We start from the raw sequence: 144,179 nt of genomic DNA on the forward strand, positions 1-144,179 counted from the left end.
ATCATATGGAGAACTCTGAATCTGATTAAGATAACTTCATTCTGGAATAACAATAAACACAAAAGTTTATTCTGCACTTAGAATATCAAACTATATTCCAAAACAAACATGTTCAACTTCAAAAAAAAAAAAAATATTTTTGAGAGTAGGTAAGCAACTGGAATCATACAGTTTGCATTGCATTTTTAAACCTTTCTCCATGACATAGATGTTTCAATGGAACAAAACAAGTAAAGCAACAGGGAATACATTAAGAATGAAATTGGGTTGGTAGATACAGTCAGCACAGTTCAGTCAATAGTTACAATCTCAGTGTGCTTTCAGGGGCTGTTATCCTCACTTCAGCATTCTGTTTATTGTTTTAGCCCATCTGCAAAGCATGAACACTTGAAAGCATACTATTATTTTCTATCACAGATTTTGTTTGCACTTAAACGTTGCCACAATTGAACAGATATGCCCTCTTATATCTACTGTAGATCAAAAATTTTGTCTTACAGATGGCTCTTCCCGGGAAGGAAATGTAGTAATTATAATTCATATTTTCTGTCCTGATTACGTGGTCTCCTTCAGTTTACTAGCTGTGGGTTTTCAACACAGACACTGCCCATTTCCATGGTTATGAATAGGATGCTTTGTGCTCTATTTTCAGTTTTAAAAGGCAAACTAGAGGGTATTGTAACACTTATCAGGATATAGGAAAATAAATTTTCCACTGTTGCAAGCACAGAGCAATTTTTTGCTTGAAAGCAACCACTGACACTTAGCCTACTTGGTTCCTAGTTCCTACATGCCTCACATGACCACTGGTGCTCACTGTGTGGTACTTACGAAGGATAACTTTGCCCACTGCTGTTAGTCACATCACTTAATAGCACATCTGAGGATTTTAGATATAGCAGCAATGAACCACGTAGATGTATACAAGAAGTATTTGGTACAAATTTACTTGATCATGAACACTCCAAAGATTCAGAGTCTGCATTTGTGCCAGGCTTGTCATTCTGTCACTCAGACTGCTTATGATTAAAGTAGAATGCCAAAGAGAAGTTTGTTTCCTTTTAAGTTTAGAAAACCAAATACCATTACATTTTCAGCCAATGATACTTTAATAAGAAACCCAGATCTTAATCGTTCAGGAACATAAAATGGAAGATACAAGACTTGACTAATTTCTCATCTCACAATTCAAATCTGGCATATTGATATGCTGTTTGACTACTGAGGTAACAGGAGATACAGGTTTCAGTGTATGAAGTAAATAGCATTGAAACATTTGGTAGGTAAAAATAATCTCTTAATTTTTCAAGTATAGCACTTAGGAAAAACATCTTAGTTGACAATTGTCAGTCCCCTATCGAAATCTTGAGCCAAATATTCTGAGAGGAAAGTGAACAGATGAAAGAGGTTAGAGTTTGGTTCAGACTAACTTGTACCACCAACAACATGGACAGAAATAAAGCAAGCTCGGTAGCATTTTAAAGAAGGGAATTTAAATTAAAATTTAGTTTTCACCCTTTAAGTATTCCTTTAAATATAGATCTATTACTACTGCAACTTTCAGAACCATTTCTCTGAGGTCTTTGTTCTGTATGACACTGTTATATTAAGATTCACTTGAAATAATAAACAAACTAGTCCGTTTATTACAATTATCTGCCCAGTTTTATAATTTCTTGGCTATATTAGAACTGGAGGTATAGTCTACCCATTTCCTGAAATTGCATTGCCCAGAGAGAAAAGAGTGAAGGAAGAAGAGGAAAAAAAAGGGCAAAAAAGAAAGACATCTACATGATTCCCAGTTCAACAGAATGCATCAGAGCAAAAACTCCTACCATCGCACCAGCCTTTCCTGAGGCCTTCAACATCTCCACAGAGACCAGTCCCACAAGAAAAGATTAAATTCACACAGTATTCGCTGGACTAAAAAGGCTGTAGAGAACCAAACAGGCATAGAAACCCTGCCCCATCTTTTATGTTAAGCAAGCTGATCAATGCTAATTGTCAGCTACAACAGTTGAGGTACCACAGGAGGGTTTGGGCATTTTTTTATTTTGTTTTCTTCCTAAGCCAGTGTAGACTTTTTACCTCCTGCCCCTCACTTTGAATCCACTTCTCACTAAAACATGAGAAAGAGACCTGATAGCTGGTGGTTTTGAGATTCAGGATTTTAGAAGACAATTGGATTGTGGGTGGTTGAGGTTTCAGGGTGTGGTTGGCGGGATGTTAAACAAAAAAAGAAAAAAAGAAAGGACCTCCTCCAGAGGTCTTCCAGCAACTGAATCTTTTATTTTAAGTATAATTTGGAAGTAAAAATCAAAACAGAAGTTCAAGCTACAATTTGAACTACAGCGGAAAGTCTTCTCTTCAGTGTTTGACTACATAATCACCTTAGTATTTTTGTTCCTTAAGCTGAAGATAATCAATGCACAGTATTCAGCAATTCCTCCTGCTCTGGCAACCGAAATAGCGGTATCAGTATTAATGGCAGAAATCATAATCTGCTACCCCAGCAACAACTGTGATGACACAGATCTAAGACAAACATTAACTGACAAGGAACTAGAAATAAAAAGGTCTACTTTAGATACAACACAGTGAGCACTAAACAGAATGCAGTAGAGGGGAAAATGTATGAAAAGGCAGATCAAATCTGTTTTCCAAAGATTCTTCACACATTAATCCTTAAGCTATAAGGGTAAATTACAACCTGCTGTTTTGAATCATCTACTCAAAATACATATTTAATTTTATTCTTTTCTTTCTCTTCACTGAGAAAGAACTGTGCTATGCACTTTGCTCATATAAGCAAAGAATTATCCGACATGATCTGAATCCTCAGCTACTTTGAGAAGACACTATCTACACACTATAAGCACACGGGGTAGGTAGTACTCTGCGCTTCTCTAACTTACCAATGATGTGAGATAAATAATAAAGCCATCCAGGTCACTAAGGAATATCTCTACAGAGATTCTAATAAATGCTAGCATCCCAGTCCCTCTGTATATGGGAGCTTCTGTACATGGCATGCCCTTCAGTGTAAAGGCAGACATCACACAGTTTGTTGTGAATGCTTTGGATGATTTTTCCATTGCTACAGCAAGCACACAGTTAACATTCCTTTGTTCTCTGTGCAGCTTCTACCAGGGGCAAAAATTTACCTGCACATTCACCAGGAAGTTTACAGACATGATAGAACAAGAAGGATTTCAACCTTAAGCATATAAGCAATGTCTCAGTTTTGTTTCAGCTTCCATTCTCCCCGAAGTATGGATCAAATTTAACAACACTATGCTTAGGGCAAAGATCTAACAAAAAAACAAAAAATGCAAGTCAGACAAAAAAGCAAATAACATTTTACCAAAAAAAGACCCATTGATGATTACAACAGGTCAAGAGTTAAAGAAACGGCCTGTTGTTTCTTGATGTAGTAGCTTGAAAGTTCATATTCAAATTTATGATCGGTTCTGCAGACTGTGTGTAGTTTTTAAGTATTTATCAACAAATTCACTGTATTTTTACATGGATTCTATACCTTTCATCTTTGTAACAGAGAGCTTTGCAACTGTGATAGGAAAGAAGCACAACTTCAAAGCTTTGCAGCATTAAATACCATAAGCACTACTTTATGGCTCTCCAGTCATTAACATGAGTATCAGTAGGGCAGAGACCAAAGCTCCTCCCTTACCACCTGGGGACAACTGCTGCCACTACGCTGGAGTAGGCACAGAAGTAAAATGCAACATGGTCTTCTGTTTTATCTGACCTTGTGATCACTGGACTGGAAGCAGAGCACAGCTGCCAACCTTTCTTTCCAAAATACTTAGAAAAACAGGCAAGTTAAAACCTGTCCTCCACCTGAAGTAGTTTTTGAAAGTAAGTTAAAAACCTCATGAAGAGTGCATGGACTAAAGAAAAACTACTGCTCAGCATGAAATGGGTTAATTAAGCAATGAGATGAAAATTCCTATCACTATACTGACAGCTGTATTCAACATGGTCTTATTGCATAAGAAAACTATTTTGCTACAACATCACAACACTATTTATTCTGTGGTTTATACTGACACATGACAAAGGTATGAAAATAGGCAGCATTTCCGTAACATTCAATAATACATTGTCCATAAGGTACCATAACTGGTCATAATCAAGATGAGAAAGAATATTAAAACTTGGAATTAAAAATATATCATAAAATGGTTTGGGTTGGAAGGGAGCTTAAAGACCATATAGTCCCAATTCCTCTACCATGGGCAGGGACACCCCCACTAGACCAGGTTGCTCAAAGCCCCATCCAGCCTGGCCCTGAACACCTCCAGGGATGGGGCATCCACAGCTTCTCTGGGCAAACTGGGCCAGTGTCTAGCCCAACCTGAGAATTTCTTCCTAATATCTCAACTAAATCTTCCCTCTTTCAGTTTGAAGCCACTACCCCTTGTCCTATTGTTACACTCCCTGATCAAGAGTCCCTCCCCACCTTTCCTGGAGCCCCCTTAGGTACTGGAAGGGGCTCTATAGTCTCCCCGGAGCCTTCTCTACTCCAGGCTGAACAACGCCAATTCTCTCAGCCTGTCCTCACAGGAGAGATGCTCCAGCCCTCAGAGCATCTTCGTGGCCTCCTCTGGACCCACTCCAACAGGTCCATGTCCTTCTTATGTTGGGGGCCCCAGAGCTGGACACAGCACTCCAGGTGGGGTCTCACCAGAGCGGAGCAGAGGGGTAGAATCACCTCATGTGATAAAGTAAACATGTATTTGTTTACTTCTAACCTAGTACATTACAGATGTAAGGCACAATACCAATCAAAGCACTGCATCAGGAGCTTGTAAAGGATTGACATCATACACATGGACACAGAGGGAAAAAGGCACATTTTTAAGTGCTCAATTTTCAGTCCTGCAGAACTCGACAGGAATAAATATCTGTAACAGCATTAAGGCCCTTACACACTTGCAACACCTAGTGCATCTAGCATATCTCTATTTTACCAATTTTCCTTTTGAAGTGAGCTGTGCATATTCATAGATATGAAGGTTCTTATTTGTCCTTCTTTCTAAACACTCTTAGAAGTCAATTCTTAAATATCACTCCAGTTTTTATTGTAACAAAAGTGATCAGCACTTACAAGTGTGAGTATATTCTCCCTTTTATTGCAATAAAAATGACCAGTACCTACAACTGTTAGCATATTCTTTTCTCCTTCTTTGAATAATTTCCAATATGTACAGAATGGAAACTACTCACTAAGGTAGCAGGAATGACAGACTGCTCTTCTCTGAGACTTAAGACACAGGACTGCTGCTGTGGAACAAGATATTAGCACTACAGCACATCCTGTTTAGTCCAGATAGGTTGGATCACCCAGTATAAGGAGTCTTCTGAGATAGCGAGACAATGTAAGCGACTGGAAGATCTTATTTGGCAAAGGGAACGATGCACAGTCAGGAACCCTGCGCTACACTGTGGTTTCAGCTCCTGCAGAAGCTCCATGATCACTCACAACTCTGATCCACAGTAATGCCAGAGTTACTGCTGAAGACATGAGCTGATAAACCATAGATCATCTTTGCTCAGTCTTCCATCAGAGTCCTTTCCCTATGCATGCTTTAACCTCAACACACGATCAGCCCACAGTGTAATCATTAAGTCTAGTTACTACCTGATGGGTAAGGTAATGGGGAAATTGGTTTAAGTGGAATACAAGAACTTCTGATAGCACAAGTAACTTAATACTGCAAGAGTACAGGGTAACCTGATAAGCAATTTCAGATGCCCTTAGAAGCTGAAGAAAGCTATACAACAGAACACAAAGCTCCACAGAAAGTTGTGCCCAGTACAAATGATAGATTGAAATTTAATTTCTGGCACTGCTAACAAGTTTAAGAATGGCCTATTACTTACTGTAGCTTTCTCCATTTTGCATACACAACACTGGAATTCAGAAATCATCCTAGAGAAGGAAAATTAAGCACCTTGACTAGCATAACGTCTGTTACTGGATTACTGGTCAGTGATGGGAGGGTTTTCTACTCAGTAGTCTGCAGTCAGAATTCAGCCTACCAAAAAAACCTAGTGATTTCCTTGAGCATAGAGTGCCCTGAGGCAATACAGAAGTCCTTCATGTTCAAGTGAAATCAGAATTCTGAGGCTAAGGAAATAAGCACCTAGCAAGGAACAAAAAGACTAGCAAGTTCTCCATATTACTAGGAATAAGCTTTGGAATCATCTGTGAATTAGGAAAGAAATAATTTAATAGAACGGTGAATTTTCAAAACACAAGTTTTCTAGATCCTGCATTAGTTTTTTTACAGCATTTTAGAGTGTTTTGCTATTTTGTTGGTCCCACATCATTAGCATCAGTAACAAGAAATTTAGCAAGAGTAATCTGTAGATACAGTATTATATGCTAGCAAAGTCTTTGATGTTCATTACAGACTTAAAGTAGTACATAACCCATTTGGAAAGAAGAAGAAATATAATTTCCACTTTAAAAACAGAAAAAGCCAAAGAAAAATTTAAGGCTATACTATTCAAAAGTTTATATAAATATAAAGTAACAAGCGGTGCAAACACTAATGTCTTTGGCTTGAACAATATTAAAATCTGGTACTGAAAAATCATGATGCCCTAAATGAGCAATTCAGAAAGTTTATTGTGTGCAGCCTTAGAAGACAAATAGAGGATGGCTGTAACAAAGCCCTTATCAACTACCAGAATGAATTTGGGGTGGACAACTCTGATATATTTATTTCATTTTGGGGGACACAGTCATAGGTAAACTATTTTCAATTTTTGTTCTTATACCTTGCCACCTGAATTTAAAATAGAAAAAACAACATTACCATCCATATTCTAACAGGACAGCAGATTTGCATTAGATGTACCTAAAGTATCTATTAGATCAACATATTTGCAGCTTAGGACAGGCTCATAAATAGCAGACTCCTAATTTTCCTTCAGAAGCAAATAATACATATGATTTTAACAAAGCATAAAACCTCACAGATAAAACCCCAATCCTTCCATTCCTGTACATTGACTAGAAATTCCTGTGGAGAAGCAGTCAGATGTAACTGTAGCAAACACCAATCCAGTAACTGCAGTCAAATGATTCCTCTAGTTCAGTCTTTGAATTGCAAGCATGTGGTTATCCTTGGGATCCTTGGGTTCCAAGCTTGCTTGCTTGTTTGTAGGTTGTTTGGGTTTTTTTAAAAGGTATGCTATTATGTCTCCAGGCTTAATTAAGCAGAATGCAAAACATGAAGGATGGAAAACTTGCAGGATATAAACATCAATGACACACTAATTTAAGCTGAGGACATAACTCCAAAAGCATGAATCATTGCTACGAAGCTTAAACAGAATTTCCTCCAGACAAGAGCAAGAATAAACTGCAGGTTCAAGTCCTTTCACCTTCAAAGTCAATTAAATGAATTTTACAAATACATCCTGCATGGTAAAAATGAGTATAAAAATAATCACATTAAATTAAATCAAACATTCCATTTATCCCTCTTGTGTTTCTAATTTAAAAGTTTGTGCCTTACATTTGGTCTGGACCTTGGGATTTTTCTACAGCAAGAGTAAAACAGGAAAAGAGGACTTTTTTCATATTTCTAGATTACGTTTTAAGGAATTTTCTTAAGGACAAGTCTTGGTACAGCACGTCACGACTGTCCTACTCACTGTAACTATCTTATTTGTTTCAGAAATAATGAAATGAGTTAACTACCAGATGCTTCTTCCACAGACAATATGCATGTGGACAAAGTAAGCCTCTATGTAACAGAAAAATCACTTCTTGTTTTTTGAGACTCAAATAAAAGATATTTTTGCTTCCTTTCTAATAAAATGTAAAATTAATTCAAAACTATTTTACCTAAACAATTAAATAGATGTTTATTTGGCTCAAATATCAGCTTGAGGCCTCTGGACAAACTGTCTTGCACAAAAGAAAAAATAAAAATCAGAGCTCAGAGGAGCTGGAAGCTTTATGCTCATTATGCTTCAGAAAACCAACAACAAAGTTTTTTGATTTGTTTGTGTGTTTTTTCCCAGAGATGTTTTATGTTGATATTTTTATATGTAAAATGGTAAATAGTTTACTATTTTCATGTTATTACTATTACATGTTATTACTATTCCTTAAAGCATTACGGGAGAACAGTAACAAAAATACTGCTCCTTGTAACTTGGAGTTAGCTCTTCTGACATTTTGGAGACTACGTCATTGGCATACCAACTGAACAGAAAATTGTCAAATTACTATGCAGATAAAGCTACAGCAAATAAACTGAGAAAAATCTACAAAGCGTTCACTACAAAATAAGATACTACAATGTATGCAAAAGGTAGTTACTTGAGATAGGTACGTAGCTTGTATAAAGTATATGAAAAGAGGTAGAAACAGAGCAAGTTAGATACAGACTAGCTTGGACACCTAAGTGTCCATGTACATGAGAAACAAGCAACTTCTCCAGTAAAGAATTATTTGATTTGCCCGTGGTTTTCTAATGCCAACTTTATAGTTATGTTTTGGCTCCAGCTACACTGTGCTTCTTATCAGATCTGAGAAAGGAGTGCCTGCATTTTTCAGGTCTCATGATTATCGACAGTATGTTCACTTCTCGGTGCTACTCTGATCCACAACTTATTATGAGCCCTGATGACTTTGTTCACCCAAGTCTTGCTGGAGCATGGCAGAATTAGTCTTGCCACGCTTTGCTTGCTCATCACAGGTAGAAATTTCAAAGCACAGACTATGTGGCCTACTGGGGTCTCCTGACTCAACAATTACCATTCAACATCTACACTGGAGTGCTACCTTACGCCACCAGAACCTTGTAATGGAGCTGCACTGGAAAACTAATTGGTCTATGTCTTAAAATATACAGCAAGGCATTCAGTGGGTTTCAAATCTAAATCATGTTATACAGAGAACACAGCACTGTATTAATTCTTAATCCAAAATGAAAGAAAATTGTTCCATGTTATAAGAGCACAGGTGAAGATTAATAGAGCTATTTTGCCTTTCCCTGATACCATAAATGAAATATACATCAGAATACTGACTTCAATGACAACAAAAAAACCCCAACAGCAACAAGCACCAGGAGTTTCATGTGTTCAGCCTGGCACGCAGGTTTCTCAGATCTCTGCCCGCACCAACAGAAGGTCCCTTCACTGCAGGGCAGCAGGACATGAACCCCCTGTAGCAGGAACCTCAAAGAGCTGTGATGTGTCAGACTGGGGTTGGTCCCGGGCTCTATTTAACATGTACATTGTGCTTTTGCTTCAGCTAATCCAATCTTACCATAACACTTGAAGAGGAACTAACAGCATGGAAGTAAATCTGAAGGGGGAGGGTTCAGGAAAGATACAAACATTTCCATGAAATAAAGTGTTTTATCAATGCTATAAGAAGCCAATATTTAAGACAGAACATGAAGTACAGACGCTACAAGTCATAGTTAAGTTTCTACGAAGATATTCAGGTATGGTAAAAAAAGCAACCATTATAATAACATGACCAAGTCTTGCAGAAGGAAATTATTGGCAGAGGACGCCAGCTGAGACCGATACATACCTGCTGCTGTACTTTTGGGATTCCTGATAAATAGATGATAGGTAGATGGCAAGGATGTCCAGAATGCTACAGGCCAGCAACATGAAAGACAGACAAGGGTTTGCAGCCATCTCCCATTGTCCTTCCTCCTGCTATTCTTGTACTCAAATCTCATAATTAAAGGGGTTTTTGTCTCCCTGCTATGGAAAGCGCTTCAATGGTAAAGACAATGGCTTTCTTCCTTTGTGGATGTAAATTGGCAGACACCAAGTATTTGGCAAAACAACCCACAGGAGGGTTTTGAATATCCTGCCAATGGCCAGCTTACAAGACTGATCACTCCTAGGTGGTAGTGAGAAGTTACTGCCAGATGCAATCAGACAGTAATCAATACTAGATATGAGAAGCAAAGAGATTTGTGTTACTTTTACTAGTTTTGTCTCCTAGATTAAGGCTTACATAAAAGATCTTCCTTTGAATCCTGCATTAAGCAGCTAATTGTACCAACAATGAGAGGGCTTACACAGTCATTAAGTTAGAAGGAACCAGAAATCAAGAATATTAATCACTTTTTATCCCCTTCAAAAGGAAGTATCAAACACTGTCAAATTGTATAAAATGTATTCCTGAGTTACAAAATTAACAGAAAAGTTAGAAATGTAAATATTCAAGGGCAGGGTAGATTTTCTACCGATTTTTATTAAAACAAGGACACACAGTATTCAAGGAAAGCAAAACACGCATCACACGAGTTTGGAATTCACAGGTCAATGCTTTGCCATGACCCACAAAATGATGAGGCTGTTAGCACATCTGATGAACAGCATACTGAAGCCCTTACATTGCTACAATTAATCAGTAAAAATGTCTGATAAGAGTCTTACACAACAGTAGGAATCTTTATTTTAGAGTAAAAACACCCCAAAACTATGAGTTTCCCTTTAAACTTAAAAACAAAACTCAAATGTTATCAATGTTTTTACCACCAACCATGATAGCATATGCTGTTCCTACCCTCTGCGCCATTCTTTTTTTCCTTATCGTCTTCTCATTGTAGTTGATAAAAAACACAGTGTATAATTGGACTCTGATTTTGTGTAAACTCGTTAAGATGTAGCCAGCGGGTGAGTCAGGCACAGAGCTTTTAACTCCTTGCCATGTTTTAAACTACGAAAAGCTTCTTCTCAACTATCAATGAAAAAAAAATAGGTCATACTGGGGGAAAATAAGCAAAACCCTTGAAGTACACCATTAACCAACCAGAATTAAAGGATGACCACGAAAATAGTTCAAGTATTATGAAGAACAATTCCTCCTGTATGTTAACTACTCAACAGGAGGACTGTAGAGAAGAAAACCTTGTCTGCCTATGCAACAAGATAAGATGCTGCAACTATTGTTTGAATATGATAGCATAGCTAGAAAATGAAACGGATTGTAATAAGAAGAAAAACCCCACAATGCACCATGACGTCCTGCGTGATCTAAAGGTCCCATACACATCTAAAGGTCCCCTCCATACACACTCAGTTGACAAATGTGACAGAGGCCTAATGAAAACATTAATAAGAAAAACTCATGCAGGGTGGGGTGGGCATTTGGAAAGTTACAAGCAGTAGAACAGGTCTACCTGAAGCCCTTCAAAATACCGTGGGAACAAAGAAATAACTATAAAGACCATTACAATTAAGAGTTTCAGAGCTAAGAAGGATAAAACAGAAGGAATTAACTTTCAAAAGCTGTGAACCTAATTCCCAAAATGCTTTCAGAGAATTACTGCAAGGAAAGCACATGTATAGTTCATTATTTATGCTAGAAGTATGTAAACATATATATACACACTGAAGAATATTGTCAATACTGAAAGAAGATGTGAGGTATACAGAAAGGCATGTGTGTCTCTAGGTGCAATGCATGCTTAGAAAAGAACGAAACTATGCTCCCTCTCTGGATACGAGATGGAAAAATCTTAAGCAAAAAAAAAAAATATATAAAAAGACTTCATACTGACATAGGAACTATCCTGTGAACATTGCTTCCCAGGAGAGTACAAAAAGGTTTATACAAGTCTGCCCAGAAACCAAAAAACACAGGAGCAGCGACTGAAGTTCAGACGGACCAAGCAGTGCTAACTAAAAACAGTTTACTGAGTTAAAAAACTGTTTTCAGTGTTTTAAGGGTACAGTAGGATGACATTTATTTCTTTCCCCCCAGTTTCCTCAGTCTATCTTACTTATTCTGTAAAGCAAAGAGTTATGCCTACAGTTTACCTGGCACAGCTGCTATATTCTTGCAAGAGGGAAGAAATTGTCTCTCCTAGAGAATAAAAACATGTATGAAACTCCCTGGAAAGCAAAATACAAGGCAGGGAAAGATATTAAGCATGAAAGTTGCAGTATAGGTACAGATTGACAGACCCAAGGACAGGGAGCTTTAAGACTTCTGGTTTACTCCTTGTGCCTTCCTCATAACAGTGAGGAAATGAAGTTTAAAAAAATGAAGAGAAGAGACTACGTGAAGTTTATTTCATCAGAAGAAAACATTGAAAGCTCCTGGGCTAAAACCTAAGACCAGAAGACAAGGCTGCTGGAATCTGCAAGTACACAGATTGACTGCTTTCCAGCTTCCATTTCTCTCACACATCAGTTTTCCATAGAACATCCCTAAAATATCTAAGTTCTTGCTATTTAGGCAGTTTCTATTATAGGAAAAATAATGAAAGAAAACAATGCTTAAGGCACTTGAAGAATCTGGTATCAACTGGCAAATTAATATCCATCAAATGAAAGTTACAGGTTCCAACTTCAGTCTGGCACGGTCCTGTTACACTTTAAATGTGCTCTAATAAGCTTTTGCACTTTGAGAGTCAGATGAAAACGTAAACTTGCACTGCTTTTCTAAGTACATTTAGAATTGCTATGAAGCATATTCTTGTCTGACTGTTATGACTTGATTCCCAGCAATATAAAGATTCCTATGTCCCCAAAATATCAGGGCAATTTTCAAGATAACAGCTACTGGAATTTGGCCAGTAGAAGGTCTTGCTAATGGGCTTTACATCCTTCTATTCAAGGCTAGCTGTAAACAACATAAATATGCAAGAGTCAACCAGCAATTTTCCTGCTTTCACTATTATATTTACTGTAAAGTGAGTTTTTATACACATCTTTTCTGACTAGCAAATATCTGTGCTTCTTGTACACAGGCAGCTGCTGCCAGCTGGTAGCTATGTGAACTACATCATAAATTTTTATTCTTAAAATGGGTGCTAACCTACAAGCTTTCTTTTAGATTCATACTGCAAGAATTAGAGCTGATTCACAGTTGTTTTGCCCTTGCACAATATCTTGTCAATGTTGTTGGAGGGTGGGTCAGGGTTTTTGTGTGTGGAAGTTTCTTTCTGGGTTTTGTTGCTTTTATTTTTTTAAAGAGAATTTAAAGATTTGTTCCTATTTTGAGATGTGATTCAGCAGCATTGTGTAAAGCTTTTCAACAAGTGAGTTTGAATTCTTCCATCTGTTTTTAGCAAAAGAAAGAGGCTGTGTGGGAAGGCATGTGGAAAGTGTGGGAGTTCAGAGAACAGTCATTATGAAACCCCACAGGGAACAGAAACTCAAGAAGCTGGGGAGAAGCCAGCAGAGTGAGCAGTCAAGTCAGCAGTAGGTAAGAGCAAGCTACTGTATCTTCAGAGGCTTTAAGTTATGTGTCCTCCCTCTCCTTCCTAACAAACGTGTCACTTCCTCAGAGTCAAAGCCAAATGGGATCCTTAAAACTCCTTAAGCCACCACTGAAAAGTTCACACTGGTCAAACAGAAGTAGTACAAAATTATCCTGAATATCGTGCACTAATCTTCGAAAGTACTGTATGTTTCTCCATCCTGTCTGCTCATCCTCAGCTCATTTTACACAGAATCTTCATGGTTGGAAGAGACCTTTGAGATCGAGTCCAACCAAAAAAACCAAAACACACCACACCCACCCACAAACAGACACAAACCAACAATCTCGGGCACTAGAGCATGCCCTGAAGTGACATGTCTACACGTTTCTTAAATACCTACATTTTAGCTGGCTATGCATTTGCTTTAAATCCAGGAAGCCCAAAAAATCTGGAAACACTTTCACCACAGATACTAGTTTTATAATCGGAACTGTCTTAAATTATAGCGAAGTACAGTAAAGCTAGGATATGTACGGAATCCTCATCAACTCAGAAGCTGTGCCAAGTGAAAACTGAAGCGTTACCTAACTTCACACACAGTGGAATGAAGTTCTTTTCTACAGGAATACTTACAGTGAACCCAGCAATATTCCTGGATGAAGAGGCTGAAAAGCACTAGCAATTGATCTGGATGATGCAGCATCCTATGGCTGCTCAGCTATCAAGTATTCTACACTGGCACACATCAAAGACTAGTCTGATAAAAAGAATGAAACAAATGAAATATAATTCTCGCTTGAGCCACAACGTGCAGTGAAAACAGTGAATTTTACAACTGTAGTAATATATTACCTCAAAATCAAAATATTTTTGATTGCCTACAGAAGAAATTAACTTCCAGGAAAACTGGCAGAATAGATCACAGAAAAAGAACAGAATTTTCTCATTCTGGAGGTCTTCCACCCCCTAAAATATTTCAGTTATTACAGGCATCTTCGCATGTCACTTCTGTGACTTGATCTGGAGGCAAAAAAAATAATAATTTTTTCTCCATATTGAAAGTGAAACACACATTTACAGAGACACAGGCTGAAATGAGTAAATAAAATAAAATATCAGTTGTCATTTCCTGGAGCATCTGGTGCTAGAAACGCCCTTGACAAAGTTTTATTCCTTGCTAATATTTAGCTCATACCTAAGAAATCCCCACAGAAATATTACAAACCTCTAGCCATCTTTATAAGTAACTGCTTTCTGCTAACTGCAGTACACGCCTGCAGAAAAGCACAGAAAATTCCTGAAGCCATGCTCTTTCTGTATTCAGGCTGCTCGAACTGGACAGTAAAAGTTAGATGCATCTCTTAAGGTACTGCTAATATGTTATACTCAAAACTGCACAAAGCAGAAATTTAAAGATTGACAGCACAAGCTCAAGTGTGATATTTCATATTCAGATGGAACACAAGAAGTTTGGGTTTGGAAATTTCCTTCTTAGGATATTTTCTATTTCAGACAAAATGGTGGAACAGAAAAAATGTGTGCTGGAATGGAAAAACTGAATGGTGGAATGGAAAATTGCATAAGCCTATGCAATTAGGCTTAAAACAGCAAAAATGGACTTTCAGTGAATAACTACCATGCCTTCGGAGTGTTTATCCCGAAGTCTTTCTCTCATTTTCCTCTGTTGTACTTCTTCACTTCCTGGATGAACTCTGACCTGCTGCCTGTTCATTCACATTCCAGGCCTCAATTGCGCTCCCACATACCCTTTCCCCTTAGTTAATCCTTACGTCTTTCTGTGGGGTTTTCCTACCTCTTAACCATTTAGGCACATTTTCTTGCTTATTTTTCTCTCCCCACTCCCTCACACAAGGTTGCACACAACAAGAAAGGACCTGCTTTTTCCTACATTTTTCAAAAGATGAACATGCTGCATCATTCATGTTTTTTCTGACAGCTTCCAAGGAGTAGCAATACACATTTACAGGAATAATCATCAGTTAGTATTTCAGCCACTGAGTTTCACAGTTACTACTGTTTCTGCAGCTCCTAACAGATGTACGTTAGCACTAGGACTCTTTATTTGCCCTCTGGCAAATTGTAAAGGCTCAGCTGTAGCCGACCACGATTGATTTTGGGGTGATGCAGTGCTCTATGGCTGAAGATGTTGAAGCATCAACTAAGTTCTTCCCAACAGGGTTTCTGCCTTCTGCAGACCTTTATATAGAAACCATTCCATTAGCGGTACAAATGCGATCTCAATGGACGACGATTATACCAAAGACCACCACTGCAAATGAAAACAACTATCCCCACAGAACTGCTAGGTAAATTGTACATAGAAAAACTTATTAGTGAAAAGTTTGGCTCATATTCTGCTAGCTCTAAAGGTAAGTTTCACTCGTCTGTGAAGTGCATTGTATAGTAGCGCTTTAGCGTTTTCTACAGACCTCACCATTTTCAAAACAAACAAAAAACCTCAACACACCCCAAAAAATGTACAACCAATGCTCAAGAAGGGATAATCCTCAATAGCCACATTTTCCTTTCTCCCCCTTCCAACTCCACACAAAAGCCAGAACTTGAAGTTCTTTTTGGTTGATAGCAAATTGCATCCAATAACTGATTTTCTGTTTGGGTTGCAAACAGTTTATAAAAGAAAACTTACTCTGTCTCATTTTGCCAAAACAAACAATAGTTGTGAGAAGCAAAATGCTCCATTTGAAATGAAACAGTTCACTTTCAGCACTTAAAGCAGAGAAAATACAGAAGTATATACAGATGAATGTTGAAACAGAGAATGGGTGGAATAGGTCTGTTTCCTTTCAGAAGATCAAGCTCCAGAGTTAGAACGCTCTTAGCAACTGTGAGCTAAATCTGGCTTTTCTCCCTTTGCCTGCTTAACTGCAAAGATTTCAATCAACATTTCCCACACAGACAATCAGGCTCTGAAATATGCTGAACTGACCTCATAATGTCAGGCTTTGGAGTGTGCTGACGGGAGACTCCTGTCTGTACCAGAAAACCACTGCTCCGCTTCGCATTAAAACAGGTACATATTCACAGAATAAAAAAAAGGTATGATTTTCTGATGATTTAGACACTCATCTTGGAAGCACTAGTAGTTGTCAATAAGTGTTCATGCCAAGTAGAAGAGAATTAACAGGAAAAAATAAGAGAAAGCCATCAAGCATAGAGGTCACAAAAGTGTCATGAACAGAAAAGATTAACAGGTCAAAATTGTTTGAACAGAGAGAGAAATGAAATATGGTTCTCATGTTTTACAGGACTGCCCTAACCTATGAGCGATAAGAAAAGTAATCCCCACAGCCCAACGCCAGTGATTCTAGTAATTTCCCTAGAGAAGAGCTGAATTCACATATTATTTGTAGAGAAAAACAATGGGAAGGGCAGGGACAGAGTCCTACACATGCTGTCATTTAGAGTACCTGCATTAGAATACTCCTGCTTTTGCAGGTCTATTGACCTCCCAGATACAGCTAAAAAATTCAGAGGCACTTATCAAAAAGGTTTGGAGCAGCTCAACTTTTCTGCCAGTTATTTCAAAATTAGTAGAAGCTGCTGTTCTTAAAGTAGTAACAACATCTTTTGTTTCAATTTTCAGGTGAGGGTCACAAATTGCAAATTTTCATTCATCATTAAGGAAGCCAATGTTTTCAGAGCAATTAAAAGTCTTTTCAGAAGAAATCATTCAGAATATAACACAGTAACATATAGGGCATACAGCAGTAGAGTGCTCTGACTTGTATTCTAAATGTAAAAAAGACTTCCCTAGTAATAATTATCAACATTTAAATGTCCATATAAATCCAAGAATATTTAGTGGAGTTAAACTCTTCAAGCATATAGCTGATGTTAACAAATGAACACTTTATTTTTTTTTATTGAGTTTATGTCTATCTATTCTTAAATGCTGAGGAAGTAAGTTTTTCAACTTTTTTATACACAAGTACATAGAGGAGTTGCATAACTTGACTAAATGCATATATAAAGTATACAAGATGCACTGTGCTGCTAGATGACTTTCTATAGTCACCTTTTCAGAGTGGATTCAGCTTGACAGTGCTAGCAATGGAAGTGTTGTCAGTTCAACTTACATTTAAGAGAAATACGTGCCATCTGTAACACCTTACTCAGAAAAGGAATTCCCCTTTTTTTCCCCCTCCAGTCTAGGATCTGACCTACAAATCTAGTAAATGGCAAAGGGGTAACTTTTCCTAGAGCTACAACTAACTCAGCTCCTGCTAGAACCACCACATAGTTCAGTTTGAGAATAAAGCCTAAATTTAACATCCATGTCATTATGTGAAACAAATCTGCACACAAACAAAAAATAGGAAGGTACATGTGTCTAAAATGAAGGCAAAAGGCTTCTATTGACAGAGACATTACGTGCATAGTTTATTTTAATGTCAAGTTAAACGTCTAAATGCTACAGTACTATTAACTGTAACAGTAAAACTCAGCTCTCAGATACAAGGAAAAATATACTGGTCTTAAGCAAGTACCTACGCAGAGTATGTTGTAGTGCACAATTTCATTTTTTTAGATTCTTTGGATAAAATTCCATTATTCAGAAAAGAAAAAACCACTTCTGCTGCACCTCAGCATCAAAATGCTCTTCAGCTAACTGAATCTTCACTTTCCCAAAAGAGCAATACAGATAATTGCTTTCTGCTGTTATTAATTTATAAGGATTTGTTCTCAAGTATTTTGGTTTGTAGATACATTTTGTGGCTTGCCACTGAACTGCTACAATCTAAGTGAAGTTTCAATATCAGCTGGTTTAGTGTTGGGCAGAAATGGATTCATAGCAAAATAATGCTTTCTACTAATGTTTCTACTTCTGCCTGCAACTATTTACACTTCATGGTATTTTTCTCAAGATGCATTCTAGAGTGCTTGATCACACTTATCCAATTGCATTCAAAGATATCCTACCATTAAGTTCTGTAAAGAAATATCCACCCAATGAAAGACTACGCTCCTGAACTGCTTGTCATGATATACATAAAAGCACTTCCACTGAAGCATGATCAGACTTAATCAGAAACAGGGTCAGCCCATCAAGCAACTGGAGCATGGACAGCTTACTTGTGGAGGAACTATCAAAACCATGTATTTGATGAAAGCAAAAGTTTTGGGTTTTTTTTTTTACTTTTCTGGAATTCCTTTCCTGTTTCTACGCACCCCCACCACCATTCTGCCTTCTGTAGTACTTTCCATCCAGAGATCTGGAAATTGTTTACCAGGAATGAATAAATTTATCTTTTTTTTTTTGTTTTGTTGTATGTGTGTGCATATTTGTGTTTTAAGAAAAAGCCTACACACAGAAAGGGACAGAAAATTGACACAAATAGCTTAAGGTCATCCAACAGATGAGTAGCAGAGACAAGAACCAAACCCCAGTTCTCCAGCTCATCTTTGCACATATCAGAATACTACTTCCACAGGATTTGATACAGTACTATCCTAGCACCTGGCAGCACTACTGTAATTCAGGTAAGTTGCTCTATACTTATTTTATAGGCAAAGAACTGAAGCACTCGAGATACTAAAACTTGGAACCACAGCAGCACACAAGTACCAAAGCCCATTGTTAAGAATAGTTTCTAGGGAGTCTTGAAACCATTAACAGGGTAATTCATAACACCCAATTTTAAGTCAACTAGGTACAGTGCCTGAAGATCATTTTCATCAGTAAGTATCTGAAGTAGCTACGTTTATCCTGTTTTGCACACTCAGAAGCAACCGGTTCTTGTCAGTGTTTATAACACTGTTAACATGTATCCCCTGCTGGGATCAATAAACAAGGTAATCCTCCTTCCTGATCCGTGAAACATATGCCTACCCTAACAGGCTCAGAGGATAACATAGCAGTGACTGCTCCTACAGAAAAGGAGAGGTTATCCTTTTCCAGGTAACTTAGCCAAAATAAAGACTCAGATGAAACCTTCTGATTAAGACAATTCCTACTTGTACTTCTGATGAAAATCCTAATCAGAGTGTGATCATGATCAAAAGGTGATCAAGTGACTGAGCAGCACACAAACCCTGGTGACAGCCACAAGACATACAGTTCCTGTTTTCCATATTTTGAATAAACAGACACATACATAATGCTTGCATCCCTATACCTAAGAAAACTATCCGGCAGTCTTAAACAAAAATGACCATTACACAAAGTGGAAATACACTGCAATTCAACAAGAATTCATCTGCTCCCGTAGATTTCACCCTGCCTACTTGACATAATGTAGGCAGTTGTAAAGTTCTTAAATCATAGTTCTCTTTTAAGTACCAGTAGGGAAAAAATAAAATATTACAGAATAAGTATTACATTTTCTCATCTATTTTTTAAAACTAAATACTGTACTAATTTCAGTGAGTTATTCAAAATACAAGTAAATTTTCATACTAAGCATAAATTTAACAGAATCTCTGCCAACCAGGAAAGTAACTCTGTATAGTCCTTCATAAGACAAACAATCATTGTACCAGAAAAGCACAATGTCCCTTCTTGGGCATTTAATAAATATATTAAATGTGTGAACTGCTGAAAATAGCAGTTTAAATCTACTAGCTGCTTGTTATGTACTTACAAACTTCATCATCATCATCAGACACCAGACTTGCAGTGAGAGAATGAAACATGTCACAGTTGTTAAAAACTCCCAAACCTCTGTTAATCTTAAAACCTAGGACAAGTAAAAACCTTGTTTTCTTCGGAATAAGCAACAAAAGCATCTTTAATGAGTGATGCAACTGCTTTAGAGTAAGCAGCAGTTTCTTAATTTCATAGAACAGCTGTGCCAAAAACAGCAGCCTCCACGAAAGGCAGAATAGCTTTCCCATTACCGTTTTGTTCCTCTGATAAAGCTGGAAAATAATTAATTTGGGCCGTTCACATATGACCCAGAATTAACAGAAACATGACTGCTTGGTAGCAGTAAAAAAACCCCATACCCAAAACCCTGAAAGTGATGTACATACTGCATGAAGGATAAAGAAAAGCATACAACTACACATCAGGAAAATGTAGGCTAATTCTGAGGAGCTCCTGACTAGAGGACATCTGAAAGGACAGTCACATATAGAATACAGTAAAGTAGCAGGCAGTAAATGAGAAGAAAGCAGAATTTGTGGATAAGCCACTCACAGAAAGCAAAATGTCTGTTTCTTTCACTAAAGTAATTTTAGAAAAGATTGTTATTATGTATTTGCTATTAGAGCCCAAATGTTTATTTAACCAAAGATAAATCAGGATTCTTTGATTCAAGCACAAAAGACCTCTCTACTCCAAAAGTCAGTCTACAGGGGCACTCCTCAGTGAGCTTTTAACTACAGCTATTATTCATCTCTGAGCAGCTTCAGGAGGTCACTAGCAAATATGGGGTTTTAACGTTTCTGCACAAATATTACAACATAGGCACATTTGTTTTGAAGATGTCAAACTGAGAAGCCTTTTCTGTGTTAAATTGTTGTCTAGCTAGTATTCCCCAACAGTTGGCAGCAAACAATTAAAGCAGAATGTCAACACCTCTGTTTTCTTGCAATGTGTATCATGCCTTTAATTATACTGCTGATTCTTCTTGCCTTCTTCGAGAAGATGAAGGGGGGTGGAGGGGGAATTCAAAGGAAGAAAACAAATGGCAAGTCATTTATTTGAGACCAGGATTTCACAGTTGGCACAGACTCACAAAACCGTAGCCATGATACTTGCAAGTTAGTTTATTAAACTGTGGCAGAGTTTCTTCTGACTCGGTTTTACCTTCCACAAGTAACTAAGCACCTGTATTCTTTTAGGTGCTAAAATACCCCTTTATTAATGTTATCTACTAATAAATCACAAAGTTAACAGCTCTTCTCAAAGACAATAATTAGAAATGCAGAATAGTGAACAGAGAAAAGTGAATAGAAAAAAATATGTAACTTAATGACAATGATATGTCTCAAATGGCAATTTTTCATGAATATATTTTTCATGCAGTAATTATAATGTTAATCTGTTCTTCTGTGACAAAAAGGCACCTCCAAGTTATTAATGACAACTAATATCTGTAATATTAATTTTAAATAAATAATTCATGCAATAATTTATATACTAATAATGTAATTAGACCAAGGTTATGATCTCTGAATAGCAGATCAGTGCTCAGTTCATGTTGGTATCTACTTTCTTCTAACACAATGTTTCTGGAGGCTTAATTAAAACCTGCAGCATGTTTCAGCCTTTATTCATTATATAAATATTCTACTCCCTCTCTAGACCATTCTTCCTCCCTGCCCAGAAGGGCTATATTTAACTTTATGGCGGGACAATTTATGGCAGGATAAATACAGTAGAAGGGCAGGTGCACGTCGGAGTTGTGCAGGAAGAAAATACTGATGTGTCCTATGAACAGCAATTTTTTTTCAAAAAGTCTTCTTCTTGTATAGTATGCTTGTTCTAGAAGACTTCTTCCCCTGACTACACCAAGTCCACTGCAAAGTTATGCAAGGCACAGATCACCTGTCTAAAACCAGACAAGTACAAAAGATACCACAGAAACAAGCACCGCATACGCAAACAGTAGCTCCCCCTCCTCAATGGCTTCTCACAGCACTGAGAGATCACCTGCACAAAGATGCCAGTTTACCCTTTGAGCATTGGCAGGGCAGTAACTGCAGTTTACAACACAGCAAAGCGCTGCTTTTCTTCACTCTAAACTTAAGACAGTTCCAAAAGTCACATATGTCTCTGTACAAAAATCTGTGTAGCTCCCAACTGGCAAAGTGACCTCTCCTAGTAAAACAAGTCAGAGGGAAGAAGAAAGTTCTTACTTTTTCTCCTTTTGAAATACCCCGTTGTTCAAAGTGCAGGGGCGGGGAGTAAAGGACATAAGTTAAAACTAGAACTGAGACTCTACGTTACCTTTTCTTAGAAAAGCACTTTAATCTTTCTCTACTCAATGCCATTACTTGTCCGATGGACAAATCACATACCTGCTTAATTAATTCAGACTAAAGTTTAGACACAAACAGCATTGTACCAAAAAGTTTTCTCAGTGGGCCATGCTCGTTGTACTGCTTTTCCCTTCCCAGACTAGTTTGTGTATCATATAGCACTGCTATTCCTCAGGACCCATCTATGCAACTCAGACTGCAATAAGTATAAATGAGAGGGGAAAAGAATGGAAAACAGTGCAGTGTTATCTGTGTATCATCCATATGCTTACTGGATAACTCTTGGCTGATTATTCTCCTCCTGGTTCCCATCAACAGGAACCAGATAACATGCCTGCTTTTCACCCCATGGACTGTTCGGGGAAAAAAGTATTCTTGATTGGCTGAGAGTATCCCATTGCACTCTAATAATAGAGTCATTTAGATTAATCTGAAAACATGCTTTCTATTACAGAGCTCAAATTTCCTAGGAGAAACGTCTTAAGTGTATTAGTAGTATGCTGTTCAAGACTGCTTGGCACAGATTTTGCCTTCTTTCTACAACTCTATTTTAAGAATTTATTACAGACATTTGGAAGGTATTTCATCTTTGCAAACAGTGAAATTTAAACAGTAAAGCCAGAAAGATACTCACATTTGCTGCACCTCATCTAGTATCTAAAGACAATTTCACAGTAGTGGCTCAACCAAGTCTTATAGAAAGTTGATCAGTTGTTGGGACCCCCGTAGTAAGAGAACTACTAAACCACTTCAAGTTGTTGTTCTTGTAAACTCCATTCATTTTTCAAGACCTACTATGTCTTCTTGCAAATGTAATTCTTCTGGACTAGCAGGCTCTGTGAACACTTCTGGCAAACACCTGGATGTTTCTCTGACCATCTTCTCAACACTACCCCTGTCTCAGTCCTAAGACCACTTGCCAGAAAAACTGGCAACTACACAGTAGCAACTACACCTAGAAAATCTGAAAACCCTAACAACTGCACAGTTAACACTATCTTTTATTATATTTTAATAGATTTGCAAATCAGAAAAATGGTCTTCAATAGATTAAGAGAAAGAATATAAGGAATATCTTTTACCGAGTTAGTACGACAAAAGGTTTGGAGAGTGCAATTCATTCAGAAATCCTGTACATCAACAAAGAAACTCCTAATGTTAGCAATGATTTAAAAAAGAAAAAAACGAAAACATTACAATACACCACTGCTTCTGAAAGGTCCGCAATAGTTTGTCATTGGTAATTAAGTTTTCCATTTTTCCTCAGGACAGGTAGTACAGAAACAGAGGAAGCAAGCTTTGAGAACAGTTCTGGCACACCAAGAAAGGGAAGGTGATGAAGCTGGTCAATCCATCAATGACAATTACTGATACTATGCCCTGCCAGATCACTACAAGATATTAACCCCCTGCCTGAGATCTGAGATCAGCTCTGTAGCACCAAGTCATGGAAAACAGCAACAGAGAAAGAAACATGCAGTAAGCTAGAACAGAAAGATAATGATTGTGTACTCAGCTACAGAGATTTAGACTCACTGGATAATACTGAGTGTACAGCAAAAACCCGAGACCTCTGAAATCCTGCCTCTCCGAATAGACTATGAGGAAAGGCATCTGACAGAAGCAGTGACAGAATATCCCAATCAGCATATCACACTTGAGTATCAAATCTGAAAACACCCTAAATAATGCTCAGATCAGTCCACAGTTATCTTCACCAATATGGAAGTTTCTCATGGAGATGGAGTAATACTCACATCAACGAGGGAAAGTTATGTGATAAGCTGCAAAACAGCCAAGCGCACTTACCCTGACATTGCTATATATATTATAATTTCTAAATTAATTTTTAAAAAACTCAAATCCACCACTTCTGTTGACTAGGAGACTATTTCAAAAACAACAGTTAGAGCTACTTCATGTACTTTTGAACAAAGCTACACTGTTTGGGACCCAGAAGACATCTCATTATGCTATGATTCCAGACTAGAGTTTTAGGCTAGAGTTTTATCCTAGAGTTTAAGACCCTCCCTGTAAGATAAACCATTTTTATGGGAACCAGAGTATGAATGAGAAAATGGATGAAAATAACTCATGCAGGATTCATCCAAGACAATTGTCCTCAATGTCTTTAACATCCACACCTGTTCTGTAAGTAGAGAGATTAAATGCCAATAGCATTCCATTGCCATTTATTGAATTCAATTTTATTGAACCACTTCAAGCTCAGCAGAACTTCCACTAGCAGAGCTTCCGCAAGTAGATCCAAACTTGTACTTATTTCAAAGACAAAACTGAGTGCTGAATCTTACAGCGATGGTAACTGCAGCTGTAGGCTACAGTATTTGTACTCAGGCCCTTTGCCAACTCAGACCATTTTCAGATAATCCTACACACCTGCACTTCTGCCTTTTCAACTCTTCCATTTGTCATGTTCTCAGCTTATCCCATCACTATATCAGGCTGCAGGAGCTGGCTACACAAATCCATAACTAAAAGCTTAATTTCATCACTATTTATCTTTTATTTTCTATAAGTTAGGAAGTAGCAAAGAAAAAAAACCACAAACAAGTAACACTTCATAATTTCCCAACGCAAACAGCATACCATGGCCTATCGGGCAGTCTCTTTTCTGCCATGTACCAAGTCCACAGAAAAAGATGCTGCTGGAAACTGTAAATGCCATTCTTCAACTAGGATACTTAAAACAGAGTCAGGATCTCAGGAGCTTACTAAGAGAAGTCTACTACCCTGTTCAACAAAATCAAAGCAACTCGTATTAATCACTTGTCCTCTGTTAGCTGACGTTTTTAAAAGGCAAGTGAATGAAAACAAATGCAAAACTGTACCATCTTTCATGGCAAAGAAATACACTCCTTAACAGGTGACTTCATCTCAGAAAAACACTGAGCTATCACAGAATAATCTCAGAATTCAAGTCTACTAGAACTAAAATCATGGTAAGATGGGAAAAACAGCTAAACATTCAGCTACTCATTGAAGAAAACCAGGGTTCTAGTTAGTGTTTTTGACCATAGTCAGTTCTATTTGAAGAAGTAGTAAGGGTCCTTCACATTAAGATTGAATCTGATGAGTTGTCAATGCTTTAAATTCTGTTTCCTTTCCCCTGCATTAAAGGTCCATTCTACAGTCATGGCTTTAGGTTTGTCTCCACCACACCCAGAAAAACTAGGCATGCAAATCAACCCCTCTTCTCAGAGAGGGCAAAATAATAGAAGGGACCTGCCATCCATTCCAGGAGCTCCCCTGCGCCTTCATGACTGAGGCATTATGACTGCAGGGCTCACTGGAGACCACATCTGCCCAGCAGCAGAGGCACTGATTCCAGAACTGCACAGAAAGCTCCAAACCCACAGGGATCACATACTGCTGGCTGATGGTAGATCTTAGTCAAAACTGCTGATTGTGCTTACTATCCATCACATTTATGTCGTTACAGAAAAGCTTTTCCATCTTTCTTAGTTTGAGCCAACAAGCCAGGGCCATCACAAAGTAAAAAGATTCCATCCGGCAGCTACTTTTCTCCCCTCTTTCAGTATCATTTAATGTCAGAGTACTTTTGTCTTTTACTGTTCAAGCAAAATGTAACCCTTTATCTCCCTTCGGAATCACATCTTGTTTTCTCAGGGCAAATAAAAGTGACATATTTTGCAATACTGTTGTTATGCTTGCTTTTATTCTTGTTTTCCACTGTTATTAACAAATACATTAGCATTTCGTCAGTGAAGAACTCTCCTCCATCAAGGAGTAACTCAAATTATTTAAATTATAAAGGGCTGGTGGAAGCAAGCATGTGTGTGATTTAGGTACAGGCAGTAAGTTTTGAAATCTAAATACTATTTTTAGAATATTAAGAATTCATACTAAGTTGTCCTCAGCAAACAGCCAAGGAGAAAACTGAAATACTCTAAAGTAAACTGCTTATACAACTGCATAAAATGCATATGACCTTAGTGGCAGGGCCTACTGCCATTCTGCTGTGCAAGTCATGACACAGGGAGCAAGCAGTTTGGGGAGTGGGGGCACATACATCATCTACAGTTGTAGTAGCAGTCAGAAGTTCCTGATGGACTCCCACATCACTGAAGTTCTCCAAATGCTCATAAAAGGAGTGCAACATAAAGTAATACATAGACAAAAAGAGAGGAAAAATATTCTGATCCGCATTTATCCCATTCATTCTCTCTTCTGCTGAATAGCCTAGGACTTACGTAGGTACAAATTCTGAATGGCTTCAACCCAGACACTTCCACTGTGCTTCAGGACTAAGTTCAGTCTTTCATTTCTTAAACATCAACTTGCTCATCTCTAGAACAGAAGCCACGAAAAGTACTTTCCACTTTGTAAGGAGCTAGGAAGATATAGGCATAAAGCAGTAACAGTACCTAGAACAGCACAGTGAGCACTAGAAAAGGTTTCAGTTTTACATTGTCTGTATCCTTGGTGTTATTATTACCTTAGATCACCCTGAATTCAAAATTAATCTGGAACCAAAATATTTATTTACAGTATCTAAAATAGCTACTGTAGCTAAAAATATAAAGAATCTAAGTGGAAAACAAGTAAAGGAAATCCATAATAATCTATAATGATGCATATAAATACACAGATCACTACCTCCTCTTTATTGAGATTGTCATTTATTAATGACTCTTGTTAACACTACAGTATCTTTGAGGCTGATGGTAACATGCTCTCTAACAAAAACGGCAAGTGGAAGTTAGTCTAAGCCATTCTGCAGATACATTATTTTAAAGGGAGTAACCTGATGTACGTATCCAAACACTTTCATTTTTCACAATACAATAATCTTACATCAAGTTCCTGCAGCATGAAACTCCAATTATGCACTTAAGAATTCATCCTTCTTATTTTATACCACCAGATTGAAGAAGAATAGTATATTTACATCCTGACTGAAAAATACCGTACTTCAATCATTTGACAGCACACACAGTAAAGGAGTTGTTCTTCTAGTACAGCATTTTCATATACAGTGGATTACCATTAATAGGGTCTTCACCCCCCTTCTCCTGCTTTGAAAGCAGAATGTCTAAAGCTGAACCCCACAACACTGGTATACAGCTCAAGTATCTGGAAATGCCTACAAAAGGAAACCCTAGCAAGAAGTCCTGACCTTCACTTCCTTTACTACTGTAATCTATTTTAATAGCCATGCTATTGTTATGCTCCAAAAGGAGCATAAAGAAAGATTTTTAAGAGTCTATTAACATGTATGTACTACTTCCACAAAAAACCCGTAAGATTAGTAAAACGAAAGCTTTCCCAATCATACATACAGAAAATAGTTAGCTTGCATAACTGATCCCTTCTTACCATGAAATTATTCGGTGGGTTCTTATCTGTGAAAGTTGAATTCCCACAATTAGAGAAAACTATTATAATGAAGACAGTCACAATCTGAGTCATCTTTTAGGACTAACTCATCCTAAATGTATTTCAACTCTATTTTTACTACACAGTCCAAGGATGCATTTCCTTTTTATTACACAGGACAATTAAAATCTTTAAGTGGTAATTATTCTTTATTGGGTAACGCTGTATTTTACTCTGCAGATACTCTGAACTTCTGAAGGATTAAAAGCAAGTAATTCTCAAACATGATAGAAATACAAGAGTTATGAGATGCTTAAGACTGTATTACACAACCAATCTCTAGATATGAATAGGAGAGTGGCAGTTCTGTTTGAAAATCAGTGGTAGGACAATCCCTAGCTGATTACATTTCCATAGAGTTTTTATTTTTTTTAGTAAAATATTTCTTACCTTATCCAGGTACATTAACCTAAGAAACCTATTCCTGGATGCTGCTGATAGAAAGAAAAACAGTTTCTCTTGGATAAACAGAATGGAGGGAATGGGAAATAACACAAGTTTTCCCACTGCGTCAGGAAACTATCCAGCAATTCAATTCTTAAAATTTGTTAGTTGAAACAATTCTTTCTTAGCTCAAAATAGTCCTCTGTATTTTATGTAAACACAAATTCCAAGGAGGCATCTAATAAATTGCTGAGTCATTTCTAATTCATTTTGCATTTATATATTTAGGAGAAAACCTTAATTCAAAGTTTTTTAAGAATCTTTAATAGGGAAAATCATGAAAAAACCTCTCGTGTCAAACATGGCAAGAATATACAGGGCAAAACAACACAGTCCTAGTTATAAAATTATGGTTAGATGATTATTCATTTAGGAATGTCTACCACCTTAGTGTAATTGAAGATTACTTGCTTTTATGAAGTATAGAACAGTTAAAGATCTAGACTAGTGAATTATATTTCCTGATTAATTATAGATGAAACACGCTTTCAGAAAGGTTGTAGAAGTCACTACTGAATAGGTTTGCAAATATGGGTACATACTACTTTCCCAGAGAAGAAAGCTTTCGCTTAAGAAAAAAAGAAAAGAAAAAAGCCACAAACAAAAAGCCAGGCCAGTTAGGCAACATGATACTCAGCAATCTACATAAAGTTACATCATTACTTATTGACAGTGACAAGTGCAAGATTAAGGGTAAAATATTACATATTTAAACTAAATAAGTAATTACTGTACACATCTATTTAACACACATTCAAGAACAAGGTGAACAAGAGGTCTCTTTCTTCTAGCTAAAAAGTCTATTAGCCTAATTTACAATTACCCACACACTAGAAACAAAGCTGTCACAGTATAAAAGTGTCACTGGTGACAGTTTACATTACACCAGTACTCAGATCACAATGGAACTGTTAGCATCAAATTACAATCAACTCCAAGAAACACAGAAATACCATAGCTGCAATAATATAAATCAATCTCCCAGCAATTCCAATTTTTTTCCGATGTTTTAAAAACAGCATGAAAGGTCAAAAAGTCACACAATGCTAACTCATTCTGTTCTTGAAGAGAAGTCTGAGAAAATTTAAATATTGTTTTGGTTTTTAGTGCTAAAGTAAACATAGAGGGCACATTTATAAGGCGGTCTTGCACAGGAAATTACTTACAAAAGTAATTTTATAATTGAAATTTCCTAGGAGACATTTTGAGAAATAATTTTATTGGCTTAACATACAAAATCTACTGTAATTCTGCCTTTATAGAAATGCCTAAATCTATCTAAATTAAATATGTATTTAGATGATAGATGTAGTGTAATCACATTTTCCTGTGCCCTACCTTTCATCGTTTGCTTGTTACGGTTAAAACTAATGGTCACCTTTTCTTCTTAAAAGTAGTGATGCTTCCCAACTGCCTGTGGTGAGACAAGGCTCTTCCTTTTATATGATACTACTGTAAAATACCATTATCAGGCATGCTTATACTTCACATTGTATTTTCAAGAGAAGAAAAAAAAAAAAAAAAAAAATCACAGCTTGCTCCCAATTCGTATCAAACCTATATTGGCATCACATATAGGATCTGCTCGCAAATCTCAAACTACATGATGGCCAAACCAGGCAGTCAATAACAAATATATTCCATGACCACTTTAAGAATATGGCTGTGTAGTTTATGTCATACCCACCCTACAACAAGATATTAACAGAGTGAAGTTTACTTTAAAAATTATGAATACTGAAAGTTTGCTAATATATATTTTAAGTTCCATTTTAAGAGTTCCCGAATGGTGAGGTAAAAGTCAACTGCCAGAGTCAATTTTCTAGCAGAAAACTGCCACTAAAACGTATTATTCCAAGTTATATAAGCAACTTTTCTGTGTTTTAGCTACTGACATAGTACAGCTAGCAACCACTATAGCTAGTAAATAACTCAATTAAGATATTTTGAACCACAGAATTCATTGCTAAAGAGATGCTGCTGTGTCAGTAAATAGAATAATCACAGAAAAGGTCCACTATGTCAAAGAACTGGGTTTGTGGTGTGGCAGCATCATAGTTACTGTGTTTATTCTCTATACATACATATAATCAAAGTTACAGATGATAAGCAAAATTTTAAATACTTTGAAAATAATTAACCACAATAAAAAAAAAAGAAAAAGAGTGGAGGGACTTGCTATACAGGCTATGGAAAAAAAGTAAGGATGAAAGCAAATAAATGGTTAAAGTAGTTGTTCTAATCTTCACTAGCAATGAATACAGTCTAAGCTCTATGGCGATCTGCCACTCCCAGGACCATAACCCTTAACAGCTTCATTGATCCTGAAAAACTTATCATTTTGGGAAGTCATTAGCATAAAGAGATATTTATAAGACACCTGCTACCAACTTTGCAATTAACATCTAATTGTTGACTCAGCAACTACCTTTGCAGTGACCCACCCCAAACCATTGCAAAGTTTGAGTGTCCTTTAATATGAACGTTGCTTTGAAACTCACAAAGATTGCTGTAACTAAATCTGGGTATTGCTTAATAAGATGAACATTCTTCTAGATACTACAAAAAGGATAAACTGTATGATAAATCTAGACAGGTGAGGTACGTGCCACAGTTACCATAAAAACATCCAGCACCAAAGCATCTCCTACCATGTTAATACACACAGATAACAATCAGGATTGTTGTAACACTGCCCCACTTGGATGTGGACACAGGGACACAGAAAAGGATACCCTGAAGTACTCTGTTGCCTTTCTCTCTCTGCCATACTCCTCAGCAATGGATGCTTTCTACCAAAGGAGGATGAGATATAACAAGGGAGGGGAAAACTACTTTTAAACCTGTCCCTATGTACGTCCTCAATTTATACTGTACCAGTAGCTGTAGCCAGAGGGCGTCTATGGGAGATTTGCCTCCCCAGTATGCAGTGATACAGGCAGTGGTTCAGGTTATCTCAGTGTGTCACAAATTCTGGAAAAATAATGTTCCTGGGACATTCAGTAGTTCCAGGTTTACTAGGAGTGCAGCTGCAATACTTCTGACAGTCCCTCTGGAGGCCTAGTCTTTTTTGACAGGACAGGAAAATTAAGTATAAGTTTTTCCCCCTTAGAAAGTTATTCTTAAACTTACTAAGCATATTAACTGCAATTATATTTAGAAACAGGAAATCCTTATTTCTTCTCTGAAGAGGTACTTGTGCTTAGAACTCTTAATCTTTGCTTTCTGATCATTACCAAAATCAGTGCCCCTAAGCCTGAGCTTGAGAAAGCACAGTATGAATGTATCTGCAGCCAAAGCATGGGACCCACAGACCACCAGAACATAACTTCAGGAGCAAGTGCAACAATAAAGAGAATTAGGAAACTTAATTTTTAAAATAGAATCCTGCAATAAAAGCAAATGGATTGAAAGTCTAATGGTGGGATGAGAATTAAGTATTACAGCCCTGGGCATAAGGATCAAGAGAGTAACAGCCCACTAAGCTTCTTTATCTAGAAACAATCACTGCAAAAGCATATCTAAAACAGGGTATTTATAAGTCAGGCTATTTGCAAGTCCTCTATAGCACTACCTTCTTATTTCAGGCTGTTCTGACCCAACTACTGTTGACAGAGTGTGCACAGCTATTTTCCCTTCAGCTCTTCCAATGTATTTTTTTTTTCCCCTTTCTCTGTATTCCTGGTGCATAGCTCCATTAAATAATTTGCAATTACCACCTGCTTGATGCTGTCTATTAAACACTGCCACTCCACATCTGCCCAAAGTTAAGCAGCACATCTTTGCCATGGCATCTGCTCTGCCTCAGCCTCCAGCAGCAGGTCCCAGTGACCAGTTAAACCACTGGCTGTGGGAGTAAAGGAAAGCTTCTGAGCTTTCAGACACACGGCACATTTGAGGAATCAAAAGCAGACCTGACTGCCAAAATATTGGTCTGTTTCCTGTGGTCAAACTCAGAAGTACGGAAGATGGGGAACTAACTCCTTTTGCCATTTAATTAGATGAGGGAGATAAGCGCATGCTATCCTCACCAATTTAGCAGTATTTTTAATCCAGCATTTCATAACTTAATTTTTCAACAGTGAAATGTACATGAAATTAGATGTTAATAAATTAAGGGGCAGAAACTGCTTTTTCATGTTACTTTGGAATTTTGGGGGTTTTTTTGGTTTGGCTTTTGTTTTTTTCTGTTTGGCTTTTTTTTTTCTTTTTAATTTTCTTGTTTGGTTTTGGTATTTTATTTTGTTTTTTAAAATGAGTTTTTCCTTACTGCTTTTCCAAACTTGGGAACTGACTTCAACACTAATTGCTGAGTCAACTGTCCAGAGGCTTGCATGCCACTGGAATACAACTCATTTTAACACAGATTCTTCCTCTTACTCAAGACAATCACTTAAAGATGGGCAGGTGCTTGATAATTAAAATGCAAGGGCTTGTATTTACCACAATTACATGTTTGTTTAGTGAATGGGGAAAGATGTGCACTGTCCCTTTTATTAAACATGCAAATGCTCACATCTCTGCTTGTTTGCTCGGCAACTCAATAAAAGCTGTCCTTAACTTGTTCCACAGTTCCCCTCTGCAGCAGACGACAGTGGCATTTGGCACACTTGTGTGAAAAAAAAGTAGTACAGATTTTGGAACTGAATTCTCAACTACTAGGAAAAAGCTAGGAATGAATTTGTATGTTTTATTTGCCATCTTTTAGCCAACTTTAGATGAACAAGATGAATTAACACTTATTTTGGCAGCCTATAGATCTGGTAACCTTCACAAAATTGAAGAACCTAAGTGGCAAAACAACTCTGCCAAATGGGGAGGGTGATACCAAGTTATTTATAATGCTCGTTTCAACAGGCAGCTTCCCATACATTTGAGGCTGTGGAAATATTCCCAGTCTAATTTAATGGCTTTTAGTTTATCATCTCATTAAGTAGCCCACTTTTTATACCAAAATCACTTTAGCTTTGTTTTTCAATTGAAGACATTTCTGGAAGTTTTGGACAAATTAGTCTACTCACTTGGAACTCAAACACAGCAAGATGTTTCACTGGGCGTGTAATTTCAAAATAATTTGATTTTAAGATTATTTCAAATAACACTTTCAAAAGAATATATTTATTTTCTTAAAACATAACGCAATTGCCATCACTTTAGTCAGGCAGAATTCTACATTGACTGAACAGGCTTGTTAGAAAGCGACTATTCACTGGTTTATTTCATGATGCTCTACTGCAATCATCCCACCTTATTTCCCCTACATTGTTGACAGTGGTATCAATCAGGTAAATAAAATAATTGCATATCTTATTATCTTCAAGAGATTATGCATGAGGTCTAAAAACTGTACATACAAAAACATATGTATTGCTTTTCCTGTGTAATTAAAAGTTAAATTACTTCTATAGATGCCAACGATGACTTCACTGAGATCTTGGGGAAAGGATCCAAACAAAAGAAGGTATTCCTTCTCATCTCTTCAAGGGATACCGAGTTTCATTAAAAACTTACTTCAAAATGTTACCACTGAACATGAAAGCATCCAGAAACAAGGACACGACTAGATTTAAGTTGTTATACAGTCATAGCCAGATATTTTGCTACTATGTCTGACAGAACAACCCAAGTAGTTGACCTTACTGCTTTTTTCATTTGATTTCTTCTGAAAAGATCAATAAAATCTAACGGGCATTCTAATATATCAAAAATTCATGAAAAATCACCAGCACGGTAAATACAGTGAAACATTTGTTCTCAAGACATTACCAATCTTGTGGTCTGGAACAATAGTGGAAGTTTGCACACGTGATGCTCTAGGACACCTAACCTGAAATTACAGCCTCGTTAGCTTTCACTGTTTGCTTCATCCCATGAATTGCACCTGCAGAAAGCTGTGCTGCTGGCTGACAAAGTTTCTAGCATGAAGCTGCTAAGAAAAGTATTAAAATATGTAACTTGGAGAAACTCACAACATAAAAAGAATAAATTAAGTCAATAGAGATGTACTGAACTATCATGACCGCCAAAGCTCTATAAGCACTCAAGTTTCAGAGAAATGTGCTCCATGTTACAGAATTAGTAACATTAATACAGAATGAGAAATAATGGCTGATACAAGATGCACTGCTATAAAAATGACAGTTTTTGTAAAAACTATAAACAGTCACAGAAGGGCAGCAGCAAGGGTAGACCTTTACTTTGTTATTTTAGTCCCCTGTGCTCCACAATTAAGTTTTAATAGCCATGCGATATTTTTAGCAGCTTTGAATGGACTGCTGTTGCTATTTTTACAAGTGCCACCATTAGTCTGCCAAAAGCGTTGGTACATAAAATGCATTTTTACTTCTACTACTTAGGGTTGCCTCTTTAAACTACTTTAAGAATATGAAGCAACTAACATTAGAGACCAAATTCTACTGGTGCTTTGGGATTTCTTTCATTACATTTGATTACTTATGGATACAAAGCTACATACAAACAAAAGGAACATAATACCTACCAGTGTTGAACTCCTACTGGGAGGAGACTGGCAACACAGAAGTAATTATTAAATCTGGGGAAAATCTGTTCTTTGCTTAAAGAACATATCACACCTTGAGATATTGGTAAGGAAATGACAATTCCAACAAAAACTCATTAGTTTTGAAATATTTACACAAAACAAAACTTCACCAGTTCAGAAACAAAGACAATAGAATATCAAAGATGTGACATCTGGGATTGGTTTTCATTTGATTGTGTTTTTAATATTGTCTTTAGAACACCTACCATGACATTTTTCTCCCTTACTCTGAAAAGCTGAATAGCTTTTGCTGCCCTACAATCTGTTCAGTTGTTTCAGTCTACTGGCATACATTCCCCACTCCCCCCACAACATCTTCCTGTACCTCTCCGTCCTCTTGCTTTACTTTCAGCATTTGATATTACATATCATGTAGAAGTAGTCCTTTCCTATTAAGACTTTTAACTCTTTCCATTATTATTTGTCTTTTTCTTATTACTTTTCCTCCCATTTACTTAAGACTCCTGGACTTTCTTATGAGGCAGGGCTTTATGCTGCTGTCAGTGACACGCAAAGGATCCTCCTTGATCTCTAAGCACTGAAATAATAATTAAAGTAATTCAGCCCATAAGCCACCGGTAGAGCGCAGCACTTTCTTAAGGGATGTTCTGCTACATATATTACTTGATTATGGTGGTCTGTATTAGAAGGTTGCCACATCAGTGGCAGCATGACTACCAGACCAGTCCCTCAAGCCCCCATTTCTCATGTGAAGTTTGTCAGTTCAGCAAAGATAAGGACTAAATCTGAGGCTGCAATTCAGAAGTTGAAATCCCCATTTAGACTGTACGTAACACTATAGTGTCAGCAGTAGCTGAGAAGCCTATCATGTTCAAATATTTAGAATATTCCAATATATTAGTTTACCAAAACCACAAGGTGAAGTTAAACAGATACACATTTCAAGAGATGATTCAACAAATCTGAATTACACTGTGCCAAAAACTATGCCTTTCACAAGCTCATAAGTACCAGGCTTTGCTTATTAACACTTCAGAAGTGTCCTACATATTCAAGGACCACCACAATACTAGTGACCTGTGGTTATTTTAAGAGGTATGAAGCTATACATCTACATGTTCTACAAGCTACTGTATCAGCAATACAGCTATACTACATTTTTCCAAGATTTAGGGGTTTATGAACATGAATATTGTTTTACAAATTTTTAACAAAACTTTCAATGATCTCTGCTATATACACTTAAAGCTTCCTTAAGCATCTTCCTTCCCTTCCACCCCCGCAAGGAGTAAACACTATTTTTGTCAACTCCAGTTTTGCCATTTTTTGCCCTTATTAGAATTTATATTCTAATTAATTTTTACTAAACTACTTCCTTTGCTTTTCATGTATCTTTCCAGCTAAAGAGACTTGGATCTCTTTGATCTTATCCTGTCTTTAGCCAAATAATTTCAACATTTAGGAGCACAGTACAGGTTTCCTCTGTCCAAGTACCAACCTTGACAAGCTTTGTTTCAAGCTACCATGACAGTTCTAATTTAGGATTTCATATAAGGACAGAGGCTTGAAGAGTTGGGTCCACCAGGTAGAGGCCTGGATTCCTGGAGTGTTCTTTTACAATTACTTCAGCATAGAGTCTGGCCAGAAGAAAAAACTGATCCTGTTTATAGTCATGCTTACACTAACAACTGCGGTATTAGTCACTTTTCTTGATAGTCTTTTGCAAGCTACAGCATACTCAGACCAAAATACTTCTTATTCCCTAGCAATCTGACTATGTTGTATTTCTTTCTACTTACTATGGTTATTAGAAATGAAAATTTCTATCTACTCTATATAAAATCATTCATCATAGCACAGGGTGATGCCCTTAATTTTGTTGCTTCATCTAGCCACTCTACTTAAGGATGTTATTCACAAGCCTACTATAATTATTTTCTCTTTTTCACAGATTCCGACAGTGTTTGTAACTTTCTGTGACTTACTCTGAATTCAAAATTACACCAGTAATCCCTGCTTGCATTTCTACTGATAGCACTAGAAGATATGGAAGCTTTTTACTGCCAAAACGCATGCAGCAAGTAAGGTACTGGATTCCACACATTAAACAAAGCAAAGCTTGGTCTTTTACTTGATGCACAGTGAGTGTTTCCATGAACCAAGCACTGCTGGAGGAACATTTCTTCCTTTTTGACTGATGCAACACAACACTTCAGGTACTCATCTTTGTGTTTTATAAATCCATAATTTTCAAACGTACGATCAATAACAAAACCCCAAAAGTAGAAATCTGTTCCTGCTGAGACACTACCCAGAATTTCAAGTGAATCACATCAGTAGCAGCTCTACCAGTAACAATATTTGTTAGTCAAGGAGTCACAAGTCAGTGATAGTTTCAGAACTAGTGTACAGACATGCCTAAGGATACTTTTAGGAAAAATAAACACTTTATGCTTGAGTGCCATCAGAACAACGTTTACTGTTCTGAAATGCAGCCTGTGCTCCAATATATCAAAAAAGATCTTTTGGCACAGTCTTCACTTCTGAGGAAGTCCTAATATTAGGACAAAGTAATATACAAGCAATAGACTATTACTGACTTTTCTAGGGTCGTTTTCAAAGGCTGTCAGGAATCCTCCAGAGGAAATACGAGGTTTCAAGCTTAAATGATACATCTACATAGATCTACTTTAGTAGAAAAAAAGAATTAAATTTTTGTAAAAAATCCCATTAATCAAACTATCAGCAAAGAAAACCAAACCTTCAGGGTTTGTTTTATTTAAAAGCTGTTCTGTTATCAAGTTTTTCTACTTCTCAGACAGCAAATGCCTGCAGTGTTATGTAAGGGAAACCGTTTTGCAAAAAGGCACCAGGTTGTCATCAATGCAATTGGCAGGGAAGTTTGACAGACTGAATTCCTTCCTTGAAGTTATATTAATCATGCATACTGCATCACGCAATTGGGTTTTTCAGGACTTCAAGTGTTCTCACAGCATTACATACGCTCTGCTGACTTTCTAACACTTAGATTATTGGCAAGAACATTCAATGAGGTCTTGAATTACTAGCAAATGTTCCTGAAAAGAAAATTTGTAATTTGCACCTGCACTAGAATCCTGATAGTAGGAGTTATGCTCATCCCAGGAAGGAATGGAAGCGTAACAGTCTGTCACTAAAACCTCTATCCAAAAAAAGCTATTGTTAACTAGTGATGAGTTGCAAGCTATCACCTAGAAAGGCAGAAGCAAAGATTGTTAACATGTAACAATTGTTATTATGTTTTCACTGACAGTTTACAAATTAAAAAGTAAGCTAGCCAGAAGTTACCTAACACAATGTAGAACTTGTTTCAAACTCAATCATACATGAATAAATGATTAAAAACTTCGTTAATTAACAATGATACATTCAATATATGCCATGGTTATCATCTTCCTAGTGCTCTTTCTGCTAAAAAAGCAACTGTTAAGTATGGTACGTCTGAATAAAAAGCCTGTATTACATGTGTGCAGTAATTACAGAAACAGAACTACTAAGCAACTACTAGTATTCCCATACTGATATATATCACAGTATTTTAGGAAAATTCCACTCCAGTAGAACAGCAGCAACTACAAACATATTTGCTTATGAAAAGAACAAAGAATGGGAGGACATTTCCTGTGAAATGGAAGTATTAATCTATTACTATAGTTTTATTACAGATCTTGTTTAGTTTTTGTTTAATCCTAGCTTGGATATGTCAACATGAGCTCCAGATGCTTTCTTTCCAAAGGTTTTTTTGTATTTATAACTCCCCATTATCAATTCCTTGGACACTTCCATCTCCCAGAATAACTTTAAAATAAGATTCACTTCAGATTAACTAAAGCTGGACATGAAAGGTTACAGAAAAAAATAATAAATCTTAATTTAATTTTCCAGAATGTACTGTAGCTCTTGCCCTCCAATCGCAAATGAAGCATCTCAGCTGTACAGGTAAGGCAACTTCTGCTGGACTGCACAAGATCCTGGAACAGTCATGCACATAACAACAGAAAGACCATTCTTCATACTATCCTCATGGACATACCTCTTTGAAAAGGAAAGGCATAAACTCCCTTACTTCTGCACAGCTATAAAAGGATTGAGTCTGCTCAAAGGAACCTGGGTTTTCTCCCAAATTTTCTGGAATTTATTAACTCTATGAAATTTTTTTTTTTTTTTTTTTTGCACACAGCAGATGGATGATATTGTAATTAGTTATGACAGGCAGAGCACAAAGGTCAGACAGACCGCTCAGGGGAAGGTAGACTTCTGGAGAAAGAGATAGAGATTAAAAAACAGGGGAAGTAACAGTCCACCCACTGAGATCTTCTAAAGCACCCAACTGATCTTGAAATGTGAATCCATTTCATTTCCCACTAAAATTGATAGAAATAACCCCTCTATTCCTTAACTTCTACAACAATAAGACTGGCTTTTACAAAGATAAGCTCAAAGAACTTTCATTGCTTTTTTTTAATAAAGCCCATTTTAGATTATTTTCCCTCTTTAAAGTTCAATCCGGAAAACTGAAAAAGGTAGTCCAAATGGACACAGTGTGAGAAAATGTCTTTCACTGAAACACATCCAAGTTCATGGAAGCTGGTAAGATGGTGGCATGACCAAACACCCTGCCACTGCTTTCCTTTATGCTATTCCTCTTTTTTCCTGTGTTTGAGAGTTGATGTGCTTTTAGGTTAAAACACACACACAAAAAAACCAACAAAACACACCGTCTGGTTTAATATTCCTGTACAACAAAAACTGCCAGAAAAATGCAAGAAAGGTAGAAAGTAAAAAGCTGAATGTAATTAAAAAGTAAGATAAAAAAATTATTTAAAATTAAAATAATTAACATTTAAATTAGCAGTGATTTATAGTACACTTTCTACTACAGAGTTTTACACAGGAAGCACTTAATCCAATCAATACATTTTTTATGACATTAAAAAGAATTTTAGAAGTCAGCAGTCACAATATATAGTAATAGAGTACGCTTTATAAGTACATACATACAGTACTATTACTACATCCCACATAACACAAGAGGCTACGCAAGACATAAAGGAAACCTGCTCCTTTTCATTTCAATTCATCTCTCTGCTGGTAAAAGGCATTTCTTAGTCACTGCAGGCACTGCTCTCTGTAACGGGACTGGACTGAGGAGTCCAATCTGGTTCTAGGGCAGTACCTATAAATAAAGGATTTCTAGAGGAGGAACAAGAACTCAAATGTTCCATCCAATGTACAATGTGATTTAGTTTTTAGTGTTAAGATGTACTGTTTCTGCTTCAGTGATCAAGCATTTCCAAACTGGAACAATACTAACAGGCTTGGGAAGATCTGTTAGAACATCCAAAACCAATGTACTTGGTGATACTATCCAGGGAGATTATAAAGGAGGGAACCCAATAGTTTGTCATATCTTTAGAGGAACACCACAAATACTCAACCCCTGAACCAACGCCACTACATCAGAACCACTTATTTTGTCAATCTAACTCTTCCCTTTTGATTTGTGCTCAGGAACTATAAAACACTGGGCTCAGTATTTTAACTCACTGCCAAATGGTTTTATTTTCAAAGAAACATTTGTGACACTGCTCTTACCATACTAAGTTACTTTACATGGTAACTCCAAGTAACTACCTTACTTGCAGAATATACACAGAGCAGATGTGTGTTGACTTAAGGACTCCTAGGCCTGGTAGCTATCAGTGCATTTAATCCAGAACTTCCCACTTCTACTTCTGTATGGAAGCTGCCAAAAGATAACAAAAGCTGTACTGAAAGATCTTGCATCATTGTTACTGTAGATTAGATTTCATAGGTTAAAATAATCTTATAATCACCTCTACATCCATAAAAACACTCAAAGAAAACAAACACGTTTTCAAAATGACAAGATATGTCCAATATTTTTCATATTCTTGTGCTCAAAGTCAAGGGTAAACCTATTTTCTCATATCCTCTTAAGTTTCTGTAATTATACTTACTGAATTTGTGAGTTTCTGTTTCTACAGTCTATGCATTTCTAACCATTCACTTCAAACTCCACAAGTCACCGTTCTCAGTGCCACCACTAAGTAACTATAGGGGGCTTAGGTAACATTTCGGACTATAATAAAATGGGGGGGAAGGGGAGGGGGCGGAGTACAGTCAATAGGAATTACACAGACAAGATAAAACAATACTTTTAGCTACACATAATCATTATTTCAGTCGCCTGTAGGAAGGGTTACCAACATACTAAGAAACTGTCCCCTTTAACTGAATTAACGTATTTCATGACTCCTTTAATCTCTCTTGGGTAAGTACTGATCAGTTGCACCACATCACCCGAAGAAATATCTAAATTTTAAAGTGTTGCAAAGCTCATTTGAGCCGCCAGCGGACAAATATATATGTACAAAAGCAGCAAAACAATGTGGGAGGGGAGAGTCAGTATTGAAGAGACTGAAGTTAGTTCTGCTATATGGCTATGTTATGTTCAAAATAATATGTATTAATTCAATTTCACTGACTCAATTGAAGTCCACACAGTCTCAGATGTAAACCACAGAACTTTTGTAGGTCTATTGAAAACAAATTGATATTAAATTCAAAAATAACTAACGTCCTAAGGCCCTAAGTTCCCGCTTGGGTAAAAGGTATAAAGCACCTACCAGGGGTCTGAAGGAGGAAACAAACAAAGCTTCACAAAACAACACACACAAAACAGATAGTTTCTGGTTCCCCAAAAGCAAAGATACAAAGAAAAAAAATATTTTACTTCAGGCTGAACATCCCCCTTCCCACTTCATTCCTTTACAGTGTGTTTTGAAAACACACGTTCAACAACTTCTTCCTGACTTAAAATGAAAGAGGGGAAAAAAGACAAGAAAAGGGAATGAAAGTAAAAGAAGCAGTTTAAGATTTTTATAAAGGGGGAAGAAATCAATCTAGCTACTTTATGCATCAGATTACAGAACACTTCTGGAAGTCTAAGCTTCCATTCCATCGATTGGAAATTCCCCGGTTTAGCCCAGAATGGTCTCCTTAGTCTATCCTATTGCACTGTTGCACTTTGTATAAATAAAGAAATCTCTGAAATAAGGAGTAAATACCAGACAACCTTCTACACGAGGGTCTTCAAAGGCAGTCCTGAGGTGGTGTTCCTGTTTGTATACCACTTTTTTTTTTTTACAAAGTCTAAAGATTACCAGTCTACCCTATTAGTATCAAAAATAAATGAACTCAAGTGTACCACCTTTCAAAGAAGTCATCCAGCTTATAGCTTTCTGAGGTGGGTTATCTTCAGTTCTTCCCAGAACTGTGATACTTCATATGAAATACATAAATATTCATTGATCCAGAAGACTAGAAAATTTGTTTAGCATTGCTTGTTAAAACGCTTGTCCAGTCCCTTTCAATTCAAGTTTGATCAACGTATGTCTAGTTTTCATTTCTGCTAATGAATAACTACACAATTAATGCTCAAGTATATCAAAATGTGAAATAACCACCACAGTGAGGGCAAAATCCCAGTAGTGCAAGGATGCTGTATATTCTACTGAGAGCAGGAGACTGACCTTTTCAGCCATTAGGACCAAGTGAACAGAAATCTAATTAAGGTATCTGAAACACATCTGATGTAAATCTGTTTACCCAAAACTGTCTTTTGGGTGGTCTAATTAGTATTACTTTATATCCCTAGTTGTTATAGATGTCTCTGTAAACTCATTCTGAAGACCTTACAGAGCCATTCCTTGAGCAGCATCTCATTCTGGAAAAAACAGAGGTGAAGTGCAGAGAATATCAGCACTAAAACATACCTAAGTAATATTAAATCTTTAATAATTTGAAAGCAGAAGGGGAATTAATATTTATTCTAAGACAGCTTTGCTCTCATAACCTTAGATAAGCCAATTTGCAATTTTGGTTTGCTTTTGTTTTTTGTTTTAGAGACCAGTACAAAAGCAGTTTTGCTTTGAAAGTAATGGTTGGGTCTCCAGAAATTGAGGTTTCCATTTTCTTCACAACCCTAATTCCACTAGGAATAGCTTAGTATTTCTTTATGGATCTTTGTAAGGGGGGAAAAAAAGAAAGTAATAAAAACCTCTAAATACTGATTCATTTGTAGAAATAGCCTCATATGGCTCTCATGGGATCACAAGGAGACAGTACAGCTTAAGTAAACAATCTCTATCAACACAGCTGAACCATTTGCTGCACATTCTCTTTGTACCACAAATGTCTGCAGATTTATTCCATTTGTGTCAAGCTGACACCGGATCTGGCCATCTATACTACAATTTCCAGCTTTTTCTTCCCCCATCCTTGCCTCCCAGTCTTTTATCTTCTATGTATTTATCTTCTTACATTCTTCTGTTGCTATGACAGCATGAAAATACCACTACTGCCATATATTAATATCTGAAGATACTAAAACTAGTGTTTGTCACTTAAGCGGGGCCTCTCAGCTACTATTCCTACGGAAGATGCAAACACCCTATTGTGATCTTTTATTTTTGTTTCCTTTGCTGAAGCACATGCTTTTTAGTTGCAAAAAATCTGAATTTATAAATTGTTGTCATACAAATGCACTAATCATCTCAGCTTTTAACAGGAACAGTAAGCTCTTCATCAGTACTCAAAGGAGCATATCACTCAGTATCAGCTTGTGTCCCACAAAAAGAAGTAGTATTCCACTTCATGGACAAGTCCAGATAAGTTAATGCTGACCCAGACTAACTTTCCAGTCTACCTACTAAAAAACAGTCTGTATTTAACACCAACAGGACAATTATATTTAAAAGCAACCTTCAAAATTACCTATAAATAAGTGACACAGCTGAGACTTAAAAAGAAAATTCACCACCACTATAACTGTGGCCAGGAAATTCACAAGCACAGAGCTTTGTCCCCAACAACTGATAAGTTTAGAAGTGTACTTTGCGATTCAGACTCTCTGGCTCAACAGGCTTGCTTTCTCTCATTTGTTTGCTTCAGATTTGCCAACTCATATGGGCTTATTTATTAATAAGCTGCACCCAGCATCAACACCCAGCATGTCTCTTCTGCTTTGTTTTTAATCATATTTCTCAATAAATTAACTAATAAAGATACAAAACATCACCAAGTAAATAAGGATCTGGAAATGGAAATAAACAGCACTATTCTAGCAACCTGAAAATTTAACAAGAGACCAAAAAATAGTGGAGAAGATTAAGTTAAAGACCATCGGAAGGGTAGATCCTCTACTGACTTTGTATGTCTTCTCAAGGATGAAGTCTCTGTGAATGCAAATAGGCATAAATTTGTGATGCTGGAAACACTAAGTTACATTATGTTCTTTATAGAAAACAGGTAATTCTTGCTATTATCTCTAAAATGCTGTAGCACCCACAGTTAATTATTCATACAGGTACTAATCTGTTGGGCACTGGAAAGGAAAAAACAGATACTAGTATTTGTTTGACTTCAGTTATGTCAGTGGTTTTCTGATTGTGCACGTGCACAAAAAGGAGGTCAGAATTACACCCATTGCTCAAACTGCTTTACTGCATTGATCATTTATTGCAGCAAGTTGGGGGTGAGGGGAGAAGGGGATGTGTATCAGCTTAAGGTTTTACAAAAAACAATACAATATAATACAGTCAATTAACAAGAAATTTTCAGAAGTAACATGATCCTTTTTTCCTAACATTTCTTTTTTCGGTAAGGTAAGATACTCCAGCACCTTCAAGAATAAAAAAAGCTATGGATATGACAAAGACAACTACAAAATAACAATGAGGTGTCTGAAATGACTTAACCTAAATCCTGTTTGCAAAGACCTTTTATACTTAAAGCAGTCTGAGCACTAATGACAGCCATTAAGATGATAGTTCTCTATGTTAAGTCTATTCTAAGAACACATCATCAATATAACACCACCACCCTTTACTGCCCAAACTGTCATGTACTGGGACGGTCAGCCCATTTCCTACTCAGACATGAAGTAGCTCACTGAAACTGCACTGCTGATACCATAACTGCATTTACCAGAACATCAAGAGTCATGGGCTTTAAGGACAGGAGTTCTGCAATAACCCTACTGAGAAAAATGAGAACATTAACTATACATAGCATAGACCTGATCTAAAGCATATTCTTCATGCTGCAGAAACAGCCAGTTTATCAATGCTGGTAATGACAGCGTCTGAAACACTGGGGCTGTAACAGGAGAGGAGGGGATCACTAAGACATCATGCTGCCTGAAGCTTGATTAACCAGCTTCCAGATTAAACTGCTTCCAGAACTTAGACTGGATTGGAAGCTGTTGCACATTAACATATCAGTTTATCAGCTACTAAAAGATAGTTTCATAGTTTGCATTTGAGAAGCCTGTAAATCCACTTTAGAGCTTACTAACATATCCTTGCCTTTACCTAGTCCTGTTCACTGACTTTTGGGTAATGGCATGATTTCTAGCAAAAGCTCAAAGAACTCATAAGCGTCTTGTCTTGACTCCTGCCAACAACCAGTCAACAGATTTGCTTTGAATTCTTATTTAGAGATGTTCATACAATTCTTCTCATGAAAATAAACAGGGCTGCACCCATTCCCGAAGTGTGGACTATGCATGAATAAACCCCAATGCAAATATTTTTCCATGAGATTGATGAGAAACTAATTAAAGTCTGACTCAGCCTGAGCAATGGATCTACACATATATAAGCATATGGCATTTGGAAACTAGCTATGACCATGTATTTTTACATTAAAAGTACGTGAGTGCCTGTTAAAGTGATGTTTCGTTTAATTTTGTCTGAGTCCCTGGTCCTACTGTCAGGTAACGGTTCTATCACATAATTTTATTACTTGGGGAAAACTAGGATTCGGATGGGGGAGGGCGGGTGGGGGGGAACAGTAAGTAAATACAGACTCCCGAATGGCTCAGCTTGTCAGTTTTTTACTTGCCTCAGACACGTAGTTACAACTGTGCTGCATTATCAAAAAATTAAATCAAAAATTAAAACTTCAGGGAGCCTGAATGTCTGGTTCTAGTGACACAACACCTAGTCAATATCTATCTTTTCAATTTGCTAGCAGAGCTTGCATTTTACCTCAGCATTTAATCGTTTCCGTGTTGCATTACATCTGAAGTATAAAAGGCCAAAGCAACAATGCTGCTTTCTAAAGCAGGCTTTGCATCTCTACACCCCTTGATCCACACAGATCAATTAGACCATCAATAAGTCAAGTGAATAACATTAATATTTCTTTCTTCATTAAAATACTTCTTGGTTGAGGAGAGAAGGGCAGAATTTCAGACGGCATTAAAAAAGCTTACAGTACTACAAAAAGGTCAACGCAGATGCAGATATAAAAATGGTACTTGATTGCCTGAAGTAAATTTAATCACAGTACCAGAAGCTTTAAAAATTACATGCACATTTCAGTTATGCATTACTGTTTTCATAAGGAACTAAAACCCAAGGCAAGGCACTCAGTTTGTGGTTTGTTTCCTTCCTAGGGAGCTGCAGTTCCAGTGGGTGGTGGGAATGACTGCCCTGCCAGCTTCACACTCCCACCACAGGGCAACAGGGCTGGGAAACACATAGCTTTCTCTGAACTTCTCTCATGTGCACACACATGGTGTGAAAACTCTCAATAAATACATAAAGTAAACAAATTGAAAAAACTACTTAAGTAATATAAAACTGAAATTACTAAATAAAGCTAGTATAAATGGTAGTAACAGGTTCTAATCAAACTTTTCCAGAAAAAGACAAGATTTTTCTAAGCCTCCTGTTTGTGTTCAGTTATACACATGGCAAAGATAAACCAAATAATAGAGTCTTTTATGCCAAAGCAAAGAGAAGTTTTAAAAATAAAATGGCTCCAATAGGCCACCTTCCTCTGTAACCATTTTAGCTTCTGTTTTCTATTAATTCATGCTTTCTGAGATGTGCAATTGTTTAATATGCTATTTTGACCCAGAAGTCTACTAATTTATCTACACTCCACAGTTCTGCTCACTAGCAACAAGCCTTCTGTGACCTATTAGCCAGTGCCAGAAACTCAACTATCCCAAAACACTGATTTAATGGAACACACATACATAGATTTTACTGGTTTTGAATACTGTTGAACTAGTCAAGAGTTAATACTCAAAACCTATGGCCTTACAAACTATGGGGAACTACCTTTCTATATAGGCTTGGACAAGTCAGTTTTTGTTTTGTGTTGTGACAAAATGATACATAGCTATTATTTGACCGACACAGTAGTATCTAGGGATGAAAACACAACAGAATAGCAAGGTCTTCCTACCCTTTTAACTTAGCTCTTTCCCAGCTATGACGATAAACTGTTATGGAAGCAGAAAGATAAGAGACAAAGAGGTGGAAAGGAAAGATGCTTCACTCAACCTCATTTATAGATTACAAATGACCTCCAGTCACACTCAATCACCTCAGACCAAAAAAAGCAAACCCACACCCTACCAAAAAAAAAACCAAACCAAACCCACCAAACATCAGTTCTGTGTCACAGAACAGTTATATGGGGGGGTGGGAAGGAAGCAACCAAATTCCACATTTCTCACTTTTTGTGATTACTTAGAAGAAGGAGGTTTTTATTCCATAAATTCAGAAATTTTGTAAAGTACAAAGCAGTATTGCATCTAAAATTTCTACATCAACATTTAAAAGAACACACACTTTTACCTTTAAATGCCCTGAACACATTGAAGTACAGAAATACACAGTTTTCTAAAGGTATGATGTCACATGATTTAAAAATGAGGTCTGTGAAGTGCAATAGTGACCCCATACATTTAAATGTACATTTTCAAATACAGAGTGTCTAAGTTTCATGGCTGTGCTTAAAACACAAAAAAACCCACAAAAAACCCCACATACTTTAATTCAGCTCATGAAGTTAGAGGGGCATTTCCTACAGTCATGTAAAATTAAGAATGTCACTGCGGATTTACAGACATCACTGGAGTTTGCAATTTTTTTATTTTAAACAGGGAATGGCTCTGACCTTCTGCAGCAGACAGCCACTTTCTGACAGGATTTGCTCCTTAGCTTTCTCACTTGGGAGTGTTAGGCTTTTAAGACCATAGTCAGTGTGCTATTTCTCATAAGAATCACTGAAAAGGGATGTTTCAAAAGTATGCTTTCTTCAAAACTTTTCCTCTGGTGTCCACACACACCTGTAACTTCAAGTTAGTCACCGATGTGCCAGCAATGGCTATGAACTATTTCTTTTGAAAACTACAACACTTAGAGCCATGAAGAGATTCCAAACAAGTATGAAGGCTATGTGCTCAGGGACAAATGATGATTAAATCCTTGAGCTTCCAGCACAGTGTCATTAAGAACATAAATAAAGACTAGAAGAGGAGAATAGGTATTAAAGGAAAATTATTTTACCTATTACTATAAGCAAAAAAAATTTAGCAGTTATTATCAAAACATGGTATTTGTTATTTATGGCAGATGTTCTGCCTAAGCTTGGTTTAAGCTAAATGCATTCAAACTTTCTTACTTTATTTCCAGATTAGAGCAATTAGGAGGAATTCCACTTTTTAACAAGTTACTTTCAATGGTTTTAAATAATAATAACCATCATCTCTTGGACTTCAGATTTTAGGAACTATTTAGCCGTTATTGTTCATTTCTTTCCACTTTTAATTTGATGTTTATAGGACTATAAATAACAGTTTCTTCTCTACTTCACCATTACATTTTACATATCAACTATGAGTATTGAAAGCAAGATTTTTCAGTTTCCTCTGAACTCTAATGTACATAAATTCATTTACAAGAGGTTGTAATATCACTATATACTCACACAGTTTACACATTCAAATCAGCATTTATTCAACACTGAAAACATGGTGAGTTAAATACACAAAATTCACATGGAATCTTTATCACAGGACCTTACTCGGTGTCCATTTGATTCTGCATAAAGACTCCACATAGTTCAAAAGCACAAGATGAATCCCAGACAGTCTTTTCATAATGCTGTATCACTTACATTCCCTGAATTAACCACTTAGTTGGGAAATAACAGAATTACCATAAGTGTTTTCTGCAACTGTATATTGTGCAAGCACTTTGCACATTTTAAGCACAGACTTTAGCTCTTCCACTCTGCTACCGTATCTTTGTGGAAAGAGATCATTAAGCAACTGCACTCTTTGCTGCTTATTCTTCATCACTTCAAAGAATGCAGGACAATTTCTGATGGCATCTGAGAAAGGAAGACAATCCTTTCACTTTCCTCAAATTAGATCATGTCTACTTTTGGTAAAAGTCTTAAGACAACTTTGGCTACCTGGGTCACTTATCAGGTGTTGAAAAACCCAGGCAGGCTAGGTTACTAGTAAGAATACAGAACTAACTCAATTATCAGTCTGTACTGTTTAAAGAAAACCCAAAGAAACCAATCACACAAGATGCTTCAGGTTTATGTTGTAGAGTGACTCACCTGGCATCTACAGAACTGCCACATTAGAGTATTCCAGGGGCATTACAAATCATAGCGCTTCAGGGACTTTGAGGGGTCTTTTTTTCTTGCTTCAAAAGTACGGAAGATAAGCCTACCTGGGTAGTATGGAATTTCACTTGGTCTGCAACAAAGCATTATCTCAAAAAATATGCTGAAGAAAATCTTATATTTACTGCTTTGAAGCCATAACTAGGAAAATTTACTCAGTGTATTTGTTATTGGTAAAACAGTATCATGGCTTATAACTGCAAGCACTGGACATACAGAACATACTGATGTAAGATTTGGCCCTGTATTTGAAAAAAAAAAAAAAAAAAAAACCACACAAAAAAACCAACTCCTTCCCTATTCAAATTTCCCAAACCATTTTTTCTCCTCTGCTAGTATTAGTGGTGAAATAAAATGGTCACCTACCCCTTACTGTAGTGAGGTGCTCTTCCTTTTTTTTTTTTTATTTAAAACTACCTGCTTTCTCTATAAAAGAGATTGTTCTTTACTTGTAATACTCAGCAATCCCTTAAGCTCAACATAATTTTTACATTAATATTTGACATGAACTCAGCAATTAATTTATAACAACAAAAGAAACATTGATCCTGCATGTTTATCTTGAGTGGACTTCATTAAGCTTTTACTTTTTTGATAATTACTTCTTGGAAGTTTAATATAATACTCAAATGCATCTAAGAGCATCTTAGCTGGCATTATGCTAAAGGAATGGGAGACAGTATATGATATTACAGGAAGCTAGATGTCAACAAGCCTATAGAAGAGCTTTAAAATACTATTTATGTTCAAGATTCAAATAAAACTTTAGTTAACATTTAATCGTTTATCATGGATTCATTTTTTGGAATGGAACTGCGTTGTTATAATGTGAAAAGAGGTTCCTCAGAGACTTTCAGTGCAGAAGTCCTACCACTTTGGGGTTTCTAGAAAACACAAAAGAAAAATGGTATTTGCACACAATACCAGTTACTAAAAGACAAACTAATTACTACACACTTGTTGTAATTTTGAGAATACAATTCTTGAAAGGTTGGACTGACATTAATAATGAGAAAAATTCACAGGCAAATACTATTTGAAACCTGACCCAAAGCGATAAAACCAGAATCCATCTTAAAATAAAAAAGGAATAAAAGCTACACATAAAGTACATTGATTTTTTAAATATATTCCATACAATAATAAATTAAAAGAAAAACTTTGAGGGTTTTTTATGTCACATGAGAGTTTTTATATCAGCTGTCCATACAAACTGTTCAACTGTCATCAGCATCTTAAGGCTGGAAAATTAGCTGAAAAATTCAAATCTGGCTGGTCAGGGCCATGAAGACCAACACCATCCAGGGTTCTGACACTGGGCAAATAATTTATTCAAGAAAGTAAATGCTCTCCTAAAGGACCATAATTCTTGTGCTGGATGGTACACACACACAAAGGAATGTCTTGGCTCAGAAGAAGTCAGATTAATTGGAAGACCTCAGTTCTTCAGAATCCTGACCAACTACACAAAGATTTAAAAATCACAGCACTTGCTGTGGCTTGAATTACTCCTGAAAGGAAGACTGCTTTGCACTGAAGAGAACAAAGCTTTCTCTAATGTTCTCAGACATAACTTGTGTTTTTACAAGTCAGTGACCATCCATCAGCCAAAACAGTAAATACATCTATCAGGCCTCATGCTGGGAAAAAATAATTTCAAAAAAAATAGTTCAGCCATGGATATGGCTGGATGCCCCCACTTCTGCATATACAAAGATGTTGCAAATTCTGTCAGGCATTTCTGTCAAATGTCCTGGGCAGACCCTCACCTTTACACAGTGTTCCTGGTGCTTCTTTCAGCAAGGCACTGGCATACTTTGTACCTGCAGAGTGGGCAGCAGAGAGGGAAGGGATCCTTTGAGTCATCAGTGACTGTCTCCAGAGCTCCGCTGAGTTGCCTGCACTATGTCGGGATCCATGTCTGGAAAAAGACCTTACCCTTTTCAAAAGGAAAGTCAGTGTCAATTACAGCCAAGCATACAATTTTTTTCCATAACAAATTAGCAAATATAAGTCATCTGGACTACAGAAGAATCACACTAAGAACAAATCCACCAACATTTTTCAGCAGTGAATAGACCAATTAATCTTTCAATCCATGCAAAAAGTCTTTCTTGCTCTTTATCTTAAACCTCTATTTCTCTATGTGACTTGGCACTATACAACAACAAGATGCATTTTTGCAAGATATACACGATGCAGGGGTGAGGATGAACAAAGACAGGTATCAACTGTCCAACTGAAATTTGAGCTAGCAGTGGTGTGGCAGAATGGTGTGGCAAAATCCAGCCCCAAGTTTGGAAAGAGGCTTGTGAGGATATCAAGATTAGTACCAATGAAATTCCTTAATGTACTATTAAAATCAGGAGTCAGATACCTTCTCAGACCTTTCTCTGAATACTTCCAATCTATCAGAGGGCCACAGTGCTACTTGCATGCTACTGTACTTGAAATAAGACTGGGAATTTTTTTTTATTCCTACAATTTATAGTTTTAAGCATAGGTTCACTGGTGAAATTTTTCAAGTACAGCCAACAGCTAATTCTCCTGATCTCTATCAAGCTTTCAACCAATTCAACTGATGAGAACACATTTGAACTGTTAGAAGCACATTCTGTTTATCCAAGTGTATATACAGAAGTTAAGTTTCAACTACGTTGATGTGAGATGCCTTAGATAAAATATACACTGCCACCACTAGGCAACAACTAATAAACAGGCCACGCTGTTTAAGAGTCACACCTCCAAAGACTTGGCAAACACAGAAGAAAATACCTTGAATCAACTCAGTAGCATTAGTTTCTAGCTGGAGCTTCTAAACTTACTCCTTGTTACATGGTATCATACCAATCTGGACACAGTCATTTATTTGTTTTTCTCAAATGATAAGACTATTTGATCATTATATTTGCAAAACCTTACTCAGCAAGAACTGTCACTAATCAACCCGATGACATTCACAGTGAGGTACTACACAGAGGCTAACACAATGGGACTAACAGCACCAGATTCTGGTTGCAAGTGAGAGCTGAAAAGGAGTCTCAGGAAATTCAGAGGTATAGTCTTTTTTTGTCTGCTCCACACCTCCCCACACACCTCTCCATAAGAGCATGCCTGCCTCTCATTACAGTCTCCAGGAGTTATGAGCACCCACACTGAGATTAGAATATGCCCCTAAATCCACAGATTCTCCAAGTAATAAACTGTAATGTGAAAGGGCCAACAAAAGGAAAAGGTAGAAGCTAACAGCGATTGGACAAAAGTTTGCCTTAACAACCCCTGCTTAGCAAGTTCTCTGCCAAGCAATTTATATCCACAAGAGGTACATTCCATTCCCTTAGCCTCTAGTGTCTTTTAAAGTTAAAACTTCTTTCTTGCTGCAGTTTATGGCACATTTTTTACTATGTGTACTTAGGAAGCAAGCAAGGCTGACTAAACAGATTTCCTCCATGACCTTTACTACTGTCGGCTGAAAACAATTTAGTCCATTTTAAGTCATTTGAGAGCACTGTAAACATTATCCAAGGGGCTTAGGAATGACCGCCTAAACCATGACCTTTCAAGCTGACAGATGACAAAAAATACTCCATTTAAAGAGATATGATAAAGGTCTCTTATCCTGCTGAAACAGAAAGGAATTTTCCTTTTACCACTACAGAATAAAGATGCTTTTTGTTCCATTTAAGAAATGAATTTTTTTTTTTTTTTGAGAGGGGCACTGAAAAATGAGAGAAGCAATCTAAAGTACTCACATCATTTCTCTCTTGATTAAAAACTCAATCCATCCAATTAATATAAACTAAGAATTGAAACAAAAGGGGTAAGCAAGCAACCAAGGAAGTTAGGCCTTGCATAAACTAAAAACCTTACACTGGAAATACTTTGGCTGGAAATGAAAATAGAAAGAAAAAACTTTATCCAAGCCCATTTTATTAAAACTTGACATACATACCCGTTTTTTAACTCATTCATACTCAAGGGAAGCTAGATGTAACTTTTTAGCTTGTCATTCCTGGTTACGCTAGGAGTCAAGGCAGCGATCAGTAAATCCAGAGCTCAAATCCAAAAGCTACTATGTTGTGCTATATTTTAGAAGTCAGAAGAGTTTGTGATGCTAGCTCTGTCTCTCGGTCCACTAGAGCTCTTTGGATTAAGTACTCTTGACCCAAAAGGACTGCTGCTTTCTCTCTCCCACCAATAAACAAAAGCACATTCTTGGCACACTTTGGGACAATGACTACATTTTAAACTCGCATGAAAATATAATGAGTACACAATATGTCAAGTACAGTCACGAGTGCTTAAACATATTCTGTTCTAGCTCTGAATCTAGTTTTTTTTGTGATGAAAAGATAAAAGGTGAGGCATATGATATACATCAAACCTTTTCTTTAGTGCACTACGGATACCAGGACCTTGCCCTAATCTCTCAGTAGGATCCCTGGGCTTGGACAGAGTCACTAAAGCACCCAGAATTCTTTGTCCTCACTCAGACCTTTCCTACAGTCTGTGACTTCCCTAGAGGTGACCCTCCTAGCTCCTACACTGATGAAGCAGAGCACAGCCACATGCTCTCCATTGTCTCAGATTTGGCCAACCAGTTCTGCAAATTGTTTTCAGACAGATACACAAGTGACTCACCACAGAATCCCATTTACAATATCAGCCAGAGTTTACTTTAAATCATAATCAATTCAAAAAGGATGCTATACCGTCAAATGAAGGCATCTTGTTGCTTCTGTGAACTAGCACTGCAGCTCATACTCGGCAGAATTTTTCAAAATACTATTAAATACTTTAATTTACTATTAATATGACCGATACACTAGAACCCTCTGGGCTCAAAAAGGGAATTTAAGAGCCTAAGACAGATTTAACTAATATTTAAGTAGAACAGAGAACAAACCTGCAATAACTATGCACAAACTCAAGATCTTGAGGGCAAAGCAAAACAATAGATGGTGGAATCAAAATAAACAAAAGGAGATTATTTCTTCACAGGTAATTTTAAGCTATGGTATAATAAGTAGGCCAGTGAGACAATCTTTAGAATTAGACGTAACATTATGTGCAGTATCACAAAAAACCAGATCATTCATATGGAGACTATTCTCACATCTCTATGTATAGAAGCAATGGAGAATAAAGCCAAGAAATCCCTCCGGAAAAGTCAAACACTGCTCTCCAATGTGAATATGGCACTTTTCAAACGCACATTCATCAATGGAATATACAACACGTGCAACTAACACAGCTTTTTTGTCTGCTCCTGTTTCCTACAGGAACCCTGTCATGTTCCTAATGACTGAAGTTAGTGTTTGTCTTGAGCATGGTCTTGACTAAAAGTTTACACTGCCAGTATCAAAATGAGGGTCAATAAGTAGCAGTGTCAAAACAGAAGTCCATCAAAGCTGTAACATCAAACACTTCAGTCCTCCTTCAAGCATGTTGGAAATCATTCTGGAAAGCTAAGTGTTTTCTTTCTTGACTTAATCAGAAATTTAATACAGGGAGGGTGTCTTTAATTTTTTTATATGTTACTGAGTCACAAAGTCTAACTGGTGACCCTTCACATCCAGCAAAGGGATCCTGCTCTCCAGGTAACATCTTTAAATCGAACAATGTATGTTGTGAGAAAAGACTACATTTTGATATTTTGGCTACGTCAGAGCACAGGAACACATTGCTCATGAACTCAACTCGATGCAGAATAAGGCTTGACTTAACAAAACAATTAGAAAGTATCATACGAGTCCATTTTGTTATTATAAATTCAACAGACTTGGAACACAGGTGTACAATGTTCTTAATACCTCATAAAAAAGCCTCCAAAGGTTTCACTGCCTAGTCAAGCTAGAAGTTCCAACAGGAGTATCAGTAGAAGTGGAAGCACAGCACTTCTAAAGCATAAAGTGTATGCAATATACAAAAGAGAAGATAAATGACACATTTTTCTGCTTGAGGACATGAAGAATAAGGCAGTTAAAACACAGAAGTCTAAAAATCACAAAAGTTTCACTTAGAAACAATGAAAAATGTCTCAACTTAAGAGAAAAAGGGGCAGATGATGCTGTGCCTTGAATCATATTCTCATTGAATCAAGCACAGTAATGACAAATAGGCACAAGGGATAAGCACCCAAACACAGCATTCAAGCAATTCCAGGACAAATTGTCCCCCAAGACGTATCTGGAGGATTTTCGCTCTTCCTTGTGTTTTGGCAACGCTACCGCACTTGTGTCATTCGACTGAATTCTCTTCAACCGTGCCCAGATAACGCAGTAACTTCCTCATAGCACCACTGCATAAGCATTACACTAGTCCTCTGCCAAATACAGAGAGCAGAACCACCCAAGCTGGACCAGTTTCAATGCACAGATTCCTACTCAGTACTACTTTCACCCACACTGAAGGGCTAACTGCTTCTCCTCCGAAATTCAAAAACTGAAAACTGTGTTGGGCACCTGCAGTGACAAGAGTCAGAAAAAAACTCTTGAAGTGGTGGGAGAAAAAAAAGTCTCCTGAAAATTAACTTAACTATTGCCTTTTGAATTTGACACGTGTCAAATGCTAGCATAAGACTTTACAAAGCAGGTAAGCATGTCAGCTCAATCATTCCTAGGAATTACTCCAAACCTCCCACCCTTTGTGGGGCCACATTAGTACACTACCTCAGCAGTGGTTTCTGTGCATTTCTTGAGTACAGATGTGGCATCGCAGCAGCCTACTTAAAACATGCTAAAAACTGACAACTATTGTCGTAAACTTTATTGCACAGAACTAATGTCTTTCAAAAAGAACATGCATCCTTTCCTGGCAATTATCAAAGATTTGTTCAGTGAAAAAGCACAATCCCTAAGAAAACACAACAGTGAGAACATAGTCCATATATTTTTCCCCATAGTTACAAATTCTTACAGATTATCATAACTAAAATCGTAACAACAAGATAGGAAACGTATGTATTTCCTGGATACATATATATGTCCATATAAGCTCATGAGTTTTGACAGAGTTACTCCTCTCTTTATTAGCCATGAACTTCCACATTTAGATGTCTGCACACTTTGCAAATCTTAGTACTGCTATCCAGAATGGTCTTATTTTTGACAGGTAAGACACAGAAAATGAATCGTCAAGCCTGACTTCATTACTTGGATTTTATTTTCAAATAAAATTTCTAGATGTCTTCCACAGATTCCTCTGAGGCACATGACTGCCTGTTGCTCCTCAACTCAACTAACACAGAAAATTTATAAGTACAGTTAAGACTACAGTTTTGCTAGAGTACACTGAAGAATAAGCTTACTGTAGACACCTACTGATGATGAAACCTACAGATCTCATAGAATCACAGAATGAATCATAGAATGGTTAGAGTTGGAAGGGACCTTAAACATCATCGAGTTCCAACCCCCCTGCCATAGGCAGGGACACCTCCACTAGACCAGGTTGCTCAAAGCCCCATCCAGCCTAGCCTTAAACACTTCCAGGGATGGGGCATCCACAACTTCCCTGGGCATCTCAAGTTCGTCTTGAGGGTTTATGCATTTTTTTGTTAACTATGATTACTTTTTAAATACATCTGTACTAGTTATCTACTAATTTTCAGTCAGACACACAGTAGACACAAGTATGTCTAATGAATCATCTAATAAACCAGGAAAGAAGAAAGAACTGCCTCTTTTGACAGCCAACCACATGGAGCAATCTAGGGCACTGCAGTTAGACAGGGCTGGCGTGCCTACAAACAGATGAGGCTATTCAGAACTCCAGCCACCATGATTGTTACCTTACAGAAGTCACATCTTAAGAATAACAAAGCCCAGAACCATTCACTTTGATTTTCAAATATTCTGATTAGGCTTAGGGATGTCAGCTTTCCTGCTTTTTTACTTAATTTTAGGCTTGAGACAAAGATCATGTAAGTCAACAGCTTTCAGACTGAGGTTTTCCTTTTCCTACTCCCCTCTGTCCCCACCCCCCAAACGCAAGATGTTTTTCCTATGATCTGGTCAAAACACCAGAACATTCTCTTAAGGAAAAAAAAAAAAAAAAGAAAAACAACAATTGCTTTTTTTAGTTCCATCATTCTTTTCTTGTTTTCACACACACTTAATTATGTAAGGAAATAAAAAGTTATTTTTAATTTCTTCATTGCTTTTGTACCATCCCCTAAACACACAAATATTATGCAAGTTAACATTCAGTTTTACAGCACTTCAATGATCAGTACTGGAAAGGCACATAAATTCAACAAGAAATTGGTAACCCTTTGGCACTTTTTATACAATAAATTGCAAAAAGAAATCTCAAGACATTAAACAAACTTGGGCACTGATAAATCCCTTTCTAGTGAAGTAGTCTACCAGATTCTTGTTTTCTTCTGTAGGCTATAATTCAGTTTTACATAAGCATTAGTTTGTATTTCCATTCTGGATGCTAAGTTGAATGATTCAGTACAGAAACAATCGCAGCCATCCATTCAACTAAAATAGAAGTTTCCAGTTATGCACTACATGGGTTTATGTATTCTGTGACTGTTTAGCAAATATCATAACCATAAACATCAGACTCCTGTTTTATTCTTTTAAGAAAACAACAACATACTGCAGCTACTTATGTTACCAAGACTTTCCAAAATCACTATGCAAGCCCAGGTCAAGTTTAGTCAAAGAAAAGATGACATGAAAATAGCTGAACAGCTATGCTTACACACAGAACTAATATTAGACTCAGGGCCCAAGACAGTCTAATGCATGACTGCCTCCCTTCTTTCACCTGAAAAAATGTATAATGTACCACTATACAATCTACAGTAGTAGAACCACAGGAAACTATCTGTTCCTCTTACTCCTTTCAAAATATGCTCTGGTTTTACGTAGCCCAGTTTTTCAGCTCTGAAAAGCTTACACCACACAAATGCACTGAGATTTAAGTGCACTCGGTTACAGGTTAAGGAGTGGAAGAATATACCCACAGCTGCTGGACGTCTAGACCCATTGTGTTCTGTGTCTGGCTTCATCACAGTTAATAGTTGTACAGTACCCCAACTTTTCAAATTGAGATCCGTTAAATAGGCATGATAGTAGTGTATCACACTTCACCCTGAAACCCCAAATTAAGATACACCCATAAAGGTAACTAAGTTATTGAGCAAAAGGTTGTCAGGATGCCCTCAAAAAGATCCAGTTCAGGTTCTGTCAGTAGTTAACTGCTAAATAAAGCCAGTTATTCTATTTATAAGAGAATATAAAATCCAATTGGAAGGAAGCAAATGAGTGCTTAGATTTAAAGCACTTTATAATCTTTGACTAGAATTACATGTTATACAAAAGGATAAGTATTAGTAATCAGGACATTTTGCATACAGGAAAGTCGCTCTCAGTGTAGGGAAGCATTCCTTTCCATTTTAGATTAAGAAACATGGCAAACCGGTTAGCTGACTTACTAAAGCAGCAAAGGCAGCACAGTAACTGAGACAGGACAAGTTTTCACATTCCCATCCTAATGTGGGAACACTTAACCAGACTTGGCTTTCAAGTTCCATGTGTTCCATTTAAAGCCATTAACGGAATAAGGCATACAAATTCACATGCATCTAACCTAACAGAAACCTATATAAGTTTTCAACAGCGAGTTAGATGCCATCATAGAAACAAGCCTCTCTTAGATTTCATACTATGGCATTAAGGCAAATTCTGAAGAACGTTTCAACTGCTGCTGTCCCTTTAGTTACTGCACAAATAATTTTTTTTTTCTAGACAAGCCTACTTCATTTATCTTCACCAGATATCAAGTAGAAACAGTTCACATCAATAAAAAGGCACTAATCAAAATACCATACTCATCATTAAACTAGTTATCTTACTAAGACATTGTTGAGTTACAAAATTCAGATATTCACAAAAGCCAGAACTTAAACTTTGTTTAATTTTTCACCGATACGATAGAAATACACAGCTGACATTGAAAAGAAAGGATAGCACCTCTTGCTAATTAGTTCAAACTGCAGGTGCCATGACATGCTACACTGACACCTTGGGACATAAAAACTGGAGGATGCAGATTCTGTGCTTCAGGTCAAGGTGGGAGAAGAAGCTCAAGATAAAGATATTTAAGCTAAACAAAATATCAGACTGAGTTCTACCAGGCGTTGAAGGTGCAAAGCTCTTCTCTTTGATGCCACTAAGCCACCCAGGCAATGGTTATCAAGGCAAAGCGCACAACAGAGTACTAGGACAACTGAGTTATGGATGTATAATGCACACAATGAGTCTCTCCAGTGTTTTAGTGGGGCACTGTTTTCAAGCAACTTTGTCAGGTAATAATTTTAAGGTTACCACTATCACTAATAAATTAATACAACTAACTATGGCTTGCCAATTTGATGTAATTTGTTATATTCTTAATAGTTCGTTAGTTACTTTTTTTTCAGCTCCCGACTAGTTCAATTTGCCATTCTCAACTTTGTATACAGATCTTCAGATAAAACCATGCATTTAATGTTAATTTTTTTTTTCTTCACAAGTGTATACTGCTTCCTTTCAAATTAAAGAAATTAATACATAAACCAAGTAAAAGCTGCGTATATTTATACCATCAAGTCATATTACAAGAATAGATAGGTATAATAGTTCTAGAGTAGGAGAAAAGTTTGTATTACTTGCCTCTGGTTCATATCAATCCATTAGTAAGTGGATGATAGCCTAGAGAGACATCCCACTCATTAAAAATAAAAATGTTACAAAAAACCAAACGATTTATTGATTTACATGGCACAGCCATTTGATCTAGTAGGAATTAGTCTGCCAAAGTCTGACCTTCTAGTTTCTGACATGTAATCGTAACATAGTTTATTTAGCACTTGAGCCACAACTCAAGAAGAACCGGAATTGTATTGTGAACCTAATCGCTGAAGTGAGGCTTTTGAAGCCAAAGGGCAAAAATTTCACAAGCTCCTCAGTGCAGAAGTGACAAAGTAATCTAGGCAGATTTTCAACGAGCCCTCTAAGTACATAAATCAATTTAAAGAAATCACAGTAAGAGATATCCAATCTGCATTCCCAGAAATATTTTCATCTGTCTATTAAGTAATCAGCCAGTACCAAAGAAATGTATTTTCAGCTCAACTTACTCAACTAGCTAAAAAGTCTAGGTAGAAAACTTAATTTAAGTCAGACAAAAATGTACAACAAAACAACATACACAAAATAGACTTTGATATCAGAGAGTCAGCTAACAAGGCACAAGATGTATTAATGAGAAATCTGACTCCATAAGAAAATACAGAAGGTCAGCAGGATCACTGGTAAAAATACCACCAGTGTTACTACAAAGCTAGTGGTTCCAAGTATTATAAGTTTTATAATGATTCCCAAAATCCTCCACATGACTCCGAAGGTGGTGCAGAGAGCATTCTTTAATCATTTTCATGCTATAACACAAGAAACAGGCACACTCACAAGCCTTTGGAGATGAGTAGAATCACTAAGCCCTGGCATGCAGAAGACTAAAGAATTCAGTATAACAGGTAAGCAAGGTGCAAATTTATTTCCATGTCTGGCATTAGAACCGCCTGCATACAAAGGAAGTAACATAATGGGCAGCAAGTGCTACAGCCATATGAATGTGCAAGTTCTCAGAAGCATCAAAACCAAATGATCTTTTTGCAAAAGTTTGCCATTTCGGCAGACTCTGCAGCTCTACCCAGTACCAAGTGAAAAATAACACTTAGGACTGCTATTCTACAGGTCTTTACTTGAAATTTCAACAGATAAACAGGAACTAGCTGTTTACTGGTTCAGATTTGGTCCAGACATTTGATTTGCGTGATACTCTCTTCAAAAAGAAAATGGTTTGATTTTGAATCACACTGGAAGTTCTGAAGCAGAATACTGATGAAAACTAAGTACATCCAATACTAAGCCTTAAAACCATATCAAGTCCCAAATAAACATTTTTGGTAGGGCCTTATGTGATCCAATAGAAAGGATCACCACAACCATGGCCCCAAAACTGTAACAACCCCATGTTTATGCAAATTAATCTAATGTTTTCTTGATGACTTTTTTGTTTCCTGAGTAAACTTGCAAGTATAAATGAGCTTAAATGGATTTCAGGGTACGTACAACAACAAAAAGTATTTACCATTTATTTGGTCGTCTCATCTCACAGGAATAACACTGAAAAATTCTTGTGAGGACTATATTCTATCACCAATTTGAAAAGAGTGTATCAACTTCATGACCACCAGTTTATAATCACTCTGCCTTCCTTTAAAAAAAAAAAAAAAGCTTAGTGTTAACATCACAAAGAGGCTGGAAACATACAATAAGATACTACTTAGTTCCTGTGTAATTGCAAAATAAGTTTGAAAAGAAAACAGCCAAAAATATTACAAGATTCACTAGCAATTCTGCTATGCAGATTTACTTGGTACTGTGAGGTACCACACAGTTACACATTATAAAAACCCCTAACAGAGAGGAAAAAAAAAAAAATCCCTATTTAAATCATCTTGTTCCTTTTCATGTTACTTAGTTTGATACTGTAACAGGCTTTGTAGTAGCACCCTGTTGTGTGTGCTGTCTAAAATATTCTACTGTAGCCTAATCAGCTAAACACTCTTTGTTTAAGTCCTAATCTTTGCCAACTTTTTCTTAACTGCTGAACACCTGCAGAGAGCTCCCATAGTTATCTTTGTGATACAGAATCATAAAAGATGAAACATGATGCGTGTTACAGAAGCTAGGCATACAGGACAAAAACCTCAAAAGGATTGCCAGACTGCCCATTTACAATTGGATTCTTCCTGTAGCTCATCTTCTGTGCAAGTTAACTCTCAATATAGCATAGAATTGTTGTTTTAGTAAGTGTTCAGTGAATCAAATCATGTCTCCGTTACTGAAATATGGAACACCATTTATTTAGCATTTTAAATGAAGGCAAGAAAGGAATACAAATCTACATCTACTTGCCTTCTACTCATTACATACGTACTTTCGATTGTATCATGTTTTTTCATGTTTTGATTCCATTACGTTTCTTACACTAGGCACTGCTTCTCTCTATGCAGAGATCCAACTACTTGAATAGAGGCATTCTGCCACAAAAGCAGAATGAAAACATACACTCCTGTAGAAAAGCTTTAACATCTTGCACATCCTCCACATAACAGCAGATTTCAACAAACCAACTTACTGTTACAAAACATTCAGTCCCTTCAGGACTTTCAAAAGCATGTTCTTTTCTCATGTCATACCATTTGGAGCTATTTTGTATCTCCTCAGAAACAGCACAAGAAACTTCCCTTTCCCCCGCCCTCTTTTGACACATCAGCACTCCCAGACTGATAACTCTGCTTCCTGCACTCTCAACGATGAGCACAGTGGCCTGAGCTGCTCTCCGTACTAGTGCAAGGAGTAGGAGGAAGCAACAGGTATGGACTGGACATAAACACAAGAGCACCAATACACAAAAAAAGCTGCAGAACACTTAAGATACCAAACAGTTCTGTGAGTCCTATTCTGCAAAATGACTCCTGTTTCTTTAGACAGCTTAAGACTGATTTTATTCCGCATTAAGGAATCAAAAACACTCTGAAATAATTATAATTCCTTCACTAAAAATAGATTCAGATTTTACAGCTTAATGCTTATTATCTTCTATTGAATTTAAAAAGACATTCTCACTCATCACCCTAATTTCTTCAAAAGCAAATTCTGGATCCTAAGTAACAGTCCCAAAAGGGGTAGACAGAGAGATTACATTCCCACAATGCTAAAGTTTCCTACCAGGTCTTAGTAGGCTTGCATGCAGAAATATCACCATGACTGGTTTTTTCCCTTCTCCTTTCTTGCTTTTTTGCCCAGGCATTTCACATCTCCAAACATATTAAGTTATGTGAACCACAGAGATTCTCTTTATACTAATAATTCACAGGTTTTGAGAAATCAAATGAAATCTAGAGAAGTTCCGGATTACAAATGGGAACTGTCAATTTTCCTTATGCTTGTAAGATTATCTTTAAGGGAAACATTCCTTATTCAGGTTCCCTTTGCTTTGGCCATTAAGTCTCTGCAATATTGCTGATCTGGATGTCACCTGGGAAACCTGCTGGCAGGAAAAGTTTCTCCTTCAAACAGAAAGTGGATTTCTTTTTACACAAGATCCTTCATGTAAGCTGTGCAATACGAGCTTTAGCTTGATAACAGGACCTTTACAATGTTTTTGAACAACTTTTCAAGAGATTGCAAACATGATGTTACAAAAAACTTGTCAGAGAAGAACAAGAAGATGGGCTGCTCCAAGAGCAGAGAAAAGCCAGGAACTGAGGTGATCACAGACAAGGCAAGGGCAACCTCACCAAACAGGGGACACAGACCGACAGGATCAAACAGGGCCAGGCTGGGAGAGGAACAGCTTCCACAGGGTCCAGACAAGGCAAGGTCCAGGGTGTATGCAGGGACATACAAGGCATGGCTAGAGACAGGACTGGCACACAGGCTGTGACACAAATTCAACCTTCCTCCTGGAGACATAACCAGAGATAAGACTGGAGAGTCTCATGCAAGGACCATCCAGGAAAGAGAGTCAGAAATGCAAGGGAGCAGGAGACACAGCTGGGTACAGGTATAGCTGGGATAGAGCACAGGCAAGGGCCCCAGGCTGTGCAGGGCATCTGGGTGAGAGAAGGACCCAGGTAAGTCTGGTCAGGGAAATTAGGGCCCATTAACACAACCATGGCCCTGACGCAAACAAGTCTATGCTTTAGCCTCAAGGGCACTACTTAATAAAAAGTGTAACAGTGACTGCTGCCTATTTCACTGGCTCACACACTGCCCCGGTTTGAAGTAAAACCAAACCAATTTTCTGTTCTGTAATTTTACATCTTAGCTAGGCTTCTTCTAACTCTCTGAAATTAACGGCATATTGTGGAGAAAACTGCTCCTTCTCAGAATGATAAGACCAATGTTTGTGCTCCATGCCAAGGAACGGTATGCAGAGAGGCCCTTGCTTATACTTACTGCCGTAACAACCAAGGGCAGCCCATTTTCGTTATTTGCCCCCTTAGAGGGTCGGAAACGGAAAAAACATAAAGGGGTCACATCAGTGGGGAGGAGGGGACAGGACAGGTGACCCAAACCTGACCAACTGGGCTATTCCATCCCATCTGCCCCATGCTCAGTATAAAAGCTGAGGGATCAAAGGGTCAGCCCCTTTTTCCTGCGATGGCCGACATCCGGAGAGGACTCTGTCTGTTCATCTGCCTTTGATCCCGATCCATGTGTTCCTGACTCCAGAGCTGGAATCCAGTTTCCCATCCATCACCGAGTCCAGTCTGGGACTTCCCCAGTGCCTGCCGGTGACGTGACTGTCATCCTGGGAGCTTGATACAGTTTTGTATATATTGTACCTATTTCATTATTTTCTTTTTTGTTTTGTTTTATTTTAATATTAATTCTTCATTAAAGTAGTTTAGTTCATTCTAAACTTCTAAATCTCCTTATCTCTCTCTCTCCTCTCTCCTCTTTTTGGGGGGGGGGGGGGGAAGGGGGGGAAGGGCCATCTGTCAGCCTGGTTTTGGTAAATTCAGCTGAAACCATGACACACACTAACATCTGTTTCAGTTTAAACCTGTATCAGATTCAATTATGAGGATTTTAAGCTGGAACTCTTTGGTAGGGCTCAAAAGGAGCATAAGGAAACTCTTACCATGCTTTTAAGAACAAAGACTTGATCAATCAGAAATTTAAATAAATTACAAAACTGCACAGGAAAACAAATTCCAAGCATTAAAATTTAACCTGAAAAGGATCTTTAACACACTTGTAATCATGTGCCAAGGGAAAGAGGAAAGCATGATTCACTCTCCACTCTCCTAAAGAGCCACTGAAGAAGCAGAGTTAGTCTGAAATTTTAAACAGACATGCTACTTAAAAATTAAGTATTAACTGCAGTTGACTAGCCATGATATTGCTTGCACACATAACCACTATTGGCTTTTCTACAGTAGTTTCTGTTCAATAATTATCTGCAACAAGGAATGAGACTGAGATGAAGTAGCACAGGTGTGTATCCCATTAAAATATTTATTAGATATGCAAATCAATTACTTTCTCTCCTCAGGCAGAAAAGGTGCATGAATCGATGATGTCCATTTTAAAACACAGTTATTGTCCTAAGACATGAACAAGGCAGTTGTAAAAGAAAGGCTGTCAAGAGGATGTTTCCAGATGCCTCAGACCCTCAGGATGGCAAAAGCAACACAGAGCCCATGGAAAGCATGAACTGGATATAGATAACCAACACAGTATACATAATGAAAGTGCACAATATTCATTAACAACTGTGGCTGACTTTTGTGTCTTCTCAGTAAAGAAGGTGGTGACTAACAGAACCCCTAGTCACAGCACAAGTGTCAAAACAAGCAACAGAAGAGTAGTTAAATTCACTGGTTCCCAATCAGGTTGCTTTGCTGCAGACGCTCAGGTAACATGGCAATCCCTGCCTTCACATGAACCAACCTCTGAGCTTGGTGAAGCAGGAGAAGCTTCCTATCTGAAGTCCAACTCCCTAACCAAAGCTCTTTCCCATACCTCCCTTTGGCTTCCCTGCCTTGACAGCATGCTACAAGAGCATTACACTACAATAGCCTTTCCTCACAAATTGTTCAATTGCTTCAGTCATTAATAAAGGATATTAACAAAGACATTTTGGAGACTTAAGGGGAAAAGATACCTTGTAAGAAAGATGCAAGAGAACTAATATAGTTTATCTACACTTCTGCAAAGCTTTAGAGACAGCCCAATATAAAGAGCAAGTCTACAAAGTTACCTTAAAATATCTGAGCTACTGGAATAGATTAATAAAAGCAGATTTCAAATCAAAGGAGACTTGCAAATGGAAATAGTTTTGAAGGAGGGTAGCAAGTACAGGAGTGCCACAAGAATCAATATCAAGATGAATACTATTCTTTTCACTATCTCTTAGGATTTATACAATGCCACGTGGACTGTAGTGACAATATTCACTTAAAGTACAAAGCAGGGGCAGTCAGCATTAAGCAAAAAGGTTATATAATTCACATGCATAGAGGGTTCATGCTATTACAACGGAGACAGTGATGAAAAACAAAAAGGAACATAACATTTTAATGAGTTATAACCTACAGAGATGTGCAGGAGAAAGATCTGTTCTCAGGAACAATTGTATCCTCCTTCCTTCAACTTCTATATTTGATACAATTATTACCAAAGGGAAAGAGCATTTTGTGATCCATTTGTGAAGCTGCATTTATATAACAAGCTTCTTTAAAATCATTAGATGTTAAGTCAGAAACACATAATACAATAATAACAGGAAGTAGATCAATTTTGTAGGAGAACACCAGAAGACCCCTAATAACAAGAAGAATGAGTATTCTTAATGAGAATGCAATTTATTTATGAATCAAGACAACAAAACAGAACATATGGACAATATGACGTGTCTTGCCTGAACATTATACCTTGGGATTAATAGGAGTTTGATGATCATCATCACCACTCTGGACAGGATTTTGGTTAATATTCACAGCTTCTGGAATTCATGGCCATGCTACCCAGTACACAGGCATATATATAAAGAGTTTTGAATAACAAGATATCTTAATTGCATATTTAAGATACAATTAATGGTTCACAGAGAGTGAATAAAGTAAATCTTCATCTTTTAGAATACAAACTGTTACTTAGTTACCTGAGCTCTCCTACCAGTACATACACCTCATTTTCCATCATAACACTTTTTTTTTTTTCACCCTCACTACTTATTGCTATTAATGTGAAATAATCTCACCTGTTCAGCATGAAGTAGCTTACCTTCAGGCATCCATTTAAAGTCTACCAAATTCAACAGTATTGAAACACGCAGTAAACAGAGACACAAATAAATAGGCATCCGAAAAAAAAGAATTTTGTATATAGTTAAAAGTACAATAGCATTTTCAATGACATTATTTCACAACTTAAAAACTAAAGGAATCATTTAGATGTCTGCCACAGCACAAATAGAAAAAGACATTAATTTAGACATTTTGATTGTGGTAACATGATAAAAAAAAAAAGAGAAAACTCACACCCAATCATTACCTAAGCAATGCTTCAGAAAAGACGAACAAAATTTCTAATTAAAAATTACTAACTCCCATTTCAACCAATCTAATCCCTTTATTTGTCAACCTTTCAAACACTGCTATCAACCACAAATGACACCTAACCTTGAGAAAGCTGTAATTACAGTAGTGATTTTGTAAGGGAGTTACACATTGCAAGTATTTGTTTTAAATTAAAATTCAAGGAAAATGGCAATGATTCCACAAAAACACATCTTCGGTTTGTTTTTCTCCTCCCTCTTACAAAGTGTCACGTTTTCAACTGCTGTACTGCAGATGATGAACTAAACAGAGAAAGGCCTCTAATTTAGCTTCTGTTTAAACAAACATGCCATTTAACAGTAGCACGGAAATGATCCTACTAAATAGGACGTAAATATATTGTCATTTTGGACACAGTATGTGAGAATTACCCTACTGTCTTCTGAAATTAAGACAAAAGCTGAATAGCAGGTTCTCATCTTGAAGACCTGTCACTGTTTCGTCAGCTGAGAAGACAAGGGGAGACACCGCCAGACACAAACAAGCCAACGTCCAGCAGCGGCCGAATCGATGACCTGGAAGAACTTAGCTGTGATCAGCTGGAGGCTGGACACATTAACAGGGAAGAACGCTGATTAAAGGGTGGCAGGGAACACGACAAGGAGCACGTCCCACACACAGACAGGTACAGTGAACAAGGCGGCCCTGGAAGGTGGGCCGCAAAACCAACAGTAGCCACAAACAATCTGCTCTTGGTGACAGGCTGACTGACAGAGTTAGGTCAGACCAACAGAACACTGCAGACCCAGTGAACCGCACCAGACAGGTGAAGGCATAGCGGCCCTGCCACCGCCGCTGGGGCGGAGCCAGCGGCAGCAGCCCCCTGGACCTCCCCTGCGGCGCGACATGGCGGCCTGTCCCTCACACAGCGAGGCTGCACTGCCGCCGCTCTCTCCTTACCTTTCCCGGGGGCGAGGAGCCACCGGCCGCCCTCCTGCGCGTCGCGATTGCCTCAAGAGAAAAGGCAACGACCGGCTCCCGTTCCCTTCAGCTCACTCGCGCCGCGGGCAGCGCGGAAGAGCCGACCCGGCCCGGCTCTGGCCCAGCCCCGGCGTTTAGGCGGGAAGCGCACCCCGCTGGCGGCTCCGGACTGCGCACGCGCTCCACCCCGCCCTCCAGAAGGTTCTGGAAGACGCCGAGGTCTCCCCTCACGACAGCGCCGCTTGCGGGCGCTAGAGATGCCGACTGAGGTGGCGAAGGCCGGGAGGGGCCGCGGCAGCTCCTGGTGGGGGGTTTTAACACTTTCCAGACAAGGGCAGCGCCGGGTCTGCCGTACTCGTAGCGGCACAGGTGAGGAGCGGGCGAAGATCTTCAGATACCTGTGTGTTGAGCTTCCTGCTTCTCCTGATCCCTGCACCACTGCTGTATTCTCCCTGTTTGAGCTGCTCTTAGTGATAACTCAGAAAAGACCTTCTCCCTTCATAGGATGACAGAGAATGATTAAATGTGTGTGTTTAGGATCAGTAAATTTCCTGCCAATTAAATGTGACCATTGTAAGCTTTTACTAGTGGTAGGCCTTAACGCCTTTAAATTATTTATTAAGTAGAAATGAGCTAACTAACCTAGATATTAATGAGATTCAGAGCTTGTGAGCTGTGGTGCCTGCCAGGTTGTGAATACACAACATAGTTTAATGCATCCACAAAGAAGTGAAAGCAGTGAAGGTGTTCGGGTTTTTACTGTGCTGATCCTGATCTTCCCTTGCAGACCTCATCTTCTAGCTTCACCGCCACCCTGCCTCCTCCTCAGGGGCTTCACCAGCCTGTGGCTGACATGGCCATTGACCCCAACCCACTCTGGTCACCTTGCTCAGCTCCTGTGGGTCTGCAGCTTGTGGTGAGGGCTCTCAGGCTCCCTGTCGCAGCCCACAGCTGCTCCCCACATTGTGCCTTGGTACCTCAGTGACAGTAAAGCTGCAGGGCAGGGCTTCACCTCCCTCCATTGGCCAGCTTCACAACGTGAGCTCAAGTTCAGCCATCTACCCACCACCATCCCAATGATCTCATGTTTTATTTATCCTGTAAATACAACCTTTATTTTTGGGCCTAGATGTATGTGGGTTTGGTTTGGGGGTTTTTGTTGTTGTTTTGTTTTTTTTTTTTTTTATTTTGTATCTGGCCTGTATTGTAATACATAGTATTTGTTTGAATGCAACTCAGTGATCTGGATCAGTGACCTGGCCTCTTCATTATCTGTCTTTGTGTAATCCACAGTAATTATCTTAGATGATTTGATGTTTTCTTCTAGCTCATTGATAAAATGTCAAGCAGTGAAGGACAAAGAGCCAATTACATTAGGATCCTATCAGAAACACTTCAGCTGGATGGCAATTTCCCTCTGACTTCTCAGTTATTAATCCCTTAAATGTATTGTTTTAATTTCTTAATACATCACTACCTAGAGTATCAGGATTCCTTCTTAGAGTATTTTTCCCTTAATTAAAAAATTGTAACTTCTACTCATGAACTACTAGAAAAATAATTTGCTTTTAAGAATTTACTAAAAGCATTCTGATTTTTAAGCCAATCCCATAATACTGGCAGCAGTACATCCACACACTTAAAGTCCTTTATTATATTCCAGTTCCTGCAATAAGATTGTACAAGTGGATGAACAGACTGCATCAGTAACAAGCCATCAAGTAAGTGGGATAATACATACATTCTTTCTTTTTCTCTTTGAATTAATCACTTTTTAAATGTTTCATGTTATTTTTTTGTTACTCAAAAATTAAAAAGAAAGCAAAACATTGAAATTAATAACAAAAAAGCCCACACCAAATATTGCAACTTCTTAACTAACTGCTAATTTCGTTGTACCTTGTATACAAATATTAAGCATAGCATCTGCAAGTGTCCCACAGACTGTTTTCTCAACTACTTCCCCACAGAAAACAGCACAGAAAACACTTTGCAGATTTTCATTGGCATGAGTAGTTCTTTTCTTCAGGCCCAGAAAGCCTGAAGGATCAGACCTGTTATCTGCTCAAAAATGCCATTTGGTTTTTCATTTACAGGGGCAAACTGTGACAGAAAAATACTAGGAGACAAAAACATACCTCTGTGCAGTCCGTTCAATTGTTCACTGCAGGCACAAAAGATGGAGCAAAGGTTGGGCAACTCGTGTCTTTTCCACATTTCTCAGGCATAGAGATCATGTGAAAATTTTGTTTCCTACCCAGATGTGACAGCCAATAGAAAAGGGAATGAATACAAATTTAATATGCTTCCAGTCAAAGTTCAGCACAGAATCTCATTCTGTTTTGCTAATACACACTGATCTTAGGGTACTCAGCTGTCCAAAATAGAGAAAAAAAATTAAAGGTACAAAGTCTTACAGCTTTGTTCTTCTTTCTTATGATACCTCCAATAATGTTTAAATTCCCACAGCATCGTATTTAGTTTGATTCTGCATTTACTTTGAAATTAAATGTTAACCAAATTACTTGTAAAGAAACTGTGAATTTTTGTAGGGTACTCCCTTTGAAGTCTATTGTGATTCACGGTCTGTTCTTCACTGAAGACTGTATATTAGTATTTACTTCATTTTTTTGTAAACAAGGAGCAATGTTTTTAATAATCAGCCTGCTTTTCTTTACATTTCAAAGTGCAAAAATACATGCAGTAACAGCCACAAGGTAACAATAACCTTATTCAAAGAGAGTGGTGGTGAGCCACCTTACATTTTTTCCTTACTGTTACAAGGAATACAAATTGCAGGTGTTTGTACTGACATTTGCTTAATATGAAAATACATTTCCAAGAAAATGTGCACTATCAGGCATCTTTAGCAGTCATTCTCAGTGTTTTATTTCAGATTGTAAACATACGGGTACAGACAAAAACCCCATAATTGAGGTCATATTAGTAATCATTTAAAAATGGTTTTAAATGATGATGATGTTCTTTCACATTTTCTATAATAGGTTGTTGAGTAAAAAACTCGATCAGTGCTGTTCACAGCTGGCTTCTCTCTCTGTTTTCTTTATTCTTTCACCCCCTGCACACCTTTTACACAGCCCCACGGCAGTGCTTCTTCACACCAATATGATGCGCCAAAATTCTCTCTTTGTTTTAGAGCACACAACCTGTTGTTTTGCTGCACAGCCTACTGTGGCCTTCTCTTTTCCCACATAGACTGAGATTCAGGTCTCAAGTGATATAGAAAAGTAAAGCATTCCTGTTCCAATTTCTGGAATACAAAGCACTGTATTTCAGACATACTTTAATTTAGAAAACCGAAGAGGAAGTTAGCAATTTACCACAAGATTTTACTGTCATTTCAAAGTAGAAACAATGAGTTCTTTACCCATTTTTACATTACATACCATGATTAAAACATAACAGTCATTTAGTGTCGTATTTTTTTAAGTATTAGCCCATGCAGCCTTACAGTAAAAACAAGGCTATCTGTATGATCAGATTGTAAGTACAATTCATTGTAAAAATTGTATCTTGGCAGTGTAACCCTAGATTTTTCTTTACTGAAAGATGCTATGACCAAATTATTATTTTTTTCTCGTACTTGTCATCTGTATCAGTGTCTTTCCTGCAATTCCAAATCTGTCTCGTATCCTAGTTCCTACTTGATTCCATTTACTATCTATCCATTTACTAGTCCCATTTGCCCTTACTCTATACTTTCATTCTCTTCATGCTGTTTACACACATTTGCTTAAGGTCTAGCACTACCTTCTCCTCTTAGCAACTGAGCTAGACCCTAAGTGTGTTTAAATCACTCTTGAGCATCACTCTTTTTCCTCTGAGATGAGGCATGTTTATTTAGAAAAGTCCTTCTTTGCTGTCCTGTCATTTACATTTTTTTCATCATTCTGTGTAATAAATATCACGTTATAAGGAATCAAATAGAAATATAGCTTTTGATGCAATGACAAGTCACCCGCTGTTGTTCTTAGTTTGTACCTACAGAGATACACACCAGTCAACCTCTCCTTCACAAAAGCAACTGGTAAAAACAAACAACTCTCCTTAGTGCTATTTATCTTTTAAGATTCTTCTCCATAATGGAGTTGTGGCAGAATTTTTTCACAGAGAGAGACACAGTAGCATTTTTGCTGTAAAGAAACCTTTATTAGATTGGGGGTAGGAGAAAATTTGGCTGATACACATGATTTGGAGATCTCAGTGCTCCTTTCACAAGAATGGAGATGATAACTGATGAAGGGACCTCTGAGGGACTCCAGGAGTATGTACACCTCTTATTTTATGTTAGTCTAATAAAAGTGTAGCTACTTCTACATTCAGCTGTCTAGTTCAGTTGGCAAGAACTACGTTTTTCAATAAATAATTTTCAAGACTTTTGATATCCATTCCCTCGTGTCAATGATAGGTTTCTGAAAAAGCAAAAGCAAAAAACCCTCGTAGGCTATTTTTCAGTGGTAAATACTAGACAGAATGGATCCCAAATGCTGTCATGCACCTACAAGCACTTGTAACTGTATAGTGTGCTTATAGTGACAAAACTCCCAGTATTGTCTTGGCTAACTAACATTACATAGTATTTGAGGTAGTACCTGGAGCACAGGGACCTGAGATGTGTTCTCAGTTGTTGCTCTTCCTCTATCATACATGACCCAAGTATGTCACCCTGGACCTGTTTCCTATCCTGTTCCTTATCTGCTTTGCTTGCAAGTTCTTCAGAGGACAAAACGTGTTTTACCAAAGTGAGGCATCATTATTATTTGAGAACTGTGTATTGCAGTATTACTAGTGGATAAAAATAGATCACTCAGTGCTTTGTCTACAACATGTTTCTTACTTACTATATAGTACAAAATAGAACTGTTGGCCAGCCACCATCTTTTAATGCACAGCCCCCTGACCTCTTCATTACAAAGTTTACCATCTGCTCAATGGGTAGCAATTATAGTGACATTTGTGACATTTGTCACTACTGCATACATTTCATCATATCTATATTATGAATTATCATAGAACTCGGGCATGATGGACATTTACCTCATGTTCTTTTGAATCTGATACAGTTTTTCCTCCCTAACTTTGGAATGAGAAGGTTATAGTGAGAGAATCTTTAATTTATAATAGGATTCACTTGGTTTGGACACTTTGATCATGTGTGGTATCATACGTAGAAGTATGACTCAAGTGTAAGGATCATATATAGAGCCCTTGATCAGGTTACTTTGACCTATTTTATCTACCTGTACGTAAAACATCTATCATACTATGCCTCATTCAAGAGTATTGCAAGCGTTAGCATATTATAAAGTTTAAATAAAATACATCTGTAATTGTCATTATTGCAAATTACTTTACTTGGTCTTGTAATGCCACTTGTATTCCACTCACAGAACTTCTGTTTAGTTGACCCAAACTCATGACTTAGTAAATTACATGACTTTCTAAAGAAAAATATATAAATAAAAATATACAGTATTTTATATTTAGAATAACATAAATGTGCTGTCTTCTCACCAGTCAACTAAATATAAAACCGCTTTTCATACATAAGCTTTAATATATTAGGCATTTTGCTGCCTTCCATGCTGCCCAAGGAGTACTTGTACATGCATTACATGCCACATTCATTGCAAGCTAATGCATTATACAAAAATAATTTAAAAAAATTAAATATTTACGTTCTTTTGAAGGTTTAATACCAGATATCCCTAATGGCTGCATTTTCTCAGTTCTACACTTTGCAGTAATTGCTTTCCTCACTATGAAGTCTTCGGTGATTTCCAATTAATTGGCAACCCATATGACCACCTTTACTCTATGTTTTATTTCTGGCTTATAAAAAACATGTAGCAGATTTAAAAAAACATCATGATAAGGTTTTTGACTGCTTATGAGTCTGAATATGCTATGTAGACATTAATTAAGTCACATAATGGTATTTATCACACAGTACTATGATTGATGCAAGTACTTTGTAGACTGTATATGTGTAGGCAATTCAAAATGCAGTCTCTTAGGGATTCCCAAGCCTGAGTTCTATTGGTAAAGTCTGCTTAGCAATTAGTGGGAAATTTAACTCATAACATCAAGAATATGACACAGCACCCAGAAAATTATGGCAGAAAATGCTGGTCTCTGTACAGAGGCATGGGTTCAAACTGGAAGAGGGTAGATTTTGATTAGGTATTAGGAAGAAATTTTTCACTATGAGGGTGGTGAGGCAGGTTGAGCAGAGAAGCTGTGGATGCTCCATCCCTGGAGGTGTTCAAGACCAGGCTGGATGGGGCTTTGAGCAACCTGGTCTAGTAGGAGGTGTCCCTGACCATGCTGGGGGGTTGGAACTAGATGATCTTTAAGGTCGCTTCCAACCTAAACCATTCTATGATTCTATGAAAACAAACGTCAGTCTGATAAATGTTAAATGGTACCAAAAGCTATGCATCCCATTGAATCTTCATACCCTTAGTATGTACAGACTTCACTGTATAGAGGGTTTAAAACTACTTTTCTTTCCAGAAAACAGGAGGTAGGTTAAGAAAGGGTGTCTTGTGCAACAATGCTTTGCTGAAGCAAATAATAGCAAAAACCACTGAAAAGAAGAGAAAACGTTATAAAACTTAGCTGTACTGTCTCTGTTTGGTAAAGTTTCATTTTAGGCCTTAATCACAGGAACAAGGTTTGTTCTAAATTGTTTGCATTTGCTTCTGAATATCTGGAAATTTGCTTGTTAAGTGTTCAGGTGGAGGAAAAAGCCTTCTCAGGTGCAGAAAGAAGTAATGCTGTGCAGTCAGTGGAAAGAAACATTCAAACAATTATACACCCTACTGCTTCAAGTCATATTAAAACAATCTATAAGCTAATTCAAAGCTAACACAATGTCTCATAAATGGTAAACGGGCCGGATGAACATCCTGGCTGAGCAGGCTGGATGAACAACTTTCCAAGTTAAGAAATACGGTATCATTGCATTGTTCAACAAGGTTTTAACTGCCAGTTATGCTTTTACACCTGGTATATATAATCAGTGTCTCCAGCACAGATTTGTTTCCAGAATGTGTGTCAGACAGTTCAGAAAAGATTACATTCTCCAGCATTTCCTGTAATTTTCACAGTGGTCCTTTAATCTTTCCAGTAAAATGTACATTTGAACTACTTGTTCCTAGTTTTAAACATAGTGCTTAGAAGAAACAGATCATGAAAAAAGGAAAACTTAAAACCAGCAACTAAGATTCTGAGGTTTGACAGTCTTTTACCTATGTTATTTGATTCCCATATTTTTTATGGTACAAGCCAGATAATCAAATGGATTAAAATAGAGGTATAAGACAGTTCCAGTACAAGCCTGACCCCTGCTCCTTCCTCCTCACCTCCACCAGCTCTAACCATGATTTACAGCCAATCCTGTGGGTTTGGTGTCAAACATACAAAACTTGTGCAGAAACACTGAATTTATACTAGAAATAGCTGGGTTGTTTTAAAACTACCCCGGTCTTATTTAAAATCATGTTCCTAGCTAGTTTTGGGTAACTAATTAACTTTTACTAAACAAACAAACCAGCACCAATTTCATTGCATAACAGCACCAATTATATTACAATTGTAAAAGACATTGAAAAAATGTAAGCACTGAGGTGATTTACCCAGTCCTCACTACAAACAGGCTGCAGCTTATACAAACATGGAATCCACAGTCTAACCTCTTTCACTGTTCCCAGCCAGCCAGTTTAGGCCTAAAGTTTTATCCAAATGGGAGATAAGCAAAGAAAATCCTAAATAAGTGATAGGGGAATTTGGACTTTGAGAGTCTAAGATATCTATGTAGGCAGTAAAGAACCACAGCAGAATCCTCATAAGATCTAAGAGAGTATGTTAACAAAATTTTACTTGAGAAACAGAGAACAATATGATTAAAAATTATAACCGAACCCCATTCTACTCCAGTCCTAAATGTTGAAGTTCTTTATAATTTCATGTTGGGCCATGAAAGTATAAAGAAGGCAACCAGATAACTTGCTACTGGTAAGTGTGACACTGATAAATAATTGTAGTTGAGTATTGTAAAACTTTGAATTGCTGGATTTTGATGTTCATAAAGGAAAGAAAAGCACTTTACATGGAAGATAACAGGGCACGAACGATCTGGCTACTGATTAAAAACTAGGTGAGGAAGGAGAGGAAAGGCGTGCAAAAGTTGAAGATGCTGGTTGGCTCAAATTGTCAAACAAGACTTGCAGCCTAGGGACCAGCCGTGCAAGGTATAGGAACTCAACTGAGATTGAGATGTAATGTGTTTAGTTTATTTAAGGAAGGTATTCTTGATTTTCTTTATTTTCCCCATTAATTCACAGGCGGTTAGTTATGTGAATGTTTAAACACTTATTTTTAGTAAGTACCTCTAAATTTCTAGACAAAAGATTGAAAAAGTGAACCCTGAGATCTCAAATAAAAATAATACAAGTTGTGTTTTCTTAATTTTTTAACACTTTGGGTCCTAAGTATGTTTTTTGATTGATTGGCAATGGCTGTGGGATGTTGTAGAATTGCCTGTCATAGAAAAGGCTGCCTCAGAGTTTAGCAAGGGGCTAATACAAAGATCTATTAAAAATAGCAACTTGTAAATCAATTACTGTAATCAAATTACTGTAGGCTCTACTAATGTTGTCTCCTATTTTTCATTTTATGGACTTCTGATTTCCTCACCTCCGAGTGTCTGCTTACAGTTTGAATCTCTCTTTTGTAAAGTAACCATGGTACTATGTGGACTTTTTTTTTCAGTATCATATGGGCAGAAAGATTCTTTTTGTAACTGACAGCTCTTTAAACTGATCTTGGAATGTGAAAATCCCAATGAGCTTTTTTTTCGTATGCCTTGTGCTTTGTTGTCTCAAATACTAGTACAGCCAAGATATCTCAGGAAACATAGTTAAAAATGTGACTGTAGTTACTGTTTCAAACTGCATATTCTGCTACTGCAACTCATCTAATTCTTCTGTTAACAGAGTTAGCAGCATCTTCTCATGAATGTCTTGATTCTGCGGGGTGAAGAAGGGTGAATAGGTATTATCAACTTTCTAACTTTTTTGTTACTCATTTCCTTTTTCTTGTCAGGCAAAATTGTTGGATCTAATCTTCTTCAGAACATTTTCCACAAGGAATAAACACACGAATCTCATTGCAATTCTCTTACAAAACTGATGGGAAACTCTAAAATTTGAAGATGATGCTTAATGCCACCTTGCAGGCTTAGCAATGATCACTTACGGGTCTTTTGATTGAAAATTCAGCTGGCTGCTTAGTCCCTGAGAAACCTTTAGATTAATAAAACTACCAAATACTTTTTTTTTTTCAAAAATTTTCATTGTGCTTTTATTTGACAAAAAAGTAAAGCAAAGCAAACTGTGGAGATAAACATGAAAATCATGAATGCTGTAAACCCAGGGAACATCAGTGAGGGATCTCCAGTTTGCAGATGAAATGACAGCATCATCTTTCATATCCTGGAGTATCAGTAGGATCAGCTGTAAGATTCATTAGCTGGGATATTCGAAGAGAAGTACATGGAATAATGCTCCTGGTGCTACTTGCACTAAATTTATAGCCTCATCTTTGTAAAAATTGAGTGGTATCCTAGATATGAAAAAGTACAGATCTAATAAACATTTTAAATACATTTAAATATAAATAAATTGTAAAAAGAAAGTTGGAAAAATGTTTAAATATTAGAAGAAACTTTCAGCTTTTTCACATTGCTGTCTGCAAGCCAAAGTAAGTTCATTTATCTCTCTCTTTTTTTTTTATCCCAAAATTATTTTAGGTCTGGAATATATCTGGAAAAGCCAAGACAAGAAAAGACTGCCCAAAAAGACAAGGTGGTACATACCATCTGTCATGCATCCCCAAATGTTAATTACTTATGAGTAAGACTTAAGATCAGAATGGGAATGAAAATGATCTTCAAAGAGTAACTGAAGAGCCATGGCTGTAATTCAGCTCTCTGTATGTCTTGATCCTCTTTTTCTAACACTTCAATTGAAGTATGATACTTCAACTTTTTACAGATTCTGTATTTCAGCATACACTACTCAGCTGGTAAAAATTTCTGCAGCACTAAAGGGCAATATCTATTTGGAATGAATGTTACAGGAAGTTTTGTATTTATACAAAAATCAGATTGTAATTAGAGATCTTTAAACAGGTATTTTTTTCCCTTTTGGTACTATGTAAAAGGAAACAACAGTTACTTTCTTCATATTTTATTGATATTATTAAAACTACAGAATGGTTGGGATAGAAGAAATGAAGACAAAACTATTAATCTGATTTTGAACCTATAGATGTAAATTGTTGGATCCCAAGCAGCTGAGTAATTGTGGTTCCAAGTTACATCCAAAACTGAACAAAGTATATTCTTTCACCCTTAAGACATAGAATAATTTCTGTAATAACTTCTGTTCACTCAAGATTTTGCCCTGAGAGGAACAAAGACTGCACAAAAATACCTGATCTTCAGAGGTTTCCATACTTTACAAGGAAAAATTCCTGCACAGAGAATAATCACTTGAAAAGAACCTATTTACTTAGCCCTCAGACAGAAGAGTTTATGCATACATAGAAAATACAGATAGTGTCTTAAACAGAGGCTTGTATATCTCATATGCAACCTTTATTCACTGCTTATGAAATGAGTAACAGAGCTTCAAAATAGCTGTATGCAAGCATCTCTCTGGAAAGAGTTAAAGCTCAGGGAATCTATAAAATGTTTCCCAAAAAGCCTAATAACATTTTATAATATAAGAATGGAAGTCCTAATGTTCAGATTTTCTTCGAAGAACTGTTTCTTTGTATCCTTTGCTCAGAAGAGGCAAACTGGCTGTTCAAAGACCCTTGTTTTGCTTAGGAATGTTTTTGTTGTTACTGCCCCACAGTGGCTCATTGGAATATGTATGCAGGGCGGTTGTTTTCTGCTTGAGCAGGCATTTGAAGAGGGGGAGGGTTGCCAGGGAATCTTTTATTTTCACTCAGTCTGCCTTGCTAATGATCTACAGTTATAGGCAAATACAGCTATAATCCAAGATCACATTTTCTTCCCCGTCCTTATTAAAAAGCTAACGTATTCCTCTTCTCAATGTATAGATTATATTTTCCACTTACAAATAGTTCTTTAGATTGGATGAGATAGAAAGATTTAGTAGATAAATGCGAGGCTGATTCGGAGAACAGGCATTTCATTGAGTTCTACTAGTGACAGTGAATCCTGCAGTATGCCATGAATGGTAAAAACCTCAATGAGTGTAAATACACATCCGTGTGTGTAAATACTCTTTTTCACACACTGTTCCTCTGTACATTTTTTTTTTTATATGACTTATTCTGAGAACAAATCCAAAACTACCTTACAATCTCAATAAATGTTGCTCTGTATATGTATATATATAATTAAGACATACATTGAACAATCAGGAACTCACTTTTAGGTTAGTGGTCTGATCGTTTTGCTAATATTATGATTTGGCACAGCTAACACATTGCACAATGAACCAGATTCTCCTGTGCGCTGTGGCTTTGGACTGCTCTGCCAGCATCATCCATCTCCCAAAGCAGAGAGGAGGCTCCAGTCACACACACTCTCATCCCAATGCAATGCTTAGCTGCGACTGTAGTCAGCAAAATGAAGGGTTAGCCTAGAATATTACAGTGCCAGTTTAACCTCCTGGCCCTCTTAGCAGTGAACACGGTACCTTCATTCCGTACAGAGACACTGACTGGCCTTTTTGCACAGGAGCATCAGCATCGTGGTAGTAAAAGGAAAAGCATAACATTACTTTTTTCAATTATTTTTCCTACCTCTTCTTGCAGATTTGAGTTCAGATGATACACTTAGTTCTGTAGTCAAATACATGTTCAAATTGTAATGAGATTAAAATAGGGAAAAGTACCCTGGAATTCACAGCTGCTTTCAGTCAGTGAAGCAGGGAGAATGTAACAAAATACTAAGTCACCCTTCATTCTGACCTCGATTTGCAATATACAATTTAGTGAATCTCACATCACATCAGATGTTCGTTGGGTTAAAAAGATCAGTGAGCTTACCTGCCAGTACATATGTAGCTTACCTCTTTGTTTTGACTTCAGCTTGTCAGCATACTAGTGATCTGTGCTCCATCTGTACATGGAAGCAGAAATGTTCCGTTCTTATAATGCATAGGCTAGCACTGCACTGTAGTTCCCATTTCAGCTGAAGAATGTTTATGGGGCTGAGCACACTTGTGCTGCCATCCTAATTTTTCTACATTGTTATTGTACCAGCACAAAGTTCTTGCAATGTGTTGTTTAAAATGCTGGCTGCTCAGCAAATGATCTAGTGCACACAGCATTGTAATAATACAGAAATCTGCATGTTGAATTTCAATTATGCTTTAAAGCTTCCTAAACAGAGTGCTTAAACTTTCTTTTCAACATGCAATGAAATGTTAGTCGGTTTGGGCTTTTTTTCTTTTTCTAGAAACATCAGCATGGCAGGGCACTAGAGAGCTTCCTTCTGTTTAAGTGATTGTTTACTTTAGCTCCTGTGCCCTGTGAAAAGACTGCCTAGTGAGTGACCACGTTTTAAAAGAAACTCACTCTGTTTTCAAATCAGTTAATGCATTATATCTCTCTCATCAAAGAGAGGAAATTAATTATGTGAAATGCTTTTTACTTTGCAGTGTTTAAATAGCCAGTGCAGTAATGCATTTTGGGTCTGGTACAGAGTAGAAGGATGCCCTATTATGAGATGTATTTGCAGAAATTTGTCACTGGTGCGTGCAGTCAGCGTATGCTAGGGATTGACTGCTTAGGACATGAAATAAGAACATTATTTACTGCTTCACACTGAGGTTTGCAACTCACTAACAATTATCTTTTTTACTCTGGGAAACATTTGGACATACCACTCTGGCAGACTGGATTTCATTGTCATTCTCATAGTGCAAAAATAACATCTTTAATTAAAGCATAAAGGGGAAATAGTGCAAGGCTGGATTCAGCCATGATGGCAGAGAGGAGGCAACAGGAAAGGATTTGTACTGACATTCTCACTGTCACAAAACATGGTCACTATAAATAAACACTGAAATGTAGTAAAGGAGTTCTCACAGCCTAGAAAACTAAGACAATGCAGTGGTCACCAAGTAAGTAGGTGGGTCTGTGTGCCATAATGCAGCAGTGTGCAGAAGGACGGGAATAAAGCCTAGAAGCAATATAATCATGTTAGTGTGGCTGAATATAATCGTGTTAGCCCAGTTTGAAAGGCAGAGCTAATCTGCCCAGCTGCAAATTGTTTTGATGAAGCCATACTGCTTCAGGGATCTCTGCACTCTACTGCACTGGTCTATGTAGGTAAGTCTATGATCTGCCAGATGAAGGTGAAGTAAGTTGGGGGTTAGGATAATGGCATCTTCATTATAAGCAAAATTACAGGCTGAGACAGGAAAGCATTTTTAAAGTTTGAAATTATTAAAGGATAAGCCAGAACAATTTGAGGTTTGAAAAAAGTGTAAAGTAAGAAATACAAGAAGCTCGTTTCCCTTCTGAAAGAGCTAACTAATACTTTATGGTTCTTCAAGATAATGGACAAAGGAACAATGACAATCAAAGTTCATTAACAACAAAGTCTCGTTACCAACACTCAAAGAAAAGAAACAAGTCATAAACTCTGAAAAACCACTTCAATAACCTCACTTGCAGAGGGGTGCAGTATAAACCCCGCTACTGGTTTACAAAACAACATAGGCTCAAAATCAAGATAAGGAATATAAAAATCTTCTTGCAAATAGTGTTAAGAAAATAGAATGAAATACCATGAGTAGTTGGTCTCCAAGACGATAAAGAAGCAAGGGGTGGAGGAAAAATTGAAGGAAGTAAGATTTTAACTTTCTCCTTGTGCAACATAAATTAAAAATGTGAGTACTGTACTATGAAAAAGGACGTAGGTACATTTCGGGGGCCCTGGTGACAGAACAAACCACTTTAGCTCTTTTTTTTTCATTTTTTGTATAATGTCACCGAAGTCCCTTGAGGTGAATAACTTTATAATCCACAGAAACCTCCAATGCTAGTTCTTGGTTTACGCATGCATGCATTCTGCTTTTAGAAAGCAAGAAAACCAAGAGCGAAATTTTGGATTTTTCATAACTAATGAATCCAACAGTAGTCTTGGAACACTACAATAGATTAAGATCCATATTTTTTATGCTTTAATAATTGGTCCGTTGACATGGCTACAATGATGGTAGGGGGAAAAGAACTGCTCCCTCTTGTCACAAGACAGGACCTCCAAAGTTTTAACACTGAATTGTGATAAAGCATCTTACAGCCAAGAAGAGAACCACTATGCAGAGATCATAACCACAATTGCTAGAATTACGATTATCCCATATTTTCAAGTAGAACTTGGTTTCCCCTACAAACATGGATGTTAAAACAAATGAAACAGAAGGAACTCCTTTTTGGTAGCAGCCAGATTGTAAGTTGAAGTGACAACAGAAGAACATCCTCTAAGCTTAGACTCCACACAAAAAGGGACTAGTCTACCCAGTAGCACGCGGGGAAGAACAGAACCTGGTCTGCTGTGAATATGCTCTAACAATGGAGCTGCTTACAGCAAAAGGGCAAGAGGACATCATCCCTCTTTTCTTGTATATGCCTTCTTGCTTCTCAAACTGTATTTCCAGAGAGTTTTCTGTGCTATAAATGCCAAAACAAGGGAAAAACTCCTGGTAAATATAAGCCTCAAAGAGGGGCAGAAATTCAAGACACAGCATTGTGTTCTGTGTTTCTTCACTTAGCATGCTAATTTTTGTTCATCCCATTCTCAGTATAACTTCCAGCAAAAGACTGTGTAAGAAGCCTAGGCTTAACTTTACCCTTTGCCTTTTTTTCCTTTTATCAGAGATAAAATTAAGTTCAGTAGTACTTTTTGGTGTCCTGTGCTATTCTAACAACGTAAAGCTGCTTGAAATTTGCTCACTGTTAAGCCAGACGTAGATCTGTTTGTATGAGTTGAACAACATAACACAGCTAGAGCTGGCGAGTCTAATCTGAAAACTGTTTTCTTCTGAGGTGCAACTCTGGTTTTGCGCATATGTGTTTAATATGTGCAAACATCTTCAAATGTATTATGAGACTGCATTTTTATTTTAAAATAATTAAGGCTAAGAAAAATATCTGTAAGCACACGGTATTTGTATTACTAGCTCTTACATGTTTCACCACTAAGAGATAGGTGAAAATGGATGGGAGCACTTGAAGAAGACTAATTCTGGCTAATTTGTTTTTGTCACTACTACATGTATATGTGTCAGTGGTTAGTGATTCATTTTTGAGGAAATGACTGGTAAATACTAGTCCAAATTACCGCAGGAAGTAGTGGATAGACAGGAGTATAGCAATTTCACATGTATTACAGGCTTATAAAAGCAAGTTAATGTTAGGGTTTTGAGAGTGCTGGAACATACAGTGTCACAAATGGGGTAATACTTGTTTTTGTCTTATTAGTAGGCAAATACTGAAAACATTTCAAAAATCTACTGAATAACTCTAGAGGAAACTTAACACTAGTCTGAAAAACACTCAGCTTTGCTTTCATTTCATATTAGTCATTGTGAGAACTGTCTTCCGAGATACTGAAGGTATTATCATGGTTGACTACGTTACACTTAAAACCCTCAGGGTAGCACTACACTTACCTGTGCATAACCTGCAATCAAATATGAAAAATAAATATTAAGGCACATTTTGGAATCCCTGAGGCCTTGTTTGAGTGGCTTATGCTGTCAACTTTAGTTTCTATCATGTTCTAAATTTGGCAGACATATCAACAGCAACAGATACTTTATTTTCAGTTCAGGTAAACCATTTTGTTTAACTATGGCTAGAATATGCCCCGAATTGCATGGCAGTACAGATTACAGGTTGAGCTTTTTTGCCTTCATAGAGCAATGAGAGACATTTTTAGTTTGAGTCTAACACAAATCACAGCCTCTGCTTTTCATTTACAACATGTTGCAAGCAAATGAATAGATATAATAGATAGAATACTTCGCCTTTGCCTTTTTATATGCTGACCCATGGCTGTGGCCAGAAGAAAACAGTATTCTCTAGAGATCTACAATCTGTTTCTCTGTTTTACGTACTGAAACAGTGCAGAGCTCATTGGGAATTGTAAAACATGGCGATGTGTAGTTAAAGTAAAGTTAGACAATGCTGCAATGTATGTGCTCAAGTGGTAATCATCAATCTGGCATTTATTGCTGCCGTGCTTGTGTGTTTGTGGGTTAGGACACAACTGTCCACAGTGTAGCCAGAAACCTGGATATCTCTGACTTGTGTTAAAGAATAACCCACAAGAACTTGGAGGTTTTACTGAGATCAGCTTCTGGTCTTATTCTCCTCTCTCACGTCCAGTAAGTCTGACACGTAACAGACATTCCTATTATCAGTGCAGAATAAGATTTGGGCTTGATCTCATTTAAATATTATCAGCATAGCTGTTGATCAGCTGTTGGTATTCACACATCTATCCCGATTCTAGAGTTATCTGTTTAACTGCTGTTGTACTGATGCCAGGGTATGCCAGTAGAAACATTTTATACCTGTGTAATTGGATCTACACTAAAGCGATTGAAATAATGATAAAAGCAAAAGCTGGTCTTGTCTGTGCAGGGAATTTTATGAGCAGAAATATATTGCTATAAGCAGCGGTTCAGGCACACAAGTGACTACAACAGTAATGCATTAAAGCATAGTATCAGCTTATCCATGGCAACTGCTACCCGTGTGGTCTAAACCATTGCAAATGCAGGATGGGAGCACCTTACAAAGTTTAAGCTACTGTGGTTTACCAGGCCTTTGCCATGGGCAGAGGGCACTGACTTGGTCAGCTACTTAGTTCAGATGATGGATTATCTTGTTAAACTTCAATAACTTGTGAACAAGTCTGAGTTCCCTCTTTCTATAGTTACAGCAATCTACGTCACTCTGTGGTAATGTTATGAAGAAAGTCCAGTTTTTTTCTAGTTTGCCTTAACTCGCCTTTACATTTATTCAAGGCATACAAACAAAACTATCAAAACCGTGAGAGTGGTGTTTTTTCAGTAGCTGTCTTTTGTACAAAATTAATGGAAAGAATACAAATATAAAAATTTATTCCTGCCAAAAAATCCAAGATATGTGTTCATGATAGCAGAAGTTAAGTAACTTAAATATGGGTGCTCTGAATAATTATACTAATACAATTCTCAGGTACTTAGAGTAAACAGAGGTTATCCTGTTGCGTTCTATATTTGAAGTTATTGGTAATCGTGATGATGATAACAATGAAGTTGATGGTAAGTATTTATGGACTATTTTACAAATTCTATTCATGAAGATAAACTTTGGAAGCAAAGCAGAGACAATTTTTCAAGGTTGTGCCTGAAATCCATTGTTGGGCTGGAAACAGAGCCCTGCTTATGCCTTTTCAGCCAACTAAATTATTCGTCCTCAAATTATGGTCCATTATAATATATATATTATTGGTTATATATTATTAGGTATTACTGGATCAAATTGAATCAAATTATGTTCCGTCATTAATATATAGCCAGTATCATACATAAAGATAATTAAAATTAGAAATATTCTGGGGTACTTAGATTAATCCAACTTCACAGTATAACAGTAAGTATTATTAAGGTTCATGAGTTTATTTTGTAAAAGAAAAACCAAAATATCTTCAGAAATGTTGTAGTCTCAAAAACTCATTAATTCCTAAATCCATTCCATCAAGAATATTTAGAGACTTTACAATGTTTCCAAAGAACACAGCTAAGAATATTAACAAAAACTTAGCAGCATGTTTTACGATTTACAAGCAAAATGTTTACAGAAATCTTTTCTCTAGTAATGTATACTTCAAACACATCAAGTTTATTGGACATTTATGATATATGGAATGAATGTATTTTTGCCAATCTCTTGATTTCTAATTTCTTTGTCAAGCTATTTTGAACATCAGTGATGATTTATCTTGGCACTCTGTAGTCCTGTTTTCATTTTTTAGTTAATTTTCAGAGAGAGTTCATGAGATTTAGGGTGCTTCCATGCTCAAGTTTTGCAATTTATACTGATACAGTTAAAATGACAAAACCTAAAATCCATTGATTAATATCAGTTTAAAAGTAATTACAAGAGTTCAGGAGGGTGAAATCTTACTCACATAAATCCTGTTTGCACCAGATCAATGGCTAGAGCTTTTATTACCATGATTATGTCTGTAAAAAAGAAATCACAGCCATAAATGCCATAGTGGTACAGCTAATTACACCTGTTTTTAAACTATATCTCTAAGGCCACTTAAGAAAATGTCACCTGTATATTTTTTGTCTCATGTTCTTTTCAAACAATAGGCTTAAGTAGCCATCTTTAGAAAGCAAGCTGTGCTTCACTATTAACTACTTTGTAAGTACAAAGTCATTTGTTTCTTTAAATTATATTTATTATGACACTTTGGAATGAAGTACACACTAATTCCACTGGATAAATGGAAATTTAAGACCTTTAAGCTATATTGGTAGCTACTAGTTATGAAAAAGAATAACCATGCGTTAAGAAATACAGACAATACTTTGTTGTGAACTGTCTTACTATAAACTAAATGCATTATCTGGAAACTGTCACTGTGTAGTTCTGCATATTATTTCAAGATTACTAAGAGTAAGGGTAAGAACAGTTTTAATCTGTTCTGGTTTTTCCCTCATACTCTTCAGTTTTGAGAAATGATGTGAGCTAACAACTTGGTTTCAACATGGAATGGTCTAGGAGAGCAAATGCTCCATTTTTTTCCACAAAAAGTATTTTCTTCCTTCAGCAACAACAATAATGCTGTATAAAACTCATTTTCTTTTACTACACTGAAATGTACATTTCAGACCCAAAAGCAAAGGAGGCCTACACTAAGCTGAACTAGACAATGGTGCATAAGTCTTACTGGAACTGACAGATCAATATATATTTTTAACTGATTTTTACTTATATCTTTTTTTCTTTTGCTGTTTTCTCTAAAATTCCTTTGAGTGTATTATCAGCATTGCATCTGTGCATTTTAATACTAATTGAGAAATAAGTAAATAGAAAGCCTTATGTGGGACATTTATCTTGGTGATTTGCTGTGTTTGGTAAGCAAGATGAGGATTTGTGATAGGTGGCTTGTGAGGTTAAAACAGGTTCATAAATAATCAGTAATGAGGCAGTGAAATAAAATTACAGTAATGAAAATTATTATGTATTTTTCCTGCTAAATATTATCAAAAAATCTTTTCTTGTTTTTTAGTTGCAAAGCTATTGGAGATTGTGAAGGAGTAACATTGCCTATGACTCCCTCTAGTGATTCTGCTATGGGAAATGCAGCCAAATACAGACGCCAGCCACACAAAATCACCCGAATTCTTCAATAGATAAATGCTTCATGTCTAAAAAAAAAGTTTTTCGTAATAGCAATTGAATTCTCAATAAATTAAACAGGTTTTATAAGCAGTGGGATAAAGTGATGTAGAACATACACTGGTTTGGGAAGTGATGTTCTGCAGCAAATGGATATTTTCTGATGCAAGGAGCCTTTCTTCCTGCTATTTTAATGGAGAACCCCGATAAGCCAATAGAAATAAAAGCTTGTATGGTAAAAATGAATAGTGCTAGTGCATTCCTAGCTTCATATTGTTGAAGGCACTTAGTTTTTAAAAAAGCTGAGCAGTCTTCTTGGGATAATTGGGAAACTCCAACACAAGAATTACTCTTAATGCACTTACTGCATCACTTTGTGTATCACTTTTTGCATCTGTTTGTGATGCAGTGAGACAGAATGTCACAGGATGATCAATGTACAACTACTTCATTGTATCTAACTGTAATTTGCATTCTCACTAACATTAATATTTTAGAGTCTTCTCTCCAGTTCAAATACTTGCTAACCATTACCAGCAGGTTTTCTCTGTATTAAAAAAAGAGGAAGAATGCATTTTTTCATAAATCGTAAAAATATCCTAGAAATTAGAGGAAGTTACTGTTGAAAAGTGATTTGCTATAATTCAGTAATGATTTGGGGGTTGGATTGGTATTTCCTGCATGCAGGTATTTTGTGGTTTAATGTTTATGGGTAGTTCAGTGAAGCATTAACAGATGTAGTTTTCATGAAAAAAACACCTAAATGCAATTCCAGATTTTGAATAGCAGAAGTACTTTTTCAGCAAGTAGATTTAGAGTCCACACCTAACAGCCAAAATTGAAATGAGCAAACTTAATGTCCTGGATTGTCAACCAAAACCCAGTTGTCTGTACTGAATCCTTTGTTTTCATGTCAATAAACCACCTCACGTTCCTGTTGTGAAAGTAAATTCTAGTACGTTACATAATCCTGGGAAAAACTAAATAATACATCTTTTGTTATATAAATTGAAGGAAAGGAATCCATATCCCAGAATTATGCATTCCTGCATAGCTCTTTCTTCCAAAACAATCCCAAACATTTTAAAAATGAACAGCTTCACTCACCGCTGAAATACAGCAATCTTTGGAATGGGAATTACTAAGCACTTGGTAGCATCACACAGCTAGAAGCATTCATACCCATTCTCTGTTATTATTTTGACCCTGCAGCAGATGTTTATTCGGAAAGTCCTATCTCATAATTACTTACGTTGAATGAATACAGTTTTTTATTGGGTCCAGGTAGTGTTTTGTCTTGGAAACTCTGTTTTGCAAAGCAGCTCCTCCATTGTCTAGCACACAAGGGAGTAAATGCTTCAAAGTTAGATTCAAAGGATTTTGAGACTATGGGCACAAGTTCCTCAGTTTCTTTCCCGAGTCCTATTATAAAAACTGATATTGATGAGCATTTTTGATACTCGGATTACAGAGCATGAAAAGCTACGGAGCATCATTCCCTGCAAATCATGCATCAGAAAGCAAAGTAACCTGATTTGCACACCTCTCTCATACTTGGAGAAATCAGAACTTCAGGAACCTTTTTTTCAATGAGGCTTCATCAAATCCCTGTCTCGTTAATGGACTTTTCCTAACGACTCAAAGATTCTAAGCACATCTGCTTATTGGAAGAGTCTCCTATTTTTAATTCCTCTGGATATCAATGTGAAAGTAGCTGATGGTGTTATGCTGGTCTTATATTGCTGGTGTTACTGGACTTCTGTGATAATCATGGCCAAATAACGTTGCTTAGGTGTGGTCTGGACATGCCCTACTGAATCTGCTGGGAACTTAGTCACCTAATACAGAATCTATCTTTTGAAAAACAATACAGCTTCTATGGTTTCGGATTCCAAAAAGTGCTGCGTACTTTGTTTCCCACTTTTACCCTTACTGTAAAATAGAACTATGGAAACGTAGCGGGTCCTATTGCACCAGTTAAAAAAAAAGTTAGCCTGTTTGGTTCTTTGGCAGATATCAGCACTATCACAGTCTATTGGGTAGAAGGAAATACTCCTGCAAAAACTCAGCTATAAACACACTGTAGCATAAAGTTTGCAGATGTACTACAGTGTTGGAGACATGTTCTGTGACTCCTTTCCCTTACAAGTTTACTCTTGTAACACTCGGTATTCCATACATGCTAATTTCAGTCAGCAACATAAAAAAACCAAACCAACAATGACATAGGCCAATGTACTCTGAGCTTAATGCAGATTCCAATTTGATTTAGATGAGTTCCTGAATCTCCTGCATATATACACTTCAAGAAAACTTTAGACATCTAATTTTTTGAAAGGAACTCTGTTTGATATTATATGGCCACCAATACCATTAGTATGAAAGTGATGCCAAAAAAAGGATGCCTAAAAAAATTTGTGTTACTAAAAAGCAATGTTTTTCCCTTTCGCAAAATACAATATACTTAATAGCTTAAGAAATCCAGGTCTGATGAAGATTTAAAAGCACTTTATTTAAGCAGGTCCTTGCTCTCTGAGCAAGACAATACAAATAAATCTTGGCATGTAAAATACTCATTAAATTAGTTACATTTTTGAATGTGAAAAATTTGAGCAATATCAAACAATATATGTATATCTTTTTATTCAAATGTAATTTAAGCAATATTTAAGGTATTTCTATTGTCAAAGTACTACTTTTCATATTTAATAAGGATCTGACAGGCACAGAAATTAAATGGCTTGCCAAAAGCCAGACTGAAGAGAGTATCTTGGTAGAAAAGAAAGATGGGTCTTCCAAGATCCAGATTAGTATCTGATTTACTGCACTCATGTTGTTCTCCAGCTTCAGGTGTGGCAAAAAGGCATTTGAAGCTCTAGGAGGTGCAAAGAAAGGAACTGCACTAATCCTATGGCTTATCAGACAAGAATGGCCAGTTTTCTCATATAAATACTCTGGAAAACTATTCATTTACAATCTTAAAAAACTCCTGTGGTGACTGTGGGGCTTTTCTTCAACATCTTTGTTACCACCTATGGATGATTAACCAATGTTTTATAACTGATATGATATATAGCTGAATGAAGGATACTTTCTCAAAAGTTCAACTGAAATCTTCAGTTTATGTGCAAAGTCTGTCTTGGTAGCATCCTTATAACCGTGTCTGTTGATGTATAGTAGTTGTGTCATGGAATTGTTTTTCGTCCATAAGCCAGAGCAGTAGTTGTCAGGGCAGGTATCTACCTGCTTTATTATCACCCTGCGTAGCCACAGGGAGAAAAATTGCTTACCTTGGCGTGACCACTTCCATCACTGGTCTCCAGAATAAACAGCTCATTTCTATACTCATGGCCATAAATTCAAAATCTCAATCATGACTCTAGCTGATTATTCTTTAATTGCACACACAATTCAGCTGAAAGGAGAATAAAGAAAAAATATTTATTTAAGACCCACCAATATTTGAAGCCCTATAATAAATATTAAATAGTATTTAATAATGTTTGTATGTTAAAATGGGTTAAACAAGTCACAAAAGTAAGGAGGCAGGGGAGGGGGGGAAGGATGTGACTTTTCATAATACTAAGTAAAATATCCTGTAAAATATTCTGGGGGTTTATGGAAATAGTTTTGGGGTTTTTTTCTTTTATAGGAAATCATTTATAATTGCATTCACTCGGAAGGAAATTTATATTTATAATGGCAAGTAACAGAGTAGCCTTATAGTATCTTTTGTTTTGAATATTTGAATAGATATGCAATCCTGTTAGTGTGCATCATTCTGAAATTTATAGCTTTCCAGTACAAGCTAATTTAAAATAATGAAAAAAATATTGTTTATTCTAGCATTTTTGCATGTCTAGACTGCTTCTTAAACACAAGCTGTGCTGTAAAGTACAGCAAAAGATACAATATATTTCAGCTTTCTTAGTTTGTTTCTATTTTGCAAGACATAAATCCCCAAACACTCTTAAAGATGCAGAGAACAGCACAGCGTAACACTTGTTAACTTTACCAAATTAATTTAAATTAACAGTTTCTGCAGATTTCTATTAGTCAAGTAATTTCCTGTTATCAAGGACAGATGACATTTATTATACAAAAGGTATTTCATTAATTCCTAGGTTAAAGGCTTGGTCTAACTATTATCTTATTTAAGTCATTCTGAAATTATATCGCCTGCATTGTCATGGATGTCATAGTGTCTGACACAGGTCCTCAAGCAGGGAACTGAGCCCACAAACTCCTGCTTGTGCACTAACTTTCATTTGGGGTCTTTCTAACGTCTTGTCTTGCGCATCTGTGCCAAAGCCACGGCCTTTGGGTATGTGTGCGTGAACTTCCAAAGGCGCAGTATAAAAATTAATGTATTTATACATAATTCATGACATTTAAAAAGCATTGTCACTTGACAGCCGAGATGATAATAAAATTAGTATGTTCTACCTCCTGCTGTTAGGTACCGGACTTCCAAAGCTCCACATTGTAATCGTTCTGGCAATGGCCCTGCGAGACAATAAACACCACTGGTGCCTGGCTCTCCCTCAAAAAGGTACGCATTTAGAAATCGTGACCCTTCTAAAAATAATGCACTCTAAACTTCCTACGTATTATCAATAGATGTATAATGTCTCCAGTCTTGGCATGGAAGGAATAGATGCCGTATAGTCATGTGACAATTGCTCATTTGATTTGTGGCTGTAGTTTTATATGTCTGCCATTTCTAATTTATACTGGATTTGACCTAAAGTGATTTGACCTGAAGTTATGCCAGTTTCTTGGCAAAAAAAAAAAAAATTAAAAAAAAAATACTAAAAATATATATATAAAAAATAATAAATTTACAAATAATTTAGAAAAACTGATCAGTCATTGTAAATTACAGCTCACTGCAAAAGGCGGGACTCTGAGAGACTCGCTTTTTGTATTCATTATTAAGTCCGGATACAGTATCAACTGGCGTTTATGAAGCATGCTGCAATGTAGATTAACGTTTGTCCTAGAAAAAGTAAAACTTGGGAATTTCCATCATCAAGACACCGGACTAAAAACAGTGCTAGTGCTCAAAGATCCCAACTGGGATTTATTTTACATTTCCAGTAAATGGGGATGAGGGAAAAAGAAGAGAAAGAAACTATTGTTCACATAAGTAGATGGAGAATAAAAGTCTTACTTGGGATTGAGGCAAAATCCTAGTAAAAGATGTGGTACAGTGTAGTTGCAATTTGTTTTCTGAGTTCTTCTGTTTCTCTGACAGAAAAAAAAAAGAAACAAAGCAGAACTCTGTGAGGCCTTCAGCAGAGAGAGACCTCCAACCTTATCTGCCAGTCTGGGGAAAGTAGCTCCTTTTTGTTCCCTGCACCAGCCTCCACATATATCCCGTTCCCAGTAGTGAAGGGAAGGCTTTTGTCTCCTATTCTCTTGCATAGAGACATAAAAGTGAATTACAATCTTTCTTGGAGACTGTCATCTACAGTGGCCTCTCCATGACTTATCTGGGCGACCAAAGTAAGGCTACTCAAGCAATATATTTTGTGTGACCTTTGCAAAAATGCTGAGAATTCGTCCTACAGGCAGTGCATTTTTATTAACAGGTTATTCCACAACAACTGTAAAGCCGGTAGTTGTATAATATCTATGAGACTTTTCTCCGTGCATTTTTAGAAGTTTATAAAAAAATCAGCGTCTGTGGGAAGAGAAACCACGATAATTGCAATCAGGGGAAGGCAGGGACAGCCCTTGTTCTGCAAGGCAGCAGCCTGCCTGCAAGCCACCCGGCTCCAAAGTCACAGGGACCTGCTAGTGCACACACTGCTCTAAATCAGCCCCAGCGCACACAGCGCCCTGAAGAATCAGCTGCAGGTGCTGTACGGAAACCGTATTTCCGAGAGTTTTTCTGTTAAGTGCAAGTTTTACCAAGGAAGCGAGCTTGACCTTCACAGTATGCCAAACTTTGGCTCTGGTCCTAGCTCTTTTCACATGTGAATAGTTCCTGTGGGGCCTCTTCATGTGCTTAGAGTAACAAACAATTTCAGGATTTAGACCTTGATGTGAATGAAGGGTAGCAGCAATACCTTCTGATTTGCACAGATATTTTTGTTCTTTGTAAAGTAGTGCATTTGCTGCATGGACAGAGTTAATCTTACTCCATCTTTGACTCTTCGTTTTCATGATGTAACTGCTTTGGTTTGTACAGGGGTTTTGCCCTTTTCAGGGGCACCAGTTCGCCTCCAAAAGCAGTTAAATAAGCCATCTACTCCTTCCACCTTTTTTTTTTTTTTTAATGAAATAATAATTTTCACTAAATTTGAATTCTGTGTATTTCAAACATGGTTCAGGCTGAGCTGCTGGACTCATTGTAGCTTATCCTCAGACACCACTTTGAAAAGCAGGCCAGGTCATCCCCCCCAGACACGCTGCGTGCTTCCCTTTCTGGAATGGCTGATGCTATCGCAGTTGATGGCTCTTGCACGGGACAAACCATCATGTAGGTCATTACCACTCCCAGTAATACTCACACATCTTCCACTATTTTTTTTTCAAGAAATAATCTTTATTTTAATTTAATCTGAAGCCAGAAGGACAAGAACATGACAGTGTCCAAACAATACACAGAAATGCCTTCATCTCTTGCCTCTTCTTAGGTGTAAAATACGGTTGTCTATTAGAATATGCTTTTTAGGGACTTGGCTATTTTAGAAATCCATTGTAATGACAGCTCAATGAAATAGGTATTAAAAGGATTGACAACCACTCCTCATCTGTATGCCAGCAACGTGATGTAAGCCAAGCACCCATAGCTGCATGCTGCTTTTATTTTTTGTCCTTTTGTTGTTTGTATGTGCTTTATTTCACTTTTTATCACAAAATTTTCAGAAATCTTCATGAGTAAGTATAACCGCCTGGTAGGCATTACTCTCAGCATTGTGCTGCACTGCAGCTGGGACACGAACTCTAATTTGTGGGTAATGTTCTGTTTGTACATAACGAGGTACCTCTGCTCCCTCTGTTATGTACGTGGGACAGAAACAATGAAGTCACAACTTCACCAAATTCATAGAATTTGGCACCCAGTATAGTACAATACAGTGGGCATTTGGTCAAAGTCAGGCGACTGAAAAACGATACGGAAATATAACCTAGACGAAAAGAAATTACATCTCTTCTGTAGTATTTTAGCACGGTTAATGGCCGTGTGATTGTTCTTTCCAAGTCCATATTCAAAGAATCTCATTGAATATACGAGGTAACAGGTAAAAATAGATACAATTCACTGAATGACTGGGGATTTTTAGAAGCCTTTTTTAGAACTCTCTCATCCTCTCTTATACCTTTATTTCAGAGAAATTCTGGTGTTTAAACTGTATTTAGAGATAAAAGTGAGATATCACCTACATCTTGCTATAGTGAAGAAGGTAAAACAAGGCTTTCATATACGTTTTCATACTATTTTTAAAGGACACGTGCAAAAACGTGTGCTGTTAGGGTAAGTGCAATTTCTTTCCTTGTTCATCAGAAAAGAGTTTAAAACGGTCTCCTCACCCCACAGCAAAATACATAAAAAATTGCTAAATTATTTACTAATAATTATTGTGTTCACTGAGAAGTGCCTACTGCAGGCATCTGGCAAAATACTGCAAATAATTCAAGATAGGCAAATTATTAAAATCAACACCACAAATTAACTATTAATTAAACTGTATTTTCATGCAAGCGTTCATAAACAGCTGAACTCACCAACACAGCCCCACTTTGCAATCACTGATCCTGCACATACACTGAACTGACTTGGCAAAGGCCGGGCTCCCCCCCTCCCCCGGCCGCCGGTCTCCCACAGCTGCAGCGCCCCGGGGGAAGCGCCTCCGCCGCGGTCAGCGGCGCTCGGCCCGGCGGCTGACCGGGGGCCGCCCAGAGGCGACCCCGGGCCGGCGCTGCCCTCCCACCCGCGTCCCCTCCCCCCCCCCCGGCAGCTGGTCCTCGCCCGAGGTTGCGGCACGACCCCGCGCCTCCGGCTCGGCTCTCCCGGCCTCCCCGAGACCCCGGCCCCGAGGAGCCCCCGCGTCAGCCTGCGGGACTTCCGCCCGCCTCCCCTCGTCCCCGTCGCCGAACACCCGCCTCCGAGGAAGGCGCCGCTTGGCCGCCGGCCCTCGCTCCAACCGCGGGCGCCGAGCCCGGGAGCGCATCCCCCCGCGGGAGCCTCGGCGCGGCGGCCGTTCTGCAGCGGGAGCTCGGCCGGCGGCTCCTCCGCCCTCGTCTCGGGCTCCGCTGGGGGAGGGCGGAGGGGACACCGGTCGCGCTGCCGAGGTCGGCGGCCCCGCCGTGGGGCGGCGGGTGGCGGAGCCGGCAGCGGGGGGCGGTGGCTGCCCCCGCGGGCGCGGGTGCTCTCCCGGCCGGGGCCGGGCCAGGCGGCGGAGGGGGCTCCCTCATCCTCCCCGCAACTCCCCGCCGCGGCGCTTGTGCAGGGGGGGAGCCCGGAGGGCGGGGGTAGGGGTGAGCCGCTGGCGCAGGGCTGCCTGGCCACCCCGAGCTCCGGACCCGCGCCCGGGCCCGAGGACCGGTCCTCCCCGATCCCGGTTGGGGGAGCGCAGGGAGCCGCCCGCCGGGCCTGTGCGGCGGGGCGGGGGGCGCCGGCGGAGACTGGGGCCGCCCCCCGGCGAGGCGGCGGAGCGGGCACGCCGCCGCTTTCGGGGGATTCTCCGAGAGGAACGGGCAGGGCGGCTCCGGGAGGGGGAACCCCCCTCGGCCCGGTGCTCGCCTCCCGCTGTCGCTCCTCCTCCTGGCGGTGATGTCAGCCGCGGGGAGGGCCGGCTGGCGGCGGCAGAGCGGGGCGCGGGCGGCCGCGGCAGAGCCGAGCCGGAGCCGCCGCCGCCGGGACAGCGCGGGCTCCGGGCCGCCGCCGGCAGCGCAGCCCGCGCCCCCAGGGGCGCCGCCGCGGCCGCGCCGGGCCAGCAGCCGGGCCGGCATCCATCCCAGCGGCCGGCCCCGCCGGAGGAGGACGAGCGTCCAGCGGCAGCGGCTGCCCCGCGGGGGGACCTGGCGCTGCGCTCCCCGCAGGCGCCCGGCGAGGGGAGTCTGCGGGCTGCGCGGCGGAGCGGCGCCGAGTTGAGAGTCTCTCCGCGCAACTTAGGTTACGCGGCAGGACCTCTGTGGACTGGTGTGGGGCTTCCAGGGCGCGATTGCCTTTCTATCCTTTTGCAGCGGCAAAAGCAATTAATTAACTAAACCCAACAGAAATAAAACAAACTCAGGCTTACCTAAAAGTTAGAATACCTTTTTTTTTTTTCCCCCTCCCTTTCTTTTACAATTTTATTCCTATGTGGAAGTCGCTCATGAATCGTGCTCGGCACACTGCATGGGAAGAAGCGGCTTGTGTTTTGGATCGAGGATTTGCTGTTGCAAAGCGGTCTAACTTCCATGCAGTGGGGCAGCCTTGATGATGTGCTGAGGAGCCCATGTAGATTGACATCTTGTGCAGAGAAGGCATTGAAGGTAAGAAGGGGACTTGGGGAAAAGAGGGATTTTTATATCCTTTTATATGGTATCTTTTGTCCAGCACCCCCTTTCAGCAGAGCATCAGCGGTTCATCCGGAACAGTATTGATAGGCTGGAACCGATCAAGTAAAATGAAAGTCTGCTCCTGTGAAAAGTACATGGAGCTCACAAGTGATTGCAAAAGATGTATTTATTTTTAGTCTGATAACACAGCACGGTTATGATCTATGCTCAGAGCGCGGACAGTGAGCTAACTCACACAGCTCAGGAATGAGGAGATCTACGGTCTCCCTCTCTGATGGGCAGTTTGCATTGGCTGTTGCATTTTGTTGAATGTGTGCCCCCCGCTACCTCCCTGGAGCATCCCATCATCCTGTTTGATTTGGTGGGGTTTTTGCAGATACAGTGCCTAGTATTAATGAGAGAGGGAGAGGGATGGGAAAGAAAAACGCACATATGGAACATTTTATTGATGCGATCATAATCCTGTAATGGAGATTGCATTAAATGAGGATTGCATCAAAACGCCTTGCTGCTGTGGAGAGATGAGAAAGGAAAAACTATGCTGGATTGTAAATGAAGTTCTTTGATTGAAGGATTTTCTTGAACCGTAAAGGGATGTCTGTAAGCTTAAAGTTGCTGTATATGTGGAGTACCGGAATGGGATAAAAACCAGATCAAGCTGAAATATATTTTAATTTGCTCGAGCTCTGGATGCAGTTAGAATTGGTTAGAGGCATTGCAGTGATGTCCAATGAATTCTTGGTTTCAGCCATGGAGACCACAGAACGGCAAGGAGAGAGGAGAACACAGAAAGGCAAGGAGAGAATTTTATTGTTTGGGGAAGAAAAGGATGGTTCATTTGTGACTTTTGCCATAATGGCACAAAGCTTTACAGCCTGCTGCTTGCAAGCAGAAACCTTGTAGGCAATCTGGAAAGCAGAGGATATATCTGACTTTCCTTTTGAGACCTTGGTGTAGTTGCCTGTAAGAAGTAGCTGCGAGGTTTATGTCAAGAGGCAAACGGGGACTTATTTGCACCTCTTGGACAACGAAAGAAACTGTAAGCTTGAAAGAGATGGTGTGGACTCATCTGATCCTGGCTTTTTGAGCTTGAGTTGATAATACATTTTGAGTAATTGTTGCTGCTTATCTCAATTGGCAAAGGAGGGGAGAAGATGTTCAAGTTTATTGAACCAGAGCAGAGCTGAGGACAGTAGATGTTATCAACTCGCCCTTGCATTATTTTTGTGCTAAATTTTATTCTGGCATAGAGAACTGAGCCACAAAGAGCATCTTCTTGAAGCCTTACTGAAAGGAAACCTAAAGAAAACAAAAAGATTACGCCAAAGATAGATTTTAACTTTTTGCTTGCCAGCAGTGGAAGTAACATTGATCTGTCAGATTACACAGGTCGAAAGAGGTAAGACAGGAAAAAATGTTCTGTATTTCTTTACTAACATTTCCACGCACACAAAGTTGGCATAAAAATAAACAGCACAGAGCGGGAAAGAACCATTTCTTAGAACCACCTAAGTTTTAACTGATGTAAGCAGCAGAGACATTCCTGTAAGAGCACTCAACTGGATTTATCTGTAGCTGCAAAAGAGCTGGTTAAATGCAAAATTATATAGAATAAAACAAACCCAAATATCTGATGTTCTCAGAAGTAATTTGTTTTCTCATTTGAGTTGTGTACAAAACCTGAGGCAATAGCTCCACAGTCCAGTCTCTCTCTTGCTGTGTATTTGGCATAAAGTTGAGATGGAAACACTTATTTTAAATAAAATGAAGAAAAGCAGCGTAAGCGTATTGAATTCCTCTTAAGCATTTTATTTTGGCAAAAGATGACTTTTCGTGAATTTAAGAGATGGGTTTAGAATATTCATGGCTGAACTCCAGGGAGCTTAGTGTTAGCTCAGTAGGCAGAAGGTTCTTTCTCTAAAGAGAGATCTGGAAAAGATGTGTTTAAATTTCAAGCTATAGTCAGTTGAGACTGTTGGTTTCCACATTTTAAAATCATTTGTTATGCTGCTTAGGGGAATCATGCTTAATCTGGAAAATAAAGCAAGTATTCGTAGCTTACTTTTTTTTTCATAGAAGGAGCGAGCAGTGTGCTTTAGTTGTACTTCTGCATGTAGAAATGTTCCAGATTTGACTCTATTTTTTGTCAAATAACAGCTGAGGAAAAATTTGTCTTTCGAAACTATGATTATCCATGCAGATCTTGGTCTGTATTTTTGCTACAGAAGAACCCTGCTTCGTGGCTGCATTGTTCATCCTTGCAGCATTTCTTTAAATGTGAGCCTTGCTATAGTTAAAGGATAATTTATATTCAGGGTAGTACTGTCTGCTCAGTGGAATTGGCTTTATACATCACAGCCTCTGCAAAAAAAGGAGATCAAAGATCTGAACCTGTAGTCCTGTATTGCATTTGTATTCTACATGGACTTCAGTAATCCTGTAGTGGAGCCATTCACACTCCCATAGTTAAGAATATGTCAGACTTTCCATTAAAACACCCATTTGCTTAGTAACTTAACGGCTAGTTTTAAAGATGGGCTCTAAACTTAAGTTAAACACATTAATATATTAAAAGAAAAGACATACTAAGCAATGAAGTATAATAACAATAGGCATTTGCTAATAGAGCACTGTTAAGTTGAATTTATAGAAGGCTTAGTAGAAAATAACACCTGCCTGAAAAATTTAGAGATGAAAAGGGGAAAAAAAATCCTTTCAGATTTGGAAAGCTCCTTGTGGATCCAGGTGAGTGTTTACACCTGGATTACAGAGGGGCCTGTGATTGTTAAGCAGGTTTCTCTTAAAGGAGAAGTGCACTGGCTCAAAACAGGGATTAGTCAGGTCTCAGTTTAACGGTTCACTTTTAGATTGCATTAGAGCTAATGCCTTTGGCGTTATTCCAGGTAGTTCTTTTGAGGGTTAAGTTACAAGAAAAAAAACCAAACCCCAAACCTCATATCTGAACCAGTGAAGTTATCCTTTCTATGAGCTACTCAGAACTATACATTTTTGAATAATGTTGATTGTCTGACCCAAGTGTTCAAAGCATTTGGGGGCTGCTGCTGCTGCTAAAGCACGCTGGCCAGGTGGATGTGGTAATCGTGATTTCCATCATGGGGACAGCCAGTGGGACTAATGGTCAGTTGACACTTAAACAGAACCCTTTCTTCTAAAGCATCCCTAAATCTTTTACTATTGCCTGTCTCAATTAGATAGCCATCTTCTAACAGTGAAGTAGCTGCTTCATCTCTGCAGACAAAGTACGGGAATGCTGATAATAATTTTGTTCATATTTCTGGTTAAAAGTTAAAAAGACTAGAATTAAAAATACGTAGATTGGATGTTACAGTTGCACATGCTATATAGTACCTATGTTCAAGTAGTAGGTTCAAGATACAGCTTGCTGTGTTCCAAGTGTTTTGGATTGGATGAAATAATAAGTATTGTTTGAATGAAAGTTTTGTCATTCAAATAAAAATTCATAACGGATATGAATAGCCGCCTGTCCCAATTACCTCTTTCTGCAACGAGATCACCGAGAGGGAATTTGTAACAGTTGTCTGTCTGCAGTGCAGCGCAGTGAAGTAGTGGTGACCATATCTTTCTTGGGTCTTCTGAAAACTCACTCTCCCTGTGAATATACAGGCAAGTAATATGAAGCAGGAAGTTTAGGGTGGAAATGGGAATTTGATTATCTCTTAAGATCTGTGGGGAGACTCCCATTCTCATTATCCAACGGTAAAGTAAGGAAAATAGGTTTAAAACAGTCTTTTCCAATTACGGTCTCTGAATTAGTAGCGTGACTTGCCAGAATGAATAAAAGCTTCTCTAGCTTTTGCACATTTAAAAGCTCCACTGAAAGAATTGTTTAAACTGTCCTTAAATTTGTCTTTAGGATGTTATATTGTCAGTAAAAGCGGCATTAGTGGAAAATGCCTTTTGAGTGATAATAATAGTATTTACCACCTCTGGCACAAGTGAATAGAAGAGAGAGAGAGATATATATTTTAAAAAACTTTTTAGAAAATAATCATGTTTCCAAATATGAAAACTGAGTAATATTTTCTCAATCATGCAGTAAGATTTCATATCTGAATGAAAAAAACCCCACCTACCAGACATAGCCCACTTGCACAGGAGGTTTCATGAAGGTCCAAGGAAAGTTAACGTAACAATTAGAATACAGATGAAGACGACTGGAAGTTAGTCTGTAGATACAATCAAATCATGGTCGTTTTGACAGTGAATAACACACTGTAAAGAGTTTTCTGTACCTTAAACATTCTTTTATTTGAAGTCTTTTGTCATTGCTTTTAATAAATATCCGGTTGAAAATGACTTTATTTCAGATAACTGTTTTCCCATAGATTACGTAAGACAGCCATCTTGGTCCAACATGGCCTGAGCCAAAGCTTCCCGCAGTCTGTGAAAAAGCTCCTGTCGGAGCAGGGCTTCAGCAGTTGCTTCTTGCTTTACACAGTGTACATACTTTACTTTCTGCCACTCCTTTAGGAACTCAGCATGTTACTGGGGCACAGAAGACGTTGTTGGGGAGAGTTTGCCTTGCAAGGCTGACAGAACTTTGCCTGTTTAACAGCAAGTTCTTTGATAACTTTTTAGGGAAGTTCTTTTGAAATGACTGTTGTTTTCCTTTACTTAAGTTGCACTACACTCCGCAAGGATTCTATAATTTCAAGGGAACCTACGTCACCAGATCAGCAGAGCCAGATATGTTCTCAGAGAGACACATGAACATTGAAATTGTTGGAGACTTCTGAATTCCATAGTCAAATTATAAACAGAGGTGGCCCACTGTATTTAAAACCCATCACTGTGGGTTTAATATGGCAGCTCACTGTGCTAAGAAACTTTGCCTGCTTCATTTTCCTGCCAGGGGAACATCTTGCCTTGTGTACTACTTTGATTTGATATGGTTGTTTTGGGGATGATTTTCTTCCTCCAAGCTGGTCTAGAAATAAGATGTCACTGGTGATGTAGTCTGTTTGTATATCAGTGTTTATCCGCTACATCCTTAAGGACATAGTTTTATTATTTTTGTAAGAATTTAATTAGTAATTATGTGCGCTTTATGCTGCCTACTGAAGTAGCAGGAAATACATGCTAAAGGGAAAAAAAATCCAAGTAAAAGTTTGGAATGCTTTAGGCTCAGCATATTTCATTTAACCAACTGCTTACACCATCACTGTTACTGCTCTGCTATCTTGTTAAACAAATAAATGTATGTCTGGAAATCTGCGATCTACTGGATCTTTGATCACATACGTGGGCACACGAAAGCCACATCCAGTCTTGTTTCCAGCTTGAGTCCCTGGCACATAAGATGCATATGTGCGCACCAAAAGGAAACTGAAAAATATTTGGGGAATGACAGAACTGCAGGTGCCATTACAATGTAGCGTAGGGAGCAGCTGTAAAAAAGTCAACTGCCTGCCTTTAGCCTGTAACTCCCATTTCATTAGAAGGTCACATTTTTTGATAATCCTACTGAGAAAGGAAGTTTCATGTCTTTGAGAAGGAACTGAGTTTTATCTCTGCTAATGGAAGTCATAGTTTAAACCCATGTTTAGTCATTTATGCAGGTTTTGTGATTGCTTTTGTCGTTATAAAAATATGTATCTTCCCGGCTTTTGACAAACAGGTATGAAACTGTGTGTCCTGACGGGCACAGGGTTACCTGGGTCACTGCTTTCACCTAGGTGTGGGGGTAGTTCTCTTCCAGAAATGGAGAGTAGCTGCAATAGGAAGTATCGTATCAAGCTGCAGGTTGGATTCACAAACTGGAAAGGGGTTTTCTTAGGACTTGTACAACGTTTATGTTGAAAGACCTAGACTTGACTTGTCAATGTTAAACAGCTGAAGCGTGTGCTGTAGCATTCCCTACAGGAAAGTGCAGAGGAACTCTAGTGTTTTGAAACTCCATTAAATGGTGACTTAACAGGAACTGTAATGTGCATGTATAACTCTGGACTCAAATAATTTGGCACCTCACTGCAGTAGTTTGTTCAGATTATAGTTGCTGCCAGTAACTTATAAATATATGCAAGATATAAGGCATGAAACTAAAGCTATCATTAAATGGAGTAACGGCTTTACTTTGTCAGTCATGTCACAGACCCTTGGAAATGTATGTGGCAATGTGTTGTAAATTAACATCTAGAATACAAGGCAACACAGTAATAATTTTTGGGATGAAAATTGGGAATGAAATGCATAGAATTAATTTTCTGTTCATCTCCCTGCTTGTCTGCATGTGAGACTTTCCCAGAATGAATGGATTCCAGCTAAGGGTTTCATAATGGTTTCCTGTAATCGGGACTCTACTACAGGAGATCAGTTAAGTGCTTGTCAGACAAGTGTTCGTTCGTGTCTAATTATCAGAGAATTCTTTTTAAAATTCATGATCAGGGTGTCTGTAATATTATGACTTATTAAAGAAAGCTGGATATAAAGTAAATCAAGGGTTTTGTTGTCCTAGTTAGTTTTCTAAGATAATTGAGAATGGCCGTTTTCTCTGGCCAAATAGCAGCTGAAGTGGCAGGTGTAACTCCTTTATCTTTCATGATTCCACCATAAAATTGAGGGAAAAAATCACGTATGTGTACATGTATAATTGTTTATGGCATTAGTAAATAAGAAGAATGAAAGTTATAGAAGGGACCTTAGATACTGGAAAGTAGGTATATTTTAATTGTATATAATCAATCTGGAATAATGACGACTACAAAATGGAACTGTCGTAACATTTTTGGTATTCACATATTCTTCTCACACTCTCTTGTTTTTCACATGTAATCTCCTTAAAAAGATAATACATTTACAAGAACATCATAAACCATACGTTACAAAAAAAGACTTTGAAATACCTCTTCAACAGGCTACAGAATTGTGGGCCATCAGTTATATTTATTTATGTTTTGACAATATGTTCAGTCAAATATCAGTTATCTTATATCTTTCACAGTTTAGCTTTATCTACAAATACAAATAAAACTATTTTCAAGAACTGCTCTGAAGGTACCCTAAAGCATAATACAGAGTATGTTTGAGATGAGTTCATAGATCATTAACTCGGGGTGTTTCAGGCTACAAAGAGGGACAGAAGGACATTTGGCATATCAGAAAAAAAATGGTGACCACTTAAAAAAATTGAATGTGAGTCAGAAAGCAAAGACATGAATAGTCTGTGTCAAAGAAATGTATCACTAGTGTGTGCGGACAGAAACCGTCGTTTTCTTCACTGAGCAATAAGATTAGGATGTGTCGGATGTTGATAACCTTATGATGAGCAATGAACCTCTACCATGTCCTGGCTGTAGTACCATGTACCGTGCCCCTATGGAGCCATGAGCATCACTGAGCAACCTGAAGCTTATGTGCTAAAGGAAGAGAGATTCTGGGTGACTAAATACCAACGACTCTCTAAAGAGTTTGGGTGTTGCCTGTGTCACTTTTGAATGACAATTCAATATAAATGGAAGCGTTTAAAAATTTCTGCTTATTTCTCTTGTCCCTGAAAACAAAGCAAATTGAATTTACGTGGTGCCCACTCTTTCTCACTTCTTAAATTTGACCAATTTGTTTATTAGAGCATAATATTATAGAGTGAAAGGATATTTTTTAACAGAAATAGAAGTGTCACGTAGGTGAAAGCTTTTTAATGACCCTTGCCTCCTTTATGCCACAATGAGGAAACAAGTATAAAACTATCAAGAATTCACATTCCTCTTCAATGATTACAGAAACTCAGTTTCTTTAGGTTCTTTGAAAACGATGTATCTTGAATTAGCTTTGTTAATTGACATTGGAAAGCAGTAAACTAATAATTTTATTAAAATAATAAATTTTACCATGGAACTGAGGCAAGACTAGTATTTTCAAAAGGACTTCTATGGTTTGGGTGTCCAAGTCCCATTTTCAAAGTGAGTCGGACTCTGAAAGAGCCTGAAGCTTGCCTGCTTTCACAAATCTGTTTTTGAAAACAGTACCGTTTTTGTTAAAGACTGGTTATAGTAACAGTTTGTACCTCATTCATGTTTTCTTACATTTCTTTGAATATTAGTGACGTTAAAATTAGTCACATCCAATATTCAAAATATGGTGGAACTTAAGGATCGTTATTCTATCAAAAACCCAAAACCAAACTATGAACTTAAGCTACAAACTTGCAGTTCTTACCAGAGATGCACAAAACAAAATATTTAAAGGAATGTTTATGTCCTATTTTATTCAAGCAGTTTTTAAATACTTAAATAGAGAGGAGGAGCAGAAGAATTAGAAAAGCTGTCAGAGAAATGAATCTATTATAGTAAGGCTGTACAGTGTCATGATGTGGGTTGAGTTTGGGGCCTATTACTTCTTATTTAACATTCTGTATTTTGTGGCTCATCAAACAGACACGGTTAAGCATCAGCCAGCCTGTATCGTTAACTAACTGTTACTGAGTTGAACCTTCGGCACGGGAAGAAGACCCCGTTATATTTTAAGGCAATCACACTAAGCGTGAATTCCAGTCAGGAAAAGGGATCCTTTTTACTTTCTGTTCATCTAAACCTTAAAATCCAGTCAGACAAACTGTGACAATAAACTGAAGTTAAAACACTGCAGAAAGAGTTCAGTAAAAAGGAAAAAACCAGACTGAAATTTGCCCGAATTTCAGATAAAAATAGTGATAAAAAATTTGTGATAGGACGTCTTTTTTGTGATTGTATTGCTTTACACAGCTCAAATTCAGTAAGGAGTTTCTAACAATATGAATGGAATTTGGCTCCAAGTCTGTGTTTGAGTAGTGGTCTTAGGAATCACTGCGTAGGGTATTTTAAAATTACCACAAATTCTTAATGAACAAAATATTATTGCTATTTGAGACTGCTTAGCTTCATACACTGCATTATACAATTTGTTCAGTAGCTGCTTTCTTTAGGTATTTTTTTTTTTATCTTCTAACTTAAAGCAAGTTTCAGGTGTTGGTTATTGTTTAACATCAATGGGAAAATGTAACCCCCCAGAATATTTTCCTGTTAAGTCTGATGAAAGCTTAATCTGGCTTCATATAAATGCCATTTGTTACAAGTCCCCTTAAGGTCGATGTTTCTATTTTTGTTGTACTGCACTTAACAAAAATGAGTATTTAAAAAATAATGCCTGAATCAAAAATAGTGCAACATCAGTCTGTAAAACAATGTGTACAGTCTCAGTTCTTTACATGTAATTCATTTTGTCAGGTACGGTACTTTTAGGTTTTATTGTATTATAAATGCTAAAAGAGCTTGAAAGAAATCATTGGAAAAAGTCACTTACATTAGAGCAAGTGACTTAGATGAGGCTGGCAGGTGGTATAGTATGGCTATTGCAAGATTAACTAAATTCTGGAAATTCAGTCACTTCAGAATATTGGATCTATGTCTTGATTTAGTCATTGCTGAGGCAAAAGTCGTCACTTCGGTGATCTGCTGAACTGCGAGACAGTGGTTGATGGAGATATTAATCAACCAACAGAAACTACTATCTGAAAAAATTGGGATGTTTCAGTGATTAAAGAGGTAACTTGGTCAGGGCATATCTTTAACATCTGGTTACATGTATATATAATAAATATGTAACACTGTGATATTACAAATATGTCTGATGAGGAAGACAGATAAAGTGTAGGGAACCGCTAAGGGACAGTGAAGTTGAAGTGATAACATTTCAAAACACTGTTGGAAACAGCTTCAGTAAGTCACTCTGATAGTAAAATACCTGTTGATGAGCCTCACAAAAGTTAGATATGCTCAGATATTTCTTAGTCTTATCGCTAAGGGAATTAGCATTTTTAATAGACTATTTTGTGATCCATAAGAACAGATGAAGGATGCCATCCATCATTTTGTGAACCACTGTTACGGCAGATTTTCCTCCTTTCCTTTTCTTTTAGTACATACAGCTTTGACTGATGCGGTTCTTACAACCTCAGCCATAACTGTTTTGGAGGGAGAAACATATCAAATCCTTTGTGGGCTGGCAACAGCTAATTTCTTTCTCAAATTTTGGAGATCCTATCAGCTTTATGAAGGACCCTGTAAAAGGGAGCCCTAGTTGTAGTTACATATTTCTGTCAATATGAAGAGTTGCCCGATGTCCTTGGCACCAGTGTGATTTTAGGCTGGGTTATGCGAGCTAATTTGCAGTAGATCCTTTGCCATTTTCTATTTTCCCAAACCTAAACTGTGTATTCATCTGAGTTTCCTGGTGATATAAAGTGTGTTATTTGAAACTGCAAGCACATAAGATAATCTTGACAGTAAACCAAAAGAAATACTTGAAGTGGTTTTCTCCTTTTCACATACAAAACAAATTTTCACTTCACATTGAGAAGAATCCTTGGAAATTTTCAAAGCCTGACCTAAGGCACGTAAGCAAGCTAATGTAACTTAGAAGCTTTAAGCAGGCTTGGCTAGATGGCATCTCCAGAGGTGACTTCCAGTCTGAGCTGCTCTGTGGTTCTATGAAAAAGACACTGACTCCTCTATATAGGTCATACCTTTTCTCTTTGCCTTGATTGCGATTTTTTCCCCTCAAATTCAGGAGCTTGCTATGTCCTTGCTGTTCTGGTTCAAGGAGTAGTGAAGAAGGGAGAAACAGGACAGTAAGAGGAACCTACTAGTGAAGAGAAGAGAGCTGTTATTGTTGTTCTTGGATTTGAATCTCAACATTGTTTTCTATTCCTGTCTCAGTGTGTGCTATCTGGTGTAATTTTTGGAGGCCTCCTTGAACTGAGGTTATCTAGACAGGCTGCCACTTCAACAAGTCGGCTATTCACTGTCTTTCTACAGTGCTGTTCTGAATACAGTTTAAAGACCTGCTTTTGATCTGTGAAACACTTTTTAGTTTGCTTTATGCTTCTGAGGAGGACCTGCTGTACATTTTTGTTCTTCTGTAAAAACCCACTGGAAAGCAGAAGCCTCAGCTTTACAAACTGGGCTGAGGGTGAGAAAACCCGAGACTGATTCTTTTCCCTTAGTCCTACAAGACCTAAGTTAGTTGACAATCAGAGCTGCAAAACAAACTTGTTAATTCAGTTTTTCCTGAGGTTTTTCTGTAGTGGACACATTAGGTGGAGTGTCATTTTGTTTGTATTCGTGAAGAGTGTTCTACTGATTTTTCATGTTGATGGTTTAGTGCTCTTTACTACAAGAGTGTCTGGAGGTTGATTGACAGGTTCACTACAAAAGTACTAGAAATGTAGTTTCTAGAGAGGGACTTAACAATGTATGGACTGTACACAGAAAAGAATAAGATAAGGTTGAGAATAGGCAGTATTTTTATGGACAGAAATTTAGTTTTTTTCACTAGATAAAAGAAGACCACTGTAAATGAAACCAAGGTTCTCAAAAATTCTCTTAAAAGGATCTTTACTATTACAGAAGCTCTAATTTATTCTTTGTTTCACCATGCACTTATTTTTCAAAGCTCGCAGTCAAACAAAAATTGTGCACCGGAAAGTAGTGATGAAGGTGCCTGACTCTGAACTAGGATTTCATGATTATTTGTTGTTGTTAAAGCTAAATTAGACTATTTCTTTGTTTCAGAAGCTTTCACTTATTTTCCATGCTGTCTGTATAACATGACGTCATCGGTATGTTTTTTAAATGTCTAAAAGGATCACAGAATCATAGACTCATTTAGCTTGGAAAAGACCTTTAAGATGATCGAGTCCAACCATTAACCCAGCACTGCCAAGTCCACCACTTATCCACGTTCCTCAGCACCACATCTACCTGTCTTTACTTCCAGGGATGATGATTCCACCACTTCCCTGGGCAGCCTCTTCCAATGCTTAATAACCCTTTCAGTGAAGAAATATTTCCTAATATCCAATCTGAACCTCCCCTGGCACAACTTGAGACTGTTGCCTCTTGTCCTATCACTTGTTACTTGGGAGAAGAGACAAACCCCATCTCTCTACACCCTCCTTTCAGGGAGTTGTAGAAAGTGATAAAGTCTCCCATCAGCCTCCTTCTCTATAGGCTGAACACCACCAGCTCCCTCAGCCGCTCCTCACAAGACTTGTGCTCCAGACCCCTCACCAGCTTCCTTGCCCTACGGACACAGTGCAGCACCTCAATTTTTTCCTGTAGTGAGGGGCCCAAAACTGGACACGGTATTTGAGGCGGGGCCTCACCAGTGCTGAGTAGAAAGGGACGATCACCTCCTGAGTCCTGCTGGCCACACTCTTTCTGATAATAGGCCAGGATGCTGTTGGCCTTCTTGGCCACCTGGGCACTCTGCTGGCTCATGTTCAGCTGACAGTTGACCAACACCCCCAGGTTCTTTTCCACCAGGCAGCTCCAGCCACTCTGCCCCAGGCCTGTAGCGCTGCAGGGGGTTGTTGTGACCCCAGTGCAGGATCTGACACTTGGCCTTGTTGAACCTCAGGCCATTGGCCTCAGCCCTTGAATCCAGCCTGTCCAGATCTCTCTGCAGAGCTGTCCTACCCTCCAGCAGGTCAACACTCTCCCACCCAGCTTGGGTATTGTCTGCAAACTTACTGAGGGGGCACTCAATCCCCTTGTCCAGATCATAATACTGCATATACGAAATTTAACTGAAATTTAGGTTAAAAATTACTTCCATGGGTTTGTGTTGGTGTATTTTGGGCCAATTTTAACTGAAAGCTCAGCAGAATATTGAATGTACTCATTTAGTATTTTCCATCCTTGACTCTTGCTGTACCATTTCACCATCCATTTTGTTTCTCCTGTCTGAACAAAATACTTTCTTTCCCTTGAAAAATACTTAGGTGTTACTTAAATATTTCAATAAATCTCTGCTGTTTGCAGTTTATTTGTAGTTGCTTGGTCATTAAACATAGTTGTTCCACAATGATGGACTGTTTCCTTCAGATTACATCAAGGAAAGCTTCTTATTCTAATTATTTGTTTATCTTAATTAATGCGTGTAAAAGGCTGTATTGCATTTGTACCATTAGACGCTCTTAGTCTGCTATTTTCAGAACCCTTCAGATGTGGATTTTAAATAAACGAAAAGAGCAGATAGTATACAGGGAAATCTTTGGTAGGCCAAGGAACTAAATCAAAGTTTCCCTGAGTTCCAGGAGGTACCCCGCACAGGGACTGTTTTTCTATCACTGGGAAATTCAGTAATAAAGTGCTGATCTACAGTATGCTGTAAAATTTCCTAAATATGCAGAATATTCTGTAGAAAAAGCATATGCCATAGAAAGAGATCTGCAATGTGCACTCTATGCTTGTTAGCATGTATGTAATACACGGGGCTTAGGCTTGCTTTGAGATGATCAACCCTGATGGTGCTGAATATAAAAATGTCAATATAGTTAGTCATCTCCAGCAGAAAATAATTTTTGCCTTTTTTTTCTTTTCCACTGTGTGGAGGAGGGGATGAACTGGTTTTCAGTTACTCTTTATCATTTAGGTTTTCTATTTTTGCCATCGACTGGGAACATTTACAAATGACTTTTTTTCCATCTTGTATTTAGGGATGGGCTATTATATGAGACAAATCTTAATAAAAGAGATGCCCTGATGAACCAGCGTGAACTAGTGATAACAGCAAATGCTGTTCCTTGACTGATGATCAGGAATAGGACATAGAACCATATATGGTCAGCTTTGGATATAAAGTGAGCTACTTAAAATATTCTAGTGCTAATCCAGGCTGTCTCCATTAGGATATTACAAGTGTTCATTGTAGAAGCTTGGTATTAAATGCTCTGAATGAGGCACATACATAAGAACAGATTCTGTTTGTTTTTGCATTGGTGCAACTACAAGAAAATAGTGTTAACGCAAATATAAGACGGTATCCACAAACTCAGAACACAGACAGTTGTTCTGATCCTTCCCTTATTTGAATCACCGTAAAAAATTCTACGAAAGATACTTCACTGCAATCATAGCTAGGCAAGATAGTGTAATTTAAATGTATAGTTACCATCATAGATAATATGTATGGGCTGTGTAACCATACGGAAATCACAGATTTTCAATTTCCCTTGGAATGTGTTCATTATTAGAAGGTATTACCAGAGTATTGTTTGTTGTAAGAGAAGAAAATCCTGTTCAAGATTTAATGAATCTCTTGAGAGATTCATCAGATTTACAGGTTAAAAAAGCTGTAAACATTCTACTGGGAGTAGTCATTAAAGAGAAGATGAATGTGAGTTATCTGTACTTTTCTTAGGAAACAGAAACCCCGAAGATGATTTACAAACCAAAAAGCTGTTTCTCTTTAAATGGTCTGTACTGCTGCATTAGGTAATGGAATACAAAGTACAATTAAAAGTAAGTCTGTTTGCAAGATGAGAAGCAGTTTCACTATTTTGTTTGGAGAATTTTACAGGTAAGGCAGCACTGATCTGAATTTGAGGGGAAGAAGCCCGAGACTAATATTTCCTTCATTTCTAGATTAGAAAGAGCATTAGAGTGGAAGAAAAAAACCTTATCGCATAGTTAATCAACTTGGAGGGCCTTATGTTGAAAATCTGATTTTCTAAATAAATAAAAATGAATTAATAGAAGGTCTGTAGATTAAATAGATAAATTCAAAAAACCCAGCTCAATCCTTTGGCAAGTTACTTTTTTGGTAAATCAAATAGTGACAGCACAGGACTGCTAAAAGGCTTGCCTTTCCACGAGGCACTTCATACCCTTGATTACTCACTCAAGCTTGACTGACCCAGCAGTGTGCTAGTAAAAAACTCATCTTTGTGATGAAACAGTTTGTTTCATCTTTGGTTTTTTTTATCTGAAGTATTATAGATGCAGTGAAGGGAACAGTTTTGAATATATTGCTAAAAGATAAAATGCAGAAAAATATTTCAAAACTAATTCATCAAGATTTGTTGCTTCAAACTTTTAAATTGGTCATCCAAGATTCCTCTGAACATTTTCTTGTAGTTAATATCTCCTGCTTCTTCAGAAAGCTCTAGATCTGCCATGAAGAAGACAGCTTGTTTGTAGTTCGGGTGAATTTTGGCATTAGTTTTGTTTTGTTGGTGTAAGTCTTCAATGAAGCACAAATGTACTGAAAACTTGGATAACAACAAAACGTGAACTGTGTCCTAACCGCATCTGTTGAACATAACAACAGTAGTTTTGCATTCATTCAGCTTTCCAAGAGGTTACACCCTTCTTTGCAAATATGCATAACAAACTGCTGTATTCACAGTGCCTCATCATTATCAATAGTATGTATTTCAGCTGACACTGCCATTCACAACGTGATTTTACCAGTTCAGTACATGACTGTGAATGTGGTCCTATTGTTATACTGGAAATGTTCAGGACTCCAAAATAAAACCACTGAGATACCAAGAGAACTGATACTTCTGCTGAGTTTTCCTAACGTTTTGTAAAGATTACCTGCCACTGAGTATTTTTTTCAAGATGTGTGTGTTTTCTTTTTTATCAAACGCGTATGTGTGTGTTTCTTATGTATATGGATGGACATGTTGTGGTCATAAAATTCAAAATTTATGACCCTGGTGTGAGCTAAACATTGGGCTTACAAGTTTTGAGCAAGCTTCTTCATAAAGCAGTCCGAATAAATTTTATCTCTGACCCAAAATACTCATGTGCAGAATCCTCTTGAGCAGACTCCAGTCATGGAATTTGTAACAGTGTGACTGACAATGAAAGTAAATCACGACATGAATAAGGACATTGTCTACTCTAGCTCAAGACTGAAATATCACAAAATGTAAAGGAACGTTCTCATTTATGTAGAATCATTTTTGTGATGTAGCCTGTTGGTGGAAGATTACTGGAAGGGTCTTGTGACATGTTTTCTCGCGGCGTTCTGTTTCGGTATGTCTTAAATATCAGTGTTGCAATGTGTTAGATCTTATATTCTTTATATTTCCTTCTTACGTGTATTTACATCTGGACTGTCATTTCTCTAGATGACTGGAAAGCATTTTGCCATTTTTCACATATCCACTACTACTTTTCTGTACCTGTTTGTCTCCCACTGACTCCTACTTTTCCACAGACAGGGGCCCTAAAAGGAACATTTCTTGTTACGATAGCAATAGGTTCCAAAAGATGATTTGAAATCTTGTGACTATTTCCTTCACAAAGGCTTGCAAGATTTTAGGAAAAATGCCAGCTAGTGCAGAGACAGTTTGGCTCTCAGAGTCCAGTGTTAAGGTTAACAAGTTGTAAATAGCTGCGTGTTGCCATTATCTCAAAACCCCGCTGCTTTCAGGACATGATGAGGACTCTAGTAAGAATGTTGTTCATTGCCTCTTTGGGTTTTTTTTGTTTTTTTTTTTTGCTTCTCTTATACAGCACTTACTGAAGAGTAAGATTTAAAAGTTGGATGGCTTGTGATGGGGTCTTGATGTGATCCTGTCATCTTACTGACCAGCATGTTACTGATAGAACTCTAACAAATAGATTGCTGTGTTGAGAGGAAAGAACTAAACCCAAACTTGCCACTTTTTTTTTGAAGAACAATTTATAGGAAGGAATCTGTAATTTTGGATTATTTTTTCTACAAAAATAAATTCAGTGTTAAGAGTGCTGAATATATTTACAGTATCTAGTGTAAACTTTCATATATATATATGGGTTTTTTACAGGTATATAAATGTGCACATCTTGACTGATATCTGTTGAGCTGTGCTGACTTATAAAAAACATGGATTGTGTCTATCACATGTCACTCAAAGTTACAGTATCTCTGTTTTTCAGATATATATAAAAATTCATCTTGGTGTATTTAATGAAACAAAATATTTTCAGTGTTTAGGAGCCTCTTGCTTTGCTTTGAGAATGTCTAATGTATTAACTTCTGCATGTATTGCTCAGTAAAGTGGCCACTTCGGAAAAAGGTTGTCAAATTAATCCTTATTAGTAATTTTTGTCATGAAACAATCAGTATGAACTTGACACTGATGCAGGAAGAATTAGTATATTGAGATTTGGAATTCTACATGATAATTTCTTTCTAAAAGAAAGCACCAAAACCAAGAAACGTTAGACTCGGATATACTGGGAAAGAACTAAAGCTTGATGTCATTCTCCTATTAGGGTTTTATGACTGAAAATGCACAAAAACATTGTATGACTTGATTGAAAGCAGAGTGAAAATGTTCCAAGTAGATGTAAAATAATAACAGTAGTAACAACAGTACTGCACCAGTGGTACTGGTGACTGTACCATTTGAAAAGACTACCCAACCAGGAGCAACAAAATTGTCATGAGAATTTCTTCCCAGGAGTTTCTGATGTATCAGAATAAGAAAAAGAAAAAAAAAAAAAACCAACAGGCAAACATCACTGCATTAACTTCCTGTGTCAGGAGCTGATGATCATTCATTCATTAATTTTTGCTCATTTTAGTTTGGGTGGGAGGAGGGCTGGAGGAGAGTACATTGTGTTACCTGGGAGCACTGTGTTACACTGCTGTCTAAGATATGCCAGACCTTGCCTTAAGCCTGGTAAATTTACACTGGAGCTGGAAAGAACCACCTATATAGGAAAGAATTAGAGCAGAGTCCTGGAGGAAAATTTCATAGACGTGAAGACATAGTTGTAGAAGCACATGGGTGGAACACCAAAGTACTGAGATGAATATGCTGCAATACCAAGGCAAAGTGCCAGGATGAAGGGAAAGTGTTCAAAGAAGTTATGGCATTGGAACCTCGCAACAAAGAGAAGCTTTGAGGCAAGACACTGAAGTACTGAGAAAAATATCAAAAAGCCTGAGTCGTTTTGCCAAGCTAGCCGAGAACAAGAACCAAGGCGAAACATTAAATTCTCATGGAGAAGCACCCAAGTGCTGAAGGAAAATGCTAAAATGTTCAGATAAAATGGATGGTTCTAATGCAGAGTGCTTAACAGGCAAAAGCCAGAGAGTGGAGCTGAATAGCTTCAAACTGAATGGCTGAACAGAGAAACCATGGAAGTAGTCAAATTAGTTCTTTTCTTTGAAACTGAGTTTTTTTGGAAGCTGATGTTACGGTTCAGTCTGGCTTTGATTGATGGTCTGCTTATGGTAACATCGAAGGATTTATTGGTGTTTTAGAACAAATGGGATACTTTTACCTAAGCATAAAATAGCAGTAGTTATTCTGACACAGAAGACTACTGGGTTTTTACTACAAAGAAAAGTTATGTGAGGGGTGCAGAAGTGCGCCCCTTACAGTATTTGCTGTGTATAAAACTCAAAGGGGAAATTATTTTGGTAAAATTTCTCCTTGGGAGGCTTACTGTCCACAAAATCCCACCCAATGACATCAACATGCCTTAAGATCAAAGGCTTGTTTCATAGCTCTAAGACATGTTTACAATTTTATAGGATATGAATCCTACTGTTAAAGATCTTCAGGAAAGGCGAACCCAACACACCTCCATTCAGTTTCATTTATGTAAAGGGAGTGCACGGTAATTCAATAAAAGGGACTTCTTTTTCATATAGTAGAAGTTGACAAGTTCTTCAGTGTTCAGCTCACTGAATATTCATGTATTTTTTCATCAGTATTTCTTTATTTTAAAAGTAGCAAGGGGATGTTAAGATAAATGGTGTCCTGTGACTGGTGTGGAAATTTACTGAGGGGAAATGAGATGCATGTTTTAGCAGAACAGAAGATGCTGCCCTTCTAGCTTATTTTCAGGCAAAACGTGTCAAAACTTTGGAAAGGGGGAGATGCATATAAAATTCACAGAGACTCAACTCAACCCTAAGTACACTTGTCTCACAAATAATGGCTGAAGAACCAGAGTGATAACAATTTTTGTGTGAAATAGTATCTATGTAAAATAATGCACGTTTGTCGTGGCTCAGTGCACCTAGAAAGAGAATATTGTACATACTGTACGCATGTTGTTGTCCACGGAGTTGGTAAAATGCCATTTCACTCTGTGCATTTATTATCATTAGAAATTGCTGCTCTCAGTTGTATAAACTATCACTTTATGTAGGGACTGACTTGGACTGCCAGCAACACTTTTTCAATCATTGCAGAGCTTTTCTAGAAAGATAAGATTTTTAGTACGATGTTGAAGACAGTTTATTCTTTTCTTTTGCTGTAGTTTAAGGGTTTTTACAGTTCTGATTAGCGTGTCAATTATCAGTATGACATAAATTCTCCTCACCTGATAAGACCAATGTTTTTTCACTATTCTTCATCTGTTTGTTAGGATACCAGATGACTTACACTTCCAGAGCATACAGTATCTTGTGTTCTGTGCAGATTCTGACAGACTGATTACAAGAGAACATAGATGCCTGTATTTTGCTCACAGATTCAACATGAAATATGGAAAATATATTTTGATCACTATCTTCCATAATGTCCTCTTCATGGAATAAGAGGAACGATGCCTAGTGCAAGGTCTTAAAATGTTCAGAGGCTAAATCACACAGATGCATATTGAAGGATCCCTCAGCTTGGAAAAGAATGATCTTGGAGCAGCCAACAATTTCACTTTACCCTTCAAGTGTTTGAAATGTTGGTCTGTAGCACTGAACACATTGGAACTCCATAGACACTGGAAATTTGTGGGAGAATTAGTGGAGATGCAGAACAAAATTTGTACATGATCCAAGTCTCTCTTGGGCAAATACAGCATGCTGGAAACTTGGGAAGAGTGTACATTATGTAACTAGGCTCAGCTTCACAGCCGATTTAGAAAAAAATGACATTTTGCTTCCGAGAATGAGATCTGGGTAAAGAAATTTTGTCTTGATCAAATGCAGAAGCTGTTGCAGTTTATATTCAAGTGTGATGCAAATCAAGCCCCCGTTTCTGCTCTGTTCCATTCTGTCCAAAGAGGGAACCATTGGTTGGTTGTTGGGTTTTTTTCCCTGAGAATTGGCCTGTGGTTTGACCCCAGTAATTACAAATGATTAAAAAAAAAATTATACAAATTCTGGCATATTCTAATGACACATATAAACAATTTAAAAATACTTAAGTGATGAATCTGTGTTATAACAACCAGCTGCAGAGTACTTATAACTGGAGTATGTTAAACCATTTAAATATTCCAAACGTTATGTACAACAGATTTTGCACTAATTCATTATGAAAACAGCAATTTCATTTAATCATTTATTAGCTATTTATAAGGTGTCTGCTTATTAAGTATGCATACAGATTGTTGTTCAACCTGGCGACCAGTATAATGATTGCATGAGCGTCACCCATGTGTAATCACTAATGATTTTTTTTGGTGATCGTTGTTCTCAACTACTGGTTACCAGCATGACTGATGTGTAATAGAGTAAATGAGTCCTTGACCCCCTATGAGGGAAAAAATCCCCAAAAATTCCTCAAAACAGTACTCAAATTTTAATATAAGTCATTCATTACTTATTTTCTATTCACTTATGAAATGTGTATTTACCACTATCATAATAAATACGGTGAAAGAGGTTGCTCAGAAACACTGTAATATCTCTGTCCTTAGTAGAGGTTTTCAAGACCCAACTAGCCAAACCTGGAGCAATCTGGTGCGAGTTCAGCACTGACATGTATCTGCACAGGAGACTGGACTACAGCCCTTTCAAAGACCCTTCCAACATGAACGATTCAGCGACCTCCTATGAAGTCACAGTGGGGAAAACTAAGCAGAATCCTATTAATTATGTGTTATGTTTGCAAGGTTGTTAAACTTAATTTTATTGTATAATACATGTTGGACTGCGATTAAAAAGGAAACAAATCCAGAGGAAGCAAATTGTGCAATACTCTTGTCATTCTGCATTGGTGTATCTCAATCATTGGTATTTTTACCACACTGCTGCAGTGCTTTGCTTTTTTATATGAATGAGATGTGAGTTTCAGCTTCCCTGTTTGCTGGCTCTTACTGTACTGTAGGTGTAGGGTACCATAGGTGCAACTCTTATTAGCAGTATACTGATTGATAGCTATCTTGCATATGTATCTGAATCATCTTACTTATCATAGAATCATAGAATACCAGGTTGGAAGGGACTTCAAGGATTATCTATCTGGTCCAACCTTATCTGATGATTAAAGCTTTGAGAACCTTAATCAAAAATTTGCCACCAAAGTTTAAAATACCCAAGGACTTAGGCTATCAAATCTTAGAATGCTTTGGGTTAGAAGGGACCTTAAAGACCATGTAGTTCCAACCCCCCTGCCCTGGGCAGGGAACCTACCACCAGACCAGGTTGCTCAAAGCCCCATCCAGCCTGGCCTTGACACCTCCAGGGATGGGGCATCCACAACTTCTCTAGACAACCTGGGCCAGTGTCTCACCACCCTCACAGCAAAGAATTTCTTCTGATATCTAATGTAAATCTCCTGTCTTTCAGTTACCCCTTGTCCTGTTGCTACACTCCCTGATAAAGTTTCCCTCCCCATCTTTCCTGTAGGCACCCTTTAGGTCCCAATGTGGACCCCTGTGGAATGCCACTCGTCACTGGTCTCCAGCTGGACATCAAGCTGTTGACCACAACTCTTTATGACCATCCAGCTAATTCCTTATCCACCGAGTGGTCCATCTGTCAAATCCATGTCTCTCTGATTTAGAAACAAGAATGTCGTGTGGGACAGCGTTAAATGCTTTGCACAAGTCCAGGCAGATTACATCAGTTGCTCTTCCCTTATCCACCAATGCTATAACCCCCTCATAGAAGGCCACCAAATGTGTCAGACAAGATTTGCCTTTAGTGAAGCCATGTTGGCTGTCACTGATCACCTCCTTATTTTCCATGTGCCTTAGCATAGTTTCCAGGAGGAGCTGCTCCATTCCTGGGTCTTTCTTTTTTCCTTTTAAAAATGGGGGTTATGTTCCCTCTTTTACAGATGGTGGGAAATTCACCGGACTGCTGTGACTTCTCAAATATGGATAGTGGCTTAACAACTTCATCCATCAGTTCCCTCAGGACCCACATATGCATCTCATCAGGTTCCATGGATTTGTGCACCTTCAAGTTCCTCAAATCCTAGAGCACGACTCTTGTCTATGTCTCATAAATATTTACTATTTTAGAAATAGTAGTGTATATCTTTAACAAGTTACAAAGATCTTAGTTTGAGCTCTAAATAGCTTTACAGCATAATGTAAAATGCTAATACTAACAATAAATGTAAAAATGTGCAAAATCAAATATACAGCCATCTTGCTAAAATTCAGCTGATCAGGTTCAAAAAATTTTCTTCCATGTCTGGTCACATGCTTCTCTGCCTGCTGCATAAACCAGGATGTGCACTAAATTATGTGTAGATTGAATATCACTGTTAAAATTCTTAGAGAATGTTAAAATTCCTACTAATAGGATTATTTATCATATCTAGTCTTACTCCTAAAATGAGTATGTGAAGACTGTAAGAGACCTTAACAGTCTTGAACCTTGCTACTGCAAACACCTCACTATATAGTCCTTTTTCAATATATGTAGGTACAGACTATTTATAAAGAGTGTGGGAAAGGGATAAGGTTTGGTTGCAAATAATAACTTCCTCACACACCTCAGAACTTCTATTGTTTATTTTCCCATTCCCAAGTAGATAAATATAAAAATTCCTCTTGCCAGCAAAGAACTGATAAACTACTGAAGATTTAAAAACTCCAGCAGATTCCCATAGTGATACATTGCTTTGTTCTTTCAACTTTAAATGCAAATATTTAGTGCTGAGGTATTTGAGGTTAGCTACACTATGCATTTCTTGTGAGATGAACAGACTCTCATAGACAGTGAAAATGTGAATTATTCACAGAGAGATCTGGCATTGTTTCTGATGCTATATGCAACTGCACCTGCAATAGCTTCACTCATTTTAATATCTGTATTGGTGCCATTTTAGTTAAAACTGACTCAACATTTTGTTGTAGATGTCTGGGATGTTGTAATGGATTCCAATTGTCTTTGTCTGATCTATAGATATATACCTACACATATATGAGAGAGATTTCTTTTTAAAAGCAGTTTTATTTTCAATTGTGAGAATTGTGCTCTGTAGGAAAAAAAGGGTTTTTTTAAAGAAAGAAAACAACAAAAGTCAGCAACTGATAAAAATAAATGGGAGATAAGGAAAGCTGTGAAAAGCCAGAATCTTAAGTCACACACCAGTACCTGTGGGCATTCAACAACGTGGCACAATTATCGCATTCAATCAAAATTAATATTGTTTAAGCAACAGTGACTGAGCGTAAAGTATTTCAGCAATTAATGAGAGACTGAAAGAAACTGCTAGCTTGCAGTAATCAAGAGAACTCATCTGGGTATTAATTGCCAGGAATACCTGCAATGAAGCCTTCATTGCTGTTACAGCTTGAAATCAATGGAGAAAATGGTATAGATTCTTTTTGCATAACAAACATTCATTTGCTGTTTATCTATTTTTTTCAGTGTTTGTTCCTATCACCTAAATATGTTTCCAAAAATAGAAAGGAGGAAGGAAATTATCCAAAATTATCTACAAGGGCTTGTATAAAGTACTGCTTTTGCTGCTGCCTAGAAGAAACATGCCAGTTACAGGCATCAGTAACTGAACTACCAAAACCAGCATAAAGCCAACAAGAATTCAGCCATGGTAATACCAAACAGACAAAGGACGCAAATAGAAAAAATAAAGGTTCATTAAAATAATTGTACATCAACTTGCCTGGCACCCCAAAGGGAGCTTTTCTGGAGAAGTAACATAGTAACATCACTTTATATACATTTTGGTACTCTGAAAATAAACTTTGAAAGGAACACAAATAGTCTGCTTGTCCTTCCTCATTTATGCTCTCTCTATATCAGTGCACTTACACTGACTTAAATGAAATTACATCCTGATGAAATATGAAATTAAACTGTCTTTAATGTTAATTAGTGTAACATTAACTTCCAGAAGCCCATTACCTGAAGTTTAGAATGAACTGTTCCTTTACTGTATGATTGCAGTGAATTGTAATACTTTGAAAATTATGTAAGGAAAACCCCAGAATACTAAGTACTCAGCACTGAGTAGTGAGATCCTTGAAGTGGAGTATGTGACAGACCATTTCTAAGTAGTAGAACTGGCAACCAGTGTGCAATCCAGTTTCAGTAAGCACGGAATCCAATAAGCTAAGTTATGATCTTGTATTCTTTACAAAGCAAATCAAAGAGAAGAGAAATCACATTTGTTAGTTTAACAGACCTTGGAAAGCTCTTGCTTCCACAGTGCCGCCTGGTTCTGTGTTATCATGTGAATATCCTTTTATATGCTACTAACAAAGTAATCACTCTAAATTCCTTTTCAATTTATGCTTAACCGTGCTGATTTGCATGCACATGGAAAAGGAAATGAAAAACTTTTAAACCAAAAATCTATATTCTTAGAATTTGACATTCATGCACATTTTAATGCATGGAATTCCCATTAAGATTACTGGAAGAATTACCTACAAATCTTCCATCCTGGAAGAGTAATTAAATTCCCAAAGTTTTATGAGAAATAAGAAAACTGTATCCTGCTTTTCAATTGTCAGTTAATGCTAATGAGAGGCATATGCAAATACACTCTTGTATGTTTAAATTGACCAAAAGGTTTGTATGAAGCTGGTTTGAAAGCTAGAGTTGGATAAGAATCCATGAGTTATTCATATCTCAGAGGAAATACTTTTTGGCTTGACTTCTGCTTCAGCTGCTGAATAATTTTTACATTTTATTTTTCTGCAGAAAAAACACCTTTAATAAGAATGTGAATACATGTAAATGTGTGTAAAGTAGATTAACTGCATGAGTATCAACTAAAATTAGTATAATGTTTCCAAAATACAATTTAACCATTTAGACAATAAGACTTTGTTTTTAAGGCTACTCTTCAATTTAAGGAATTGTACCTTTTGTTAAAACTATCAGTTAATCTGAATATGGTCTCAGTTGCATAAGTGTGATGTAGCAAAAATTCCCATTCCTATTTAAATTAAAATATATTGCAACTTCAACCCACCCCACTGCAAAATGACCCAGAACTTCACTTCATTTTCTGTTTCTAGGGTAGCAGGGAAGGATAATTTATTTCTAATTTCATCACTGCTCTGTAACTTGTGGCAAACATTTGGTGCCTCATTTTGCCAGATACATTATACCAAAGGACTTGAATTCATAGAGGCATCCTAGTGTGGCAGTGATGAAAAGCCCAAAGAAAGATCTGCTTATTTAGTCTGAGCTGCTATACAGTAATATACTGTCCACTATACACTGTGCAGCTGTTTAAATCTATATGGTGAATTCAAGCAAGTGTAGAAAGAGCAAAACTGGAAGAATACTGAGCAACAGTTATTGAGATTTCAGTACCGGTGCATGAATGGCTGTATTTTTTATCTGGGAGAAGTAGAAGAATCTTTCTTGTTCACTGCATGTTCTTCTCTTTATATTATTTCTAAATTTTCAGTCCTGCAGAGTCACTGTAAACACTTCTTTAGGAATGAACAAAACTAATAAATAAGGAGGAAAGAAATATTTCTAAAATTTTCTCTTTTTTTTTTAGTTTAGACATATTCTATAACCTGTATTTTTTTGTTAAATTATTTAAATTATTTTTATGTATTTCTGATAGTCTCAGCATGGCAAATATTCTCTCTGACATAAATAATACTGGATTAAAATAAGATGCTTGGAAATTAAAGTTACTTGGTGTTTAGAATTTGTATCATAGAGAAGTCAAAAGTTATTAGGATTGATTGCTGAAGGTGATGTACAAACATAAATACACAATTCTGGCCTGAAGAATCTAGAGTAATAAAGTGAGTGCAATAAATAACTCTATTCCTCAATAACAAATATGAAGTGAAAATAGATACGTGCTTTTTGTGCTTTTTCTGGCCCTGACATGAGAAGAGTTATTATGGGTTTCATAATTCTGTATTATTACATCCTTAGTAATTTGGATAGGAAAAAAACTAACAGAAAAAAAAAATCTAGAACATTTTCGTGCAAAATTTGCCCATTCTACCTATAGGTATCTCCAAGTCAAAAGAAAATAATGGCAAGAGAGGACTTTGGTTTTATTGGGCACTTTCATATTGGCAATGCACAAGTCAGAAATTGCCTGTAACCTACCCAATAAAATCACAGAAATTCCTTGAAAATGTGTGAATTTAAGTTCTAACTTGTAGTATCAGTGTTTAAACATAGTATATGTTTTTGTCGATAAAAGACAAGGCACTTGCAGTACGTTCATTTTTGACATGTACTGATAATTTGAACTAATGTCTTGTGAAAGGGCATTTTCTTTTATGAATTTGTTATCTACTTTCACTAATAAGTGGTTTTTAGTGATACTGCAGACCTTTTCCTCATTACCTACACAGTATGTTCTGCATCGGTGCACAGGCTGTTGCAGCAAACCATTGTTAAAAGTTTTTTATTTCAATAGCCCTCAGAAAGAATTTATTTAATAATTTCCAAGTTATGGTAGAAACTTAAAAGAATAAGAGAAAAATAAGCGTCTTAAGAGTTTTATATCTTTTCTTAAATTAAACATGCTGTTCCATGCTGAAAATGATAACTCTAAAATCTGTAGTTAGATTTTTCTTCATATGAATGCATTTGTTACTTTTATAGCAAAGGGGTCGCTCTGATTTATAAGCGCTAAGCACAGAGGCCAGACATAAGGCAGGGTTGGTGTACCTGTGTGAATACTGACATGTTTAGGGTAAAGAGACCATGAAGGAATGTGCCATCAATTCCAGTTGACAGATGACTGATAAATTACATTTTTGCTATTATTTTTATAAATTGATGCTAGTTTTCATTAAATATCATGCTTCTGATATTACATATTGTTCATACATTTTAAAGACACAGAAATTAATATTCTTTTCTCCTTTTGCATTCTTTGTGCTATATTCAGTATTGATGTATTTTTGAAATTGTTTGGCAAATTATTTTACATACAGTTGTTATTGTTTGTTTTCCATTCAGACAAACTACAGACTCTGCACAGATGAGAATTTTCTGACATATAAAAAGCTATATAGTTCTTTTCAGAATTCAGATTCCTGGTGTAGCTTCTTTTATACTATTGTTCAAATCCAACTGGATATTGTAGATGACAGTAATGTCCAGGGGCACTTTTGTCTGTTATTCTTATGTGACACATTAGTATACCTGATTACATTAATTCGGAATTGCCCTGGCAACTGGACATCTTGGAGTGTCGTCAAGAATTCTAGGTACCTGTTGGCAGAGTAAGAGAGTTTGATCATTGCAAACATCTTTATTTTTACCTTTTCAATTAATGCCTAATGCCTCCTGCTTGCATTTTCTTGACTTCCTAATTATCTTTAGTTTTGTTTCACCTATAAATGAGGGATTGAGCCATTACATTTACAGCAAAACCCCACTCCAGATTAAAAAGGAAAGAAGAAAGGAGAAAAAGTAATTGATAAAAAAGTTTTATAAGTGAAGTTTCTTATTATTTTTCTTTAAATAATGAATTATTCAGTATTTTGGTGTTAATAATTTAACAGAACCCAAAGTAAGATATCAGCAGGACGTATGTGGGATGGGTGTTAGTTCAAGTTTGATCTAAAAGACTTGCCTTTGTATTGAAGTTGGGTTGAAGCTTTGATCTATTTATAATGAGTATTCTAAGGGTTTACTAATTATTTTAAACCTGAAGAGAATCTCATAGTCCATTTTTCAGTTGGAAAGGAACCAAAAATAAACCTTGCTGGAAGGTAAAGGCAGAAAGTCATAAAGTTCAGGCATGTTTTTTAAAGTTAAAGCACGACCGCCTACTGGCTATAATTTCTGACAAGTTTTTGGGAAAAACGTATTTTCTATACCCTTTTTTCATTCCATAGCATAAGGAAATTTTTCTGAGGTACTTCTAACTTCTGATGAGAGATATGGCATCCTTTATATATTCCATCCATTTAAAAAGTTTGTACCCATAAAGCTGAAATGCAGAAAAATTTTTTGTTTTGTTTTCTTTGGAATTACATTTAGACAAAATATGTATCAATTTCAGTTACCTACCGTATTTAATCTATTAACAAATTAAATTAACTAACATAGTTGTTTATGAGAAATTCCAGGATGGTAATCCATTTATCCAGGGAAACTATATAAAATGTTAATGACTACATAAATAGAACTTTAAAAATAAATCAGAATTTATCACTGCTTAGAACGTTGCTCATGATTTGAGAGGTTTTTAGAAAACCAAGTACTTGTGCCTGATGCATATTTAATTCCATCTTTAAAGGCAATATCCTTATTCCACTTTGTTACATTTCTTTGCACGATGATTTTGTCATTCCTCAATGAAAAAAAAAGTACGCTTTTCAGATACACAGAACGAATATAATTTGCTAAGATGGTAATTATGGAGCAGCAGTGAGAGTAATCAAGTGGACATAACAGAGTTTCTAGCTGTATGTCCACAAGCACTGCAGCATGTAAGATGCACAGCCCTAACAGCTGGAAATTTTCAGTGTTTGAGGCTTCATATAAATATTTCTCAATGGACTAGTAACAAGGCTATGGCATTGATATATATTTGCTTTACAGAAAGCAGAAATTCAAATAAAACAGGTATGTAGATTCTGGCTTTGAATCAGTCATTTTTAAATCTGGAAGACGTGGAAAGTATTAGTTTTATGCAGGCATTACTTTAACTTACTTGATGGTGAGGATGAATACTTTCTCTCACTGAAAACACACACCATCATAACAAATACCGAAGCATTGTTCCTGAACATAAAATGGTGTGCTTCACTGTGGTATTAAGTTCTATTTATATTATGTGAGAAATATTTTTTTTCATTTGCTAGGAAATTTTCCAGTTTTCAAAGGGTGCTGAATAGTGTAATGAATCTATAATACATACAAAATACTTACCTTTTTTTCCCCTGAATCAGTCTTTGGGATTAAAGGTGAACCTCTTTTCATGGTTCAGATAATTTTCATTAGCAGAAAGGAAAAACATGCCCAATAAGCCTGGTACTGCGAAGAATTATTTAAAATAGTTCTGACGAGCAATTTTTGCCTTTTTGATTATGCAAAGTGCTCATCAAGTTTTTGTCTTTGGTAATCTTTGGCTGATATTAAAAAACTGACACAGACTTCTTGACCTTACACAAATGTAATAGCTGTGAAGGTTTTTTTTTTGTACCTTTACACTGGCACAAGATTAAAGAAATGAAAGTACTGCATTCCACAAATCAAACTCATCCTTATACTTGTATCTTATCCTTGCAATTAAATTTTTACAGAATCATAGAATAATTCACATAGGAAGGAACCTTGGGAGTTTCTAGTCCAACTTCCTTATTGCTCAAAGCAACGTCAGCACTGAAGTCAGATCTGGTTGCTTTAGGTTTTGTCCAGCCAGGTCTTAACCTGCACAGATATTCCACAACATCTCTGGGCAACCTGCTCCAATGCTAAATTATCCCAAGTGATTTTTTTTGCCATAATATCCAATCAGAACCTTTTCCATTTCAGTTTATGAGCTTGTCTCTTGTTCTTTCCCTGTGTACCTCAGTAAAGGGCCTGACTTTGTCCTCTGGGATTTCTTCCATGCTGGTAGTTCCTTTCCTCCTTGAACCTTGTGTCTTTAGGCATAAAGACCTTTTCCCTAAAGAAAGAGCCAGAGAGGCAAAGTTTCTATTGTCTGTCTTCACTTTCATGTCCTGTGTATGTCCTTTTTGTACTGGAGCTCAGTCATGAGCTCCCTGTGAAACCAAGCAGGTCTCCTGGCATGTCTGCTTATTTTCCTGGGTTATCGGAATGGAGTGTTCTGCTTGCAGAAGGTTGCCCTTAAACGTCTGCCAGCTCTCTTGAGCTCCTTTTCCTTTCAGAGCTGCCTCACACAGGATCTCACCCACACAAAAGAAATCCCTGCCTAAGCTGAAGTCTGTCCTCTGAAAGTCCAGGGTCTGTACTCTCCTACTTGTCTTCCTTTGTCCCTGCAGGATCTTGATTGAGTGTCGCTTCTAGGCTGCTATAACGTATCAAGTAATATACAGGAATGTCTTAATGAACATACTTGTATAGCTAGACACATTTTACCAAATTCAGTGAGGTGTAGCTATTTTCTGGTAATTAATTGCTGATTGATCATTTAAGAATTTGTCACTGGGACCTAGATGGAATAGATAATGAGACCGCTTCTTACAAATTCAAACGAATCTAGATCTAAGGGGAAGGTGTACAAAAAAGAATATTAGAATTAGACCTAACTGATCACTTAATTAGTGGTACCAAGTAAAAAGCTGATAACAAAAAATATCTTTACCTGTTCAGAGGATTTCACTTCCAGGGCACTGTAATTTGAAGCCATGTAACACATATACTGAGTCCGTAATTAGTCACTACAGCAAGTAGAGTTAACTCATTGCCACCAAAGTTAGCATTCAGGGGACAAAACTTTTAACGCCATGATATTAGAGACAGTTTATGTCTTGTATGCAACAGAATTTTTGCTATGCAAATATTTTGGACTGACACAAGATCAGAAATACCATAACAGTGAATCTCTCACAATGTCAAAATTAACATTGACTCCAATCAAACTAGGGCAATGGAAGTCTTGTCCAAGTCAATGGAAGGTCAATACAAATCAAAATAATATAGTACATGGCTGTACTGTTCTTTAAAATGAATTATACCTCTGTGACGTTGGCTTTATTGTGATTAGGCTGAGGTAGGCTCTGGTTTGGTTTATTTAAAATATTTTTGTGTAAGAAACAGGAAGAATATTGGAAGTAGGGGGATCCTATTTTTTTCTAACAGAAAAAAATGTGTATTTTCTTTCATCTACTAAAGTCAGTGGAGGGGGAAATTTTTAAAGCTCAGAGCATACTGTCTGAATGACATGCAACTGGAAACTATATATGATAAACCACAGTGCTGAGTAGTCATAGTTTATTGTGTACCTAATTCTAATTTATTGTGATTAACTCTAGAACTTACCGATGAATCCAGACATGCTGTAGTAATCTGCTAGCTAAGTAATATACAATAACATTGAATTTTTTCTTTTCTGCTTGTTATTTTGCCAACATAGTTGACATGTATAAAGGATACATGGCTTGTAGCTGGGACACATTTTCCTTGGGGTTGTGGTAATTTGAGTCTGAACAACAATTCAATACATTGTATACAGAAGATACCAGTAGCTAGGACATACGCAAAATCCTTATTCAAAACATATTTAGCTGTTTTAAACGTTTGAATGTGATCTTTTAAGCCACATCTCTATTTCTTATCATATGGTGTGTTCTAGTACAACAGCAATTTTCCATAGTAACATATGAAAAATATTTCAATGTTTATTATTTGTCTCTACATCCATTCACATTTGAAAAAAAATAATTACATTTTCACACCACGGCTTAAATATATACTGGCAATACAGAATACATTCAGACAGCTTTTTTGTTGATGAACACAAAGATTTCCTGTGTTCATTTAGTGACCATGGGAATATTCTCTGTTTATAAAAAGAAAACCTTTTAAAACTTTCAAAAGCAGAAAATTCAGAAAGAGGATTATTTCTTATTAATTAACATAAAATAAAAATACTTATGTGTAACAGCAAACTGGGAAAAAAAAATAAAGGAAAAAGTAAAGAGAGACGCTAACGTACCAGCAAAGCCTGCAAGTGTAAGCAATGTATACAAATAACTTTCAAAAACCCAGGCTGCTTTCTCTCAGTATTTACCATGTTTAAGCTCCCTGAAGACTGCCATAATTAGTTTTCTCCCTTACAAGTAATTATGAGTACCTGTAATTTAAAAAAATATTTGTGTCTGAGATATGATCCCTTGGGTATTTTTCTTTTAGCATCTTCCTCGTTTGCTCTTAGAAATTATTTTCCACTCACTTCTACTCTTGGGATACTTTAAATGGAACGAAATGTTTCCCTTCAATTACTTTTAAAACCAGATGAGACCCGAAACATCACTAACAATGTCTTTCCTCCGTATGATCACTTCGGAGTGCGTGTCATAGGTTCAGGATAACTGATGACTAGGCCACGAGGCAGGGATATAAGTGAGGTCCACATAGGGTATAGCCAGGCCAAGAGTAGCCTTGAAAGGGTTTCACATGGATACATGGTTCACATTTAAGTCCTCTGAAAATTTCAGAGCTGAGCAGATGGCAACAATGTATGAGTCCATATTAGTTGCACTACATAGTTCACTCCATAATGGCCACATATTATAAAAAAATTATAATGTAACCAGAGATGTAGCACGAGGGCTGCATAGAAACCGTCTTATTGCAGACCCTTGTATCAGACCGTTGTGATACAGGGTATCTAACTGATGTCTTGATGTCCTACTATGGGAACAGGATGGTGGTTCAAGACTCTGTCCTGGGGGCAGCTCTTAGTAGCTATTCAGCAACAGAGACAAGGATTTTACAAGTAGCTGGATCTTAAAGATTTTTGTTAAGGGATGGTAAGTCGACTCTTCATATTTTCTCACTGTTCTGTTCCATCCTTTCTCAAAATAGACTGTGTATCACTCTGGGAATTATGAAATACCACAAATCAGAAGATGCTTTAGACACAGAAAGCTCCAGCATTATGTTCCTCTACTCTTCCTTCTGCTTGGATGTGTAGCAGGTCAAATTCTACAGAAATAAATTTTCCATACCTGAATGCTGGCATTAGTTTTAAGCTGAAAGATTTCCTCAGAAATAATTATTTAATAGTAATTTTGCTTAATGCAAGAAACAGACAGAGTAAGCCATGAAGTCTACAAAGAATTGCCCATTAATTTCACAAACCTAAACCGCTGACTATCTGAGAAAGAATTTGATTCAGTTTTTATTCTAACACTGTATTGATCTTAGAATGATCTTAGCGTTCATTTCGGTACAGTAGACCAGTGATTAAATTTTGTGTGTTTTCTTTTTCATAAGATATTTTGCGATTTCTCTGTGCACTGAATCACCAATACAATCTGATGGAACTACTTCTTCAACTAAGCAAATTCTCAGTGACTGATAAAAATCACTGAAACTGAATTGGTTTAAAAAGCACTTTGGTTTAAAGGATGTCAGATACAGTACATACTCCTAAATTCACATGAGGGTTAATATGTGTCTTTAGAGGATAGAGATGTGTATGTAGCCTCAAGACATAACCTGCAGGTAGCAGATAAAGCACAGGATCTATAAAGTCTTCCCAGGCTTTGGACAAAATGTCCATCATGGGAATTTTCTCAGTTTGTGCTGATAAGGAATTTGGACCTTTCCACTTTTGTATCCTCATTTCGTAGAAAGATATGGCAATTGCACAAGCTTAAAGGAGACACGTGCTGGCCCAGTCTTCAGTCAGGCTGATTGGGAGACCAGGAATCAACAGCTCCTGTTGTACAGCTGAGAAAAAACATAACTGGCTCTAATTTTCATTTTCATCCCTCCTTTAATCATTGTTAAAGAAATGGAGACACTATAGTCTTGGAGGGCAAAAACATTCACTGTTTTTAAGCTATAGCAGTTTCAGAATTTCTCTGCCTTCTATAACACATTAATACCAAACTAAGAAAAGGTTAATGAATACCAAACCAAGAAGTACAGTGTGCTTCAGAATGTCCTTCCTCTACCCTGTCATGCAAATACTTTACAAGAACAGGAATGGTATAAAGCTATTTATATCGGCTCTATGCTTGCTTCAGAAATTATCTATAGAAGAAGGTCTTTTCAAGGAGCAGTGCCCATTCCCTTTAAGGCCCCTTAATGTTTTCAGCTCCACCTGGTTACATGTGACCTTATTAAAAAGACTGCATTCAAACAAAAGGGAACTAATCTAGATTTCTCAACAAGAATAAAAATGAAAGCAATCACTGGCTTTTCAAAACTTGCAATGGTCTTGGTTGCATATGTTCACCTTGTAATTGTATTTTCCCAAGAGCCTTTCTCCCAAAGAAGAGGTTGGGATGCTATTGTGATGTCAAATCTGACTCACTGTTACAGTTGCTATTAAAAATTAGCAGCTGTAATTAGGGGAGAATTTTGAAGCTACAGTGTAGAATTGTCAGTTGTAACAGCTTTTAATTATCTTATATTTTTCTTTAAAGTGATCAGCTTTGCAGAAGTTGAATGTGCTTTTATCATTTTTACTCTGAAAATGAGCTGACACGTTTAATATAATTTAGATAGAAATGCTGTTACTGCAGAAAACAATTGGAATCTCTGAACTTTTTAAAGGATTTTGAACACAGGAGACAGCCATAGTGCTTAGAGGGATTTTGCCATCATCCAATTAAAATAGTCCTCCATTCTATCTAATACCATTCTATCTGGTCTTAAAATGCATAAGACTAATTACATTAGCCTACAGAGGCTTGCATGGCTAATACTATTGGCCATTTCCTCAAATAGAAGAATTATAAACGATTAACCACTTTGCAAGTAATACCAGTGTTTCTGCTGCAGGACTAGATTTGATACATAGATATGCTGTCATTTTTACACTCCACTTGCAACAGTGTATGGTACTCGAGCTTAAAACAGATGCCAATGTCGAAACTACAACAGCCAATTCCATCGTCCCTCCAGCCTACTTTAGTCCATCAGGAAACCAAAACCTTTTGTTGCTATTTCTAATCTGGTCTTATGCTGAGGATAGAAAGAATAAAGACAGAGCCTTATAGATTAGCCTTATAATACAACAAGCCTTGCTATGCATGACTTTACTCCCTTGAAGTCCTAGCACTTGTATCAGAAAAAAAAATATTGTTTTCCCAGGAAGGACCCTGGTTCTTAAGAACCTAAAAGAATGTAGTTGCTGTAGGATCTAGTTGTGAAAAAGAGTCTCGGTTTGCAGATTGTCCTCTGGCATGCAGCAGTCTAGAAGGTGAGGTACAGCTCAAGAAATACCGTACGGCAGTGTCATTTTTGGCAGGCAGCATCCTTGTCAATATGCATGAGCACTCAGATGAATGAGAGAACCTGTCACCCAAGGGGTGTTACACATTGATGACAACAACCAGTCGCAGGTCCTCTACTCTAACATGTAGTTTGATTAAGTTCTTTTACAGTTGTCACTCTGAACGAAGGAAAACTGCTAGGCAGCAAAGAACAAGCAGCATTGGTAGTGTAGCCATTCTTGCAGCCAGTATTGATGTTTTCACTTTTTGGATCTTGCTTCATAACTGATTCCTCAAGACTAGAAAACGTGAAAACTCTGTCAGCCTCAGAAGCCCCAGGAAACCTGAAAATTAATCCTTATATTTTGATTGTCCACTGTTTCCCCATTAGAGACCAATTTAGCCCACGATTCTTAGTTCTAGGAATGCTATCTCACCCCAGCGTGTTGGCATTAGATTGTATCAGTTTGATACATTTTAATTTCATATATTGTGACATTCATATCCAACTAAAAATCCATCATGGGACAGACTTTTGGTCATTTCATGATCTGGTTTTTAAGTATGCCAGACATTACTGGCTCTATAACACAGTCTCCACATTCTTTGGGGCAGGGCATAAATAATGGTTCAATTTGGGTTTTTTGATGTTATTAATGTTCAAATCACAAAAGCAGAAGTAATCAATCAAGCAGGTATGGATGGGTGTCCTTTATTCTTCCAATACGTTACTAGTATATATGAAGAGGCGAGTAATAAGACTTTATAATGTTTCAGAAAGGGTAATTCCTTTTCCCTGTGAAACTCCAAAAAGATCACAAAATGCTACAGGGGGGTTTTATTGTTGTGAATCTAAATTTTAGATAGGACATGAAATTTGGCAAATGGGAGCTTTCATTTACTAAAGAACAAAAGATTATTTTCTTTCAAACACATTCAGAATTTACTTCCTGTTCTAGAAAGATCTAACACCTTGGAGTGTTTGGTTTGGTTTTGGTTTTTTTTAAATATAAATGCCCATTAAAATAAATCTAATCAGTAGTAAATGCAGTGCAATCTAAATGGTGTTGGATAGTATTGTACAGTTATATGGTCACTGTCACCTGCAGAGTGTTGAGTATCTTGGGGAAAGAAAATCTCTAACTATTCCCTTGAGGTGGATTTGTAAGCAGTGGGCATGTTTTCTTAAATTTTGCTTTAATGCTCCACTGAATGCTTTTCATTCTTTCTTTTCCATATAAGCAGTGTATATATACATGCATATATATACAGACATAAGTCCTAAATAAGTTTATAAATTGAACCAGAAGATTCATGGTATTATGCTTTCCAGAGTAAATAGGTTTTTGAAAAAATATTTAACTTGGACTTTAAGAGCACTGGATGAGATATCTGGCACTGGATATACATTTCTCAGTGCTGTGGGAACCTAAATTCCGCTGAAGTTTAGGAGGATTAAAGCATTGGTTCTGACTAAACCATTTGTGATGACTTCATTTTATGGAGACATGTCAAATTAGAATATTTGAAAATTGGTCTATAGAATCTGAATAAGAAAATATTTTCAGTATCTTCTGATAACTTTGAACATAGGTTTTCCACAGGCTTAAAATCTCACTATTCCAAGGAAAGCACTAAGGGTAATTTAAAACTGAGTAAAGAAGGAAGTCGTCGTTTTTACTTTGAGAGACTATTGGCTGCTTCTTAAGATTATTGAATTTTCATTCCAGTATACAGGAAAGCAGTATATCACCAAGATGAAACAGAAAGCTTAATAGGCACTGTATCTCTTGATGTTTATGGAAACTTTGCTAACAATCTTAAAAGAAGCTGAACTGGCCTCTCAAATACTGACACAAATGAAATTAAGAGAAAATCCCCCTTGCAATGGTACTACCAGATGTGTCATTCACACTATTAAAATCCTGCATGATTCTTCATTTTATTAGATTAAATTAGAAATTACTTGTGTCCAAGAATAATGGGAAATCTTACTTGTAGAAAAAGAATGGAATTTATTTTTTCAGCAACAGACTGCAATAATTGAAATCTTACAAGTAGCTTGATTACTTACAAATTAGCTTTTAAATAAAAGAGTTTGATCTTTCTTAAGAAAAGGTGCATATATTCCATATTTAAATTTTTACAGGAATCTGTCATAATCCTACTCAGGGAGGAATAGAACTTAATTCTCTATTATTTTTGCAGAGTTGTAACATGGCAACATAATTTTGATATCCAGTCAACTAAGTGTACTGTTACTTGTTGCAAAACACTTAAGGTCATTATAGAGTACTTGTTATTGTTAGGCACTAGGTGGCCTGCTTGCCAAAACATAGTAATGAAGAGTCACACAAAGACAATTTGCAAAAGCACTAAGTGAGAAAGAAGTAAATAAGAATGCATCTTTAATTTCTAATAGAGGATGATGCACTTAAACTATTTCATACAAAGTATCATATGCATGAAATCTGCAGCTATTACAACCTACCCAAAACCAACTTAGCATGCAATTATTTTGTTCTTGTCTTGCAGACAATACTTAGTTCCTCTCTTTATGTTTGCTTAAGGAAGACCACTAACTCGTTCATACTTAGAGTGAAAACATTCTTCTCTTACCCAGCAATGTCTTAACAGTGCTGGCATCACTGAAATATCTAGCTATATGTGTGTGTCTTCTTCCCACTACTGTAAAAGATCAAAGTTTCACACGGAAAGACGGAATACTAACCTGCATATTCTCTAAATTGTAAGCTCTTAGCTCTCTTGAAGTGAAGTTAAAAACTGGCAAGTACAATGTAGTAGTAGCATTTGTTTTAGAAACCTTGTATTTATTGTATTATGCTCAGAAAGATGAAAAGGACCAGTATTATTTATTGTTTCTAAGGAGAAAATATAAGAGCTAATCTTTTATTAGTTAGCTGTACACATACATTCAATCTGATCTCAGATAGCAATCTATAGAAAGCAATAATTGAGAATAGTAAGCAAAGCAACACCGTGCTGGGGTTTTTTGGATTGGTTTGGTTTTCAGTAACTGAATGCTTGTGGTTGCTATGTGGCAACTTGAGGTGGTGTTCAGTTCAAGCTTTTGGACATTGATTTTTTTAAAAAAAGTATAAATTTTATTTATTTAAAATGTAATGAAATAATCATTTTAATAACAAGCCTTCATTAAAAGTAGTTTTACTGTTCAATTGAATGAATGGTTAAATAATTCAGCACAGATTTATTTCAATGTGATTATTCACCTTCTTAATTTCAGGTCAAATGCAAGACTAATGAGATGGCTTAAATTCTAATGATTATTTTATCTATCATTGATAGAATTCTAAAATATTAGCAGTCAAGGAGAGTGCAAAGCTTTTACTGTTCTGCAGAGACCATGTGAATATATCTCTGAACCAAGGAATGGAAGGAATATAATCTGCATTCCAGGCAACACTATTTTGGTCATCAGCTTGGAAATTAATCTTGCAGATATTTTTCAACTGAATTCCCCTAATGTCTCTGTTATAAAATAAACAAATGAATAAACAACAGAAAGCCCCATTGCACTGATTTCTAATTGTATAAGAAAAGGCATTGTGCAGCTAGCGAAATAACTTGTTTCATTTTCTCCCCAAATCATATGAATTTAAACAATGGATTCAGATGACTGATCATCTTTTTCTAAGACAGAAAAGATATTTCAACCTGATATTTGTGTGTTTTAATCTGAGCAAGAGTAGAATACACCAGCAAACATAGGGCAGAATATAGTGTGTTCCATGAAAACATCTAATTATTTTTTTTTCCTACAAGAAAACATTGCATCCCAATAGAAAAGGAACTACAAGTACTTGTATTTTTTGATTTGATCAAAAATTCTATGCCTCCATATTCCAGCCAAGTCTGAGCATGAATCTCTTGAACTGATTTTAAAGAAATCAGACTTGGCAGTACCCCTCAGGTTACAGAGAATGATTCTCCATTTAAAACAATGCAGCATCCATCCACACTGTGCACTGAGGAATAATATGCCTCCTCAAACTCTGTCAAAAAAAGGAAAAATCTGTGATACACGATCACACAATCAAAAAAAAATAAAATACAATCCCATCACTAATGCTGGTAGAAGCAGTAGTGAATGAACTACTGATGAAATACATGTTTCTACTGATGCATAGAGGAACATCACTGTGAGACATTAGACTGCTTCTAGGAATTCATCATCTCTGGGTATCAGAAAATAGGTGTAATGTTCTGTGTCACATAAAATATAGTGGAATTTTATTAGGCAAACTTAAGACACCATATTATACACTTTCTATATACCGGCATGTTTGAAAAAATTCAAAGTACTTTAAAGTATACATGGGACTACTATCATTAAGGTCCAGGAAAGTATTCCAGTAATCCTGTTAAACCTTCCAATATTTTGTTCCTTATGATGATGCTGTAAGAGAAATTGTGGCTACTTTTCAGTATCACAAGACTTTAATACTTCCAGTTACCATAGCAGAATACAATATTTTCTTTGGGAAATTTGCTCTGGTGCACTTAATATCTACTGCATATAACGCAACATTGGAATTCTGATACTTTTTAGGAACAGAACACCATGTTTTCTCTACTAGACACTCAGGGTTTGAATTTTCTAAGTTCTGAGCATCTATTTCACTGGAAATCATTAGGAGTTCTGATTGACAGTTACTTTGTCAGCGGTTAAGGATTTGAAATGTTATTATTTTCTCTGTTCATTTAATCACAAATCAATATTTCTGCTTCTTATACCAGTAATTGATGGAGCAGTTAATCTTATCGCTGTTGTTCTTCTATCTTGTGAAGCAACATATAATTATGTCCTTGTGTCACTTGTGTTGATCTTGCCCAAGTCATTCAAACCAACTTCTACATATAAAGAAAAACATCCATTTTCTTGGTAGGTCTTAGGTTTGGAAGCATAATTAGCTGATGTAGAGGATCAGTCTATCTGACTTGTTTTCATGACATTTCTATTACAACCCTAATACAAACGTCTAATTTCCAGAAATAACCAAAAAGCTCTTGGTGGTTTCTAGCTGATTGAAACAGGCAAAGTAACTAAAATGCAAAGCATAGTAAAACTTACAAATTATACAGTATTTAATACAATCACATGTTATTCAAAGATTCTTTGTGTTGTGATGACTTCAGCTAATAGGCTGGTATGTGTTCTGTAGTATTTTTTGTGCTCTTTTCTATCTTTCTTACATTTAAACAATAAGCTGTTATCAAGTGGTGAAGTCACTCTATTTATATGCAAAAGTAGTTTTTTCACTTGGGTTTGTAGAGTAGGGACATGACTTTTAGACAAAACAGAGGAAGAATATACATCTATTTGAAACTTTAATCTAATAATTGCTCACATTATTTCTTTAAGATTTTTCCACATTTAATTCCTACTTTCAAGAACTAATATTCTATTTTCTTAAAAAATGTTCTGTGCAGTGTACCAGTAATGATAAAACACATCATGGGCCCATGATACTGTGTCAGAAAATGCAGTTCAATATGATTTTTAAAAGCTTTTTCATGAACATCAATGACCTACAGGACTCTGTTATATAGATGTACACTGTTCTCATTATTAATGTAGTTATGACTTTCCTCCACCCTTCTTAAAAAGCTGTTCATCCTCTTGCACTATGTCAGAAGGAGAATGGATGGGAAATGATATCCCTAACTTTTCTGTTACGTTACAAGCCCGAGTCCATGCCACATTACTTGTATCCGGACATCACTGGCATTAGTCTGGCCACACTGAGTCAATGGACACGCAGATTTCTAGGTAGAAATATTTTGTTCACATTAAAAAAAAAAAACCTTTTATTTCATCCTAATTGTTGACTTGTTTCAGTGAGGAGGCAGTGAAGAAATGCAAACACATTTTCCATTACTTGAGTACAAGTCTGTGAAGGAGCTATGGTATCTTTACAAAGTTTATGGATCTAGGCAAAACTTTAAAAATCAAGTTTTCTGAGATTCTGTTAAGCATCAGTTTTACCATGGCAGGCTTCAGTCAAGACCATAGCTTGTTTTGATCTATCTTGATATTTGGAATAAAATCTGAAATTAAGTATTCAATGCTGACACATAGCACTCTATGCAAATACTTAATAAAGTTCTGTTGTTGAGATATGTAGATGCTCTCACTTTATACTCAAGTTAAGGCATTTGTTTTCTAGAGCTATAGTTCTGGCAAATTTTGTAAACCTTACAGAAGATGCCATTGATTTCTGTAGGCTTTGAATCAATTTAATAGAAAAGTTTTGACCAGGTCCTCCGCTTTTAAACCATGTTTACTATACAGGTAAAACAAAATTTAAAGTACAGAATCAGGCCCTACACATCAAACTGCTGTAACACATTTTAAAGTATTAATATAATTCTGCTTTATCCAATTCTGTGACCCTTTTTACTGAGTATTTTTTGTACAACTAGTCTGACTGAATTTTGGTAGCTCCTTTCTCCAAAGTCTAAACAGCTATGCTCCATCATTTCCACTGGATAATTTTTCCACTGGATAATTTAGTTTTCAATCCCCTTTCCAGAATCACTTTAGTGTAGTGCTCCTGGCACTGAATTTCAGTGCTTTGAGAAGCAATCCATGTGTTTGCAATCTCTACAGCAGTTTGGGAATCTGTCAGGAAGAGAGGCGCTATGCACTAGAAAGTATTTTACCAGAACAGTTAGATGATTCCAGTCTCTTTTTGTTTTGTTTTTTAAAATAACAGAGAAGAATACTTTACATTTTTGTCTACATCAACTATTGAATTAAGGAAGTATTTTTCTTATATATCAATAAGGCATGATACTTTTTATTATTAAGAAATTTCTTTAAAATTTACATGATTTAACTTTTCAAAAGTTGGTCTATCTTTAATAGTCATGCATATACTAATACTGAATTATTGAAAGTTTAGTCCTACTCCAGTATATAAAGGATTAAGTTAAACTTTGTTGCAATTCATGCATCATTTGCTATACATCTTTTGTTTGAAAATTACATCAGTTAATGTGAAAAAAAATTGCAGAAAGCACAGTATCAAATAATTATTATTGTTATTACTATCTTCAATTACTAGCACTGTATCAAGTTATTGAAGCAAAGGTCATTTCAAGCTACAAATGTACTAAAGAGAATTTCTGCTTAGGAGGACTGGAAGCGAAACAGGTAATTAAAGACAGTTGCACCACACGAAAATAATAAAATTATATTAATGAATTTGAATTGTAAATATATATTTACTCTATCATATTATAATATCATAAAAAATATGCTCTTAATAATGTAAGGTATGAATTAGTAAGGCTTGTTCTTAATCCTTTTAACTATAACTAGCTGGGATTGAACTTAGATGCCTTTGGTCTCCCACTTAATAAATCACAAGAAATCTTTTCTCAGACTGCTTTTCATTTTCTTTTATATACATTTATTTCCTATAACTAGTAGAGGAAAGAGGGTGGTTCACTTTTTCCTCACAGAAATTTTTTCTAAAGCCAGACTACACTGCAGCTGCAATTAGCTAACACCTTTTATGTATACAGCAACCTTTTACTTTGAGTGATCCCCAAAGAGCTTTGTAGACTCTAAATACAGGGATTTTTTTTCCCTCATGCCACCGAAATCCTGTACCGGCAGTGTTGCACTGAAGTGGCTTTGGGAAAGGGAGTTAGGAATAACCTCTTAACCTTTGAGACACTTGCACTTACATAGGCCAGCCTGTGGTAACTTGGGCCCGAACTTGCAGAGAATTTCTACGTACTTATGCATGTAAAAATGTACAAAAAATTACAGCCTCTCTTTGCCCCAGTTTTCCTCGTCTGCATATGAACCTCGTGCCACGTGACGGAATGAGTTTGCTATTTACCGATTGTCGATGTTTCTCAGGCTGCGGCGCTCGACGGGGTGCGCCCTCCGGCGTCGCTCCGTCACCAGCCTGTGAGAGAGACGCCGGGGCGGGGGAGGGCGCGGGAGGGCGGCTGAGGGAGAAGTCACGCGCTCCAGAAGCTTCTAGAAAGGAGGGAGGGGTGAGTCATGTGGGGCGGTGCAGCGCGCTGAGATCGGAGGGCGGGCGATAGCCGCCATTTTGGTGCGATCGTTGGTCCTGCCTGGCTGGGTGTGGCTGCCTGGGTTTGAGACTAGAGCTGGTAGACGGTGGCATTTCTTCAGTCTTCCCCCCCATTTCGATCACGGGACCTTCCGAAGCTAAAGGTGGCCGTTATTTTTTGTCTTCAGGTAACGAGAAAGAAAGGGTTTTTCAACAAACTACCTGAGGGCGCGCGGAGGCAGCGATAAGCCCTGAAACTATCTGGGGTGAGGGCAGGCCTTTCTGTGAGGAGCTGGTGTGCCAGGACAGCGAGTGGAGAGACACTTGTAATCTTATTTTTCTGTTTTGTCTTAATCTGTCTTCGGTTTTTTTGTTCCCCTTTTGTCCTTCCTTTTTGTAGGAGGACTATAGTTTTGGTTTATATTCTAATATAACCTATATTCAGGTTGTTCTGCTTTTGGAAAAGGCTTGCTCTCAAAGCATGTTTTCTTAGGAGAGTCCTACGTTATGTACTACAATGTTTTATTCATGTAGTGTGTTTAGATAGGGTCAGGTAGCTAAAAAAATGTGTGATTGCTTCCCTGCTATTTGGACCCATACATAAATCATGCGAAAATTCCTTCCAACATGTGCAGTTAGCTCTCATGTTCATGGTACTCTTAGAGATTTCAGAGTGAAGAGAGAACTTTGGACAAACGTGGTGATTAGACTTAATTGATGAGATATATGCTAAGGTAAAGAAAATCTCTTTTGTGATGTATTTTATATTTTAAACTATTGACCAGTACCTTCTGTTTTGAATCTCATTTACATTTACGCTAACTTTAAGAAGAACAAAAATTCCCATATGAAACTGAGTAGTTATGCTGCCACTGGATGAAAAACGTACTGTTTCTTATCTAAAGACTTCCATGGAGACTAAGTTACTGTTAAATTTTTCTTTTTTGCTGTACTGTATAAACTTTTGCTTGAAGGAAATTGATTGAATTTTGCTTCTGTGAAGTGTTCGCATGGATGAATGTAAAATTGCCTGAACTATTTTCTTCCCATTTTACTGAGGAAGAAGAAAATAAGTTATTTGATGCTGAGGTAGTTATTAATTACAGTGATAAGTAATGAAATACATTAGTTAAGGACTGCATAAGTGTATGAATTTTATGTTTTTTAACGTGATCCTTCAGGAGCCTTACAGAAATGGAACACAGTTTCCATTTCCAGACGGCCTAATGGGAAGATGGAATAAACGAATACTAAAATATATTTTAAACCTGCTTTGTTGCTGTAATTTCCTGGTCCTGTTTTATGTAGGCACACTGATAATTTGCTGAGCAGAAATAAGGGTGAAATTTCAGCTACTCTTTTCCTTTCAGGTTTGGAGTACTGTAAGAACTTGTTATAAAAATGTGTGAGAGTATTTTCACAGGACATGCAGTCTTTACTGTGTGTTTTATGCTGAGGCAGAGAGAAGCTGATGGAAATATAAGAGTTTAAGTGATTGAAAAAGTAATGTATAGAAAAAGTAAGCTTTGGTATCATTTAAAGTCTTATATGTGAATCCTGACACTGCGGAGAACTTTGCCCCCCCCTTCAGGAATTTGATGCAACTGCTGCAAAATTCCAGATATTTGGGTTTTAACAAGAATTACAAAATATAAATGGAAGGTTTTATTTTTTTAAAATTCGTGACTATTTTAAAAGATAAAATGCAATATATACAGTTTTGGTTTTTTTCAATTTTTCTATAGGTTTTGGGGACAGTGTTCTCACAAATGGAACTTGGTTAAATGAGAAGTATAAGTTAATGTAGTTACATCATCTATGTGTTTTGAATTGAGGGGGGGATGCAAGAATACAGCTGATTTCTGCTACTCTAGGATGAAGAATTTTTGTTATGTATATGACTGGACTCTAGGCAGAGTTGTAATTAGTATAAGTAGGTAATAGACAATATAGTATTTAGCTGTGAGCACTATTCCTATCCTTATTCACAAATATTTGAATTGTTTCATAGACACTGCAAAGTGTATTCTTCTGCTGTTCAGTAACAAAAGTTATTAACTGGCAGTGAGGCAGTGAAGCAAAATGTGTTGTGTGAAACAGGTGATCTTGACAATTGCCATACAATACAATATTTTCCTTTTTAAATGAATAAGTTGAAATACATCCAATGATCACATATATGGTTTCACATAATTTCTTCTTGTGATAGCGCATTCTCTTGCCAGTGGTTCGTGAAGGACTTTTGTTTGCTTTAGGAGAGATTCAATTTTCAGATTTGAGGCATGAGCAGATTTTCAAGGAACAAAAATAGAGAAATTTTCAGTTGATTTGGAAAATGTATTCATGTGTACAAACACACAAATAAAACACTAAGAAAATGACTTTATGAATAGTACAGTTAACTTGATTTTTTTGGTATGGTTTTTGAAAGTTGGTCATTGAATAGGTATTTGAATTTGTAGATCAAAGTTTTGTTAGTTTTGGAGTTGTGACATTCAGCAGCATTATAGAAGGTTTGTGTGTTGGGTTTGTTTTTTGTGGGGTTTTCTTTTTGTTGGTTGGTTGGTTTGATTTTTTTTTTTCTATTTTTTCAGATATCACAGTGTTTTTTTCTAAGAAAATGTAATTAGCCATACATATCAGGGAGGTCTTGACCTTTTTTTCCAAGATTCCTGTTCTCAGCTGTTAGCCTTCTACATAGTTCTGGTGCAAAACTGTTTCACTGCTAATAGCAGGACTATCCCTTTCCTAGTGTTACTGGTATATAAATAAATGTGATACTGCTATATTCTTATTTCTGAAATAATTTACAGGATATTTTAAAAATATTTGCAGAGTGGTTGCTAGGTCCAAACATGGACTGTAGTTACTATTTTAGTAAAAAAGAGACTTCAGCTTTATAGCGATTCATTTGAAACAAGAGAAATTACTCTTTATGCTATATATCTATGTAATTGAGTTAAGTTTGTCTATTAGTATGCTCACTGCTTGTCGCGTATGTATAGTTCTGTTCACTGTTTCCAGCATCTTGATACAAGTTTTAATAAGCACTCTTCCTTTTAGTTGCAGAGTGACATCAGGAATAGAGAATTCTGTTTCAGTAAGAATTTATTAATTGGTTGTTTTCCACACCTTGGTTGCTTTATCATGTGGCTGCAAGAATCTGCCTTTTGGTTATTAACTTTTTATTTCTTCAAGTGAAGAGTGTTTCTTATCCTCTGTGATGGAAAAGGGGAAAAAAAATCAACTCCCCCAAACCCTAAAAACACTATTTCTGCAGTCGTGAAGACTCGGAATCAAGAGAGCATGCAACTGTAAGCAAGTTATAAGCAACAAATAAGCGACTGCATGCTTATTTAATTCTATTGTTGACTTAAATGGGTGTGGGGTGATGTTTTCTCCTGGTGATAAGAATTTCCAGTTTCATTTTGTTCATCACAGAGAAGAAAAATCAAATTAAAAAAACCTCATTGAAGTCAGTACCATCATGCTAATAAAAAATAGATCAAAGAATAACTCAGTCCCTTAGTGGATTTCGAGTAAAATCATATGAGGGAATGAATTTGAAAGCCCTGATAATATAAAAAATTGTGTGTTTCTCTTGGAGGTATTTCTTTTTTTTCTTCGAATATGATCATGAAATATACTATGTAGGGAGTGGATCCTGTGGATAAATATTGATGGATGCAAGATAATTTCTCTTTGAAATGATATAGAGTGTGAAAAGAAGTTCAGATTGATTGTTTTCGTTTGTGCCTGGCCTTAGAGGGGTTCCTGTCAGGCAGCAGCTTTGTAGTGTTTCTCATTGTCATCAAAACTAGTAAGAAGTACCAGTAAAGTCTCTACCTTTTTAAAAAAGTTAACTGCCATCAAACTCAGCCAGTTCTTTAAATGAAATATGGTATGTGTGATGACAAAGGATGACATTGCTGTGTTCAGCTATGTTAGTGACTTACAGGAAAAAGCCAAGCAACCCACCAAAACCCAACAATAGAAAAACACAACCAAAACATC

Source organism: Numenius arquata, chromosome 5 (assembly GCF_964106895.1).
Source record: "Numenius arquata chromosome 5, bNumArq3.hap1.1, whole genome shotgun sequence".
In the NCBI taxonomy this organism is placed as follows: Eukaryota; Metazoa; Chordata; class Aves; order Charadriiformes; family Scolopacidae; genus Numenius; species Numenius arquata.